Source organism: Dicentrarchus labrax, unplaced genomic scaffold (genome assembly GCF_905237075.1).
Source record: "Dicentrarchus labrax unplaced genomic scaffold, dlabrax2021, whole genome shotgun sequence".
Classification (NCBI taxonomy): domain Eukaryota; kingdom Metazoa; phylum Chordata; class Actinopteri; family Moronidae; genus Dicentrarchus; species Dicentrarchus labrax.
This window is the reverse complement of record NW_026136718.1, coordinates 13980496-14124674: the sequence shown is the minus strand read 5'-3', so window position 1 is coordinate 14124674 and position 144179 is coordinate 13980496. Positions and strand designations below refer to the sequence as shown.

The following is a 144179-nucleotide window of genomic DNA, read 5'->3' as shown; positions in this document are numbered from 1 at the left end:
GTACAGATGTACACATGTGGGGGATGTTTGCTTTGCCCTCGAGCATAGTGACCATGTGGTGAAACAGACAAGCATCTCCTTGCATGGAAATCATGCTTTTAAAAGGAAGCCTGAGGATGTACAAGGCCGTAGTCGAGCCTCATCTGCATTTTTAGCCACATGTGAATTCCAAGCGCTCAAGGTTTTTGAGTGGTCGGAGTCTGCTGCCAATTTGTGCCGTCCTACAAGGTCTGTCATTGAGTTAATATCTGATTCCTGTGCAGTTTTGGCCTAAAATTCTCTGTTGACATTCCCCTGTCAGAGGGGATTGAAACTTCCTGGGAAGTCAGGGCCAAGCCTTTGTACCCCATTGAGTGATTGCGACTGTGTGTACTTACAATGCAGTAGTTGGCCACATTGCAAAGACATTTAGAAAAGTGCCATTTTAATCTGATGAATTGTGTTCAAAGCTCCAGTTTGAAGACTGCTCAAAAGCCACAAACTGATACATCCACAAATATACCATGGACCACACGTACGAACAGATTGATTCTTAAATGGCACGTACAAGTGAAAAACTTAAATCAACCATAGCTGTTGTACCAGTCCTTTGCAGTAACTGCTAGCTAGGATGAGCTCGTCCCCAAAAAAGGCACAGTGTCGTCGGTTGTTCGGAACTGGTTTGGTTTTGTGGAGTCCGACAGCGAACAAATCACGACCCACTGCAAAGTTTGTTTGAAAGCTGTTGCAACCAAAGATAGCAGTACGACAAATTTATTCCAGCACCTCAAGCAGAGGCATGCCGCCGAGTGGGAGAAATGTTGCTCTCTGCAAGATATACAAACACCCGCTAAAAAACAATCTACAAAAAAATCGTTTGAAAACGTAAATCGGGTTTGGTATGAAAAAATCGGTAGTAACCCTAGTTGCTGTCCTCCTGGTGCACCAGACATCATCTACTGTGTAGGTTAATATAGTCTTCTATCTTGTGATTGTTGAAAGCCTCTCATCTAAGCCACAGGCCGCTTTGATGTGTTATAAGCTTCTTACTTCATGTCGAAGCATTCACTCTTTATTTCTGCCACAGTCGGACTCTGCTCTGATGACAGTTGGCAGCTTGTTAATATTTAAAAACTGTTTCGGATCACCTATAATCTAATAATAATCTGGCGCTGATAAATTTGCAATGTTTTCATCCGCTGACTTCCAAAAGCAGGACTTGAAGGAGTGTGTTGTAAAATGTGGACCCCAGGAAGACCAGCTGACCTCCTAATAAATAAAACAATGACATTTTGAGTGAAACACGCCCACAAATGGAGCAGAATGGGTAGCATAATATAGCAATTTAGATCCAATGATCATGTTAATGATCAAATCTCAAAATCATGATGAATTCATCAGGTTCAAACAAGTGATAAACCAAAAGTTTGCACAGTTAAGAGAGATTAGAAATGTTCCTGCATGAGGCCCATTGTCTCTAAAGTTGCAGTTTGTGAAATTCAATTTGTCGGACAAGGACTTGAAGTGATACTCTTCCCAATAAATATTTGTGGTTTTGTCCTTCAGAAACTACTTCAGCATAAATTCTCTTGGTCACAATGATTCAATAATATCTCTTGGCATAAGATGAGTACAATTAAAATGATACAACTCCAATTTCAAGGTGAAATCCAAAACTGCTTGTTTTACAGCAAGACTCTTTAAGTGCTTACATTATCGTGACGGAGGCTGTTTGGCAGCAAAATGCAGGGATTGATAACAACCTTCCAAGGCACACAGGCCGAGGCTGAACAAGTGAGGTCAATTTAAGGTCACATGTTTCCAAAAAAAACAATGTGACTAGAGGTCTATTAACTGTAATTTAGCTGTGGAATCCGACCGCACTCATAGATTTATTTTTTTTCCCTGTGGTTTTCACAGACATCATTAACCCCATATATCATGTCAGGGAAAAGACTAATAGAATAGTAATGTATTTTTCTTCAGTGGAAAGATATCTGTGGGTGAGGTCACAAAAAACATCAGCTTGTACTGATTGACAGTCAAATTGATGAATATGTTTGTCATTTTCTTATGTTCTAACATCCAACCAATAAAACATACAGTCACAATACAACAATGTGAGACATACCACAGAGACACACATCCTTATACACAAACACTCAACTTGTAATGATTAAAGTCTTTCTGCTTGTCCGTAGCGATGTAAGTTAGACTTTCCAGGCCGATACAATCTGAAAAGCTCCCTTATCCACATTCTCAATGATGGTGCATCAATACTCTTCCAACGTAGCGCAATAGTCCTCCTGGCTTGAAGAGGTCCAAAGTCCAGAGGTTTAATCTGTTTCGAATGAAAATCCTTTGCACACAGAGTTTCAATCTTTGTCCATTGTTATGAACAGACTGTCTTGACAAATCTTTGCATTGTTCACTGTGAGGGAAGTTAACATTAAGAAATGCTTTGTGAAATTGTCTTACAACATTATCATCAGACTGAACCTTCCCAGAGCAGCCGTGTGAGCTAGTTACTGGCTGTTTCTCACCCTGAGACATGGATGTGTTTTTTGCATCAGTTTAATCAAACTGAGACTGTGCAGTCGTTGTATATACATGCAGGACAATATAACCATGTCAACTACGGACAACAGCCTCATATCTCTGGCCATGTCTTGTCTGTTATATTCATACATTTTCTGACTTATGAAACCAAAAACGGCAACACCTCCAATTTTGAACAGGATGTTGCTTCCTCAATTTCAAAGTCATGTCTTTGCGCCTTATAGCGATTTATTTTTGATTTCAGCAATTTGAATCATCACATATTTGTATTGTGATTTAACTCTGGCCTTCCACAATAGTCACACTCAATAAATATGTTGCTTTGTGAAATAGCCCCAATTGTTAAGAATCACCCAAAACTTTCTCGGACTTTGTGGCTCTATAATAACGTCTCAATGTTTCTTCCTTTGCTCTTGACGGACAACATTCACAGTTCTTACTTGTCACTGGAACATAAACATATGTTGTTTGCATATGCATTTGAATGTGTTTATTTACATTTTCTAAATGTGCCAACTTTTGTTAACAGCTGTTATGTTTTTTTGTTGCAAGGCAGCACAAAGCCAAGCAGCTGAAGCATAGCTAAACACTGTTGAGTTTCTGTCAAGTTTGCCCAGTTTCACCAGTGTGTTATGTTGTTTATTGTGCCCCAAGTTTTCTGCTGCTGTTAAAATTGAATTTTCCTCCTGGATAAATTAATTAGACGTCTATTATTTCACATGGCAGGGAAAGGAAAATGGATCTCCTTGATGAATGTTTTTTGGCTCACAGACGTATTAAAATAAAGGCATGGGATGAAAAAGAGCAGCTGTGCTCTCACAACAAACCAACCTATTTATTTAAATGCCATTCCATAGAGTGAGTTAGGGATTACTCTTAAACACCATCGTGCTAATCAATAATTTACATTCCTTTCAGAGAACTTATTGATCCAGTGATATTTTGACTGAAAGGTTTTCAGATTGATTTATACGTTCACCTAGCAATATTAAATGTAAACAGTGACACAAACATTTAAATATTAACAGGCAGGTGAACAGGAATTAATAGAGCATCTCAAATGGAAGATTATTATCATTAGAGGAAGTCAGAGACATTGAAAGTGGAGCTCATTTTGCTCATTATTTGTCCCTCAGGTTTTTGTGACTGTTGCTTTTCTTATGCTGACAAACAGTAAACGTCGACATTAAGTCATAACAATACAACAAGTTTTCAAAAAAAGGTAAAGACAAAATGTCCTGATGGTTTCTGGCTGGACTCTGAAACCTGTGCATCCTGCTTTCTTTCTTTTGTTTGTCCCACCGACTTCAAATGGGGGGAAACTGATATTTACCCCTTGAGACACGCCGACCACGCCCTGTTAATGCCAACCTGGCATCTTTTATTCCTTATCGTACAAGATGTAACAATCTAATCTCAAGCCTCAAAGTTATGTCTGTCTGGCAGTCTGCAGCAAAGTTGGAAGCCCACTTGTCTTATTACATTTACCCCTGCCAAGAGGGCATAATGGCTCCCAGGAGCATTTATTCCTGAAATTACCTCTGCTGTTATTAAAGCTTGGGGAGAGGAGTACACTTACTCATTTTAAAGGCGGATTGTGTGATTGAATTTCAAATGTGAATTTACTTTATTTGAGGGCTGGCTTGACTATGCAGGCCACATGTAACAGTTCAAAAACACTGAAATGTCAAGTATTTTTTCCAAATCCCTCCTGATTACTTGGTATTATCCTACAAGCAACCAAACAGTGGAAGTACATTGACATTTGAAGGCAAAACTGAGGCCAGTACCCGAGTATGACTCACTTCTTGTTTACTGGAACTTTCCAATCAATTGGTGTGTACTACCTAACGCTATCAGTAAGGAAGGCTATAAGAAGACGGTGTCCTGCAAAAGATGAAATACATTACGCAAGGTGCTCATTTGACAATTGAGACCATAAGGAGTGCTTTTATTGCTGCATAGCAAAAAAAGACGTAATATTTCTGTCTGGGGTTGACAGGAATATTGATCAAATCCAATGACTCAGCAATTATTTCACAATGTGCTGAAGTTCCTGGCCTGCAGAACATATTTTCCCAAACTGCAGAACTGCTCAGCCTGGAAGGTTGTTAATACAGTGTAAGTGAGCAACCATGTCGCAAGAGCTTGTATTTATAATATATTGAATATACAATATATTATTAAGCTACCGAATAATCAACACTTCCCCGAAACACTCTTAACAAAAATATATTTCAATGGGTCTCAGTAAACAAAGTGTTGGATTGTCTAACATTGACTACAGAAACTTTTATTTTTAAACCGATGATTCATGCAACGATTTAATTCATTTATATGTAAACAAGTGCAACATAATGAATGCCTTTAAGAAGAGACTGTAGTATTTGCCCGTATCCCCATTGGTACGACTCCAACAAGTCTTCCAAATTTAACAACAAAATTAGGCCTGCACAATATGGTAAAACAATCATTGCCATTATTTTGACAGATATTCACTATTAGTGGGAATAATCATTTTTGCATCACAATTTTCATTGTCACTGAAAAATTCTGTACCAAACAAACATGTTTTCTCACATCTAGAGAACATAATTCTTAGGCCAGTGCCCCTCTGCAACACACTACAGTTCTTCAATAAAATGCTGTTTTGTCACACATGTCACATCACCTGACTATCACCTTTGTTTCTGTCATAATTAATACAGCCACTGAAGAAGGCTTTTGTCCCTTGAATGTAAACACTGCCTGAAACGACTGATGCTGTACTTAATTCTTGGGAGGACGGTCTTTACAATTCATTACGTCCAGCCCCTCTTTATGAAAGGATTTGAGTTCTTATAACCTAAAAAAAATGTCCTGATGGTCAACTCAAAGAAAATACCCCTGTAATTCTGGTATTTTGTCCAATCTCTTGTACTCCACAAGAAAATCAGTGTGTAATTTATATTGGAATAAATGACTGCAATGCTCCTAAAAAAAACTTGTGAGAATTATGAACTAATGAGAAATTTAAATGTGTCATACAGATTACTTGATATACTTAAATTGATTTTGCTTAATGAATTTTGCAGAGTTTAATAAAATAATTTAGCCCTCTCTTTTACTGTAATTGGCTTGAAAACATTTTAGATTTCATAAGGAAACTTCCTTTTTCTCCGGTTTTATTGTGTTTATATTCAGCTTCTTATTTTCCAGTTGCACTACAATCAGACTTGTATCTTAATGCCTCCAATTTATTCATGAATTTAGTTTACAGCAGTTGTCATTCATGCATTAGTCTGAATTATACTGTTAAATTCTGCCAAAACACAGCAATCAAATCAGATGCCAGATTGTGGCTGAAGAGCTCTATTATGTGAAGATTACTTTTTTTATAGCAGTGAAATAAAGCAACACAGATTGACTAAATCACACTGTCAAGGGCCGTCAGTGCCAGCAACAGAAACATAAGATTTAAGAGGGTATGTGACAGAAGTGACACGCCTTGTTGGTTATAGCACTGTATGAAGATTGAAAAAAAACTTTTTTCTTTTTTCTTTTTTACTTTCTCTGTTATATATCCTTGTCCTTTTTTTCCCTAGAAACATTAGAGTTTGCAATTCATCACTGTCAGATTGTTGTTACAGAGCTGAATTGATGTAAAAGAATTACATCACAAACTTAATTTCCTTTTAGTTAGAAGAGCTGATCGTATGTCGTGATACAACAGAACAAATGGAGGGGCTTTTCACAGCTGAATAAAAATAATTTAGCAGCTTGTAATTTTCAGTTTTGAGTTTTGTGTGCCTCTAAGATGTACATCACTGCTGGAAGAAAGTAATAAATCAAAGTGAGGACAGGATACAACTTTACTGGCTTGCTTCCTGCGTTGTCTTGTTGCAGACAAGATGGAGGACTATTCATTTATTGTATTCTTATTTTAAAAGCTTCTGTCCTTGAGTGCACCACTGATTTAGCTTCATTCTGACCATTTGTGAGGGAGTAAGTGAAGCAATACAGCAAGATACGTTTACAGTGCTGTACTGCAGGCCCGTTGTTCCACGTTTGAAGAAATATAAATGTACAGTAGATTTTCCATCCATTATCCAGTTGGCTGTGACTGATGTAGTCAGGTCATACAGACAAAATATAGCATTCAGGACATGTAGCTCAAGGTTATTTAGGGCAGGTTTCTGAAAGGATACAGCTGCTGCTTACCATGACATAAAGAGAGCAACCTGGCTTGGCTCGTGACAGGGGTTTTAAACTACAGCATGTTTTTCTGTGTACTTTTTCACTGAAGAACTAGTTTGTTTGTTAAGATGTCTGAACAATAAGCTGTGCACATGATTTCTCTTCAACAAGAGATTACTTGTCCAGAATGCCAAATTTGAATATTTGTTTTGGGTAGTTGTAGTCAAAATGTAAGGTGAAGGAAGGAACCCCTCGTCCAAATACTACATATAAATTTAAAGCTCTAAATCACATAATGAATTATGTCTGGACGTCTTTGTGGGGCCTGTGGTAAATTTATGCACCATCAGAAGGTTTGGAATCCATTAGTTAGATGTTACGGTGAAGGAGATGAGAATACATTTTCAGTCATTTGCAATAACTCCTTGACGATGATCAACCCAAAAGGCACAGAGCCATCTTTGCTGCCACAGACTCCTTGAAGTCTCCCCCTCCTCAAAACCATCTGGATCTACTGTTATCATCATCATCACAGGATTTTCAGGGGTGGGAAGGAGATGATTGACCCAGGAGAAATAACACAGATTCCTTCCTCTTATCCCTCATGATTTCCACTCATGCTGACATAATTAGGCACTTAAAGTATTTTTTCGACAGGCTCGTAGTTCTCTTGTAGAAGTTATTTTAGCCATGCGTCTAGGAATGTCAGTCTGAAATATCTTAACAACTATTGGATGAATTTCCTTTACATTCTGGTCTCTGCGGGATTAATCGTACTGACTTTGGTGATAACACTATTTTTCCTCTTGTACCACCATTTTGGGGTTTTTATTAAAATATCTTGGATGGATTTCTGTGATATTTGGTACACACATTTGCGGTTCCCAGAGGATGAATTGTAAAAACATTTGCCCCCTGATTTTTTCCATCACCGCCAACATCAGGTTGAATTATGTTGTTTAACCAATACTTTGCTTTATGAACAGATACTTACAAAACAAATGGCCTCAGCTGTACTTTGCGTTAAGTGCTCATTAGCAAATGTTAGAATACTAGCACACTAAACTAAGATAATAAACATAATAAGCATTTTGTCCCAAAGCACAGCCTCTCAGAGCCGTCGTGTTTTTTTATTATTATATGTCTGCTATTTCTGTCTGTTGATGTTACTGGTCTGTTTAGCAGATCTTTTGCTGTTGATCTGCAGCTGAAGTGAATAGTTGTGATTTCTCCAGCTATAATGATGATGATAAATGAAGCATCTGTTTGAGAGGCTGAATTGTGGAAGGTTGGCAGAGGTTTCCACTCTACCAAGAGCCTTTTTATTTTTAATTTACTGCTTTTTCATGTCTTACAGACTATAAAAGGAAAGGAAAATTCCCTTGCTTCTCTTTCGTCAGCAGGGACGGCTGGCTCCGTAAATTCCTTTAATCCTTTCCCAAAGCAGGTGAGATATTCAGAAAGAAATGGAGGAGAAAAGCCTCTGTCACCGTCCACCATGTTGTCAGGTCATTGGCCCTCACTGAAGTGCCCTGCAGCTTGTTATCTCTTTTGTACTCAGTGTGTGTGCCGTTGGTCAGTGAGCGAGGCCAAAGAGCCAAGAAGCTGTCAGCAAGGGTCAGCAGTGACACAGACCAGACACATAAGTCATTCCTGTGGTGCGGCTCTAAGGCAGCTTAGCATTTACAGTAGGTTTGTTACAGCAAATATCACTCACAACTGTGTTACAACCCTTGTGACTCTTCAGGGGAAGGAGGAAGGAAACACATGTCTACCTAACTCTATCTAAATATATAACAGGACTTGAGTATACAAAATCAGTGCTTTTATTGTAGACTGGTGTTTCTTTTTCTTGCTCCGGTTATACAAGTGTACAATGATATAATGATATACATAAATAAAAGTAAGTGAAAAGGACACACAGGTGATGCCAAATCAAAGAACATGACACAACAGAACTTGTCTAAGTAAGAAAGCCCAATTATAGTCTAGAAAAGAACATGTTGTGAAATTAAGACCCAAATTATTCTAAGACCCAAACAAAACAGAGGTTATCACTCACCTCTAATCTACTGTGTTTAATAGAGGCAGAACCGTGACATGTAAAGCAGTACTTCGGTCTTACCTGGTCCTTTGCACTAATAGGAGAATTTCTTAAACAGTCTGACTCTCTGGTTAGTCAAAGACATGGAGAAGGGCTGACAGCAAACACCAATGGATTTTATTAAAGAGCAGTACATCCTGAAGAAACTGGCAGGACAGGAGTGGATGAGGTTTAAGGTGTGCTGGATGCTGAACACATGGACCTTTCAGAGTTGTAGGTGAAGCTGAGGCTGTACATGATGCTTTTACCAGTCAAGGACAGAGAATTTACGTTAGGAGAAGATAAAGAGCAGACAACAAAGAGGGAGGGACTTGCACAAAAGCTTTATTGAACAGCCTATAGATCAGATAATGACAGGTAATGCAGGGAAACACAGAGATGCAACGAAGGTCCACAGCCAGAATCGACTTTGTGGTTATATTGTATGCATCGTAACCACTTGGCCACCGGACACGTCTATTTTCTGGCATTTTATAGACAAAATGATTGACTGAGAAAAGAATCAACACATTAATAGTTAGCTATAGCTCTTTTCCAAATACTTCTGAAAAGCAAAAACAAATGTGAAAGGTGAAAAATGTAGCTCCATGTATAACACACTTAAAAACACTGCTCTATATAGTATTACTCAAAGTAAAAAATTTAACAGGGTACCTTTTAAGTAATCTATGAAACTACCATGAAACGATCATTAACACTAAGTCTTGCTGTAAACAATGATCAGGTCCGGAGTCAAGTGGGGAAAAATGTAAAAAAAATAAACAATTTTGCAGTAACAGTGCAGAAAGACACAATACTTAGACAGCGAAAAGAGTGCAAGGTATATTTAGTATAAACACATAAACAGGTAATTTCACAGAATAGACTAGAATAGGCTCCATTATTGGCCTAAAACCTCCCAGTAATGGTAGCCATTACTGCTTGAATGAACCAGGGTCAGGACCTTGGACAGCTCCCCCTCCGCTGACGGCAGCAGGGTCCAGTGCAATTATTGAAAAGGCTTCTAAAAAGAAGTCCTATGATGCTCTTTAAAATGTATTAAATTACCAAAGTAAATCTAAATCAATTTCATCCAGATATTTAAATAATTCCAGACAGATTTTCCTGGATTTATAAGATATTTAGGTTTATTATCAAACTTATTTATTCTTTTCAATAATATTTTTTTTTACGGTGCAGTTTTTTTGTGCGTTCCTCAGCAGCTGGGATTGTTCAGCTCAGATGCTAAACTTGGCCTTAATTAATTAATTCTCCATGCTTCCCAAGGACACAATGACTCCAGTTGAGATAATTGTACAGATTTTCCTAAAATGAGAAGTTTAATTTTTCTTTTTTTTTTACAGAAACCCCTCTTACTTCTCCAACCTCTTCTCTTTCATCATGTCTTCACATTGTCGTTTTAACAGTTTATATCACAGCTCATGTTGCTACCTAATTAACAACACACTTTGATACATTAACATTTCTTATGAAAAACATTTGTTACCAACGTTCACCTCTGATAAATGCGGGCAGATTTTCTTACTTTGTCAAAATTAACAAATAAATCAATATAATCCAAATATAAACTGAAAGTTAAATGATCACAGTTGATTCCTGGATTGATTTCGGGTAAACTGCTGTAATTATTATCATTATGCTGTTGTCTACTATGATGGAAAATATGATTGTACTGAAGTACAATCTTAATTCAGTGTTGAGTGAACCAGCTGAACTACTAGGGGGCAACTGTATCAAAAAATAAAGTGACGGGATGTGTAAAGAAAATACTTTGATAGCTTATTTCCCGGAGCTAGTGGGAGTTCAGTGTCTCGCTCTGGGGAGCTCACTTCAAGGAGGCGGATGTTTGCCAACACAGGGGTTTGAACCCTGCTCCTCTTGTTGAAGAATTGTTGAACTACTTTCCTCCTCTCCCTGCTGTCATGGAGGAATGTTGGCAATTGTTCAAACAATGAATTACTACTGTGCACAGCTTGTATTCTCCTGAGAGCACATTGAAGCCGGCATGAAATGTGCAAAGAAAATTTTAAATCTAATGTTCTCTGAACCTGCGCTTAAAAACAACAACCCAGAGGAAGAATAACACGAACGAACAGGCGGTCTAAATTTAAAGGTAACGAGATAGTCCAATGTTTGTGACAGTGCAGATGGACAGGGACAGATCACAGAAAACAGCTGTATAAACATGATTCTTCATCACTCATGCAACAGATCAGCTTTCAGAGAAGCAAATGGCTTCATGTCAAACGACAGTCCCAGTCCCAGTGTTACCCAATTCCCTGCTACATGGGGCTGTAACAGGTTTTTGTAAATCCATCACAACGGAGTTGCCCTGTCATACATGTAGCACACACCAGATTCTCCCTATCAGACGACTTGGAAATATCCGCAATATCAACATGGAAAATTATTCTTCCAATGGAATTTACAGCAGACTACTTTATAGGCAGATATTCTGCACTGTCAAGTCCAGACGAATTAAATACCTGGAACCTATTACTGTAGAAAAACAAGTACTTTCACATTTTCAGAAGTTCTGAACATAAAACGTGTTCTTTCTGTTTAAAATGTCCAAACATAGGAAGATAGCTGGAACTCATATTATACCTGAGTCTCCAGTCTGATCTCAAGCGCCCAGCTGATAGGTACATGGTTTGTTTACATGACAGAAGTGCATATTTAATGGATTTAGTGTGGACAGAGAGCATGCGATTTTACACGGTAGCTGGACGCTGACTTGCCGCTTGGATACAGTGTTATACATGCAGCAGTAACTTGGTTAAATATTTTGTAACAATTAATCTCTATAATAACTCATTTGTGTGGCGCAACTGAATTTATTGATGTGTAATTTTCCACTTAACATTAGATACGCATTACATTTGAACAGCAGGTCCAGCTAGCATGAGAGAAACACTGATATCAGATGTGGCTGATATCTGAGGGGGGGAATAAAGAGAATATCTATTCCTGGCATCAACAAAGGATCATATAATCATTATTTTTCCATGAGACACTGTGTGCAGACCTTGTATGTTCTTTCTCAGAAAAGCAGTGATTCATATTTAAACAGTTTCCTACCAGCCAGAGCTACCCAGAACAAGCTGGCTTCACTGGGACATAAATTCCTGACTGAAGACAGAAAAGTTGTAAAGCAGAATAGTGTTACTCATTCACTCTTTAAGCCAGCATGGAGATTGAAATCATTAGTCATTCAGGTAGCTGACACACTTCTCCAACCTTTGAGGTACATATTTGGGAATGTGTAAAACTATTAAAACTAAACAACTGTCCAGTCTTGTATTTCGTACTCAGTCACAGAAGAATTTTGATCTCTCTGGGCAGATGGTTCTGTGAAATAATCAAACACTTTTACTGCCTTGCATCAGTTTTTATGAGTCCGAACCTTTCATTGGACACGGAAATGTCTGCATGCCACTAATTCCCTGATGTCACAAAGTGACAGGCTGTTTTTTAATTGCCTCACGGGGGGAGAAATCATGGTCTTCAGCCAGCAGGACCCTGGCTCAAGCTCAGTTCTTGTTACCTAATTAGTTTGGTTGAATGACTAAAAGAGAAGTACTTTGTCTTGCTGTGGTTTCTATGGAAATCCTCCCAGAGCATTATCTTCTGTGCACACCCGGGGTGCTTCTGGCAAAACAGCTGCAACCCCCGAGTTAATGCCATTTCCACTCATTTGCAGCATGCTCTTTTTGCGATTGCACTGAATGGATCATTGTGAAAAGAGATTCTTTATCTTCAGCAGTCTGAAAAACTCTGTTAACCCAGGAACATTTGGCAGTTTTAAGATTTCTGATATTCCTCAGAGCAGGAAATTTCCACTGTGGATGTTCCTATTTACTGCAGTAAGATAAGCAGTATCACTGTTGTACCATTTACTGACATTCATCTACACAGTCAATAGATACCATCCTACAGTAAGCTTACCTGACCGTGGTCTTAATGGAGGATGTTTGTACTTTGTTGGACTAAAGCCCCGCGTAGCAACTCTGTTTGCCCTGGCAACAAATGTTATGAGGACACGGTTCAGTCTTTGAGATGCTAAACACTCTGCAGCTTGTCCAAGCACACAGGGATGTGTGCTGGCTTTTCAGATGGAATTGGGATTTAATGGAGCAGCTACAGCGATAAATCGATAAAGGTTGGTATAGAAACTATGCACCCAAGTTGTAATATAATGGCTGTCGCACATCAAAGTTGACCGCCGTGCTGAGCAGAGGGCAGGGTTTTTGATTACAGGGCGTTAGGTATAAGGCTGTTAGTGACTCATGTGTTTCAGTAAATCATAAACCAATTACATTAAAACAGACGGCTGGCTTGGTACATGGAGGCCATTGGCTTTGGTTATTGTGTTACCATTAGTGGTGGACCACTGCTGCTTCCAGCCTCAGCAATCTCATCATGTCAGAGCCTGTCACTGTAGTTGCATGAAAGCTCAAATCAATACTAAGCAAGTCTATACTACATAAATAAATAAAAAGGAAAAATAAATAAATAAGTAATACGCTATAATTACACCTTCTACAATAGATTTTATTTAATGTGATTTTAGTGGCATTTGAAAACAAAAGAGATTTTAGCCTCAACTACACTACAAAGCGTTTAACACATTGTACACTCATCCATCACAAGTCCAAAACCCAACAACAAACTAAAATGACCAAAAGAAATCTTCTCTTCCCTAATTGTCAGTAGCTCTTAATATTTCCAGGCATCACATTTTCTACCTCTCTTTACAGTGACTCAGTAAAAGGTCTCATGCTCCTGACCCGAGACTGAACTGAATTTCAATGAGCCTATACCGGACCAAATGGAAGCTAATTGCCTTAGCTTGCACATGCCAGCAAGATAATTGCAGAATGTACTGTACGGTAAAAGCTTGCTTTGATTTGTGAATCTGGACTGAATAACCTGCAGCAGATGGAGGTTATGATGCTTGGATCTATATGTAAAGTACAGTTTCTCCAGGTTTACCAAGGGCCTAAGTGTTCTGTTTAATACCATTTAACAACATTGTTTTACTCCATCTATAGTCTCAGGCAGTCTCTCAGGGACTGTGATAAAGTCCTTTTAAATTTCTACTAAAATATTGTTGATATTTGGGATCAGGGTGGCACAAGGCCTAACTTTCTGCAACCTAATCTGAATGCATTTGCTTTTTTGAACTCCTTTTCCTGTTCCTTAGATATTGAGGCTTAGATGAAGAGGTCATGCCCTTTATGGATGTGTCACATGTCAGCGGACCTTTCACAGACTGTGGAGTACAGACTTTTCTCCCTAATTTCTTTTGTAGAAACTAATGTGATTATTTTAGCACCATGTGGAAGACCTTTCCTCGTAGGTCTTTAAAGGTCCAGTGTTTAGGATTTAGTGGCATCTAACCTAAAAATGTAAATGAGAGAGCTCATGACTGTTTCTGTTTCGATCAGACATAGAGATTTTTGTTCTGTAGGTATCTCTGTTAGTTTGGCTTCACAGTGTTACATTTACCTCCTCTCTTACTACTTGCATTATACACATTTCAAGTCATTTTTATCTATTTCATACTGTGAAGAGTTTTCACATTTATCTCACTCTTCTGCAGTCGTATTTGTGTTTAACTTCGTGATTATATCTGGCAAAGCAGCTCTGCCTCTGAGAAACATTTGTTTAACTAAAACTCAAGTCTGTTATCCTCCAGAGACACATCGTCGCCCAAAAAACATAAAATCTGTTTATGATGATAAGCTTAAAAAGATCTGCATATTCAGCTCATCCTCAAGAGAGGGAAAGTGTTTGTCAGCTGAAGATTAGAGCTCTGAGATAATGTCCTTATGCTCCAAGCCAGCTACATCTGATCCATAAAGGTCTGCTTGGTTGACCATTAACACTGTGAATTGTATAAACTACTATTCTCTTTATTTAGTCAGTCAATGAGATTTATCTTTAACTAGTTTATGACTTCATAAAAGCTTCAGTGAGACTTTGACTCATAAAAATCTCTAGAGTTTCTGAGAACATGAAAGTGAATGGCTTTTTATATGGAACACTTTTTAATAACTGCAGTAGTGTTATTGGCTTTCTGTGTAGTGAGCCTATCTGTCACCTCATTTATTTTGCCATTATGCTGATGCAAAGTCTCCGCTAGAAAATCAATCAGTATTTCTGTCATTATTTCCCACAAAATAAAACAATATTTGTCTTCCATTTTACAAATGCCATTACTTTCATGACTAATTACTTACGTATTTGTTCAGTGTCTGCATTTTGTTGATTGAACTTGGCAAACTGAAGCAAACAATAGGATAACAATAAGGATGTGTCATTGCTTTGTTTAATGGAAATTAAAATGGGTTCTGAGATTATGAAATTGTTGATTTAATATTCTTTTTATAGACTTTAGAAGTGCTGAAACAGTAAGAAAACATTGCTCTTTTTTGTGGTTATTATACATTGTTTAAAGTCACTCCTATTTCAGTTCAGTTCAGGTATTGCATATTGCTGTGACTGTTCAGATTTCAAAAGATCTTTGTAATAAATAAAAATAAATAAATTTTTCCTTCATACTTACTTATGACTTAGTTATTCACATTACAGACAATATGAATGTGACATGTAATTATCCATATCAAGATTAGTCTTTCTCTGGCAGTATTTAATTACCAGTAACTCCTTTCTGTCAGCCATGACCTTTATCACTGTCTGTCTCACACTGACACCGGCACTTGTGACCTCTGAACCATAAAATAAATGACTCTGGCACCTTCAGTCATCATACTGATACATGTTATACTGTCAACAGTGTGTGATGTGTCGAGTCATAAGCTGACCATTTTTTAGCAGAACTGACATGCAAGGCCGATACAGGTTGACAGACGTAATTACGATATTGCTGCACAAGAGGAAACAACCCAAATGAGGCGGCTAATGTCACATAAAACACTATAAACAGTTTTTATTATTGAATGGTTTGTCACAGTAAATCAGTTATTTCTACCATAAAAGAAAGCAAACAACATGGTCCTAAGTAGTAAATACACTATGTTTAAAGTTCTGTGAACAAAAGAAAACTGCTTCAATGTTAGTTTAGATTATTTTTTTCTTAAATATTTTTGATTTATATTGTGTCATTTTCACCGTATCTTTTGGTGCAACATTTTGGTACTCCACTTGTCCATGTTTTCCAGGTTGGTGCATTTGCTCAAAACAGATTTATTTCTAAAGTGCAAATGTTGTCAGAAACGGAAACACGTGCCCTTATATCAACAGCATGCTGTAAAACACCCTAAAGCCAAATGAAATGAAAAACTAGCCCGTGTAAACTTATCATCTACTCAGTTTGTTCAAACACCTGAGATGAACAATGTTAAGATCAATGAAAGGGATACCGTATAAAAACATGTTTGCTCACCGACTTGCAGTTTATAGAAATATTTTCCCTGTAAATATCTGCAATATTAACAGGGACCTTTTTTACTGGGCAAAAACACCCATTATCCCCATCAGTTAAGCCAATAAAACTCCATCTGCATTCATCTGGCCCTGTCTTGACTGATTGTAGCCATCTGGTAGAAACTACAGACCAGCTCAGGCTCAAGAACATTGATATGGATGATTTTATAAACACGTCTGTGCAGTGAACAGTAAAATATTCAAGGTTTCGCATTTGGCTAATTTGTTTAAACAGGAGCTCAAGCTTCCCCAGGCAACGGTAACTCCACATGTGTTAGGGGCAGGTTTTTTTCTTGGGGAAAAGCACTAATCACCACGACATTCATAGTCATTAGAGTCAGGGTTGATTATGGATCTGCAGCATGTGCTCTGGCCCAGCACGTCTTTAACTGGGCACTTGGTAAACCTCAACATGGGGTTTTATGTTACTACAGTTAACGCAGAGAGGGAGCCATGCAAACATATGTAGTTTGGTTTCTTACAGATGTATTTTAACAAGGATGTGGAACTGTTAAACTGAATGGATCACAGTGGGAAAATCTGCTGTTTGGAAACACTTTTCAGAAGAAGAACTGATATTTAGTAGGTTTTATTCAGATTAAACGCATACTCTATTGATTTAGTTGTACGCTTCTGTAACGTTGTATGTCTCATGATGTTTTAAAGGATCAAACATCGATGCAGCAGAGCCAGAGTTATTGCTGTTTTTGTTCCACACATTTTTCTTCCTTGGCAAAATGTGACACTTACATTATCCACAATGCAACTCCACTGTTGACAGTTTGGTCAGAGATTCAGGTGTTTTATGATGGTAGCGGATAATGTAGCCTTGAGACGAGATGAGGATCGGGCAGCAGATGTATGGTAAGCTCGCTTTTTTCTCCACTCCACAGCCCCAGATTTATTTTGATTTTGTTTGTTTTCTTCAGACCCAATCAACTTTGACTCAAGTCACATCACTTAAGGCAATTCTTTGCAGCTCCCTCTAGAACAGCAATAGGCTTTATACAACTTTTTTCACATACTGTATGCAACATGGGAAACTTGAGTTCCCGTTTAAGGCTGAATTAAATAACTGAAGTGTTTAACAATGCAAATAATTCATGACCACAATTTGATGATCACTTAATTTATAGACCGTCAGGATCATCGCCTCTAAATCTGATCATTATACTTTGATGTAATCCTGATACCACGGGTGATGGTGGTGAGGATGGCAATGGTTGGATGTTGTCATTAATCTTCCCAAGGAGGTAGAGCTGTGTTGCAGGTGCAGGTTTTTGAGCTGAAGAAGCACGCTGACTTGTAATTGACCCCTGGGTGAGTAAGACAGAGGAGTGTTGCTTCAGGGCTCACTTGATTGAATGGTGGTGGAAGTTCTTAACAACAGGAAGAGACTGTCTCTTGAAGTGAAGCAGGAAAATATGAGAGAATCTGACTCAAATCTATAAACTAAAGGAAAAGCTCCATAATGCATTTTTCAGTTGATGCTAAGTAGGTGTGTTGTTTATCCAGTGTTCATTTCATTAACAAAAACTCAGCCATTTTTCTAAGACAAGACTTAGACGAGTTAAAAATAGATCTTTGAGGATAAAAACTATGCCTGAAGTTTATGTTTTCTCACAGAGAACTTCACAGGACTTCATTGTTAGGTAGCAAAAAATAATGATGTTTTCCCCCAATAAGTAAGAGACCTGACCCACAAACCACCAACTAGTGATTATGTGACATGCGCTACCAAGTTGCTCTGACAGCGGTCAACATAAAACCAAATAATGAGCTGAAAGACGCTATAAAGTTATGTAGAGTTCAGGGCAGCTGCAGAGTCATAGGATCCCTTATACAAACGCATTGATTCATTGTTAACGTAAGAATATTGATTATCCCAGCTTTAAAAGTGTATAATATTTAACAGTAATGAAACAGTATGGTTTTACTCAGCAGTTCACCTGGTGACTTAGCTCGTAACCAAATTCAACCCAGAAGAAGAAAAAACAAATATAGCAGGTGTAGAAATAGACAGAAAACGTCAGTCATCATCATCAGTCAGTTCACATAACAGCAGCATAAGTAAGTCCCAAGATGTTTGGTTTCCATCCAACATGAGCGCCTGTCTGTGCTCCCGGGTAAATTCAGCCGTGTAAAACAGGCCAAACCGTGAATAATTGGACATCATTGGAGTTCCTTCAAAGGGAAGCCAGAAACTCAAAGGGACTGCTCTTTCTTCTCACTTCTTGATATCCTGCGCGAGTAGCGTGAATGTTTTTCATCAGGCTCCTTATGGCTCTAATTCAACTGGAACTCTAAATGAATCACCTCATCTCTGAATCCACAGCTGTGGTAAGCAGAGCATCTTTGAAGTGCCACTATATTCTCTGCACATCAAATGCTCATCAAGGAGCCGGGCAGCAGTAACATTTGCCTGTGAAACACCAGAGCAGGGTATATTGGCAGGCTATAAAATGTACAAAATAGTTTTTAAAATGTCCGAAAGGGATGTCTTCAAATGTCTTGTTTTCTCCCACAAACAGTCCCAAACACAAAAGAGATACAGTTTACTATCATAGTCTTTATTGGAGAAAAAGAGCTCCAGGAGATTGTAACGGGCATTTTTCATCATTTACTGACATTTTGTTGACCAAACGATGGATCAATAACGTAAATAATAATTAGTAGGTCTAATCAATTCATTTGCAACCAGCTCCAGCAGGACCAAGCAGTGTTTTGCTGTTGACTGCGAATTCATGTTTCCATTTATGCATATGTTTATTGTAATGCCATCCACTACAACATCCCTGTAATCACAAACCTGTCTGCTGATGTTTTATTATATTGGTAATAAATACTGTCTTTTTAAATTCTTAATGGTTTGACATTGTGTTGGTGCGTCTCTGAGGTCATTTTTGGGTCTAATTTGTTGTTTGGTGTATTGGATTATACTTCCTAAACAACACTTAATGATAACTTAAAAATATAGCATAGACTTCCATACACAAACAATTAAAAACATTTTATGTTCTGTTCTGTAAGGCCTCTTATTTTGCACTGATTAACATCTTTGGGTCATTTTTATTTTCATCTTTCTCCATGTGTATCTGTGCAGAGTGGCTGTTAAACATCTGCACCCTGCAGTAAAGCCACCGGGGATTATTGAGTCTTCCAGTCTGAGTAGGTGGTCAGGTTGTTTTTGTCCTCATACCACCTGCCTGCAAACAGTAGCTAACTAACAGCAAATGTATTATTTCAATTGATTCACCTTAAACATGTCCAACCAGGCCATTTGTTCTAGGAATATTGACAATGTTTATTTACCGCCTGCAGTTTGCTGTATCCACTCTTGGCTCATGAACCTTTTAACGTTTAAATGAGTTCAGTGACTCTGGAAGCATATGAAATTATTTCACTTTAAAAAAGGTGGAAACTAAAAGAGAGCAGGCGGCTGGATGGGAAAATATAAATCAGTTTTATTGTATATTTGGACTTGAAGCTCCAGGCTGTACTAAAGTGAGTCCTTAACAAGAATTTACTACACAATCTGACTTAATGCTCCGTGCGTTTTATGATCTACGACAATATAAAGAGTATTTTTTTTAACCTCTAACAGAAAGGAAAAGCAGGACGAGTCTGCAATTTATTACACTCTTACGCTGTAGTGGAAGAAATTATGAAACAAATCATCTACAAATATGCTTCCTCTGGTCCATAACAAACTCTCCTGTCTGCTCCACTCATGTATGGTCTGGGAGAATAAGCAGTACTTTTAATGGCATAGTAAATTGGTGTTGTCAAGAATGCAAATTCGGCATGAATGGGGTGTATCTTCAATCTTTGTAAAGTGGCTCTTTTTCATCATTATGCCCACGCAGTTAATAGCTCTTTGTGTAACTGAAATCGATCAACATCTTGAAAGAGTCACTAGGTTAATGTGTAGAATGCATTATGTAAAACATTTATCACTCCGGTGAAGGGAGGTCAACTAGCAGTCCCATCACGATAATATCAATATCAACCTGCAGCTACCTCTGCAATCCATGTTTCTATGTAGAAACTAATTTCCTGGCAAAATGTGGAGTTACATGCTTACTTGTGTGTCTGTGATCAACTCATTATCATCTCAAACGCCAGTCATTAGTTTTTTTGCTTTACTAAACTGAAACTACATCAATCCGATCATTAGATTAAAATGATTGGTTTAGGATTATCTCTTGGATTACAGACTGTGTCTATCTCTCCGTTAGATCTGATTTCTGTGTTCACAGCTCTCTAGTGCTGCAGTATATTTGTCTTCGCTGTTTGTCATGATGCAAATCAGCCGATCGTTACCCATTGATTCGATGTCTATCGATCTGAGGAGAAGGAACCCACAATGTAATCACATTAACATAATCAATTATGGCATGTTCATTCATTATCTTTGGTTGGCTTTCCTACTTCAATATGACTTTGATAAAATCACATGTGCCGTTAGATTTTTTAAAAGAAATGTATATTGATTGACAAGTATATTTCAAAGTGTCACATAGGAAAGTCTTTGCTGGTGTCTAAATTGCTAATTAATTTCTTAATTAAACACATTCCTGAACAGTGCTCTGATACACTGACAGGATATGAGACTGGTTCATATCCTTTTAGAAAAAACAAAACTAATATCAGAGCATTTTCATGCAACCACACCCTCTCAAACAACAAATTCAACACCATTGCAGTTCTGTCTGTTTTAGTAAAGGACCATATAACTCAGATGTGCCCTATAGGTCCAAGTATTCAGATTTATGTTGCTGACTCAATTCTCAGCAGCTCAAGCCAGAGTCCGTCACCTTCAAATCTCTGTCAATGTCCTGAACTTCAAGTCATATATTAAGTGTTTGAGTCCAAAGATACACAAGGCAAATTTGCACAATGTAAAAAATCATCACCCGCCAACAACATTGATATTGGACACTGAAACAATTCCTTTTTTTTTACATCCAATGGCAGCATTTTTAAATGTCTTTCTCTCGATAATATCTGCATACAGAAAAGTAAACTTTGCAGGTCCATGATGAACTTCAATCTACTGCTTGGAAGTCACACTCACTACACACCTAACTGCATATAGTGCATATTATGTCCTGCATCCTGTTTGTATTGGATGTAAATCGTGAGGTGCAGAATTGTCCATTAAATGTCTATGGAATTTTTGTGATGAAGCATCTCCAAAACTGCAGCTCTTGTGGGGTGGTCCTGGTCTGCAGTGGTCAGTACCTATTAAAAGTGGACCAAAGAAGGAAAAGTGGTGAACCAGAGATAGGGTCATGGATCAGACCACGCGCGCCAGCCATCGCTCCCCATGTGCATCAATGAGCTTTGACCACCCAACAGATGAGCTACTGTAGCTCACGTTGTTGAAACAGTTAATGCTGTTTCTGGTAGAAAGGTTTCAGGGAGGATCATGGAAGTATTGGGAGGAGACATATTGACATGTAGGTTACATGTCAATATGTTGTCAATGTCAATATTGTGTTTGCGGTCACAATCTGCAGGTATTCAGCATCTGATTTACTACGACAGCAGAATTCTCTAAACAAAACTGGGTTTTGTTTAACTCTAGCAGAATACATCATCATGGAAGTATTGGGAGGAGACATATTGACATATAGGTTACATGTCAATATGTCTCCTGCTGTTGTAGTAAATCAGATGCTGAATACCTGCAGATTGTGACCCGCAAACACAATGAAAACCACCAAGCACAATCCAACACATCCACTGTTGTCACTTAATTTGTTAGGATGCTTCCAGTCGGTTTCCACGTGTTTTATTATTTATGTCACCTGTATTATTGTGCTTTTTTGGATCTGGATCACATATCCAAGCTCTGGTTACTCTGTGACTCTTTAAAAAGTGTCTCCACATTGTACTGAGGCCTGTTTTTCTTGGTAGGCACTTCTGGATTCTGTTTGAGTTGTGATTTAATTTTATGCTCTTTGATGTTTTTCATGCCTGACTCAAACATCAAGCATTTGGATTTGATTGGGCTTAAATGTTGACATTTATCTCAACACATATAAATGTTATGGAATACTAACGCATGAAAGGAGACCGTAGAGGATCAGGTGGCCATAAATCTGCAGCCTCACTCACCAGCTGATGGAAATGTGGCAGGCCTGAGAGTGTGACAGCAGGTTTGTGTCTGATGTGAACGAGTACACTAGTCATCTGCCAACACAGATGTTCCATTTAATAAGAAACATACTGTGTCTTTCTAAAGAAACGTCACATAGATCAGAGTTTAAACTGAGGCACATTTTTAAAATCACTGGTGAGGAAAATCAATAAAAAGAGATACATTTTGGACTATTGCCAGTTAAACAAAACCTTGACTTCTCTGGCTTTGAGTCAGTTTCATTACTTTAAGTGTGATAAGTTAAATATCTTGAATATCTTCAGTTTATAATAATTCAAGTCTAAAACACAGTTTCAATCATTTAATGACATTTTTATCTCTGTATTTGTTATTATTAGAGATGCACCAAGGAACATTCAGAACATTCATGGTTTTATAGACCGATTGATTGGTTATGTGTGTATATATACATATATACTATATATTTATCATGTCTGAACCTCAGAAACAGCAGTAGCTGTGATCGTCTGCTGTTCTTCAACCACAGTGGTGAGATCTGAGGCAGAAGCTGTCACTGTTAGCAGCCAGTTATCAGAGCTATGAAGAGTGTCAGTCTGTACATTGGTTTGATTTTCCAGAGATTTCACCACTTTGCTCCAAAATGTTTCAACATATAATTCAATTTAATTGTTAACTACTGCAATGCCTTTTGCTATTATTGTGGGGGAAAGGTCCGTAAGACTGAAGTGTTGTTTTCAGAATAAAATGTGAACCACACAAAAAACAAGGATGTTATTAGCCCTGGCCATTTCACACTGTAGCCTTAAATGTCAGTGTCCAGCTTGAAAATTTAATAAACACAAAATCAATCAATAACTGCCCTGCATGCTGAGGATCTGTCTCGGCAGACTGATGTAGGAGCACAAATATCAAGAGTTATCCAGTGACCTGGAATACACCTTAGTCACTGTCATGTCAAAATACCTCGTTAGGGATGTTGCAGATGGGTGACGAATTCTTGAAAAGAAACATCATGAAGTGTCTTGTTAAAGTGTCAGTTGGTGACGAGAGTCCAAAATCTCCTCTAGGTGTTCAGATCTGTTGACTGTGACGGCCCATAGCACAGACTCACATTGTTTTCATACTCATCAAACCATTCAGCGACCTCTTGCACTCTTTATGGAAGCATCTGAATTCATTATGTTTTACCAAAAGTAACCCTCGATAACTACTGAAAGTACAGTTTAATCTCAACGTATCTGTCAAGTTACTGGTGTTATTCAACTCACACATAACTCGACTATTGAATTTTGCCTGCAGACTTAATCTGTATATATCGATCTAAAGTAGATGTTTGTTTGTTTATTTAGAGCCCCATTAGCTACTGTAATAACAACAGTAGCTACTCTTACTGTCGATATATTTACAATTATGATACTGTCAACACTGTACTGATGTATTCATTTGTTGATTTATTACTCACCGACTTACCGCAAACACTACTGTGCTCAGCCTCCACTAACTTCCCCGATTTATATATATTTATATTTAAATAATGGATATTAATATACTAATGTAGGCTCAAACCTCTCACTTTATATTTATTTATATTCATCTGCGAATGCACAATACAGTTTTACTGGAGGTGAAGTCCATTTATATCGATATATATTGTACATTTTCATCACAAGTTTGCTTTACATTTGTTTTTTTTTGTTTTGCTTTTTTTGAAACTTTTTATTCCATTTTCTCATTTCAAACTAGCATTTTAGCACCGCCTCAAGAGTATGCCAGGCATTTCACTGCACATATTGTACAAGCATGTGACAAACAAAATCCTTTAATGTTGAATCTTTTATTCAGACTTACCTAATTGATTTTACCAATTCAGCTGTACTTTATAACGTCTGAGAAATTTAATAAAGGAAAACACCTCAAATACGCTGTTGGATATCATCAGATGTTGATGGTTGTAGCACCACGGATTTGATTATTTGTGATCAAGTGTTGTAATTACATGTTTTTTAGGACACAGTATGACTCAAACTGCCTGAGTTTAACTGCTCTAATCATCTAACACAGATTTGATCAACTTCATAATGCTTTCAGCAGGCATGAAGCAGATAACAGCGGCGCCATGATAAACTGCACAGCAGCGTTGTTAAACAGTGAGTAACACCCCTCACAGATCACATCACCTGCTTGCTTTTGAGATGCAGATGCTGCAATGGGCTCCCTCAGGACCAAATCAATCTGTTTGTGGCTCACACACGTCCTCATCCAAAAATCAAGGCTTCTGGGATTTTATTACTGCTCAGAAATGGGACCACTCACATCTTCTGGGTTTTTATTATGTGCTGAAAATTGTCAGAGGACAGTTGTTGTGGCTCTCATGTCCCTGGCATAGATATTTATTCATACGCAGCTCACCACCAAGATCCTTTCCATTTTAACAACATCATCACCAAAAAAGGGAATGTGTCTCTTGGGTGTTTGCGTTCGTCAGAGAAATTTCAGAAAAAGTACATAAACTCCCTTGCTGAGCTGGTACACTAGGTACAAGAACATAAACATACAAATGTTGAGTGAAACCTCCAAAATCTAGTTGTAGCAGTAGCTGTAACTAATTATTATATATATATATATTAGTATAAATGTAAAATTTTATATCAATTTTTTCACAATTCTGTATTTTCATCAGTGGAAAGTCCAATTTTTAAATCATATGCCTTAACACACACTTCCACCCAGTCTTACCTATAGCCACAATCTCCTGCTGTTGAACCACTGAGCCAGTGATAGGAGGTTGCTTTGCTAAAGGAACCTTTATAATAGCTGGGATATGGATATTTCTCATTCATCTCCTTTCTGTCTAGTTTTTGAGTTTTTTGTGTGACATGCAGTCAACACAAATACAGAGAAAATCTTGTTCTGTGACAGCCGAAGGTAGACAGTAAACTGGGGAGAGAGAGGAGACAACGTTGTTTATGTACAACCGTTGTTTATATTTGAAGGACCAGTGTGGAGGATTTAGTGGCATCTAGCAGTAAAGAGCCAGGCTACTGTAGAAACGTGGTGGTTCAACATGGAGGCCTCCACAGAAGACGATCCACAGCGTCTGTAGATAAAAACGGCTCATTCTAAGGTAACGGAAACACTATGATTCCTTTAATCATTTGATTATACACTAATGAAAACATACCTATCAATATTATGTTCAATTCCTGCCAATAGATCCTCCTAAAGGTTACACTGGACCTTTTTAAAGTGTGATATGACTGACACGACACTGGCTTCATATCACAGTTTCTCTTGTTATGACAAACAAATCCGAATGCATTTTTCTTGAGCTAAATTGTCGTTCTTTTCCAAGAATTACTATATATACACAATTTAAAAAAGTCACCCGTGTGTGCAAACTGTCCCTGTTTAAAGACACTTAGAGCTGTCATTTGGTTTAACACAACATTAATCATAGTATTTGTGTTAGTGGTCTATTTGGTAACAGGCTGCTTTGTTGGCTGTGAGTCACGACAGTTTGAATATGACTGAGGGTCAGACTTATCTGAAAGGACTGAGAGGACGGAGGGGGCGGTGTGCTGCAACTCTGTGCAGTACGTGAACCAGATGGGATGTTTTTTTACTTACCGGATGATACATTTCCAACAGCAAAGACAAGGACTTCTGGGAAACCAATGAAACATCAGATTGAGATAGATCCAGGCTGAGAGATGCTGCTCTGTCTGTCTTCTCAACAACACAACACACAGCTCAGAGTGTGAATAATTGATACAATACCTCACCTCGACAGGGTCAGGAGCAGGGAAAATATACCCTCTGGCTCAACCTGTCAGCACATCCATCCCCTCCACATTAACACAGACTCATTTCCTTACTCAGGAGTTACTTAATTCTACTCTCTAATCTGATCGACTCCTGTCAAACCTTGTTCTATCTGAAGAGGCAACGCCAACATATGGCGTATTGATGGCTCCTTGAAAGAATGTGTAGATCTCAGAATACATCTCAGCAGATGGAGGTTAATCATGAGAAACAAGAAGCAATTTTCTGCTTGATCTGTTCCTGTGCATGTATGCAGACGACAGTGTGTCATGCTGTGCTGGTGCAGATTTTAGCCCCAAGTAAAGAACATATATGTGCATATGGGTTTACATGACATGGTGAGAGTTGCAATGGCCCCCACATCAGAGCACTATCATAAAAGTGTTCACATAAAGAAACATAAAGCATACACTTGTGAGGGGTGGTGCTTGACTCACAGGATATTGACAGCAAAACATAAATAAAAAATCTCAAAGCATTTTTCTGATTTTTGAGTTACAATGAGTGAAGTTCATTATATTGAGTGATTGCCATAATAGCTTGAACTTCAGTGAATTAGATTACGATACTGCATGAATCATACATCAATAGTTACATGAGTTAACGCAGCAGTAGATAACTTTTATGAACATGTCTGCGACAGATAATTGATTATAGAGTCTCCCAGTTGAAGTTTGGTGATGTTGAGGCACAAAAAAATTAAAACATTTAAGTTTAGGAAAAGAACGCTACATACCTGACGTTACTTAAGTTAATTTACAGTTTTACTTTTGGTCTCACAAGACAGGACACGAACAGCGGTCTCCAGGTTAAAGTCAGAATCAGAATCAGAAAAACTTTGATAATCCCAGGGGGAAATTACTTTCGTTATATATTCCAGATGTAATAAACATATAACATATTAAGAATGTATATAAATATTAAGGTTAAAATGTACAGTTTAAAATCCCATTTCAAATGTGCAAAAAGTGCAAAAATGATTGTCCGTATTTGAGGTCAGATTACAGAGAGGGGGTGTGTGTGTTGTAGAGTTTGATGACCACAGGCAGGAATGATTTCCTGTGGCGCTCTGTAGTGCATCTGGGTGAGAGGAGTCTTCTGCTGAAGATGCTCATCTTCTGGACCAGTGTGTCATATAGAGGGTGTGAGACATTGTCCAAGATAGACTGTAGCCTGGACAGCATCCTCCTCTCTGCCACAGTCGTCAGGGTGTGAAGTCCTGTCCGGAGAGAGTTAATGGGTTGAAGCGCTGTGTTTGTTTGAGCCATCCATCCGCTCACCACCTCTTTATGCAGGCTTTCTTGCTCTTTAGTCTACGTCTACCTACAGCGTCATATTTTGAAGTGGAGGGCTACTGATTTGTTTAGCTTGTTACCTTTACTTAGCTGTATGTCTGTATTTATATTCCTTAAATTTGTTATTTGTCTGTAAGTATATCAAGAACTATGCCAACATAGCCTACATGACCAATAATGTTGATTTGATTCGGATATTTGCTAAGCATGACTTTGCTGCTGCTGCTTTATGGCTTTAAAATTCACTTAGACGCCTCTTGCCAAAGATTTCTGAACTCTGTACTCAATGTGGAAGTGCCCACCAAATGGTGCGTATGTAAACACAATTTCATTGTTCTTGTGGAGCTGTCTCCTGCCAGCATCACTCATGACCTTTTAAATTCAAAGCCACCGGGCCGTGCTGCTGATCAATATCTACTGTAACAAGGATGCAGACAATTAAAGGCGTGTTGTCATGTGTGCAAAGCAGGTTCTCATCTTTTATTTGCACCTCTGCTAACGATAGTATATGTACAGAAAATCTGTCAGCTTGTTCAGTGGCCATATCTACTGAATTTTATCTTGAAAGCTGGTGAGAGCAAATGGTGAGTCAGTGTGGGTTTTTTTTTTGTAAAAACATTTATTTCATCCATTTGATGAGTACATTTGATTTTACCTTTTACCCTGAGCTTGAATGTTTTTTCCCTTCCGGCCTTGACATCATTATATTCAATGGCAGCAGTATTTCAGCATACAACAGCTACTGACTGTGAGTCATAACACCGAAAAAGATTCAACATTTCAACAAAAAAGAAAGTCTATTGTCAGGTAGCTGACCTCGGTTGCCGTTCAGTTGTGGGTATAAATGGGTTAACATAACTAACCACTTACAAGATCAACAACTGCTGCTGTTTCTAGTTTTCCCAGAACAGCAGCAAAATTGACATAATTAAAAATCAATACAGGACTAAATATGTTCCCTTTTCAACGCAGAGTGGTTGAGAGACATGTAATCATTGTTTTCTGTACACCTGAGAGTGTAGATAGGACTTCAGTAAGGCCAAATCTAAATAAAGATGTACTCTTAGCAAAGTGTAGTGATTTTCTTTTATTATTGAATCCACAAAAAGGAATGAAGAGATGAGACACCCTCTTTTTCGTACGTCAGACTTTTTTTTAACAGTAAGAGGATAATTCTTCTTTAAACTAATCTGTGAAAATGATGGCCATTGTCGCTGTCCTAGAAACTACGTCAAGTGTGAGATTAAACTCTGTGTTTACAGTTTCTCAGCCGGCAAGTCTGACATTTAGGGCTACAGGATCATTTATAAAGAACAAGGCATGGCAGACATGCTATAAAAATGAACATCACTGTGGACGTGCATTACAACTAAGCAATATAACATGACACAGTTCATGAAGTGGAATACTCTGAAGGTCAGATTCACTTTAATCATGTTTGTTTGGTTCATTTGGTTGTCTCATTGAGTCTACTGCTTAATTTTAAGGGATAATATATCATTCACATTAAAATTATATTACAATATGCCCCATATTTTTTTTGTAGCACTGGAAACATACAACCAGATCTGTACTAGGATTATGACTGCAGTTATTCTTCATTGTCTTTACTGGTCCTTGACACATGGGGCTGTAATCGACAAGAAATCAGGTTTATTTACCTTGATTTACATGGACAATAAAACTCAGGACACACACTAACTGTTGCACATACTGTTGCTGTTTAATCTCAGATGTCTCCTGCCTGCAAACAAACTGCTTATTATGGTAGGGAGTTAATGGGTTCATGGGATCATTCATTACCTCCTCAGGCAGAGTGGTCTTCTCCCAATGTTTGACCACATACACATTTACTTCACCAAACCAACAACTGTAACAGTTTTATGGTTCTAGTCGGACATGTGGTCTGGAGACAAAAAAACACAAACTTTGCAGGTTTTTATTTTCAAAATTTCTGAGAGACTGAATCACCAGCAAAATTACGTACCAACTGAGCTCACGCAGCAGGCATGGATTTGGTGATTTGCAGTCAAAAGGCATCTAGACGTCTCGTTTAAAACTGGACTAAATGTGAGGAAACAGTCTCTCTTCATCGTGAATTTCAGGAGCTTTTGAGAATCACATGATCTTCATCAGCAGATGGAGTTTTCCCAAGTACCCATGGGATTGTAGACTCATCTACAGTCGTTCAAATTATATTGAAACTATGGCACCATTTAAGTCACCCAAACAACAAAAAAACGTTAAACTCTTCGCCTTTTGACCACTTAGTTACTGTTTATTGCCCTGTAATCCCTGCCTCCTTGGTCGTGCAGCACAATAGGTTTGGTTTATTTTGGGCAATGACAGGACAGATATAAAAAACTATCATCATATCAATTTGAGCTTTTTCTGTTTGAATAAATAAAAACAATGATAATTAGGGCTGTACCTGAATCAGGATATTCAGAGTCGAGCCCAGCAAACAAAAAGCAGTCGTGCTGTTCATCATCTCGCTGACCTCCGTTTCCATCACAGTTAGTTTTATAGTTTGGGTAATGTTGAAACCATGCTGTTATCCTGTGTTACCCCTGTGTACAATGACACCAACGAAAGTGCTGTAAATAAACTGGCAAAATGTGATTTGACACAATGGCTTCTGGACTGACACTTTGAATTATTGATGTATATGTTTATGAACAGAGTCCTTGTAACATACAAAGACCCATTCCCACTAGTTGAGATGCTATAAATTAGTTCAACATTTTGGGGAATATGCCTATTCGCTTTCTTGCTGAAAGCTACATGAGACTGATTTCACTCTCATATCTATACCGTAAATTCAAAACTGGAGCCAGCAGCCAGTTAGCTTAGCTTAGCACACAGACGGGAAACATTTGGTAACTAGCTAGCCTGGCTCTATACAAAGGTAACAAAGTCTACTAGCATCACTTAAGCTCACTTATTAATCTGTTTTTTTAATCCATACAAAAGGACAGCCTGGCAACCTCTGCCCCTGGCCAAGAAATAGTCTGAAACATAACACCAGAAGATTTTGTTCTTTTGATTGTTAAAAGTTGAATTCTGGCGTTAGGTATAGTCGTCTTTTGTTCAAAATGAAAAATCTAAACGTTAACTGTCTCCCAGAATGTGTTATCCAGTGGAAGATGGACTCTCATCTCTTTGGTAATATACTGTCTCACACACTGCCAAAACTTCTCACACAAATATGTTTGCCCGTTGATGTTCACAGGATTTCTGGGAAATCAAAACAGTATTTCAAACTGCGTTTATTATTTTATTTTCTTTGCGCAGTCACTGACACAGCAAGTTGCCCTCTTCCGAGCTCTAAACTTCTTATCTTCTAATTTGCGTACATTAATGTCATCTATGACTCCACATGTGATGACAGACGTCATCCAGTCTTTGCAAGTGGGTGGTTTCTATTTATGCAACAGGCAGAAACCACACATTAGGAGTCGCAACAGCCACTTTATGTTTATACTGAAGACTTCTGACCCATATTTTGTTGTTTAAACTGGTGATAGCACACATTGCTTTGCAGTGAATGTAATACCAGTCATATCTGAAAAATAAACACTTAGAGAAGCTTACATAGCCACATCATAACCTCTCATGCTTTCACTTTTTTGTGTTGTCAGACTTTTGTCCGTATTTGAGACTAGGGATGTGACATTATATCCATTATACATTATTTTTTATCACAGATTGTCATAAAAACACTGATTGTGCTAAATGTCTGTAATCAGGATAATCATGAATATCCTTACAAAGACTTGAAAGCTGTCCAGCCCTTTTTTAGCCCCGGATTTATTTTAAATTGCCACAAAGGGGTAACCCATATTTTTCTTTCCAAAATCTTAAGCCTGTCAGCATGGCAAAAAGCGAACCTCCACTGGATGTGTGAAAAACTATGGATCCCAAACTAAAGAATGACAGGAAGATGAGGTGTAATTAAAACAGTTTGTTAAACACTCTTAACTTAATGTAAGGTAAAGTGGTTCTAGTATGTTTTAGTCCTATTTTAAGTAGTTTTAAGCAAAAATTTCATGATTGAGATAATATTGTGAATGATTTTGGCCATGATAATCATGATATGAAATCTTTATATGCCTGTTTTTTTGGAGAACACATCTCCTACAGATGAGTCCTTCAAAAAAAGGCTCTGGCTGACCTGACAGATGCTGAAAACCTGCACTGAAAGATGTTTCTGAAAGTCTGATCACACCATGAGTCACTGGGAGCGCTGAGAGCTGAATTTCAAACACCTCAGTAGCACCTCCACTTTTAATGCGGAGCCGCCTCCCCCCGCCCCTTCCATTTAGACATCCACTTCCCCCGAATCTATACAATCAAACCGAATGTGTCTGGTTTCATGAAGTCCTCTGAGGCAGTGTTGGCGGTTGCTACGGCTGATTTCAGAAGCTCCTCAGAGGTGTAAAATCCATTACATGGTCGTAGGTGATGGGAAATTAAAGTTCCAGTGAACCAAAAGCTTTAAAGATGATAACTGGTCTTCTAGATAGAATGAAACCCTTAAGTCTCCTTGTGGAAATGTTATTGACTGTTTTGGTCATTAGGACGGCAACAAGCTCATTTGATCCATCAGCTAAAACCTCAGTGTGCAGCCCACCACTATACAGGCTGAATTGGATGTGGCGTATCGACTCGCTACAGTTACTGATGCTGAACTCGCAATTACACTGCTTGTGTTTGTACAGCAGGACGGTTGAGAGGAAGTGAGAGACGCAGAGACTTCTACTGCAAACTGATTTTAATGGATTTGTCGGTTACATAAATGACATTGATCATGAGTGGTCTGTCCCACTCGAGGAGGAGTATGCTGGAGCAGTGATGTGATGTGTAACTAAAGGGGGGCTGGGGAGGGGAAACAGAAGGAGGGAGTGCCCACGTGAAACCGCTTTCTCTGCACAGAAAAAAAAAACATTTGAGTCCTGACCTGGGAGAGATCGACCCAAATGCTTTGATTTAGATTCAAGAATACACATCAAATGTTATTCCGAAAAATACTTCAGTTGTTACTGTAAAAAAAAAAACAACCTAGGAAATGCTGCTCCAAATGAGTTATGAGTGTACCAAATACTCCCTCATTGTTTGGCAAATATCCTGATTAGTCTCAAACTTGAACAACAGGGTTCCTCTCCACTGCTCCTCCCCCCCCTACTACAAGGCATACACTTGATGAAGCATAGTATCAAGTTCTAATCAAAGAAAAGTGGTATCCAGTTTTTTCTTCTGCAACCATTGCTTTTCATCATTTCTGAATGGAGAGTGTGTTTGTTTATCATGGTTCTGAAGAACGGACCAATGTTGACAGAGAAGAGAAAAGGTGACTTTAGGACAGTAGGTGGCGGCATTAGCTCTTGTCTGTTTGAGTCTAGTTAGTCTAATTAGAATTCATTAATTCACTTCTAGATCTTTTACAGAGCAAACTATGCCAGTTAGAATTAAGAAATGATTAATACAGATTACAGCTGCAGATGTACTGACGGGCGGTGGTATAAAACTTTCCATTTGGAGACTTTGTTCTGTGTATCAAAACCGGGATGCAGCCTGAAGTACACAGGTTTTACAGCTAAATACAGAAACTCATTTGTTTGGTGTTTTTCCTCCATCTTCTTCACTGGATTGGATTACGCCCCTTTTAAAGCCCTCCAAACAAAACTAAATTAAAACAAAACAAACATAAAAACAAAGCAAAACCTGCATAAGATAAATAAGACTACAACTGATGTTTTAGTAAAATAGGCATCAAAAAGATTCTCATGTAACAATTGTGAGAATTATTCACAGATATTATGATTTGTATTTTTTTTTTTAAAGTTGTTCCCTGAAAGGTGAATCTCTGCTGTTTTTGTGCACTGAACTGAGGTACCGTGTGTTGATCTGCGATGATTTATAACTTCAGGTACCTCCGGTCTTCATCCCAACCTCAACTGATTCAACCTCAGCCACGAGGACGCCCTGAAGACATTTCACTTCATCTTTGGATGCTATTAAAAGAGAACAGGAAAAATGAAATCAATACTCGGTACAGTCCACATCCAGGAAAAAGCAGACAGACATGAGGCTACAGTTCATAATATGCTACAGCATGAGCTGAGGCAGGATACCAAAATGTTTTGGATAAAGGCAAGTCAAAAACAGATTAGCAGAGAGAGCCCACCGCAGAGAAACCCGGTCAATAAAACACCACAGAGCCACGATTTTACAGCAACTGAGCTATAAATGGCACCAAACCACTAAAGAGTTCCAAATGATTGAACCAACAGCCAAGTTTGTGATGCTAAACTAACCCTGGATGAGGACACTTGACCGGAAATTTAACTGCACGCCCCAATCTGACCTGCCATCCCATCCAATTAAACGCTTCACCCATCAGAGGTGCCTCTTCCTGGGCCCACAGACAGTCATTAGAGATATTTGTCTCTATTTAATTTCCATTTGCTACAGATGGGCAGCAGAGGGATTCAGAGACATTATCTGAATCCCGAGGAGAGGAGGTGCAGGCCTCTATGCAGCTGCATGAGGTGGCAAAAAAAAGGGGTTTAGGAAACTCACATAACCCTGCTGATGGTAATGCAGTTGGATCATTTAAAACCAGCACACTAGATGTGAGTTAATACAGTTTTAATGTAATAAACGTGCCAAATTGATTCTAAATGAGCTTTTGCATTCTAGCCGTTTCATTAGTTTCCGCCTTTTTCCCTCTTAATTCATCTTTTTATATCAAATACACGTCTATAAACCCTCCACACTGGAGGTGTTTGATGAAAGTAATATAATATCCTCAGTTGTCAGGACAGAAAGAAAGAAGTCATAAAACCTCAGATGTTGACACCAGCCGTTGAGAGCAGAGAGAGAGAGAGAGATGTGATAAATGCAGATGCCTGGATGAGCCAAGCCAGATCTGAGAGGCAATGGTGCACAGCAGTGCACAGAGGTGAGAAACTGAGCAATGAACTTGAAAGTGGATTCTGGGAACACTGCAGTACTTCTTGTGAGCCATCTGTTGGTCTGCTGAGTTGAAATACTTTTAAATGTTTCCAGAGCAGAAATACAGACTAAAAGAATGCAGCTCTTAAATCAACTTCAATTTCTACTTCTATTTTTAAGATATGATGGTTTTGAGAATGCATAAACATTTTTTGGGGGGATTTGCTGAGCAAGAGCAAATGGAGAAATATCCCCGTTGAACTGAACTGATGGGGACTTGCCCCCAGACTGCAGCACACAGATGCACAGTGCATGATGGATCTGGTTGTGCAGCAAGGGAGAGGGGGTTTATGGGATGGGTGGATACGCCACAGTTCTCTACAAAGTGCACAGCATGCAACCACAGCATACCTAACTCAATCCTGGTCTGCAACTCTTCCTGGCCTGGCTCTCCCTAAATGTTCCCAAGATAATTGCCACTTCTTCTCCAGGCTAGATTTGTCTTCATTTTGACAGACGTGCCTTATTCTGCACCATAAAGGTCAAATATATCGTTTTTTTGCGTGCTTGGAAATGCGGCTTCAGAGTAAACAAATGGCAGCTTGCTTGGTTTCACCTCTAAGCGAAAAAAGTCTCTTGGATCATTGACTCTTTTTCTGAAAATTATTCCCTGGAAACTTGAATGCACCAGTAGCTTAAAAAAAAAAAAAAGAAAAGTACAGGTTGTGACTCACGTGACGTCCCACAAAGCTCTGAGATTAGATATAACCTTGTACTTGTTAAGTACACAGAGGCACGAGTGCTTTTATCCTCTGATTAATCATTAGCTTGTCACATGTGTGGCATCTGGATCTCCTTCACAGAATTCAAAAGGTAAAACTTGGCATGTAAAGTGAGCTGTGGTGGAGTAAAGAGAGTGTGGGGCATTAAATGCAAAAAAAAATGGTGATCATAAACTTTCTGATGACCTGTGCAACTTTCAAATTTAGTTTCAATAGCACCAATTCATGTTAAAATGCAGTCCATGACCACAAACCTACACGGCAACGTTCTGCACTGAAGTAATGCTGTGTCTTGTGGATGTTACTTACAGCAGCATGCAGTGCTTGCTCCAGGTCTTCAATGATGTCGGCCTCATTCTCCAGTCCCACAGAGAGACGGATCAGCGTGTCACTGATCCCCAGGACACTCCTCTCCTTTTCTGGCACTGATGCATGAGTCATAATTGCCCTAAATTATGATAGACGACAGTGCCACTTACATATGAGCCATATACAGAAAAACATCCTGCTGTTTTAACAAATTATGGCAGAGATATAGACTTCATAATGGGAGTAAAGTCAATTAAAATCTTTCCGATATGGATTTGTTGCTTGATCTCTGCTGCCCCCTTGTGTTGCTATTTGTTACATTACACCTTAGATTACAGGGAGTGGAAGAGTCAGTTTTACTTATTGAACTGTGCTACTATTTCTGTCATAAACACAGAAATAAAAAACACAGTCTGAGTTTTTAGTACAGTTATGTCAAAATAATTAATAATTTATTTATAATACTGTTTAAAACAATTTGGCAGGGATACTTACGGATGTTCTGCTAAACTTTCATAACCACCAAGACTCTCAGCTACCGCAAACATCTGAAATAAGAAGACAACAGAGGACATGAAGTGAAACATAGTACAGGACATAAATAATGTGTACAAAAAGTAGTTGTGGTATGTTTGTGTGCATGTTTGTTCCCTTCACCTGTGCTGTTAGTCTGCAAACCTGATCCACTCATTTTGCAAAAGCCCCTCTAGTCCTAAGTTATTATAGTTAACTAAAACTAAACTAAAAACTAATACTAGGTGTGTGTTTGGTCAAATCTGTCAACAAAACAAACATGAAGAGGCATTGGTGCATATCTTTATTGAGAGTGAGATGTCTATATGACTTTAAGCCAATGTGTGCGTGTTGTAATACCTATTCTGAACTTAACTTAACTCCCGCAATACAAATATCCCACATATTGTCATAAAAAAAAACTTAAACTCTGAAAACTTATTTAAAAAACTTAACATTTTTAAACAATAAAATCTAAACAAACCCACCTCGGAAACTAACTGAAACTAAACTGAACTGAAAATAATAAAATAATAAAAATTAAAAACAAAATAAAAATGAATGAACAATATAAAACTACAATAACTCTACCAGTCTCTCTCCAGTCTTAATTTTCAACATTACACACTTGCAAAACATGAAACTGAACAAATAAAATCAAAATGCCAAATTACTTTGAGGTTACTGAGGAAGGCGGTGGCATGCTCGAGTTTCCCCTTAATGTAGAAGGTGATCATCCCCGGACATCCGGTGCACTGTCTCTTCATCACATCATGCTGGGGGTGAGAGGGCAGGCCTACGTCGAGAGGGAGAAAACGTGAACTGTCGGATGGCAATCACAGGATGTTTCTACTTCACTAGACCACGGCCAAGTGGAGGTGTGCCCGTTCATAGACAGTGTGTGGGTTTAAATACTAATAACTCAGCTGACAAATATACATGTATGGACTTAAGTGCTTCTTTAAAAAGTGTGTAAACAGGCACATTTAGTTTATTCTACCCCTGGAGTTTGTGGCTGCAGATGTAATCGGAGGCCATAACAACCAAAAACAAGAGTGTAAGGAGATGGGCTGTTTAACATCTGAGAGCCAGCAGCTGTGAATGATTAGCAACGCTTGCATAAGAAGGTTTTCTTCATGTGTTCTTTTGCTGGTATGAGCAAAATTAGAAGGAAGTTTGCTAATGAATCAATTATTCTTAGCTAAAAGTTACCACATGTTTTATGCTTTTTATCTGCATGCTTGTGAGAAGACTTTTTGCTCATGAGCCCCGGTTTGTTTGAACGCAAACAAGGCATTACTGTTATGCTGAGACTTTTTCAAATCAAATCCCAAGACGGAACCGCCAAATATACGTAGGCGGCCATTAAGCCAAGGTAAAGTAAAGCCTATGTATGGTAAACATTGGACCCACAACAAGTAATGTCTTGCAAAATTGACACAAACCATGAAATTAAAAAGTAACAATGTGTGCCTGTGTGTACCCAACAGTTATACAACCTGGCATTGGCTTGTCTTGACAACATGCTGGTATGATATGAGTGGTGCATAATAAGGGTTATATATCAAACGTGTCATGTTTACGTTGCTACACTGTTACCTGGGAAGATGACGCGCTCTACCCTCGGATCGGCCTCCAGAAACTTGGCAGCAGCCATGGCGTTCTGGAAGTGCCGCTCCATCCGCAAGTGTAGCGTCTTCAGTCCTCGGTTGCACAGGAAGCAGTCAAAGGGAGACGGTACGCCACCCAGTGCTGAAAGCAAGGCAGGATCACATGGAGTAAAAAAAAAAACACAACAACAAAGAGGTTACAAAACCTCCCAAAAACCCAGATCAGGCAAACAACATGAGCATAAATAAATACTTCCTTCTAAAAAAGGTTTTTAATTGGTGCTGAACTTTGGCCTCAGGAGCATGTTTTGGTTGTTTAATGAGTGAATGTAGGTCAGGTTGAAGTAACCAGTCCTCCAAATACTGAGTGTGGCAGAGCCGGACATCAGGTGAATATATGGTACTAGAACTGTTCACTTGCTGAGATCTGTATCCTTAAATCAACTGGTAACATTCTGTCAATTGATTCTTTTGTTTTATATATCTGATCAAGTTTATTGAGGCAGCAACTCACTAAATGTGTTATGTGCGACAAACACAATTAATTTGTTCTTTCTACTCACCATTTTGCAGAAACTTTAGTCGCTCGTACAGATCGTCCCGGTTCAGAGAGACCAGACCCATTACCACATCACTGTGACCTGTCAAATTAAAAGGCAGGAATAAAAGAGAGGTTTAAATTTAAAGGCCGAACTACAAATAATTAATGTTGGAGCAGACAATCTATAAAGCCAAGCTGAGTTGGACGCAGCGCCATCAGCCGGCTTGAGCTGAGATAATGTTCTAAAACTGTTTCCTTTTGTCTTGAATCTTTGGTCTGAACTGGGCTTTAGGGCTTGAGGAAAGAAAAATATGAGAATTTGAAAATTAGGTTCATAATGTCTAATAACTCTAATAAAGTTAGAACATTTCAAGAGGACTGTTGTTTTATTTTAAGAATATAAAACACAATATAAATATAACAATTTTGTAAGTAATTATTAGATTGGGTAGATTAAATCATGTGTGTATGTTTTTGCTTTGCCTGACTGTCTGTGTATTAAGTTACTAGTTTTCCTTGCGAAAGAAATGTTGGATGAAAACACTGGGAAAGCTCAAGCTCCACCATTTCGGTGTCCTAAAACCTCTGATAACGATGTGGTAAAAATGACAGACTACAGCTCCTCCATATTCCTCATTTTGACACATAAGCTGTTAGACAAAACTCGTCTCACCGGTTCTCAACAATGGCCATGATACTCTGAAGTATGTTTGACATTTGTTTGCCTCAAATTTGATAAAATGATCATGTTAGGGGGAAAAGTTCATAACCTACCGTTCATGTATTTGGTGGCCGAATACATACAGATATCAGCTCCCAAAGCCAAGGGGCGCTAAGGAGCAAGTGTACGAGACAAACATGAGTTAATCAGTGACATGTTTCCACATGAACTGGAATTCGATTACAGGATACTGTTTAAGTGCCTTTTCAAACTCAAAAGGGCATGAAGTTCACATCTGTCGCTTCTCACCTGGAAATAGGCAGACATGAAGGTGTTGTCAACGACCACCACTATGTCTTTGCTGTGTTCGTGGACCAACTCGGAACAGGCCTTGATGTCAACAACCTTCATGGTGGGGTTGGTGGGCGTCTCGATCCACACCAGCTACACAGAGAAAGAGAGGATTGCATTATAGCAGCGTGTTTGGGAGGGTGAGTGACTCCACTGGAAAGACAGCTCATCTACCAGTGAATTCAACATGGAGACCAGTAACACTCCTTACACAATCCTTACACAATGTGAAAAAAAAATGATCAAACCAAACTATAAAACCACTTTATTCTCACAGTATCATCCTTTGACTTACTTTAGTGTTGGCCTTCAGAGCAGCCTTCAGCTTCTCTGGTTTTGTACAGTCAGCAAAAGACACCTCCAGACCAAGTTCAGTGGCAATCCTTTGGAAGTAGCGGTTTGTGCCTTGCCGTTGAGAAAGCGAAACCATGTTAACGCCTCTAAAAATACACACTTGTGGTTCAAAACACGCTCACGGTGCGCTTCGACTTTCAGGCCGACAGCCATTTTCTACAAGTGAGTAATGTTGCATCATTTCCAAGTTATTTGCAAGTTACAAACGGCTGTGTCTCACCTCCGTACACGTCATCCATGCAGACGATTCCATCACCGGCTTTCAGCATGTGAGTGATCGTCACCGTGGCCGCCAGCCCCGAGGCGAGAGCGAGGCCTGCACGCGAAAAGCACAAAAGTTGTCCAGACCACAAAAATCCTTTTCATGTTATGAGGAAACAGAGACTGCAGGTTGCACACATTTGATCTGTTATGGCAGATGATCTAATTTGTTAAATACTTCCTGTCTCTGTATGCCCGACATGATTATGTCTTCATCATTTATGATCCATTTTATTTTTTAGTATTGTTTCGTTTTATTGCTGCGATTCTTACATTTCTATTCACTGTTGTTTTTTCTTTTTGTCTGTTTCGACCTTGATCTGTGAAGTACTTTGGGCTGCATGTTTGTATGAAAGGCGCTTTATATATATAAAAGAAAAGCTGAGGTGAGAGAGAAGTGTGTCTGTTGTAATGTTGTACTTACAATAGTGTACTTAATACTCACAATACTTTGCTCCATCCAAAGCAGCCACAGCCTTCTCAAGACAGTTTCTTGTAGGGTTTCCACTCCGGCTGTATTCAAAACCCTAAATAAAAACATGGTTATATGGCGTTAACAATAATATACTGTGTTTAAACTACAAAGGGCAGTGGTGTTTTCACATGCAGGTCACCCAAACACAAGTGTGCTTGAATACTTTTTAGGTTTTATGCCGAGCAGGACTAGAACCCTTTAAAAACACATCTGGATGACGGCCAAGCAGGGTTTAACACACCATTCATACACATATTGGCTTGCCACTCTGACCAGGGTTTGTCTTTTGTTGGATAATCTGATAATAAGTGGGTGTGGACTGAAGACTTAAAACTGCGAGAACCACCATTTACACACCAATGTCTGTTTGAAATAACAGGGTAAAAGGTGAGAAAAGAAGACCTCGCCCAGTAATGTAATGCTTCACTGGAGAATGTGGAACTGTTATATGAACTTGCTGTTTTTGCATGTACACTTAAAAACACAAAATATTAATACAAGACATATGTTTTAATAAACTATATGAACACTGGAGGTTGTTAGTGGCCTTGAACAGAGGGTTAGTGTAACCGTCTCTGTGCGAACAAGGCCATCTGTAAATATGCCGAAGTAAAGCAGATAAGCTTAACGTTACTCTAGATTACTCTGGTTTGGATATTTCACATTTAAACGGAAAAGCAACCTCTGTTTAAAAAGGTAAAAATAGCTGTTCCAAACTTTCTACAACTTGTGATAATGAAGCATTGTGAGCTTTGTAGGAATATTGTGTGAGTACAGGGGTCAAGCATACCAGGGACAATCTACAAAACAAGGTCAAGGGGTCAGGAGATCAGCCTGAGCGGTGGGACATTTCTTTTTAGTTTGAGTTGATTTAAGTGAGGATGCCCTTTTAGCTCTTAATTCTGTACATATGCCTCAAGATTAGTCTTAAAACCGGGACACACGAAAGACTGTTTATTCCTCTCATAAATGGATTGTGTCTTGGAGCAACAAATAGAAATGAGAAACCCTAAATGGCCTCTGCTTTCAATCATTAATTTTATGAGGTAGCCTATCTGTCTGAGGTAGAAACGGTGACACTTCCAAACTTGTGATCTGTAAGCCAATTCATGACTAACCTACAATATAATTTTTGACAGAGATAAAAGACAAGTAGTAAAAGATAACCTTGTTTTCCGGAAAAATGCCAGCTGCCCTGTTAAAACTACAGAGAGAATGTGATAAGGGGGAAGAAAGAAACCTTAATTTTTATCCCACGCAGGTTGGTTTTAGTCTGGATTCCCAGACAAGGCCTCAAGGGCCAACTTCACACAACACAAAAAGGGAGAAAAACATACTTTTGAATGGAGGAAGCAGACAGGTAATACAGTTGTATGACATGTACACAGTCCCTCACTCACTCGTAAGAGAGATTTATTACAGTCCAGTATTTCACATAAATATGCAGCTCTGTATAGTTATTACTTGTATATGTAATTCCAATGAAGACTTTTGATCATGTATAGAATATTACCAGGCACAGAATAGATTTAGACTATGTTATAGTTACATTTCTAGTTAAGTTCAAGTTAATTGTTTTCCGATGGGTAAAACATGGGTGCCCACAGTCACCATATGCACTTACAATGGCCATAATGGGAGCTGAAAGGGCTTGAAACTGGGCTATGTTAACAAAAATGTCCCTGTATGCAGATGACACAAAGTTCCCTTTTGTTAAATTCCTCTTTATGATGCGTTATGCTATTTCCAAACACATGGATTCATATTGTATCTATTATCTTATAAATATATAAAACATATATTCTTAAAGACATCTAGAAGAGGGTTTAGATGTAATAACATGTTTATATGACTCAAATATCCTCAAACAAAAACCAACAGCTATTAATGGGCTTTTAATTTATAGCCCACTCAAGCCCTCGTGTGTGAGGGTCTCCTTCACCCACCGGATCTTGTCCATCAAAGCCCTCCTCAACCCCACCCAACCCCCACCTTAAATAACCCAGACATATCGGGCTACTTACGGCGTGGTTTCCTGGTGCGCTCTGCTTGAACGTGGTCGAGAGAGAAATCGGCGGCACTACAGCCATTGATTTCCATTGTTCCGGCTCCTGTCCGACGTGAATCGCCTCAGTGGCGAATGATTTGAAAGCCGTGCTGAAGCCGGCGAACAGGTGGCTCTGCTCCTCTTGTCTGTGGTTCTGCTCCATGACACAGTGCGCTTTTCCTCCCCCGACGGCGGACTAAACTGCGAGCGGCGGATGAGTATGCATTACCGCTGGACGGCAAAGGGGAAAAGCCATTTAACGCTTGTCCCCGCTGCGCTCGTCCCCGAGAGCCAATCAGCGCCCATCAACAAGCGGAGGAAGGCGCTGATTGGTTGCTGCGCAGGGGCGTCGGACCCACGTGATCATGCACGTTGTTTGCGTTCCGTGTATGTAACTGTACTGATGTAACGTTTCCTGTTGTTTGAGTCAGGGAGGGTTACAGTTTTACCCTCGTTTATGTCTCATGTATTACAGTTTTACTTCACCAAGTTAGTTTAAATTAAATGTAATAGTCTTTTTTTTAATATATTGTTTTTAAACGTTTCTGAATGCGATAACAAGAATCAATAAAAACAAGTTAGACTACAGATAAACCTAGATGTGTACAAAAAAGTGAAAATAAAGACATGAAAAAAGGTGATAACCGAATTAAACCCCCAATATATATATATATATATATATATATATATATACAAAAATCTAATAAAACACAAGTGAAAGGCTACAAGTTACACAAAGTGCTTGAGAGTGCTACATCTCAAACAATATAAAAACGAAGGCTTTGAGAAATGAACTGGATGAGTATGATGACCCCTGGTGTCATATAGGCAAGAAAGAAATGGATCCCAGAATGACAATCACATTTTTATCCATGCTGTGAAGAAATTAATGTATATCTGTAAAGTCGAAAATCACTTTAAAGTAATTATAAAGAAGGAACACAATCTAAACCCCATACAATTTTATAATATTTCCCGATTAACACCATAAGTGTTGTTTGAAATTATATTTTGAATGTTGTGTGTTTTTTGTTCCTCGTGGCACACGCAACAGAGCGTTTAGCTGCATTTCCATTATTGAGCCATAGGGGGAGGAAGTGCTCTGTATTGACTCAGTGATATCACTGCTGTCTGTCTGTTCAGCTTCACCCTGTCTGAACTAAAGGTCGTGGCGTCATATATGCTCCAGGTAATAGGTTTGATCCCCGCGAGTGTCACTGAGTCCGCCCTGCAGTGCCCGTGAGTCCTTGAAAAATACAACCTAGATAGATAGAGCAAAGCAAAGTCACATAAATCACGAGACAAGTACATTCAGTGAGGTGGATAAGAAAACAAATACAAAAGCCATAAATAATAAAGAACCTAAATAAAAGTTAGTACAGAGACTGAAACAAAACACTCACTTCAACCTCTAAAATGTGCTGAATATGCACTCTACAATGATAATGCCAGAGTAATACACTGCATTTGTTGTGGTGCTATATACTATTGTATACTGTACAAAGGTGCTGGATTGAGCATGATTAAAGGAGCAGCAGAAAAACAAGAAAGAGTTTTGACAGCATGGACACATCAGCAAATGCAAACGTTGTGTAAATGATACAAATGTGATAAATGTATCAGCAGATCACTCTTCTATGAGAAAAAAAACCATTGTAGACATGTTATTGGGTTGTTAGGGAGAAAAAGTCAACTAGAGGACTGATAATTATCCCTCTATGTGTCTGGGGCTGCTGCTTGTGTCAGCTTTGATACATTTTTATAAACAAAATGTAAATTGAACTTGTGTCCTTTTATTATATGTTCTTCAGGCACTGGTACAATGTATTGAGTGTTCTGCTCTTAAACGTGAACGTGAGAGAGGAAAATATTCTATAATAATAATAATATTTATTGTCAGTAGGCTTCAGCTCATAAAGTTGAGGTTGAAACACACAAGACTTTGACATTGGTAGTTGTAGTTGAAGTAGTGGTAGAAGTAAGGTACCTTACAATGAAGTATACTGTTAACAGTGATGGAAAATAACTCATAAGTATTTATTCAAGTAATGTACTTATAAGTTACTTGAGTAAATACTTATTCACTTGAGTATTTTCATTTTATGTTACTTTACTTTTCAGAGGGAAATGTTCTAAATTTTGTACCTTTTTACACACTTTTTACTTTTAACATTTATCCTACAACTGGAATTCACATTTTGATACTTACATTTGGATGAATGCACTTTTATTTAAGTTCTGTTATATATCTAGGAATTTTTTTGGTAATGGAGTACTTCTACAGTGTGATATTTGAACTTTAATTTAAGTGAATGATTAGAATATGAACTCTAACCCCAGAATATAGAACAGTTTAAATAAGCTGCACCTCATTCAATTACAACAATGAAATGTTACTAACATTAATCCGTAGGTAGCATTGACAATTCAATAACATTATCTGTAATAACACAGAGGCATTTTCTGCATAACAAGTACTTTAATTGATGATATTTATGTACTTTTAGTGAAGCAAAACTTCTTCCACCATTGCCAACCCATAGCCTGTTTATTAACAATCAGTAGTGGAAGAAGTGTATAGATCCTTTTAAAAAATGCTAATAAAAGTACCAATACCACAATGTGAAAACTACAAGTAAAATTCCTGCACTATAATTGTACTTAAGTAAAAATATATTATTGCCCTCAGAAAGGGGCCAAATGTATTATTATTATTATTATTATTATTATTATTATTATTATTGTTGTTGTTGTTGCAGCGCAACTGTCTGAGGCGGATCTAAATGTGTCTGTTTTTATATACTATTGGGTGGAATAATATCTATATAATACCTTATGAAATGATCAATAAGTAAAATAATGACCAGAAAAGTAACTTTCTGGTTGCTATAGCTGTCAAATGTGTAACTCAGATTATTAAGTACAGTACATGAGTAAATATGCCTTTACTGCGTTATTTTTCCACTATTTTGTACTGTATATTCAAAGAATATAACATATATTTATAAGTGTGGATGATTGAAGGGATTAGCAAGTGACCGTTAGTAACCTTTCTTGAACTCTCGCGATACTTCGAAGCGGAAGACATTCCGCCGAATCTCTCGTACTAGTCAACTGGAGCCGCTTATGTTGTGCAGCAACCAGCGACAGTTTTGGGCGAAAGGAGGAGAGCGAACTGTTTGTTTTAATAGTGAACCGGTGAACGGAAGCTTCTACTTCTTCGTCTCCGAACCAACGGTGTTTTTATTTGCCCGTCCGGCGGCGGAGTAAGTGTTTTCATGTTGTACAATTTACAGTGTTTACGTGAAGACTCCCAACTGGCGAATCGCATCAGTTCGCCCGGAGGGTCATCGTCAGCGACGACACCCTCGGCTCCGTTAGCGTCGACTGTTTAGAAAATGACCGGAGAGAAGATCCGCTCCCTGCGCAAGGATCAGAGGCCGAGCAAGGACGAGGATTTACTGGAGCCGGACGAGGAGGCAGCAACCGGGACGTTCACCGCCTCCAAGACGAGCAACAAGAGCAGAGCGAGTAAAATCTTCAGCAACCACAAGTTAATCAAGTCCTCATCCACACAGCAGAACCAACAGTCGCAGATTAATGCTAACACCAACACACTGTCCACATCCGATGTCATCGATGATAATAACAAAAACCCCATTATCCGAACCGGGCAGGACTTTCCGGTGCATGAGTGTGTGTTTAAAGGAGATGTCCGACGCCTGTCTTCACTCATACGGACACAGAATATCGCCCAGAAAGACGTCCATGGTGAGTCTACCAGCCGCCCCTTTCTCTTAGCCCTGAAGGCAGGATCCTAGAAACCCATCATGATCTACCAGTTTCAAGGTCCAGTGCGGCTTAGTTGTAGCCAATAGGCCCATTAGTCTCCAGCAGCACTGGAAGTAGGCGAGGCTTCTCCCTACCAAGGCCCTGGACAACTCATCCCTTTAAAATGAGGAATAGTTTGAATCCACTGCCTTATAGTTTCACATCCATCCAAGTTTACAAAACAGTGTGTATTGAAATTCACAATAATAAGAACTAGTAACAAAAAAAAAAAACCTTCTCAGATAAGCCAACTCTTTGGTTAATTGCTTATTAGAAGTTGGTCCACAGCCAAGGGAGAGTAGGTGTTCAGGAATTCTTTGGGAGCACCTCTTCTGCAGGGCAAAGTCTGCTCAGATAACGCCACAATTTCCAAAGAAAAACCCTCCCATGAACTGACAAAAAAGGATGAGATTAGTTTGTTCCGGTTCACGTGCAGGGACAAAAGATGGCTGTGTGCTTGTGCTCAGTGTCAGCACTGGAATGTGGTTCTTCTTCAAATCAAAGCCCTGACACGGTGTAACGAGGTGTCAGGACGGGGCATTTAGCCTCTGGTGTTGTTTTGGAACTTGAGCCTGTATTTTTCAAAAGGTTTTTTTCTTTTCTTTGTGCCTGTCATGTTGAGGGTTGGTATGGCTCAGTGGCAGCAGTCAGTGTGTTTACTCACATTAGTTTAGTTTCCACTGGATACCGGCTGTCACGTAATGTCATTAATATCAGCAGTCAGTGTTGATTAACAGTCAGTAGGATAAGAAGGAGGAAATAAAGCTTTATTATTGATCTTCCCATTGGGCCTAACATTAGCCATGTACAGCAAGTCTAATGTACAGTGCAGTTAATGGTTATACGTGAACCGGTGTAGCTGTGTAAGTTATGCTCCGGTGTTTTCAGCTGTCCTGTCTAATAGGGTTGTAGTTAACAATTAATCAATCTCAATAGAATAATGAGAAATTAAGTCTTGTCTGTCTAACTATATTCCATTTTCAATTATATTAACAGTGAAAAGCCCTCACAAAGAGCTGGAACCATTCATTTTTTCAAGTTTATCATTGATGAATGACTTACAGTGGTTTATTCATTCTCAAAATTGATGAGTAGTGTAATCAGTTAATTGACTAATCATTCCAGCACTACGTTTGTCATAAGTTTTATGGAAGAAAAAAGTCCCAATGACAACTGTTAACAGTAAGATCTGGATTATGAAATCTCCAAGATCTCCAAGATGGATATCTCCAAACTTCAGACGAGAAAAACTGAAAGTATCTCCATGGCGGGAGAAGTGATGAGTGAGGAAGTATTTTGTGAATCAGGTGCACGGGTCGTTTCAGTGCTGTTGACAGTAGCTGAGCAGGTATAAGGGTTCATTGTCTTACCCAAGGACATTTGATCTCCAGACGTGGTTGTTGCTGTCTATAACTACAGGCCTGCAACAGAAAATAATCTTAGTTGTGCCACTGCCCTACCTATTTAGTTTATCACAACATCCAGTGGGACTGCTATAGCTGATCCAGGGCTTCTACAAGACGAGCCCTCTTTTGCTCTGGATGCTTGCCCACCGCTCTTCCCCTGGAAGTGAAGCTTGAGGGAGCTGACGGGGCACTTTGGCTTCCTCTTGAGGGATTTTCCAATGCTTATGAGGCACATTTCACATCCTTGGGAAGAAAACCTGTGCTTTTCCACACCTGACTCAAATGTTATTTCACCATTCAGTATTTACTCTGTGTCTGTTAACAAGCCATGTCCATGTCTGTTAAGTGCAGCTTATTTCAGGGCTGAAGTAGGTTAATAGACTATAATATTGCCTGTCATGGTAGGAGGACACACAATAGGCATATACTTACCATATCATTTGGAATTTAGTGGATTCTGCCTCCCAATTTAAACATTTAATTGACCCTGAGTGTGACAGTCCTAGAGGCATGGTGCTTGTCACAGACTCTCTTATTGTGCTTATCAAAGCCAAAGATAAATTCAGTTTTTTTTCTCATCCTATAGGAAACACACCGTTACATCTCGCTGTCATGATGGGGCAAAAAGGTGAGTAATATTTAAAGATGCACGTCCATGTGCCTTTATTTTTGTTTCTCTGTCTCTGTGGCTTTATAAATGAATCCCTCAGCGGGTATGTATGTCTTTTGTTTGTGTTTCCATTTATTTGTGTGTGTTTTTAAGTTTATTTTCCAGTCTTTGTGTGAGCATTTGTTTGGCTAAGCACCACCTGACATTTGTCACAGATCACCACACAAATCCCAGACGGCAAGATGCTCATGCATGAATAAAGAGGTTGTGTTTATGGATCTTTGCCTGGTGAAAAACCGGATTGAGCAAGCAAACTGTTTTCTTTCTATTGTTATGCACATGTCTTCTCTTCTGTTTACTACATTTATAGAGAATATTAGAACCATTTAATCTGTGGGGATTAGATAATGATGACACTGCAAGAAATAGGATCGTCTCAGTGGCTACAGGCTCTTGTTCTGATTGATGTTCCACCGCTGGCTCAGAGACTAATAGTTTTAAGCTGGCAAAGGGGATAATAATTTCAGATAACAAAACATTTTCAATGGGTTCAGTGTTTTGTTATTCGTTTTCTTCTTGTGCGTCTTGTGCTGAAGAGGTTACTTAGTCGTTATCCTAGTTTTTAGTTGAGTTTGAAGTAGTGGTGAGAAAAAAATGGCCCCAAATGATGCAGTTTTTTTTGGCATGTTTCAAACAGATATTAAAGCAATGTGTATTTTCCCAAAGGACAGTGGAAGTAAAAAAAACTTACAAGTTGTGTATTTATGTAACGCATCCTAGAAAAACAATCAGAACAAAGAAAACACAGCTTTGTATAAACCTTTACATGATTTAGTTTTCAGCTGGACTGAAAGCATGAGCATAAAATATTAATGCACTGCCCCTTTGTGAGTCTATGCTTACATTTGACTTCACAAGGAGACTTCATGCTATTGAAAAATTAATCCCCTTTTTTCAAGCATAGGGTTACGTGTAAAGCACATTCCCATTTGTTTAGTGTCTGTCATTTGAGCATGGGTATCAATTGATTTCACATTCGCAGAGCTCAATTCCTGCCGTTGGAGTGAAGGCCCTGCCACTGCCTATTGGTAATTCAGAAAGCGGAGTGCCGGAGTGTAATGGCGAATGGGACGCTATGGAATTGATTGTGCAAATGAGGTTGCCTATCTCTTGCCTGAGCTGCTAGCCTGTCCTCCAGGGACGCTCAGGCCAGACAGGATGAAGGCTACAGGATGATATCATAGTCTGGGTGTGGCTGGTCTGTTGGGATGGAGAGGACAAGGCTCCCCTTTTGTGAAAAATACCTTGTATAAGAAGAAGAGACATTTTTGTTACCAATAGCCAAAAAAAGAGCATAATGCATATTTTTGGTTCTGCCACTGCTAAGAAATGAAATAGTAAGAAAGGAGCGTTAAATACACAACTTCAGGTGCAAGGTTAGATTAATATTTGTCCAAAAAGATATGCCTGCACTATAGTGTGCACATGTTGAACTGGGCACTGCACATCAAGGCATGATTCTTTATCCACACTTAGTTTGTCCTTTAGGAAAAAATTTATCAAGCTGTCCATGTTGCTATTACAGGTACTTTTTCTCTCAAGGTTGTCAAAAGTCTTCAGGGGAATTGTATACAGCTGCTGCGACTAAAAGGTTATTTACATCATTGATTAATCTGCCAATTATTTTCTCAGTTAATCGTTAGTACATAAACATAAAATGTTGGAAAATACTCAAAAATACCCATTACAATTACTCGTAGCCCAAGCTAATGTTTCTGACCAAACACTCCACAACACAAATAAAAAATTAACATTAATTCAGTATTAGAGAAGCTGTAACAAGAGAAATGTTGGCATTTTTAGCTTCAAAATATTCAATATAGTTTTTAACTAATCAATTGATCTACTAATCGAAAAGTAGGACTAGGTAACTAACCATATAAATATTTACAAGCTCAAAGTTGCTGTTTAAATATAGGCTAATAGGAACATCCTAACCCAAAGAACCATAGAGAACGAGTGAGAGAGGTCAACAGTGCCACACCTACTGACTGCCTACGAACAGCACAAGACGAGAGGGAGAGACCTTGTTACTGCAATGGACTGCAATTACTCGATGGTCTGAATAAGTCACTAAATTTGTCGCCAGTAGTTTAGACCGTCGTGCTTAACCTTGCAGGAGAGTTACAAAATTGGCAACATTGACTGTCTATGATTGATTTTGTGTGTATGCGTGGAGCTCATGCAAGTGTCATCTCAAATTTTTTAAATTTAACCACCTAACAATTAATTATTATCATTTATAATGAAACATTTATCTATTTCTGCTGTTTTTATTGTCCCCAACGGGACCTCCTTAAGTTTGAGTGGTGCACATTAGTAAATATTAAAACAACTCTGAAATCAATGGTGTAAATGAATGTACTACAGTGGATTTTTCTATTCAATAAATACACTTCAGGTCCCTATCTCAGTCATTATTTGCAATGTGTCCCGTAGGCGTTCTCTGGGAACTTGAAGTGGACACAAAGGTACATGATAACAACCCAGTGAGTGTTTGGTGCCAATGTGGCAGTCGTCTTTAATTTTAACAGGTTGCGACTAAAAAAAAGACCAGCCCCTTAAATCGAGAGATGATATTAGTCTCATTATGTACATCAACATCATCATTCATTAAGAAGAAGACACAGTATTGGTTTCGGTCAATCTGCAAAGTAAACCAGGTGAAAGAGCCTCAGTTTTGCCTCGGAGACTGCAACAATGTCTTCCTTCAGCTCCTGTTTGATTCGGTTTGCTGAGTGTGTGATCGATGGTGGGGAAGTGAGCAAAAAAGCCATTTTATAGATGTACTCAGCCTGGATCTGAATGGGTGGTGATGGTGGGGGGATTTTAACAGCCCGCAGAGCCTCTTAACAACTGCCCCATCTGTAGCCAATGCACGTAGTGAAGCATTAGATTAGCACTTTATTTCTCCATCCGGCCCTGCCTCCCTCATTCCTCTGTTAGAGTTGGATGTGACTCGAGCAGGACCTCCGTACAGCTGCTGCACATGCAATCAACCCAGAAAGCTGCAGGGAGACTTCCTTTTATCTATACTTTCACGACTGTGTATCGAATCAGACCGCAAACCACGGCTAATGAGTTATAGGCTAAATGTTAATGTATCCAGAGAGCTCTTTTTGATTTGATTCAAATGAATGACCTGCAGTTGTTTGATTATTCTTTCCCAGCTTCCTAAAAGGGAAGCACAAAGAAAAGACTGACTCAAAAGAACCATATTTATATTGCATTATATTACAACTGTATTCTATGGTACAGAGCTGAAACAACTCTATTTATCAATTGGTTGATAGACAGAAAACAGCATTTTTAAAAACTGTATCCCTTTTTTGGTTAGCTGACAATGGAGAGATGACAGGAAATAAAGGGATGGAGAGACAGGGAATGACTAGCAGCACAGCACCACCTGGACACAAACCAGGTTGCAATTCCTGGTTGGTACCATAACTCCTAGCCCACAGGGACACCGCAATCAGCAACCAATTTAATAATTGATTAAACATTCTGTGGTTTTTAGCTTCTCAAATAATAGGATTTGCTGCTGTTCTTTGCCATGGCATCTTTAGATAAAAAGGCCACAAAAACATAATTAATCTAATTTTCAGGTGATTATACACTAATGAGAAGTATGAATATTATATTCCATTTCTGCCAATAGATCGTCCTAAATGTTCCACACTATACAAAAAAGTTGAAACTGAAAATCCAAGACAGATCTTTAACGCCCACATACTATGGCTAGCTATATATTTTTAGTATAATCGCCAAAGCCTGACAGTTTTCTCCTTGTACATGAGGCTAATGCATAAACACAGAGGTTTGCTTTTTTTGTTTGCTGATGTAAGGCTCTTTGTGAGGCACTCTGCAGTTACATTCATCCTTTCTGGTGCCAACACAGCTTCTTTTACTTAATTAAAGTGTGCAATGTGGCCTGTATTAGCCAATCTTTCTGAAGTGGTCACCATTTGGACAGTATGCAGCACTTAACATGCAGATCATGTTGAGCAGAATTGGTCAGAAATTTCATAAGGAAACAAATTCAGATTAGTCATGAGCCAAGTCTTTGAACCTCAGCTTCTCCCCCAGTGTGAACACAATGACTTTCCATCGGCCTGTCTTTGTTCATTTTGATTTTCTCTGCCATGCTTCCACTTCTAGCAAGCTGTACATTACAGCAGTGGTGTTGCTTATAATTGTTTTTGTAAAAAAAAAAAAAAAAAAATAGCCCAAAGGTGCTGTCACAACCCGGCTTTTTATTTCTCCTGCAACTATTCTCATGGGATAGCCACCTTCCTCTTTGTTATGTGGATAATGTGTTTTAATTAGAAATAGTTTCAAAAATGTATTCCTCTCTGTCATAAAGAATTTATGAGGCCCTGGCCTCTTTCTCATGAATAAAACATAGTGAGTATGTAGATCAGAGGGGTGATGTGGTATTTTAGACTATGTGACAATGTTGCTATGAGTTGCTCTCTTTTCAAAAGGCAGAAGTTGTTACTTCTGATTGTGCGCTCCAGGTTGGCAATGTGAGTATGCTATTTGAGGCAAGATTTTTAATTGCTTTCATACTGATGTTTAGCAGGGGAACAAGTCTGAACTTGATGGCACTAACCCGTTTGAATTTGTCCATATGACTAATAGGGATGACTCAAAGGTTTACAGTGAAAGAGGATGTATTGAGAGCTTCTGTTCAGCTTTTGTCAGTCTAAATGGAAAAGGCTGGTGAAAGAGCTGTAATAAAGCCCAAGTTCCTGCCCCATCAAGTGAAAGCCCTACATATCCACTCAGCAGCAGACTGTTAACAGTTAGCCTCTGCTTTGCATTTGAGTGGTTTGCTGCTCACAGGACTGTGACTGCTCCTGCCCAGTGCTGAGACAGAGCTGCACAGACAGTCACCAGCATTATAATGAATGATGTCACGACAAAACTGACAGCTGAGCCAGAACAACAGGCTTCATTTTTGGCGAGCTGTAGTTTGTTGACACACTGCCCAGAGAGTGAAGGGATTTTGTACTGCACTTACTGCTGATCTTGCCATAGAAATGGGATGAGGCTCTTTGGCTGTTTTCCCATTGTTGGAATACAAGCACAGCTTGGAGGGTTACTCTGCACTGTACCAGCCAGGGGATGATTTTTGCAAAGTTTGACATTTTCTTCCTGAGAATCCTTCCTCATTTTATAGCAATATGGATTTTAAATGGGATGCTGAGTCTTGTGTAACTCTAGGCCCCATATGGCTCTTTGGTTAATGGGTCAGCTGTCATCTCAATCCTACACACAATCTGTCCCTCTATAAAACCAGGATTATTTTTATGCTTCCACTCCGACGACAGACGTGTCCGGAGGCATTATGTTTTCGGGTTGTCCGTACGTCCCATTCTCGCGAACGAGATTTTACAGGAACGCCTTGAGGGGATTTCTTCAAGGTCCACTTGGACTCAAGGATGAACTGATTAGAGTTTAGGGGTCAAAAGTCAAAGGCCAAGGTTGATGTGAGGTCACAGTGAAAACATGTTTTTGGCCATGTTGACTCACTAATAGATACACAGCCTCCGTAACTTCCTTAAAAGTGCGTCAGTGTTGTGAGTCCAGTCCAGTTTTTAATAGTTTGAACCCTGAGGTACTTGTATGAGTCCAACCTCTTCACTTCCTCTCTCTGGATGACAACCAGGACAGCGTGGACAAACCTCCTGTTCCTCTGGTGGTCCACCACAAGCTCATTAGTTTAGCTGATATTGAGCTTCAGGTTGCACCATGTGGCGAAGCTCTCTATCAGTCCTCTGTAAAAATAGTGAAGACAAATCATACATGTCAATATAGTGATAACTTTAACCATTTCGCCAACAAATCACTCAACAAGGCCGACAACTACAAGCCAGTATTTCTAGTTACATTAAATCATTGATTCTATGCTGCAGCAAACATCTTCAGTTTTGTAATACACATGTTTATAGCATTCAAGGAAAATTGATTTGTTTATCAAAATTTACTGATCATTTTGTGAGCATGCATGAGCCTTTGTGCAGGGACGTGTAGCACAGAAGAACAAGGAAAGCCAGTAAAGGTGTGACGTTGCTTCCTCTCTTGGAAATGAGTTCAAATTAGAGCTGGGCACAGTGTTGGCATGAAGTTAAAATTAGTTTCTTGGGCTTTTATTTGTCTGTTTGATGGGGGGCTCTGGGTATGAATTAAATGTGTGTAAATGTTACTATAGCAACATCAAAGGTGATGACAAGAGCTTGTGGGTGAATGTTAAGTTAATTCTCAAGTTATTAGTCATGTCAGGATGTAGTAAATCTTTTGTTTTTAAAATGTCAAACAGACAGTTTTCTTTCCTCGATATCTTAACAATTTGTATTGATGTGCTGTTAATGTGTATCATCAGGACATCAGAAAGACTATAAACGAAGTCATTAGAGCTTATTCACCTATTTGGGTTTGTTCTTTATGCCATTTTTGCTAAATACGTCACCACTTCTTCTTTGCATCTGTTTCTCTTTGTATATTTTTGTCTCTCTAGTTAAAAGAAAACCAATTTCCTACATAGAATTCGTCTCGCTTTTTAGGTTTAGGTGCGGAGTCAAAAGTAATGGTGCTGCATTTATCAATGTATCACCTCACCATTAAAAGTGTCTCCCGTACCTCCTGTTTCAGCAGAAAGCAGCAGTCTGGATTTTTAATAGGTGGTCAGAGCAAAAAGTCGCTTCAGATGAAGCTTCACTGGTTGCCAGTTTGTAGCAGAACTGCCTTTTACAGGTTTGCAGATCTCTTTTTAAAGTACACATAAGTTGACTGCAGAGATATTCCAGGTTTTAACTCCGCATGAGCCTACATGCAACCCTCCATCCCAGAGCAAACCTGTGCTTATTCCAAAAAATCTAGATCTTTTGTTATGGGAGCACCTAACCTGTTTGAAATACACACATTTATGTTTCTCTTTCCTCTCTTGTGTCGTTCGTGCTGCTGGTCTTTTTGTTTGCATATTGTTTATGGCTATTAGTTAAACTTATCATTTAAATAAAGTTGTTATAATTCAAGTACCTATCTGACCATCTTCTTGTTCCTCTTAACAGAGTGTGCCCACCTGCTGCTGGCCCACAATGCACCAGTGAAGGTGAAGAACGCTCAGGGATGGAGCCCCCTTGCTGAGGCCATTAGCTATGGAGACAGACAGATGAGTAAGTATCTGTTTGTAGTACACTGACACATATTTCCAGCCCCACTGCCATATACAGAGAGGATGGTGGTCAGTGAGACTATTTACAGAAATCAATGTGGCTTCAATGGGGTTTCAGTTTGGGTTTTTCTGTGTGAAAACATTGACGTGGTAGAGAGAAGGTGCGATCAGCAGATGAAAATCAACAGTTGCCTCTGCACATTCTTCCACGCTGCTGCCTCCAAGTGAGGCCATGACGCCTGCCTGCCTCCTTTGTCGCTCGGAAAGAGGGGACATTCCTCAAGGCCCTCTGGCTTTTGTGCTGCGATGAAAGGCAATTCATTAGATGTTTCGCTCTCTCCTCATAGGCTGATTATGCTCAAGCCCCTGCCTTACCCATTTTCTACCCACGGTTCACAGTGGCTCAGACCTTGAGTTTAAAATGTTTTTAATATTTTTTAAGAATTATATTTTCATTCCAAATTGACTCACTCTTACTAGTAACCAAAATACCACTGACATGTAAGTGAAACTAATCAGTTAGTTAGTTCTTATAGATACTGGATGCACTTTCCCTTTTACCCTTGTAGTTTTTTTGATAGGTGCATTTATCTTTTTAAAGCTCTTGGTATGCTGGTTCTTGGGACAGGAAGGCCTAAGGTTTCGTTCTGCATAGTGGTGCTCTGTAGCAGTGGTGAGATACTAAATAAGAATGTGTCAAACTGAATTATGACAGTAAACAAAACCCCGGCCCGACTGAGATGTTGAAGGGCCAGTGTTGTGAACTAATTTTGGCATATCACAGGTACATGGCGTTGGAGCACTATATTTAAGGTGTAGGTTAAATAAAGGCAATAAGAGAGGTCAAAGTAACAAAAACAGTGATGTCTGCAGATGACTGGTTAGATATTGATGCAACAATATTACATTGAGACAAACACACCTACAATGACGGCAGGCAGAATGGTGTCAGACTTTCTTAAACACAAATTAAAGAGTTAGGACATAATAGTGCAGCCGCTGCCACTTGGCACCAACACTGAGCACTCATACAGGGAGGAAGCTTTAAGTGTCTCCATTGACTGCATCCTCTAATTAACTCCCCAATGCCACTACCAGGTTTATAAGTGTCTATATTGACTGGAGCCTCTAATGAACTCAGTGACACCATTTTTCTCTGCCACTGACGGGTCCTCACCTCGTCTAGCTTGTGCAGACCACTGTGTCATTCGGCTTCATAACATGTTGTGCGCTCATTTTTTCCCTTTTGGAAAACCTTGGACAGTATGCAGAAAGCAGCAGGTTTGTGCCTGGTGTGTGAATACTGTTAAAAACATTCTGGAAACTACAGAAAATCTCTAAATGAAGTTATGTATGTATATATAGATATGATTATAGAGTTTAAGTAAAAAGTTATAAAATTATGAGCATGAAAGTTAATTGTTAATTGCAGGGATGACAATCAGCTAAACGCTCTCTTTTTAAAGTTATTCTTTTCATCGTCATAGCAGCTTTCGTTCTGGACACTATAGGGCAAAAGTGCGCCAGGTGAGGGACCAGACAAAGAGTGATTCAAAGACTTTTATTGAATGGCATTCTGCGAAAGAGCCCAGGACTATACCTGCTTCTCCTGGATCTGAGCCAGGAAGAGGAGTTTGTAGGCCAGAGAGCTTAGTGGTCAGGGCTGTATTTGTCTGCTGATTCAGGACATTACTAGACGGGTACAGGCTCGACCTGCTGGCAGACAGGTACAAAAGGTCAGTCTGCTGATCACCTGAATCAGCTGACATGAGGGGGCTGCAGCTTCTGTTGCACTGAAGCATAAGCTCTCTAGTTGTTTAAACCTTCTTGCCTCTTTTAATGTCACTCCAAAGTACAGAGCAGGGCCTCTGTTGTGACAGCTCAGCTACAAATGGCTGAGTCTGCACAGCACACTTGGCCCTCCATACAAAAAGTTTTTCTGGCTGCCATGATGAAATTAAAGGACAAAAGGTGCTTAAGGAAACTACTGCTGTGACTATACCTATTCAGTGCAATAAATGTTGACTCCTGTACAGGCAGCCTCGCAGAGACCTGCCTAGCAGTTATTCAGTATGAGCTGAGTCAGCGTCAGTCTGTGGGTAGTAGAGAGCTTTGTTTGTTTGATTTACAGTAGGGCAAATGGCCCGGCTTAGAAAGTGTTCAAAACTGGTAACATAATCTTGACCTAGTTATATAGGCGTCTGCATTTCAGTAGTTCTCCGTAGGTATTGTTAGATACATTTTTCTAAGCAAACTTTTTTTGAATGAGATTAATTTAAAAATTCACAACTCTGCGCTCTTGTTGTTTTTATTTTTAGAAAATTACTCATTTCCATTGATGTTGTCACTTTCCATTTGAACAAGGAGGAAAAATGTGGCTCAGAAATAGATTTTGTCATGTGTTTTGTTTAATAAGAGCTATTTCTGTCCTCAGTTGCCTTCCACAAACAGCTGTGTTGTCAGCATCAGGAGCGGAAATTGCCACAGTCAGTGTTTATTAGCTGGGAAACTGCTTGCTTTGCTTTCAGTGTTTCTTGCCTTACTCTCAATTTAAAGCACGTTGGACCATATTATACATTTACAAGATCAAGTGATAAAAATAGGTCAGAAGTCTCTGATTGACATGTTTAGCCGTTTTTTTTGAACAATGTGCTAACTCTGTAAAGTATCAAAAAGGAAGCTTTTGGCTAATCATCTGTTTGGTCTGTAGTTGAAGAAATTGTCACTTCAAAGACCATGGAGGAGAAGCATGGCTCTGATATGATTTCCAATATTTAATTTTCCTTTTTTTTTTTTTTCTGGAAGGGCATTGAGGTTAGGCCAGGTGGGACATTATACTGTGGGAAATCATCATCACACCCATTGACCAACACAGTAGATTTGTACATGTCTCATCAGTTTGTCTACTTTTAGCCAGTTTGGCTAGTAAACAGCCAACAATTTAAGTCCTCTATGTTTCTAGTATTAGACCTACAGTCAAATACTGTAGGTTTCATAGTAAAGTGAACACACACACAGAAACACTTCTGACCAGAAGACAAAAACCAAATATTAAATCAAGTTGTGCTCTGTGTTAAAGGATAGTAGCTGACATCAGTCATTTGTTATAATGATGATGCCTGAACAGGCCAGATCCTCATTCCTCAAGCTTAACTAAATTATTTTCCTTCTCCCCACTACACTTATGCTTATCTGAAAGCAGCTTGTAATTTCTGATCAGCCATTAACAGTTTCCACCCTGTATGTGTTATCTTTAGTTAACTTGGCCGTTATGAGTCTTTTCAGCTGTCTTGTAAAATTAATCGACCGTGCCTCAGTAAGTTTGAACATTTAAAACTATATTCAGATAGCCTGCCTGCTTTGCTCCACCACACAGTGGCTCGCAGCGTACCTGTATCAATATTGACTGTTCTCATATTCCTGGAGACCTGCCAGCAGCAGTCGTCCAGTCAGGTCCGAGGCCTAATTGGTAAATAGTAGCAGTTTGTGGTGATATAAATGCGAACTTGTCCCTTTTCATCAATGTGTGGAGGTGAAATTACTGAGATCACTCATCTAATTAATGCCAGGAAAGTGCCCTAATCAGTATCTGGGTGAATTAGCGCCACTATGGAGAGTCAGTTTGGGTTAGTGTTAAAGCGGTCCGCATTGGTTTCTCGCCCTGTGTTGGTTGGGTGGTCTGTGGGCAGATGGTGAGACTGTAGTCCTTCCCTTGTCCCGCTGAGAGGCGGTGAGGATCAGGAGGAGTCCCATCCAGCGCTTGTCCACACTCATTAGGCAGCCAGGGCCACAAAGACAGCCTCATCCTGTACTTGTGTGTCTGTGTCCTCGTGTGTGTGTGTGTGTGTGTGTGTGTGTGTGTGCGTGTGCGTGCGCCTGCCTGACTGCCTGCCTGCCTGCCTGTGCTCTCATTTGGCCTCATTTTATCATGGAGCCCTCCGCCCACTCTGTGGTGCCTCATCGGGAGCAGCAGTAAGACAATATGAACAACATGTTTGTGTATGTTGACTCACCACATGAAGCACAGGAGCTAGTTGAGCTAATGATCGTACCACATGTCCACTATTGCTTTTAGCCCTATTGAAATGTAGTGTAGTGTGCGAGTCACAAGCCAAACCGTTTCTTCTTTTTTATTTTTTATTACTGTTTCCGTTAGTTTGTAAGTGGCACAATCATGTCGTCATTTGATCCCCTCCTAGCTTCATCAGGGCACCACAATTATGTCAGTGAGTAACTGATGCTTCCACTCGTCTTATGAACAGCAAAGAACATTTAAATAAATGTTTACTAGCTGGGTGTGGATCCCTTTTCTTTCAGCCTGTTTTCTTTTTCATAAACAAGAAAATCTCCTGCAGCTAACGGGCTAAAGAGCTGTGAATGCTTGGTAATCTGGCCCGTCATGGTTAAAAGTCTCCTGTGAATATGTCTCTCCCCCAGGTCATTATAGAGGGTAAAGGCGCAGCTCATTAGCAGACAGCACCATATCTGCCAGTCTTGTTCCCTTTGAACTTCCTGGAACGTTTTGATCCCTGCAGGCGACGTGCAGGGATTGGCGCGATGCTGATAGGAGTGTCCCATCTGGGTCCAGGAAGTCAGCATATCTCTGAGCCAAAGGCCATCCTTAGTGTAAACTGCATGATCTTTGCCTTCAGCATGTCTCATCGTTTACAGGATATGCATGAGTGAGTCAGTCGCTAAGACAGTGGTGGTGATTTACAGACAATGTACTCTTATCCATTTAAAAGCAGCCTTGAAATGAGTGAGGACTTGCTGCAATACACTCACAAAGCAGATGCTCTCCAAAAAGCTCCTTGTGGAAGAGAGCAGCTCTCTAAAAGCAAGAAAGGTTCAGTGCTTCAAAGAAGCCCCCATATTTTGAAAAGTTTTTTTTTCTGGGCCAACTAATAATGATTAGGAAGAATCTGGCTTTCATGCCATGTGCTGTAGAGACGGTTTGCCAAAACAAGAGCAACGTGGTAGAGAAATTAGTTTTTGAGCAAAAGGTTGTTTGAAGAAATTCACAGCCAATGTGGGAACAAAACACTTCTCCAATAAACTTTTTAATAATAATTTTATGTGTGGAAAAAGCTCTTCAGCCATTGCTGTTTTCTACGCAACCAAAAGCAGCCTGATTGTTGATGCTTTTTGTTTCACTCTTCCTTTCTCTTTCTTGTTTTGTTTCTCTGCATTTTTCAGTCACAGCGCTGCTGAGGAAGCTAAAGCAACAGTCCAGGGAGACTGTGGAGGACAAGAGGCCCAAGCTGCTGAAAGCCCTGAAGGAAGTAAGGAATCCTTACTCAGTTTCCTGCTCTGGTCTCTCTAATAGTGCTGCCCCTGATGTCTTTTTGTCTTCTGCTCATCAGATCTGCTTACTTCTTCTAGAGTCTGCTCCCATCTTGTTGTCCCCTTTTACTCTCTCTTTCCCCTCTTCATTCCTCCTCCCGTCTCTTGCATGCAGCAAAGCACCACACACACAGGGTCTGATACAAAATACACATGCACTCATATGCAAACATCCCACCCAGACATGAGCCGAGTTTGTCATTCGCAAATTACTGTCATCGCAACAAAGCGAAGCCAGAAGGAACGGACACACACGTTATCAACCAGCAGTCTAGGACGTGGTCTTTAAGGCTAAATGAAACCTCACGGTGCTTTTGTGGCTTCCTGGTCACATGTGCACACACACACACACACACACACACACACACACACACACACACTGTAAACATGTAACTACTAACAGATGTGCTGTTCAGAATTATCCTTCAGGGTTTGTTGTGGCTGTTTGCCTGACATAATCTCACACATACACATGCTGTAAACATTAAGTCATGACCAGACCGATATGTATATCTGCAAGGAGCCTTTCTGTATTCTTGCGTCTGCCTAACATGATGTTACGGAGGCCAAACTTGTAGGCGTCATCATCTGGCGATTTTAGCTTCCCAGGTCAGCTATGCAGCAACGCCGCCCCCCTGCAAGAGAATCAGGAAGCAAGTAAGCAGATTTGCAAAAACAAGAGCAAAAGAGGCCAACTATCTAAAACCCTGTGGGTTCCATTTAAAGAGGTCAGTGTAGCGTAGGCCTTTTTCAGTAGAATCCCATCATCAGTCTAAATGTAAACACCAGATTTTGATGTATGTACATGTTGCTCGACACTCAGGCGAGCCTGTATTTAACATGACAGGATGCGATACTTTCCTGGGTGATGAGGCAGAGATTGCCAGAGAGGAGATTTTTCTGTGTCATCGTCTCTCAGAGATTATATAGCTCTGGGAAATGATGATCTCCCGCCAGCCTGACATCATCACCGAATGCCAGATTGAGACCACCAGCGGCGGTGCTGATGGGATCAGTTCAACTCATTCTAGTACCTCACAGGATAATTAGGCTGCATTGAGTTGTGTCAGTCAGGCGTGATTTGTTATGGATGGACATAAAGGCTCATGTTTACTCTGGTCCATGTAATCAGAAAGGCTTTGGCATGCCATTTTGAGTTCTATTCTGCAAAGATGTCCTGTTTATTGTTTGTTAAATTGGTCTAGTTTTTCACTGTTTTGTTGCATGCACATAAATAAGCAAACCCCACTTTTTAGCTACTAACAAATATATAGTGGTTTATATATCATGAATAGCACTGCTTCCACCTTTCCCGCCTTTTCCTCTTTGTGTAGTTTTACGTGTGATTGTGATTTCTTTGTCTCGTTTTGCAGCTTGGAGACTTTTATTTGGAGCTTCACTGGGACTTCCAAAGTTGGGGTGAGTCAAGCAGCAGCTTCTTCAATCTTTTACGATAGAGAGCTTGACAGAAACACCATTGTTTCTCAGGCTTTATCCACTCTGGAAATTAACCATGTGTCCTTTGTAAGGGTGTAGTCTGAAACACCAACGGAGGAATGTGTTACAGGCAGGAAAATGTGATGCAGTCTGTCAGTGTCCGTCTGGTTAGTGTAGTGTTTATCTGTGCCATAAGGGACTTTAACTGTTGAGAGTGGCTACAGGCTGAAAATGACTCCTCCTGCTGGACATGAACTCACACACCATCCTCTACTGTCAATGCCCCTCTCTATAAAGCTATGTCAGGAATATCTGCTGAAACCAGAAGCAGGATTTGTTATCCAGTTGCACCGATTTCAACACATAATTCCACCTGGAAAACTGTTAGATTAAATTTACTTTGTGACAGTAGACTAATACAACTGTATCCAGTGCTGTACTAGCATTTGTTCAGGCTGCACAGTGTGTGAGCTGACTAAGCGTGAGCCAGGACTGAATTCTGTGAACTCACTGTATCTTTGTGAATTATTGACAAGGAGGGCAAGATTATGTAATAGAAGCATGGTGGTAACTAAATACAATTAACTGGTTGCATAACAGTGTATCTGCAGATGGGAACGGTGTAAAAGTAAATGTTTTGGTGTGATGACAGTCGACTAAATATTATATTTGTAGGTGAGAGAGGTTAAGATGTACGTGGTTAGAGAAGAATCTGGTTTAGACCAACACTGTCTCATGGATCCGAGACTGTCAGAGGGATTGAGAGCTGGCTTTGTACCCTTTAGTCCTGTTTAGTCTACCTGTGGTGCTCTGCTGGGTTTGGAGGAGCCACTTGGTTTTCTAACCTTTTCTTTTTCAATGCAGTCCTTCACAGAACTATTTTGTACTTTTAAAATGCCTCTTGAGTTTTGTGCAACAAACAGCAAGGGAAGTTTCTTGCTTTCAGTTACTTAGGACTGCGAGTTATTAAATATTTAGCGACAGAACTACATGTTATATGGCCCTCTAGTCTACAGAACTATATGCTGCTGAGGCTTTGAAGAGGGTGGTGGTCTTCATTATTGAGTGAGCTTTTCTAAATTTAGACTTCACATGCCCTTACTGTGTCCTTTTACGTTGCAGTGCCTTTGCTCTCCAGAATCCTGCCTTCAGATGCGTGTAAGATCTACAAGCAGGGCCTCAACATCAGGCAAGTCCTGTCATCAAATGTAATGCATTTAAATCAAATGTGCGATATGTGAAGACAAAGAAAAGCAGCTGCCTTGCAACAGCAACGCCACTTTATGGAAAAACATAACCTTCAACTATAATTCCTTGAGAATTTTTTTTATATTTAGGCACTTTGTTGCTTTTAATTCTCACTAATTTATCAGTCATCTTGTGTTGAACATTACAACCTCTCCTTTTTCTCCTCTCTCTCTACCTCCCATTCTCCCCTCTCAACCTAGTTTGGTTAACTAGAGTGTGAAATCAGTGCCTCGCAGTATAAGGAAGCAGAACGGCGATGCCTCTGCCTGCAGATCTTTTACTTCTGTGTTCCCTTTTCAGTCAGAGCCTCGCGGAAGTGGAGTTACAGTGGTGTGTAATGCACTGCCTTTAGCTCACTTACAAAGGGCGTCAGCAGAAATTCGTCACTCTCTGACGCATGCTGACACACAGTCACAACAATGAATCTACAGCAGGAATCCACGTTGCTGTGTTTCATGGCCGTGCCCTTGTGGAAAAAACCTAACACCTGGCAGTGTTGAACAGCCTTGAGGTTCAAGTCTCACAACTCTCACAGCTAGAGCACATCAACACATTTTAATTTTATTACTGGGTGATATGTAAACCAGGGCAGCTCTCATATTTGGGTATCACAACATATCAACTAAAACTGTATTTGAAGAATGAACTCTGTACATAAAAGAGTGTGTTTGTGTGTTTGTGTGTTTGTGTGTTTGTGTGCTGTTCTTGTATGAGATATCCTTGATGTGGAGCTTGTCATTACTCTCTGAAACTGCTCCTGGCTGTCTCATTTGGTATTCAAAATGCCCTCTTATTATCCTGGATTTGCAGGGAAAAAAAGAGGGAGAAAGAAAAACTGTCACAGCAGGTTCATTTACATTCTAGTTGTACAGTGTGCCAAGGCCTGTCATACCTACCCACAGCACCTACCACTTTGTGTCTGCTCTTCACAAGCAGATCAGTTATTCTCTTTGCTGTCATGCCTCATTCCAGGACTACACACTTTGACAAAGTAAAACAGTTCTTGAAATGTGCTGTTGGTCTCCCATGGCAATGATTACCATACACATTGTCTCTAGACTCTCAGAGCGAAGATGTGACATCCGTCACAGTTTTTTTTGACACTGTGTTTGCTAGTGTGGTCAAAGTTAAACTTGGTTCAGCTCCTTTCCTTGTTTGGCTGTCCTCTCCTTTCATCAAGTTTCCATGCTAAACCTACTCTCTGTCTGTTTGTGTGTGTGTGTGTGTGTAGATTGGACACTACCCTGATAGATTTCACAGACATGAAGTGTCAGCGCGGCGACCTCAGTTTCATCTTCAATGGCAATGCCATCCCCTCTGAGTCTTTTGTCGTGCTGGACAACGAACAGAAAGTCTACCAGCGGATACATCATGAGGTGTGTGAGACACATGCAGATAGAAGGCCTCATTCGCTCCCCCTGACGTTTGAGAGTTATTTTCATCACCAATTAACCTGACAAGTATTTTCTGGATTTATTGTTTTTTTGGACACAAAATGTCAGAAAATATGGACAAATTAGCTTCATATTTCACCAGCTATCCAGATCTATACTCAAATATCTTGTTTTGTCCAACTAATAGTTCGAAGCTAAAAATGATCACCTTGTTGTCACAAAGAAAAGCAGCAAATGCTCACGTTTGAGAAACTGGAACCAACAAATGTTCAAAAGATTAATTGATTATCAAACTAGTGGCAGTTTTTCTTTTGTAAATCTACTAATCTTTTGATATTGATTTTGTTGATTAATTGTTTTAAGATGTTAAACAGCTTGTTAGCCTCATTAGCATTTAGCAGTGTCCATGCCTGTGTTGTAGTTTCCTAACGCTGTCCTGTACTTTCAGGAGTCGGAGATGGAGACAGAAGAGGAAGTGGACATTCTGATGAGCAGCGACGTGTACTCCGCCACGCTCTCCACCAAGTCCATCACCTTCTCCAGGGCGCAGACGGGCTGGCTGTTCAGAGAAGACAAGACGGTTGGTGTCAGCTGTCGTAACTGTCTGGTGCTCGTTCCCATCGTGATATTATGTCTCCCGTCACAACAGCTCTTCCAAGAGTCAGCTGTGGGTCACAGCGTTTCACCTGGCTGTGGAATTTTTAGTAGCTTGACCCAGACAGAAAGTTGGGAATTTGATAAATTCTCAGGGGAAGACAGGAAATTGATAATAGACAATGCACAGGGGTCAGTACACAGATGTATATCAGAATGTACTTTGTGTATTATATGATGGTTTTCAGCTGCTCTAAAGGAACCCAGACTGTAGAAAACGTTTCTGATCTGAAAAACAACGTGAACAAACAAAACAAACTAAAAGGGTAGACAATATTTTAAGGGTTGGGAAGTGCTCATGATGTGCTCTCTAATGTAAAACCACAGAAGGAGAAAGATATGGATCCTTGTACTAGGGATGGGGCCGATCCAATCCAGTATCGGTATCAGGACCGATACCAGCGTAATTCACGGATCGGAAATTTTGCACTTTAACGTTGTCTGCTGAAATGACTCCACAAGTGGTTCCAGCCGGCCAGTCTCCTAGCTGGCTGCAAATTGTGGAATGGATTTCCTGAACGGAGGCGCGGCTCAATGAGACGCAGAGTTATGAGACACGCCCCCGCTCAGGAAATCCATTCCGCAGTTTGTAGCCAACTAGCAGGATAGCATTGAGCAGCATTGTGGCTAGCCAACATGTCCGCTGTGTGGAAATACTTTACACTGGAAACACCGCAGAGCAAGACAGCAAAATGCAATGTTTGCAAAGCCGTAATTCAGAGACGCGGAAGCTCCCTCGCGTCGTACAACACTACGAACACAATCAAACATTTAAAAAAGCACCACACGAAACAGCACAAGGATTTTTTAGCCAGGGGGCAGCCAGTGTACTTGATTTGTACTGTTCAGACACTGCACACTGCTTTATTGATAGAGTGTGTTGTGTGTGTGTGTGTGTGTGTGTGTGTACACGTATAAGATGTTTACACTTATTGCACTTTTCTTATATTTCAATTATTTGACATTTTGGGAATTTAATAAATATTGACATGACAATCAATTGGAAACCCTTACAGTTGCATATTTGTTTTCAGGATGGGATTTTTCCTGTTAACAGGACTTCCTGTTTTTCTGACTTCCTTTTCTGACCTTATACTTACCTCAAGTTGCCTTTTGGGACATACATGCATACATACGTACATATCGTACTTGCCTGTTGAAAGGAGTTGATTTCAGCCTTATATAAAATCAACAATAATGATAATAATAATATTAAAGCAAACAGAGCTCTGGTATCGGAATAGTATCGGTATTGGCAGATATCCAAATTCAGATATCGGGAGTCCCTACCTTGTACTCTGACTTTTTAGTTTTACTTTACTGTAAAAGCATTAATGCAGATAAACATTGCAGATACATTTACAATAGTTTGACAGACCTGGACTGAATTAGACATTCTGTAACCATTTTCTTCCATCTTTTCGGGCAAATAAATTCTGCCGCCATTATGTTATTAGCCTGATCTGTTAACCTGTCTCTCCATGCTTTCTTGTTATCTCACCCTGTGAGCCTTCCTCTGTCAAAATATGAATTACAGTTCTCATCGCTATAGACTCTGTCCCTGCGCTACATCTGCCATACCAGGCAGGAAAGACATAAATCAAAGGAGCATCAGTGATAACCCGAGGAAGGAACCACAGGTGATAGGCTCAGAGTTAAAAACAACAGAGACAGGACAGGGGGCATGAATGCAGTCAATGAGTTATGTGGGTATTGCTGTCTGTCCTCTTACTCCTTTGTCTTTTTGACATGTGTTTAAAAGGGAAATTGGTGACTCAGCAGGGGGGGCACTTATCTTACTGTTTCTTCTACCTCCAGGAACGCGTGGGAAACTTTCTGGCAGATTTCTACTCTGTTAACGGCCTGGTGCTCGAGTCCAGGAAGAGACGGGAGCATCTGAGCGAGGAGGACATCTTGAGGAACAAAGCCATCATGGAGAGCCTGAGCAAAGGAGGGAATCTCATAGAGCAGAACTTTGAGGTGAGTCGGGCACCGAATGCGGCTGTCACCTCAGCGGGGTGATGGGAGTAAGCAGAGAGAATCTAATTCACAGCCTCAGTCCACAACGTCCCCCACCATCATCACTCATGATGTGATTATTGGGGTTATGGGGCCCCATGAAGCATCACATCACAAACATCCGATCAAAGATTGGCTCTTGATACCTGCATGTTGATAACATGACATTATACAGCAGCCAGTAAGGCTACAGATTGTACTTCCACATTTTTTGTCAGCCAGCCTCCACAGACAGTCGAAGAAGTGGGTCATCTGGCGGACTTTTTCTGGCAAATGAGCTCTGGGTGCAGGCAACATGGAGGCAAGTTTAACTGGTTCATTTGCATATACTAGCCACAATGTAATGATACTAAGCTGGTTGAAAATCAGCAAAGTTTCCCTGTAAAGGTCCAGTGTTTAACATTTAGGAGGATCTATTGGCAGAAATTAAATATAACATTCACAGGGATGTTTTCACTAGTGTTTAATCACCTGAATATGGGAATCATTCTGTTTTAGAATGAGCCATTTTATCTACAGACGACGTGGGTCACCTTCCATGAAGTCCGCAATGTTGAACCGCCTTGTCCCAGAACGGACAAACCAAACGCTGGCTGTAAATAGGGCCTTTCTCATTCCCAGCTCGGTCGTCAAATACAGATGTTTAGTTAGGATGGATTGGACAATATTCACCCTTTTCAATCAAAATGTTGCAGGAACTCTGGAGCCAGAGGAACTACACTCAGAAACTGAAACTCCCTTTTTTTTAATGACAGCAGTGTTTTAAATGCACATTTTAAATATTTACAGGACACAATAACAGAGGGATTCTGTTATTATTTGTATTTAGTGTTGTATGTCTCTAAAAGAAAATGAGTTGTGAGGGTATTTATTTGTGTTTTAGAATGTTGCTGCCATGAAACGGTCAGCAAATTAAGTTTTATTTATTTCTTTTGTTCATTGGCTTTCTTCCCTGATTCACTGGTAGCTTACTCAACCGCAGCTCCCTCCCCTTCCCCCCCTTCCTCCCCTCCCTCCCGCTCAAGTTCTACAGGTTTGATGCAGTTATCTCATCTGCAATTTATTTTCTTACAGGTGATGAATGAGATTCAATTCAGTGATAAAAACCTTGTTACACTTATTAGGCCGTTTGCTGTGACAGATGATGACAGACGTCCTGAATCTCTGTCTTAAAAGAAGAAACATGTTTTCTCAGTTTAAAACATACAGTGGAAGAAGGGATGGCTAACAGAGTGCAGCTGGACACTTGGAGCAAACATTTTAAGTTTCTGCTAGGATCTTTTTTAGTAAAAATGAGAACCAGTTGGTGCGCCGCTCTGTCGATAAACACCGTGTTTACTTGTACCTGCAGCATAACCACCAGTCCAGTCCTGAAAATGTCTTGTCCCGCTGGAACCTTGGGGTAGGACACGAGTCTCAAACAAAAATAAACCTCACCGTTACCACCGCTGTATCTCACAAAGATAAATCCTGTAGAAACAGCATGGACTTCCTGCCAGACTCTGTCCATCAACTTTGCATGGTTTATTGAAAAATTCCTGTCTGACTCCCCACTTTTGTTTCTTTTGATGTTTTATTTGATTCGGACATGAAAAGAGAATGAAAAACTGCCTCGTGTCACTGTTGTTTGTGAGACGAGTCCACCTCCCCTCATCCACTATGCATGGATTTGAGTCCCAGTAGTGCCACCTTGTGGTGAAAGCTACAAAGCTGCACTTTATTCACACAGATGGCTCTCTCCCACCCATCATCCCTTCACTACAGTATGTTCCAGAGTTTGCTTAGCAAGCCCTTGTCTAAACACTGAACATAAAGCCAGTCACACAGTGAAGACAATGCCTCTTAACACTCAATGGATGCCTTTTAACTGCTCGGTTGTTTTTTGTCAACGTCCCCTTGTTCTGTGCTGGGCTTTGTCTCATCACAGTGTCCTCTCTTGTCTGTGTGTCTATTTACACTAATTTGAGTGAGTGCTCACTCATGTTTCAAAGTGAAAAAGCTGCGTTTTACTGGAGTTTCTCCTTCCACCCCGGGGGAAATGATACATGGAAGTGGGCGAGAGTGAAAATAAGCAGCTGCTGTGACGTAGCTGTGTTTACCACAGCGAGGGAGAGCAGGTCAGCCCTGTGCCTGTGTACACAGGGAAGCGTGGGGGGCTTTCAAACAGGGCTCGACACTATTGATCACATGGATGAAGGCTAAAACCCCTGGTGCCATGGAATGATGGAGGGGTGGGACCGGCATACCAGCAGATCAGGGTCTGTGCAGGCTGTGTGTACTCTGTCCTCATCACAACAACACGGCAGAGCTGATACACGCAGTGTGAGAGAGCGAGCACTTAATAATGCCACAGCTCGCGGTGAAAATACCAAAACATTGCTGTTGTGACTGCAGTGCAAGTGGGGAAACTAAGATAGCGTCTCCATTTTTATTTGCACTACAAACAGCTGACTCTTGGCACAATCAGGTGTCTTGTCCCCCCCCCACAACATTTTTCCACATTATTCTGCCCTAGTTGCCTTATTTAACCACGGCTTACAAAAGAGAGGTCAGCTGGTGTGATTCCATTTTTTTTTTAACCTGAATGTTGGCAAGAACAGCGAGTTCATTTTAGGAGAAGTCAATTTTAGGAAAAACAGGATGGAGCTCATCCCAGTTCTAATTCAGGGTCGGCGAGAACAGACTGTCCGATCTTAAAATACACGGAGGATGAAGAAGAACTCCTACAGTTTATTCAACAAGGCTGAGTCGAGATCATTTTCCTCAGGAAGCTTAGATTACTTGATATGAGTGGGAACTCCTCTCTCCAAAACACCCAGATAAAAACAAGTAGGTTTTTTTTATGCTGCTCTGCTGGTGGGTCACAGCCGATAATAAAGCTCATCAGAAAGGCCGGTGGTGATATTGTTTTAAACACTTTAAAAAGGCCAATCAATACATGAGCACAGTATTTTGAACTGGAATTAAATCTCACAGTAAGCCTTTTAATTATTATTGATTGAAGACCTTTCATCTTCGTATTGTATGCATCTTAATTTATGCATCTTTTCATCCATGGTGGATTATGATGTTTAACACTGATTCTGCTGAGAATAATATTATAAATGTTGTTACAGCATGGGGTTAACTATTTTTGTTATACATGTTGTTTGTCTTTCTGTCTATCTGCCTGTTTGTCCCCCAACCCCTGAGTCCTGTTACTCCAGATCTTTGCCCCAGATGCTTTGTTTGTGCACGTATAGCTTCAAAATGTTCCTTTTTTTCTCTTGAGGTAGCAAGGAAAGTTAACAACAACAAAAGTAATGAAATTGTTCATCCGCAATGTGTAAAGCAAACATTCATCTTGAGCTATAAATGTAACAGACTGTACTCTGAGGTTGTCTTTTACTGCTTCTTTCTTACCTAATGTTTTTTTAGGATTAAGAGCAAAAACAGTGTTAAGGAAGTGAGGACAGTATATACAAAACTAGAGTAAAGAGCTTTCTGTGAACGTCTCAGCCATTTGTTTCTACTGATGTGTAGTGGCGCACTAAATTATAGTAATTCAGTTTTACTGTATGTGAGACTCAGCAGACCAGAGGTTACTGTGGCTGTAGTGATGCACCGGGGCCCTCTAGTGGCCTGTGCTGTGCATTTCAATGGTCTGTAAGAGTAACTAAAGAAAGGAAGGATAAACATAATGACCACAGAGTAAGACTGGGGCTCTGCAGCAGCAACGTATACACATAAAATGGATTGGATTGATACAATAAAGTAGTAAAAATATAGTATAGGTTTTCTGCTGAGCTCACAGGTCGTACACATTAACAGTTTCAAGAACACACAAGCTTAATTATTCTCAGTTTCATGAGTCTGTTTTATCTTCTGCCATCATTGTCACTTATACCTTTCTGTTTGTTTTGGTTGTGTAACTGCGACCCTGCAGTCGATTAATCTGGAACCATAACCTGTTTTTTTTCCCCCTCTTTGCTCTTCAGCCGGCGAGGAGGCAATCTCTAACTCCGCCTTCACCAAACACTATATCCTGGGAAGAGTACATCACTGCGGACAATGGAAAGTAGGTGTCTAAATAAATAAAGGCTTCACTGTTAGACTTTGACTTTGGAAGTGAGACTTAAGATTAATGTTACTTTAAGTCATATTACATTCATGAATGAAGGAACCAGATGTCTGATTGTCCTTTCTTTAGCAAAATAGTGAGCTTAAATGTCACAAAATGTCTAACTGTACTTTTCAAGGCCCGGTGGTTTCCTCTATATTCAGTTACTGTTTAGAAGAAAAAACATGGAAAAACTCATGACTCCATCTTAAGAGTTGAAAAGAAAAATACACATGGAAGATTTCTGCATAATAACGAGCTGTACGCTCTTCCTCAGTGAGCTGTCTTCATCCTGACATCACACTCTGACAGGTTGTTCTTTCTCCCTCCAACTCAGAGCACCTCATCTAGGCAGAGAGCTGGTCTGCAAAGAGAGCAAGAAAAACTTCAAAGCCACGATAGCCATGAGTCAAGACTTCCCTCTGGGCATTGAATCGTAAGTCATCTCTTTAACTTTCCATCCAAACTATTTATTATAAAACAAGAAGCCAAAAATCCCCTCCTGTTGTTTTTCCCCCTCTGGCACGCGCTGATAAAAACATACTAATTTGTGCAAATGTGTTGGTTTTGTTCTCACTCAGGTTGTTGAATGTTCTGGAGGTGATTGCACCGTTCAAGCACTTTAATAAACTCAGGGAGTTTGTTCAGATGAAGCTCCCCCCTGGCTTTCCTGTTAAACTCGGTAAGCAGATCCAAACAATTTGAAAGAAGCATGTTGTGTAAGACGTGCGTATAGACTTTGTTTTTGTGTGTTAACTGAAATTTGACTATTGACATTTTCTCCGACTCGTTCACAATATGGAAAGAAACCTACAGCAGACAGGAAGAAATTCAAAGCATGTCATCAAAGATATAATTTGTGATCCTGCTCATGTTCTCCCTGCAGACATCCCCGTCTTTCCCACGATCACAGCCACCGTGACGTTTCAGGAGTTTCGCTACGACGTGTTTGATCAGTTCATTTTTACCATTCCCAACGACTATAAAGAAGACCCCAGCCGCTTCCCTGACCTTTAACCTCTCGAGCTGGAGCAGGAAACAAACGTGCAACATAACGCTACAAAACATACTTGAGAAAAAAAAAACAGCGGGAATAGTTTGTGGATTCCATCACCCACCCTGAACACAGACGACGACCAGACGACCGGACAAACAATGGCGTCGCCAGAGCTGCTGGAGGCCCGCGGTGGCAGAGAGGTTGACATCTCCTCGTAGTCTTTTGAAGCGTAGTGTTGCAGGTTCTCACTCTCACCCTCGATCTAAATCCAGACAGGAGAGTTTGAACCTCTCCTCAGTGAAAAGGGCATTGAAGTTCAAACGAGTGACAGCAGAGCCGGTGAGTTCTCTGTATACGGGGGTCTGAGACCGTTCAGTGGATGCTATGTATTTTAGTATGTAAGTAATGTTTATAAAGGGAATGTTTTTAACTGACTTGTAGTAAAGCACTGATATTGTCTGTGTGACACGTTGGGGAGGAATTCCACCAAAAAATTACTTTTTAGGGTTTTTTTTTTCTTGCTTAAGTAGACTTTTAAAGACACATTAAATTGTATATAATCGAATGCACCTGTTAGCGAGGTGTGTAAGAGAATAAAATCCCTGCTTTTTATTTTACACTCAATTCTTTTAACACCATCAAATTTTGACATTTTCCCAAAGATGTACTAAACACTGATAAAATGTCCTTTAACATTCAGTTTTTTGGAGAAAAGTGGCTTCTTTTGTAGGTTAAAAACCTTAAAAATCAATTTTTGCTGAATTCCACTTTAACTCTGCACATTATAAAATTGTGTGTGTGTGTGTGTGTGTGTGTGTGTGTGTGTGTGTGTGTGTGTGTGTGTGTGTGTGTGTGTGTGTGTAACAGTGATTTTCACGGGCATGGAGTAGCATCACTGAACTCTTGGGTACTATTTAGATCCACTACAGCCACTCTACATTCAGCTGAGATCATTCACACTCATTTTGTGATGCTCGACCCTTAACCCCGCATTTGAAATATATTATAGTTTAATCGAGGCAACGCTAGAAATGCTGCAATTTTTATGGTACTACGAGGTTTTCTCTTCGTTCGTTTTGAGTGGAAGTGAGCGGAAGTCATGGCGTCCTAAGCCTTTTGTTTCTTACTACACGTTTGTAAACTATGTAACAAACTGTACAATCCAGCTCAAAGAAGAAAACTGGGGATTGTAGAGAAAGTAGATATTAGAGAATTAATGAATGAGTACGACATTCATGCCATTTTTACACAAGAACCAGGCTATTCCCCTGCACAGTGTGTAAATACAGGTTTGTCTTTTGTGTTCTCTTTTCTTATTCTTTGTGCTGATGAGTTTAAGATGTCCTCCACAAGAGGAAATGTTGTGATTTGTGTTTTTCTTTTTTTTTAATGTAGAGTCTCATGAGTTAAATTGAGGGTTTGTTGGTTTGTAACATGGTGGCGGTTGCTATTTTTGTACATACTTGTAATGTTTTAATGAAAAAAAAATGAATCTCTTAATTCTCCTGTCATTATTTACCTTCCCACTTTAAATAATAAGGATAAAACCTTTACGAACCTCCCTCCAGATTGTGTGGAACAATCAATCACTTCCACAGTGTGACCAGCACAAAGCACCAGGTCTCCTCAGATGAAATGAATTATGTACAAGTGCAGGAGGTGTTGACTGGAGGCTGGAGATGTTCTACTCTGTTTATAGCTGCTGCTGTGGTTCATGAGCTTTTTAATCATGTTGATACACGCAGGTGTTGTGCTCATGTTTGTTAAACGTGCCTGCTGCTGGAGTTTAACATGAAGGTGTACTACACAGATGTGGTGGCTCAAAGTGTTGTTAGAACAATTTGCTTACTTGGATCCATATTCAGTATCAGTATAACCAAATACAGTACATTTCTTTTTTTATTTTTACATTACATTCCTCCATATGGGCATAAGTGCAGCTAACGTTACTGTGTGCCTCCTCACTCACAGCGCTTTATATTTCATTTCATGCTCCTTCCTGTCTTCAGTTGCTTCAATTTTCCTTTTTTTTTTTAAATGTAGGAAGTTCATCATTCATCTAACCTAACATGTCCGCTGTACAGCAACAACTGTTGTATAAGTCTGCGACACTATTTTCATATAAAATGTACTAAATAAAAAATCCCACATATCTTACCGTCTAGTTTGGACTCATGTTTGTTTTTTTTCACGGACCTAACCGTTAATTTAACGGAACACTTCCTGGCAGTTGGCGTCAAGCTGGATGACGTCCAGCGTTATGTTGTGTATATAAAGCGACAGTTAGCCGCCGGTTAGCTTAGCGCAACGTTTGGAAAGAAGGGGAAAGTTAGCCTAGCATTATCCAACGGTAAACACCTACTCAGCAGAGCCGCTAAAGCTCATGAATTAACATTATATATATATAACCCATATAAAAATACCTATAAACCATATATATATATATATATATAAAAAATGTGTATAACCGATAATTCGCCATTTTACCAGCGGTTGTGTTTTGGCCTTGAGCAGTTGCCAGGCAACCAGCTAATACTTCAGAAAGCTATTAGCCATATTTTCCAAAACAACAAACCTCTTCTTTCAATGACACAAGTGTACAGTTTGACCCAATTTTATTAGTTTCCTTTGGAAAGAAAAACCTATTGCAGACAAAGTATTTCATTGCAACAACACATTTCAATCTACAGTGTACACTTACAAAGGGGTGTAAATAGGAAGGTCAGCTGAGACATGACTGGGTGCATTACAGTTAAAGCAAAAATGGTTCAGCGACCAAGAAAGCAACCCGACGTTGGTGCCTGGTGAGTAACTAACAGTCTCAATGAGGAAAGGACTTAATCCCGACCAGTAAAATATTTACATTGACAACATTTTAGTGGAAAACGCTGTGTATTCTACTGCCAGGAAGAATAAACACAAAAGGCAACAAACAGAAAAAAAATCAGCGGGATCTTAAAAAAGTACAGCAATGACAATTTAAAACCAGTCTCATGTTATTCATATTTTAGTCCTTGTTTTCTCGTCTTTACAAAAATTATTCGACTGCTTTCCTTCTACATCCCCTCCCCATTTTCCCAAAATGCTTCTACAGTTAAGACAACAAATCTTTTTTTTAAACTTTGAGTGATCAGGCACGGACACGTTGTGGCCTATATTAAAAATATAAAAGAGGACAGTGGAAAGATAACACGGTCTGGTTCGAGATGTTCTTAGTCGCTCATCTCCATGTCTTCCTGATGGTGATCGTCTCCATTCAGCTTGGACTTTTTGGGGATTTGGCCCTCGGATCTCTCCATCTCCTCCTGGCCTTTAGGGGACGATGCCGAGTCAGAGTCGCTCTTCCTCTCGTCATCGTCCTCCTCTCCCTCTTTCTCGCTGTCATAACCTTGCTCCTCCTCATCGTAATCCCGGGTCACCTGTCAAGACAATTTAAGTTGTTCGATTAGTTCTTTGTTCTCCACAAAAATCACAATCAATTAAACGCCAATTTCTAGAAGCTCCAAACGTACCTTAACGTCTCCTTTCTCGCTATCGGACTTGCGGTCCCGATCTCGCTCCTTGTCTTTGCTCTTCTTCTTCTTACTGGTGGAGCGTTCTCTTTCATCTCTGCTCCTGTCCTCCCTCCTGTCTCTATCCCGCTCCTTCTCACGCTCCTTGTCCTTCTTCTTCTCTTTCTTGTGACTGTGAACGTGACAAATGTTCATCATTTTAAGTTCACCATTTTAAGTTGTACTCAAATTCACTGCATGTAAAATGCTGATAAATCACCGTCTCGGCGATGGAGACCTGGACAACTTCCTCCTGGGGGACCGAGATGCACTGCGGCTTCGTCTGTGCCTCCTGGGTAAAAAAAAAAAAAACAACATACAAATGAATAAAAGCCATTTGAATTATTTGCTGTTTTAGCGTCACATTAAATTTGAAAGAAAGTGCTCCTGTAGTGCCTAAACTTCACCATTACTCACCGGCTAATGCTTCGAGACCTCCTGGCGCTGCTGTAGCTCTTGGGGGGCGTCTTTGACCTTTTCTTAGACTTTTCCTCCTTCCTCCTTTCCCTGATCAAGACAGAAGCAGCGTCAACAACATTAGCAAACAGCAGCAGGGGCAGCTTTGCTTTACATTTCGACAATAAAAATCATGATTACAACTACAGCTCAAATTGTGCAGCAGTGGTCGACATATGTTTGGCAATAAAATGAAAAAAAGGCAGCTGCTTTGGTCCATTAATGGAGATACTGACCTAGATCTACTGCGGCGGCCTCTTTCCCGGGAGTGGGACCTCCTTCTCCGTGGACTCTTGGACCTCCTCCTACTCCTTGAATGGGACCTCCGCCGAGACCTGCTCTTCGAACGCCTGCCAAAGATGAAGAAGTTGCTCATTTTTTTAAATTACTACAAGAAGTTAAGTACACTGTTCGTGCCTCGTATGTAGACACCACAGCTCTTTAATGCCGTCAACTTTACCTGTGTCTGGAGCGAGATCTGGATCGCCTGCGCCGTGACCGCGAACGGGACCGGGAATGTTTGCGCTTGTCATCTTTCTTATCTGCAAAAACAATTATATAAAGTTAAATATCGAGCAGGTAGTAGGACTTCCTTAGGCTCACATACTGGAACAAATGTTCTATGATTACAAACGGACGTTTTCTCTCGTATCTGCTGAACAAACAAGGAAGCCTCTACAGTCTCTTGCAAGGGAGACACGAGGAAATGGAGCACTCACTTCCTGGTTCAATGGCAGCAGAAATGAGAGACTGGGCCTCTCGGACTCTTTTCATGGCCTCTTCAATCTCCTTATTGGAAGCGTCAGTCTTCAGCCCTGGATTCAAGTTCAGTCCGGCCGCTAACGGATTCAATCTGCAAGTGCCATCAATTATTTAGACTTTTTTCACACACACAAAAATTAGGCTCACTGGATTGCATATCCTGCATGAAGACGTGTGTTTAGTTTCTTACTTGGGGTCCATGGACTGCATGAGCTTCAGGAAGTCTGCAGAAAGAGCCTGAAACACATGGGAGGAGGATAATTAACATAAGGAAGACATTTTGATTTAACGTGCTGCTGCCGTGAATGTGACCGATCGAGTGCTCACCTGGGGGTTCATGTTAGGTCCTGCCATTCCCATGGCAGCCATTTGCTCCATGTTGGGAGCTCCAAGACCTCCGAATGGCGTTCCTCCCATCTGAAATATCGGACACAGACACTCAAGATACACTGCAGAGCTTATTTAACGGTGCTGTTCATATTTAGTATTTATTGTTCTGATTTACTGAAATATTGTGCCTATCTGCATCAGTGTTACTGGTGTAAACAAATGAAAAACTTGCCAGAAAGTTATGATGATGCTGTAAGCAGTACATCTGTATTCAATATGAGGGAGATTTAATTAAAAAGGATTAAATCTCCCTACATTCCTGTAGATTTTTACACGTTTTTTAAGTTCCCATTCACCTTCCTTAAGTCATAAATATAGATTGAAAGCTAATTTCCTTTTTAAATGGACATAAACTCAAAGAGTTTACAGGTTCTTGATAATTTGACAAATATGGCTGATGGATAGGAATCTAAAAACATATGGCCCGTTATGGACAGTAACAGTTTAAAATATGAGAAACTACAATTTGACTTACAAATAGTCAAGATCAATCACTCATCTAGCAATAGAAAAAAAAAAGATCATGAACACAATGTGAGCTTTATTAAAAAGACAAACTCAATATCAAAACTCACTGTCGCCAGAGGATTGGGTGTTGGAAGAAGGCCTCCCCCAGGCATCATTCCTGCCACGGCATTGGCTGGAGCCAGCAGCGACATAGCTTTAGATTCATCAGGAATGACTCCTGGAGAGAAACAACAACATTTCAGTGCACGCTCCAAGCAAACATCGATAAACACTCAGACAAGACTTGCAGACAAGCCACCTCAGTCTAACTACACTGTAGTCAAAAAATAAAAAATAATAAAAAATCCACTTTTTGTCTTGTCTGTAAATCTTGATCCCTGACTTTTGTGAAAGTATGATTGTAGGATTAGCAGCTATGAGTTTAAAAGTCACAATACACACTGTGGTCAACACTGCCAAGATTTTATCACCTGTACTTGTTTTTTAAGTCATGAACCAAACGTAAGCAAGCACAGCCAGTTGTCCCGTGGGATGTGCTCTCAACTTTCATTAGATGTTTTATGAACAAGCGACTCGCGCCGGCTGCTTCGCTATAAAGCACACAAAAACATTGAGATACAGAAAACAAAGTTCATGATTTGGGTGTAGACACAAGGGTACATTTCAACATCACTTACCATTACCAATACAAAAAACAGAAAAGGTTCAGTCATTTTACCTTTTCTGGGCTTTTGTCGGTGGTTACAATCCCACCACAAAAAACTGCTAACAAGCTACAGCAGTGCTAGGTTTTAGCCAACAATATGTCACTAAAAACACTAAACAATGTCAAAGCTAAACTGCACTAAACAGTTAAGGGCTATTGCCAGCAAAAGCTGTGATAAAATCATAAAACATTTTTGCCCAAAGCTGAAGAAAAACCAAACAGTAAAATCAAAAGGGAAAATCTTATGGAGATGATCATCCATGGTTGTGCAATCTGAAAACAGGCTATTTTTTTAATCTGACATTTTATATGGCAAAAAAGGGGGAGAGAGAGAGGGAGAGAGAGAGAGAGAGAGAGAGAGAGAGAGAGAGACACATACACACGCGCACACACACACACACACACACACAACAGAAAGGACACTTGAGAAACAGGATAAGGCTGCAGAAGACAAAACTGTTGGTGGCATTTTCAGCAGGGTCTGGTATATAGGGCTGGCTGAACCAGGAAAAAGAACTGTAAAACACAACAACAAAAGAAACACCACTGTTAAACGTGAGAGTCACTCAACTCTTTCAGAGTCATGTGTGGAGAGGGTCAATAAAAAAAAAAGCATTTACTGCAACATCAAGCAGAGGCTTACAACTACTTTTATCTCGTGTGTTAGTGGTAATTTGGAAAAAACAGATGCACAGTGTAAAATAATACAAGGCTTTGGCACATGAAGCAAGTAAATGCCAAATGCATGTTTGTGTGCTTATTATGATTAATAACCAAATTATGTGCTAATAAACTTCCACCACATCTGCTGAAAGTTACTGTAGACGATGGCACACACCTTCAGAAATCTATTCTAGCATGCACAGCTGATTAGTTAATCTATCCTGCATGCTTTGTGCTTTGTGTAGGGATGTCCCGAACATTTTTTTCATCAATCTGCTCCATTTAACATTAGGATTCTGCCAGTAACAAGTCCAGATCCAGTATTTATATTTTCCTTTATAATGCAGTTCAGCAGCGTATACTTAAATCAGCAAAGGCCAAGATAGCATTTAATAAGGCAATCCGGTTTGGATGTGACTGGTGAACAGCTCTACGTTAAGAAAACAAAGCCAGACCCTAAACACCCATGTAGGTGTTTTCACTTATCTGGCTGATGAGACTCGGGACTGTGGACCTGTAGGACTGTGATTGATTGATTGATTGATTGATTGACTGACATCTCCCTTGCTCTAATGCTGGGATTTGTTGCACCTGTGAGGGCGGGCCTACTTACACCTGGAGTCTGGTGTCCTAAGCACATTCCCACCATAGCACCGCCCAACTTGAACCTAAAACAGGTCTGATAAGCCAGTAACTGAAAACACCAGTGTGTATGTGCAGGGTCTCTAATTGCTTCCTACAGCACTGAATATCAATGGACAAGAGGAGTGTCAAGAGTGGATCTGAGGTGGCAGTAAATCAAGTAAATGTATGCGACATAAAGAAGATAATTTAGATAGATAAATAGAAATACTTTATTTATCCCCGAAGGGAAATTATAATGTTATAGCAGCTGATTAAGAGTCAATTTAGGGTTGTACAGCCCCTGCAAAATGTCACTGAAACTCTCTCGCTGATGCATGCCGTCAGTGTGGATATTAATGAACTCAAACTAATTGTTGACGATTACTGGTTCAAGCACAATAGGACATTTTGACAACTGGCGGACCCGGAAGCGTAAAAAAGGTTAAAATATAAACAGGAGGACCAGAACTGGTTCAAGCTTGAAATCAATACCAATTAATTGACAGATCGGCCTCAATACCAATCCAGCTGATCTGCTCGGGGCATCCCTAGTTCGGTGCATGCCTACTAATCAACATACATTTTAAATTTAAAATATTCAAATCCTTTCAACATGTGAGGAATTGAGATTGCCCTGCACCCTCTCCCCCACCCCCTCATCTTGCTTAAGAGTTGTGTGGCTAATTTGTTTTAAAGAAAAGATGCCTTGAACAGAGAAAAAAATAAAGAGTTAATATTTTACTGCAGAACAAGAGAGAGAAGGGGGGCTTGCGAGCCTGGTGCCATTATTTTTTCTAATCTCCTGATGGCAGCAGAGGACCACTTTCAGCCAGCAAGGAAGGGGCTCTCTGCAAATGACTTGTCCACTATGAAAACCACAACACAAATAACAGAGAGAGAAGTTTACAGCTAGATTGTAAGACATGGACACAAATGTACATTTCCCTTTTACATACCTAGAAATGCCAAGCACTGAAAGCTTAGCTAATTTTGCTTGGTCAGAAAAACACTCACAATGGCTCAGATAGCGTCAGTAATTCTAATAAACAGCCTACACATTGTGATGCATGTTCAGAGATAGCCAAGTGAGAGAGACAAGACTGAAACAGACACCCACCTTCAGCAAAAGGGACCACGATCAAGGCTCTGTCCACGAAGACGGTGTTCGTCAGGTGTTGGGAAACTCCCACCGACTCAGACTCAAGGAACTTTACAAAACAGACACGTGAAGTCACAGGCAAGGGAGAGTCACTGGAAAAAAATACAGATATGTTGTGCAAAGAATACAAACAAGGAGACCCAACATGCCTTCTTCAAACTGATCTGAATGAGTTTTGTGCCCCCAGGGGCAATTAAGTTAATAGTGGAGATACAACCTCGTCCACTCTCATCTCCACATCCTCTGCTTGGACCAACACGGTAGGTTAGAAAAATGTATAATGTGTTGTATTGTTAGCACTGACATTATAACTAAATTGTTGCTATGTTGTTGTTACAGTCATTGATGTCCTACCTGCTGAGAAGCCAGGTGTAACTCAATAGAAGAGAATACAAAGCAAAGAACAATTATTTCCTACTATAGTCAATCAATAAAATACTGAGGTAGGTTTGGTAGTCTCTCAAAAGCATCTCAAATGGGATGCAGGGAACCCCAGGGATTACTAACAGGAAGTCCCTTACACAACAATATTACTGTTAAAATCATTTGTTTTTCTACTTTGTGTACATCAGTATTTACTACATTAACAAAATGTAAAAGCTGTTACATTTAGTGCTGAAACTGTTTTAACTTATTGATTTATTATCTGACAATTACAATTCTAATTGTGTATAAAATGAAGGAGAAAAAAAGAAGAAAATGTACAAATGATTATATTTACAATGAGGTAAATCATAAAGGCAAATAAACCTGAAGAGGCTGAGAGAAGTAACAATTAGTCAATTAATTGACACATTGGGATAAATTGGAGCGGCTTACAAAACAAATGCGAGCTTACAATATTTACAGTCACTCACATGTGAGGATTTATTGATTTATTTGTGTTTTCTACCATTAAAAACTGAGTATCTTCAGTTTGTTCTCCTGTTTTTTTTCTCTCAGACAAATCCCAATCTCTGGGTGATGACATTACGGTAAACGTTAATCCAAAATAATTGACAGATTAATGGACTCAATCTTCAGCTTCAATCTGATCTTTCTTCTTGATAACAACTGAAAACAATTAAACACATCATCGGAGTTATATTGATTGATTATCGACCAATTAAGTCGTGTAACGTTAGCTAGTTTCGGTTTCGGTGCCAGTTACACATCCCGGCGTCTGTGGAAGAAAAGGGGATTTATCTTAATCTACACTAAAAAAAAACACTCACATAAAAAAAACCCCACACAACTGCAAACATACTCAGTGTGTCCCTCATGCCCTATCGTTACGTGGAGCGACTGCTGCAGCATTGACTAAAGGCGCGGGGAATCGTTAGCATTAGCATTAGCACGCCGTGCGGTGAGGCCTAGTCGACACCGACAGGCCTCACGAGGAGCCCAGTGTGAGACAACGTTTGACCGATTTAAAATACACAATACTCACTCAGGTGGAAACAGTTTGAGCTCCTCTATGTTTCCGAGGAATCCAAACAGAGTCCTCATTTGTTCGGATGTCGTACTCGGGGAGACATTGGTCACCTGAATGACGTGCGTGTTTGAATTCATTTTTTCGCGAGTGCTAATCAAGCTAGCTAGCGTTGTGCTAGCAACGGGCCCGAGTCTGAAACGAAACAAAGACGACCTGGGTAACGATGACGACGAGAACAACAAAACATCAGGCGAAAACCAACGCTAGCATCTTCCCTGTGGATGGAAGGTGGTAAACATTTGCTGCGGACAAGAACACGACCGCACAGAGCAACAATGCCGCTGCCGAAAATGTCGTGAGGCAGGGATGCTGCTTTCACGTGCAGTTCGTAAGCTCGTACTTATGAGTTTTACCCTGGCAAACGCGAGTTGTCTCATTCAAGTAGGGCACAATTATATCACAGTGTGTTTTTGGTTTTGATGTGTTATATTATTATGTTCCAGTGGTGGAACAAGTAACAAAGATTCTTAAATGATCTCATTTGCCTGAAGAAACCTGCACGTAAATATTTATTCGAGCATCCTTTGTACTGTCTATAAATGTTATTGTTTTTGTTTGTTTATATATATCTAATGGTACATAGTAGTTTATGCCTGTTTTGTTGAGCTTGTTTATCTATGCTTATTCTGTGTAGGTACATTGAGAGCAGATTCCTTGTATGTGTGCACCTGGCAAATAAAAGTGGTTCTGATTCTGGTAGAGCCGGTAGACGGTTTCTGGATTTTTGAGGCTGATACTGACATCAACCCACATGTCCTGAAAATACTGATTAACATGGGAATTTAGAGAGTAGTTTTTCAGTCAGGGAAACACCTGGAAATTGATTAAAATGACCAAAAATCCTGAAAATATTTTATGTTGTCATGGAGAATAAAATTTTGTATTTTTTTTGACCCCCTCACACACCTACATAAACCCGGGTATGTATTTTGATTTAAATATGTCAATACTCGGCCGACTGGTAAATTATATGACTGTTTGGGAGCAACTGTACAACAAGAAAATGTCTTGGAAAATGATTTGTTAAAAATAGTGGGAACCCTGTTGAGTGTAAGACATCCAGTATTCAAATATGATATGTTGGCCGTAGTATTTATTTCTTTTTTTCTACATAAACACATAACATAAAAAACATGAACATGTTTTTCTTTAGAATCTAGATACTAATATTAGATATTTAGCTCAAACCTAATTTGTCATTTCTGTACTGCATTTTCTTGTTACTTAATGACTAAAATATACAAGACCAATATATATTTTATAAACTAGCATTGGCTTTATGTTGACCTGACTGGTCTAGCTCTCATAAAATCTTAATCTGAAGTAACTCTAGCTGTCAAATAAATGTAGTGGCGTAAAAGTATTTTTTCTCTTCAGCGGCAGAAGAGTACAAAGTAGCATCAAATTCAAATACGAAAGGAAAGTACCTCCAAAACTGTACTTAAGTACAGTACTCAGTTAATTCCACCTTTGATATTTACATAAAAAATTGTGAATCTTGTGTACTATGTTTCCTGTTTTTACCTATAATGTAGACTCATTAAATTATATTGTATCATTATATCTGAAACATCTCTGCAACTCCAGTAGTCCTTTTTTGTTATAAAAACTAAATTAAATATGTTTTTTAAACATTTATTTTCAGAAAAAAATTGGCTTTTGGTGATTTTAAATGCTGAGTAAAATCTACTAGACAAGATTTAAAAGTGTGATTTAAACCGGGGAATACTAAATGAACGATCAGGACAAACAATTGATCAAAAAATCAATCAATCAATTAATTGAAATGAACTTCCTTCACAGCAAAGTCTAACTAATTTCTAGATTGTTCAGATGTAAAAATGACAATTGGCATTTTTCCAACTGTGCGTAAAGGCAGCACGGCTCGGAATACGGCTGGAATCCGAGTGGGCGTGGCTAACGTTGTGTCACAGTAGTTTGTTGCTAGGCTGCTAGCTAGTGGCCTCCTGAAATAGTCATTTTGCCGTTTTTCTCGAAATCGCAACGCCATGCAAACACCGTAATAGTTCGAGGATGTTAAATGTCAGCAAGGATAATTTAGTGATTTTAAACAGTCAGTCAGCGGCGGACTTTGTGCTCGGGTTCAACAAACGTCGGAGGGCAACTCAACGACCCACATCTAGGCGCAAAGTCGTCGCTTGCTAACTTAGCATCCCCCCCGTTTTCAGGCATGTCAACAGGTTGCTGCAGCGTTTGTTGGTTACTGCAGATATTTTAAATATAGGGCATTACATGAACGATAACGGTGTCGTTAAATTTCAGTGTTGCATTAGTTAATGTTGTGTTGCTTCATAAAGGTGAGACAGTAACTCGGGGCAGTGTAATCGCCGAACAAGCTGTCAGGATGGACCTGCAGAGATCAACGACATGAGACAGGCAAGTGGATGAACTTTATCTGGAAAGATTAAGTATATTTTCTGTGCAGGATAACAGTGGGATTATGGTGCTTTTGTAAGCGTTTGTGTTTACGGTCCAACATTGGCGCGAAATGTATGAAAGCACTGCCTGCAGAGCTCTGGGAAACCAATATAACACATCAAATATAATGTATATAGAGGGAAAGGTCTCATTAAGGTCTTAAAAAACAATATGTAAAGTATTACAAGAATAGAATACAATATCCAAATCACAGAAGCTGCAATGTTTTTGATTAAACAGCATTATAAGGGAGTACTGTAGTGCTGCAGAGATGCCCTGGCTTACACATCTTCTTCTCCACATGCAAAAATGATCATTAAAGGAGCACATGTGTAAAAATACCCTATTTACATACTTTAATTGCTTAATCAAGGAGAAGATATTTTTGATAAGTGGAATAGTATAATAGTAAAATGTAGCAAATTCATGTAAGAAAAGAGAGGAGAATGTGTTATTAGACACATTTAAAATTAAGACAGGTTTAATTGGCTGTTTGTTAGTAACCTGAGTTAGATATTTAGTAATTAAAGTGACTTTTGGATCGTACACAAGCTTCAAAGAGATCCTGTGGATGTCAAAGCAAAAGCACTTGTTATCGGGAGAATAAAAAGCTGTTTTAAATTTCCCTTTCAGTAAGATGTACACTTGTTTGTTTTAAACACTAAATCTTTTTTTGCTTAAATGTATTGACTGAATAAACACAGGTAATTACTTTTGCATTGGTCTTTTTGCGCACTGCAACTCTGATGTTCTTTTCTTGCAGGTAAATGTTGACAACAATATGAAACATAACTATGAACTAGAAGGACACAAAATGGTGGATGTTTTCCCATGCACACCCCCATTCTCATGACACCAACCAGGAGATATGGGCATCCTAAGACTGGTAGCCAGAATCATGGGTAGGATCAGTACTTTCAGGTCCTATCAGTTTGTGCTTCTCCTGGCTGCTGCGCTTGCTGTTGTAGCTTTTTACTACTTTGGCTCAGAGAGGCAGAACTTCTCCAGCACCACGAAGAGGATCAAGCAGACCCAGGCCAGCCACAACACCAACAGAAACGATGCCGACCTAACTGTGGACACCGTACTCTCGCACCCAGCTGGATCTGAGGAGCAAGGAGGGGAAGAGCTGGACGTAGGCGGAGAGAGCGAGGGATTTAGGTCCACGACAGGGAACGGTGATGCTGGTGACCATCGCTACCACGCGCTCATGATGTTCACTAAGGTGGACAAGAGCCGGAGCCTGCAGGACAAGTTCAGGGTGGCCATGTTGTCTATGGTTAAGCACGGACGCTTCCTGGAAGGTGAGGTGTTGGTCCTTCATTTTGTGAGCGACGAAGCCAGCAAAGAACTGGGAGAGAGGATGCTGCAGGAATTCCTTCTTGATGCAACGTTCAAGTACGAGGTAGGCAGTCTAAACCCGTGTCTCCACGGTGCCAAAGCTCTGTTATCTATTGATTTGAAAGATAAGAAGAAATCAGTTTTATTTCTACTGAAGCTGCCTTTAATGTTTGGTCTTGAAGTACATACTGTATGGCACTTTATAGATATATGTAAATTATATATAATGTATGTGTTTGTTGAGCTAAGTGAGACCAGGTAAAAGGAAATCTGTATTGGTAGTAAGATCTTAGAGGATTATTATTGCACCTGTCTTATATTTTAACTGCACAACTCGTTGTTTCTCACAGAATGCAATTCACTGTTTTTATGTTTCCCACCACTGTGTTTCATTTGCTAAATGACAATAGCTTCAGTGCAGCATTCCCACCTGCTAGGTTGAAGGTCTGCCACATCAACGATCCTAATGTTTATTCCTTTTATCTGATGAATATTATTAATGTTTGTCCATTAACTGGCCCCTGGCCTCCTCCTTGAGATCACTGTTAAGCAAACCCAGGGTTAGTGTTAGGTAGTCTGACAATGTCTGATGGCAAAAGTATTTTAACCCTTTTCTGAAGGGCCACACTCAAAGGTGAGGTGAAAAGCCCGAAGTCACAGACTGAAACCCAGTAGTCGTTTGAATAACGGGACACATCTTGGGACGACATTCGTAGTGTTGCACTCGATTGTACGCACGAAAAATGACAGAAATGGTTGTGTAAAGAATAATATAGAGGATCTTGTGAGAGAAGTTGCAGAAGTTGGACTGCTGAATGAAGTGGATGCAAACCCCAATTCTGATGTTGGGAAAGGTGTGAGAAAGGATTTTAACAATCTGACAAGCACTTCATGCGAGGCACACTGACCCCCTTAACTCAGGCCTCCTCTAGGAGAAAGACCTGTAGGTGCTGTTTGAAGTTGAAACACGTGGGGGCAGTGTTGGCCTTCCAAACTAATCCCTCACTAATGTGGATGCACCCCCCCTCCTCCCTACTTTGTTCTCTCTGCCAAAACAGCGGATTATGTCCCCTCTGTTGCATGAACTGTCCTGCCCCGTTTCTCCTCTTTTGTATTCTTCACAGAGCACAAGATCATAAACTTGTTTACAAATTACCGTACTTATCCCTTTCCAAATCCTCCTCGCCAGCCAGGCCTTTTCTCTCAGGAATGTCTCATCATCTACAACATCTGGTGTGGATGTTACAGCTCTGTATTAGCTCAGGCTGATCCCATGCCTGCTTTGGATTGGTTGGAGGTTTGCTCAGCTTGGCATGTTGGCAGGTTTTGAGCTTGTTGGTCTGATCGCTTCCTTTTAATTTCTCCCTCTATACTCAGACTGAGCTCAAAGTCTTGGAGGAGCGCAGCTGAAGTGTGTAAAACACTGGTTAAAGTACTGTTAGATCTGACAAGGGATGGTGAAGTGCTGTGAGACCTGGGTATAAAATCTATCTGTTGTGTACCAGGGTGTTAAAGAGGACCAGACAAGATCTCTTTTGCAAAAATACAACCCAAATTGGCACGCAGAGATTTCCCCCGATCTCTTCCTTTTCATGTACAGTATTACTCAGCCAATACCAATAATTGCTCTATTAAAGTTAGCTGACATATAAAACACATTGGTAGGAAATTTGTATTGGTAATATTCAGTCCTTCCAGGAAGTTGCGATGTTGCATTTGCACCAATTAACACAAATTCAACCAATCCCTGTTAATTAGCAAAATGTTGAGCCATGTGTCACCAAACTCACTTCAATGTTTCTATGTTTAGTTGTGACACGAACATCTCCACATTTACCCTGTTCAACAGTGCGACTTTATTCTCACTGGAACAAGCTACCTTCAATTGTAATGAATTATACAAAAAACAACCACAGCTATTTTTGTTAAATTTCGTATTTTGAAAAAATGCTTTAAAACGTTGCGACATGCATCACAATTATTTTGGAAAAAAAACGGCTGTGAAATCCGACATTACAGGTTGCAACAATCCCAAAGAAACCCTGCAAAATCTTGAAGGGACTGAGTATTAGCAAGATGTTGCAGTGTCATGGAATAATAAAAAAAAAAATAATTGTAAGGGTCTTTAATTAATAGCATAACAAATTGCTTGCTAATAAAAAAACAAATTTTTTGGTTATATTTACTCAAACGTTCATCCAGAAACCTGTCAGAAAAGTAGGATTTAGAAGCAGAGCGTCGCTGTGAAAATACAGTGTAGAAATTGTGAGATGTTTCATGTTTTCAGAACAACCTAAGCCTACGGTGCTGGTAGTTGTTGGTAGTGTGTACAGTGCAGCCTGATTAATACTGGTTTTGGATTTTGTTGGTTTATTGCATACATATTGGTATTGGTGATGTATGTCAGCTGTAAAATGTCCACCCAGTATGTAGCTTGGTCACAATAATTAAAAAAACTAATCTAAGGGATCTCAAATTGTGATATGATAAAAGTTACAATTGTTAGATATTTCATTATCAGACTTTTAAATGCCCCAATATTGATCAGTGTGTGCCTGAAAAATGTAGTGTTGACTGGGTTAGGATTTTGCATATCCTCTTTCTTTTATGTCTGGGGTGGACAAACTATGAATAAGCAACTGTTTCTAAATGACCTCAAACATATCTTTGGATAGGCGTGCTGACCGCTCACCCTAACATCCCTGGTTTGACTCTGACCGGGGACTTTGGGCACTTGTCGTTCCCCACTTTTCTCTCTTTTGGTTTCCTGTCATTTGTCTACTGCACTCTCTCAAATAAAGGCAGTAAAAGCCCCTCAATCCTAATTATGAAGGCATGTGTTTAGCTGTTTGACGCTTGCACTGATGTCAACATATCTGTAATAAGCTCAAATTGGCAGAATCACTCAGGCTCTAGTTAGCTGCCTGGGGAAAGTGCCTGGATCGTACTGGGAGGCGGTACACCCAGTGGTTTTATCATATTCATGGTATCATTCCAGACCAGTGCTTTTAAACATCGTGTTGTGCTATCACTGACGCGAGTACAGCCACTGTGTCTTCTGTCTCTCCTGATGTGCATGCAGAGACAAGTTGCCAAAGATACAGATGGGACGGGAACTCCCCAGGGGCAGACAGAGACATTGTATATGAGCATGTTGACATCCTTGTCTGCTCATCTCGAACCCTGATTCCCTTTTTAATTATTCATCTTAAAGGAGCACGATGGTGAGACGGCGGATATGCAAGAGTTTTAGCCTCCATCGCTCCCCAACAGTGGTAAATTCAATGACCCACTTGACATTCGCAGCAAACAGCCAACAGAGTCACACTGCCCAGTGCCCAGAGGCTGTGCTCATTACTGCTGATCAGCATTCACACAGTCCTTACACAACATACTGCAGCCCTGCACTCCAGCCGTCCCCTCATGAAATGTTTCCCTTTCACATCAGTTTTTATACTTTAGAACATTATGCAACCGACAACAGGGTAGAGTGCAATACTGTAAATTTGTAAGACCGAATCATGTTGTTAGGAAAGCCTTTGGGGGCCTTAAGAGCCTGTATGTGGATCCTGAACCACCTTTCTTAAGTTGTTTTATTTTCTTCCCGTCTTTATAGAGTTCCTCCTGAAATTAATAGCAGGTAACAGGCAGTCTGTGGTGGCCAGTGTTCTGACTGCTTTGTAAACTTACTATCTTCCTCCTAAATAAAAGGATACTGTTGTTTTAGAATTATACAGATTTTCCTGGGAGTTATAGTAAGCAATCCTGGCCACAAAAGTCAAAAAAGGAGATTTAGCTCAGTACTAGCGTCCCATCAATAAAACAGTGCAACGACTGCCAAATATGTCCAGCCTCTGAAGTCAACTATGTGCAGCTAGTTTTGTTTGTGAACTAATAATATCACTTCACCAAATACACTGAATGCCAAAAGTAGAAGAAGTATGTATAACAGAACAGTATTTATTTTATGACTGAAGAAACAATGTTGTCCAAAAATCTGTGATCTTTGAAAAATCTGGGTTGGAGGAGGGTGCGGTGGGGTTAGGGTTAGTGCTATTGGGGGGGGTTTACTTTCTGTAAGCAGTATAATGTTCTTCAATCTGAAGCCAAATGTTGAATCCTTTTCCCAATGAACAGCTGCGTCTCGCACATTTATTTGTGTTCAACTCCCGGTGAAGGGTGGGTCCTTAACTTGTCCTGCACAAACCACAAGTCCTAATTATAAAATAGTAGCTAGTACTTAAGCTCTTAAACTAGTGAGCTTCAATTGTGTGTTCAAGCATTTCAGTTTTCAAGGCTGGCTAGTTGGTGAACTCCACTGGTTCTGGTGCCTTTTATCAAATAAAATGCTGCAGAAGCAATGGCTACTTTATTGCTTTTTTAGAATAAATTTCAAAGTACTTAAAGCAATCCTTTATGTGGCACGAATAAAAAATATAACTGTTGGTCCTCTTGTGCAAGATACAAGAGTGAATGCATAGCTGCTAACGTGACAGAATAGCAGTCAATTGCTCACTTTGACTTTTAAATAAAAAAATGTGCCATTAAATCACACTGCCAACAGCTGTCCAGGTCAGCACTGATTTCAAATGATAGAGGGCTTACCTTAATCTGCCAGGGATCATTAAACTATGTATTCCCATCGAGGCACATGGTGCCTGATTTATAATACAACAGCCGTATTGTCCAGCTTTTATCTGAAGCCTTTAAATGCACACTTACTGATGTCAGGCTTAGCCAGGAAAGTCCAGACTCTCCTCAGGAAAGACTGTTTGTCCCAAACCCAACATATGTATTTTTCGTCCTGCAGGAAAGCTTTAATGATAATCAGTGCTTATATTTAAAAGAAAAAATCCTCTTTCAGTAATCTGTTGAGATATCTACTGTACACGATCAGAGCAGAAACTGCTGCCTCACAGCTGTTGTGGGATTTAAAGCTCAGAGGAGCAGCACTGAGAGGCAGGAAACCTGGACACAAGAAGACAATGTTTATGCGCCTGACTGTCATATGAAGTGGTTAAAACCTTTTAAAATGACACAAGGATGGGAGTGTGTTATAAAATAACATCTCTGTTTTTAGTTTTCACCATGGTTCTCTCTGCTAATTGTAACCGTAGAGGTTTTATTTGAGAGGTTACATGAAGCAAGAAGTTGTCTGTAGTGGATTGATCACGAGTGACCTCTAAATCACTTTTCACGCTTATCTGCCAAGTTTTGAACAGTATCTTTGTTTTGTATGTACGGCTTGTCATTTTTGGTTTGTTCTGATTTTAAAGGACATAAAAAAGTAGATGGATTCATTTTCGTTAGCGTCTATCACAACTTGTGAACTTAAAACCAAAAAATGTTCACTTATGAAGTTGGAAATTACACATCAGTGGGTCATTCAAATTGACAAATTGCTTTAGGAACAAAATCATTTGGACTTCTGCAGAATATTTGGTCAGCACATGTCCCATACACCTCTGATTCTTATAATAAAATGCAGCCGTGAAGGCTTGTTAAGGTGAGGCATTCACTGCCTAAACAAACTGGAATGTAGCCTTTTAAGATGAGGAAAACACACATTTAAGCCCTGTTATAATCACAAAAATCTCAGATGACATGTACCAAATAGTCACATAAAATGATATCTTAGGTAGTGGCATGTATTTCCCAACTCTGCTGCAGTTGGGACATTGCTGTGTTAACTCGACTCTACTGCATTGATCTGCTGTGCAGGTGTCGTTCCATGACGTGGCGGCTCTCACACAGAAGCTGTTTCCTATCGTGGAGGCCATGCAGAAGCACTTCAGCGCTGGCTCTGGGGCTTACTACAGCGATGCCATCTTCTTCCTGTCTGTTGCCATGCATCACATCATGCCTGAAAGTAAGAAAAAGCACATTTTGTCAGATTTCTTTGTCAGTTAAATACCTACAAATATTGCTTTAGATTGAGAGTTTTGGCTGATCAATGAGTGTCTGATTGAGTCCCCAATGTAAAGTCCAAAGAATGATCTCCCACCGGTGACTGGTTGTAAATTTAATCACTGATGTATCCATGCAGATTGTTTTAATTTAGAGATATCTTTCTTTGGAATTTCTGCCACCACACCAAAACAACTGGATTGAATTGAATTTTATTTGTGCAGCTCTAAGCATTAAACACAATTACACTTACAGCACAATGTTCTCTTTAGAAGCGATGCCTCATAGATGTGAAGTAGATTTTGGCTGTTTTTCAACAGATCATAATTAAAATGTGTAGAGACAAGATTGATTTAAACAAGCATTAAACATAAACAATTTAATTTTTTCTGTGAAGTGAAATAATTTTAATAATAATATTGCAATAAAAAAAACTGTATTTTAAAGTTTGCTATTGGAGCTACCCTTAAAATTTTGATCAAGAATTGTACCTCAATGTCACTTTCTCTATATGATTTGATAAATAAGTTACAATATATTGCTTTAAAATGTGTATTTTGCTTTGATTCTGTGGCAGACCATCTTTTAAATTCACTCAGATGCTCACTTCTCTATCCTGGCACTGATGGTGCACAGCTGGAAAAGGTATTATGGGCAGGTATCTAACAGACACGTGGCAAGCTGCAGAGTTCCTGGGGAGTGAGGAAGGAAGGATGTTCCGTCACTGCTGCCCACATTAGTGCCCCCTGTGTTGGTGCTGACCGATGGAGGAACCACCTCCGGTGTGCACTGTTGTGGTTCACTTCAGTGGATGTGCATCATGGGGTATGACTCCGCACATTCAAACTATTGGGCTTTAGGGTTTGAATCGATAGTCACCACATGTTAAAGTCTCTGTCTTGCAGACAGCAGGGCCCTGTCCCGTTTGAGATTTTAAAACTGCACGGAGAACAGTGGGTACGATTTAAACACCTAAGATCATCGCTTTTTAAAATATTTTTATATATATATATATATATATATTTTTTTTTTAATAGGGGTGCCCAAATCACCAACAGAGGGTATAGTGATGTGTCTTCTCCTCTGAAGCCAACAGTTTCTGTTTTTCAGCAGTTAGGTGCATTTAAATATTTTTCATAAACATGGCAGTACTGGAATTTAGTTTAATTTGCATGAGCTGAATTTCTTCATTTATAAAGCTTTCCACCAAAAAAAGATGCTGTGCACATTTGAAGGCTTGACAAATCAAATTCGCTTTCTTTAAAGGTTTTCTATAACACATAAAAGTATGCTATTTACATTACTCGGGGATGGATATCAATTAGGGAGCAAAAAAGGAAAATTGTGAAGAAAAGATGAGCGTCAAAAGGCAATACAGGATGATAAATAAAAGATTGTATTTGGGGGAAAATGCTTGAGTGCGTGGTTGTCACTCAGCTGTCAGTTCTGAAAAGTAATTTGTGGTGGAGCACAAAGTTGTTTTGAACAGATTTTAAAAATATAGCCAATGTGGCATTGGGTGTATTGTATGATGTTTTTTTTTTTTTTTTTCCCCAGCAGTCCCTTGTATGAAGTGGAGGTGTGCGTCTGATGGTGTGTCACGTTGTGTCCTTATTGATCAACCACGTGAAGCACCCGTCTGCTCTGTGTATCCAAGTGGTCACACATTTCTATTTGAAGAATGCTTTCATCTATAAAGGGCATAATGTGGTTGTCTTAACAGAGAGAGTGGGGGTGCATGGGGCTTCACGTCCTCCTTCTTCTCTGATGTAGCCATTTTTCTGAAACTGTCTTCGTTCAGCGAGCCTCGCAGCAGACACAGAACGTCGTTTTTGATTAATGACAGTGAAACAAAAGTGATATCCACAAATATAAATAGCAGCTGCAAGTGGGAGGGCTGGAAATTTAACATCCTCTAACTTGTGAAGTGGGAGCAAGTTTAACTCTTAGAAAGACTTAGAAATTGACTGGCTGCAGATGGGGCCTTTCAAGCTAGATGCCACACAGTCATCCTTTAAAACACTCTATTTTGTACTCAATATTTTTTATATAATAAGTTAAATAGAGGTGGGGGTCATACGGTAATTTCTTGTATAACTACCCCACAATATTTTGCTTATAATGAGAGTAAAAGTCTCATAACACAAACAAATGTTAAATACATGATACTATATTGCAAAACAGCAGTCAATCATATATCACAATATCTTTGTTACTGAAGATAAAATGATTGTTTAAATACAATAGACAGTACAGTGTTGCACACCTGGCAGACAGACTGTGGAGAAAGAGAATGTTTCTTAGAAACAACTATAAACCATTTATTTACCATTAACAAACACGCTTTAGTAGTAAGTTGTGACCAAGATACATACTGAATGGGACAATTTACAGTTGAAAAATCAGTCTAGCACTAGAGTCGCTTTGGTTATGGGCCTTCATCAGGCATCAGAAACAACTAAAGCTGCAGGCTATGACAACCTATCAAGAAGCAGAGCCAAATATCGAACACCTCATGTAATAATAAATACATAAAATAAAACATCCATAAATTGTGACTAACAATATTTGTCAAAATACATAATTGATGACTGATTTTGACATATACTGCATGATGCCTGACCAAAGACCATCACCAAAATGTTGTGTCTCCAATAAGCTCGGTGTTGACAGTGAGCAGGAATTCAACCTTTACTTCCACAGAGAGCTGAGACAAAATGTGTACCAAAGTGTGGAGAATAGCTCAGGACGGTTAGCTGACTCCGGCTATCTCGCAGCCAAACTAGAGATAGACTGAAGAGTGACTGATGTGAGTTCTCAGTTTGTGTTTGTGGAAGAGATATCGTCTCTGGCTGCGAGATGCGAAACCGTGGAAGTCGAGAGAACAGTGTGTGGATTCTACTTTATTCAGTCTGTCCCTGCCAGGTAGCTAACACCAGCTAGCCAGCTGTCTGCAGATATTGGGCTGATGTCAACACAAACAGTGCAGAAGAATTAGTAAGCAGACTTTCAGTTTCAGCCTTGCCTGTGCTCAAAGCGGAGGTGCTGTTCTTATTTGAACTTGTAACGTGACAGTCAATTCGTAGCTGTATGGGACATCTTTTATTTTTTTAATCTGTGTCATATGTGTGTCATGTTTTGCATTTGCTAAAGAAAAAAAATCCTTGGTCCACATTTTTATATTCAGGGAAACAACAGTGTTGCAACATAGAACTTCATGTGAAAATTGTAACAGTGGATGAAGCTTACAGACCATGATGGCTTAAAGAGGAATGTATTTTCACCATCTGTCCTTTGAGGATGAGAAATAAAATTGCACAATGGAAACCTGTTGTGATTAATGATAAGGTTCCTAAGAAACACTGTTTTTGTTCATGGAGGTGTTCCATGATTTGTATCCCCTCAAGAGGTCTCAACATGCTGGGACTTGAGTCTCCTACGGCCCGACCTCTATTTTCCACCCGAGGTAGAAGTGGGACTGCTAATGTGCAAATTGCTTTGCTTAAGTGAGAATGATGGTTACCCGGAGGTGAGATATAGCTAAACTATTGGTTGTCATGCAGGCCTAAAATAACACAGCAGATAAGCAATCAATATCAGTTTCTGGAAAAATTCTAAGACGAAGCACCAAAAACATGCGATAAAACCTCTGAATCATTCTGAATCAGTTCTAACACGCAGCGTATTCCTTTTTTAAAACACAGTCAAACTTTAGTAGACGTCCCCTCTGTGCCCTCACTGTTTCTCCAGAGCTAATAACTCTTTCCGATGGATTTTTGATCTAAAATAACAAGCCAGGGTTGAACATGAGTGGGATGGTCGACTGGATCTCAATGTAAATGTCCTGACTTCCTCTCTCTACTGTAGTAGACCAGTGAGCGTAACAGACACATTATGGTGTCTGTTAAGTCCAGAGCAGCCGGGATTGCACAGTTATACAGTTCATCAGGTCCACAAAGGAGACCCTTTGATTTGTAGTAGTAGAAAATCCATTGAAGGACCACACACTGATAGTGGAACAACCCCAACTTTAAAGCAATGTGGATGTATTACAACAAATGCAGTGTGGTCAGAGTCAATGTCTCACTGACTGACACATGTTTAAATGCACATGTGCCACAGTTTCATATAGACCTCTCTTGAATTTGCAATGAAACCTAATAAAATTATTATTCCTATTTATTATCCCACGGAAATCCCTACTTTTACTCAAAAGCAAGCCAGATTTTGAGGTTTTTTATGTGTGTATGTCCAGTTTTAATCACATTACTTTGTGTGACTTTGTGAAGTAAATGTCATTACTTTGAGTATCGTCATTCTTGTCTGGAAAGCCACTTAAAACTGTTTTTATTGATTGGTAGGGTGCCAGACGTAGCCTAGCTAGCTTGTCATGCTGTGCAGATCACTTTACTGTTAAATGGTTAATGAAATAACTGCCTACGTGCAACGGCAAATATTAAAAGGGCATGGTTTACTTTTAAAAGTCAAAGGGGCTAGCAGGCATATTTTCATAATTTCTAGCTAATGTTTTGAAGCAGTGGCAACATTGTAGTGACGTTCAGTAATTTGATTTAACTCAAAACTTGATTTGCAGTCCAGCAAAAATAGCCTTGTTTTGTTATTTAAAAATTGTATTATTTTGAAAAAATAATTAATAACTGAAAAAGGGATTTAAGGAATTATACTATTTAAGAAAATAAAACACTAACTACTGATTAGTATTTAATGATAAACTCATGATCTCAAGCTTATTTGTGTTTTAGTTTTCTCTTCTTTATATTTTAGAAGCATTTTCTGGTGCTTACGACTAGAGGACCTTGTTTACTGCAGTTGAAACACATCAACTTTTGGATGCACGGGAACATAATGAGTGTGCAAATTAATTAAGCGATCTCCTTTTAAAAAAAAAAAAAAAAAAAAAAGCTGTGTTTGTTGGTAAAAATCTGTAAAACAATGACTCTTACATATAGGCTGTAAGTGCTCACATCAAGAGTGACATTAGGGCTTAATGAGGTTGACCCACTTTCTCCCTGAAAAAAAACTGTGATGTTAGACAACATTGTGATTTGTGTTTTGTGGCTTAGTTGAGGACTGTCTGATCTGAACGGAGCCTCAGGCGAACTCTAAACCCTGCTAACCAAATTATTCCTGTGTGTACCTGCCCATGGACGTCTACACCCACGTATATGGGCAAGATTGATTATAACCTCCACGTATTTACTTATTTACTTACTTATTTATGTCAGTTGTTGGAAAAAATTCAATTCTCCAAAAAACATAAATATTTAAAGGTTACATATACACAAAATGGGCGCTATAGTTGGCTGTAGTGCCCAACATATACCTTCTTTGCCTAAAAATAGTTAAAAGTTAAAATACATACAACAGCCCGCAGCACAAATCCCTACTTTCACCTTCACAGGACTTTAGCATTGAGTCATTGATCATCAAACCCGACTACATCAATGTTGTAACAACTTAAGACCCCCTTCCTGTTATACTCCCACCAGTTAAGCCCCGTTCATACAAACAAACGGAGCCGACCACTCGGAGATTACTCTTTCGAGCCCCCTCTCTGTTGCCACAGTACATGAAGGCATTGTGATGGCAGCTTCCTTGTTTGGAGAGCACAGAAAACACCGTGTTGCTGAGTCTTCTTTTTCCGTCACTAGTTTCAACAGAAACCACCAATCGAATACTAGCACCAACTTGTAGTCCAGCTATGATCTCCCCCACAGTTACATGTATACCTTTCATTGTTCTACTTTGACTTTGTCGAGGCCAAAGTTGTGTTGTTTTTTTCTCCTTTCTTTCCAAATTAGTTCTGTGATGTTTGGCCCCCTTTGAGATCAGTCCTGCATTGGACTTCACCTGTCTATTTTTACCCTTACTATTAGGTTTTAAGATGATTATGGTCCAAATACAAACTTTTAGTTGAGTTGTTTAAGTGCTGTTTTGTAATTACTTTAAAGCAACATTGACGTACATTATGAAACAGCATAAAGATGGGACATAAGCATCCAGATTAGAGGAGCAGATTAACAACTCATACACTGTTGTGAAGGGGAAATACATTTTCCTCTTCACTTTTTACACATAAACTCTACCTGTAGGTTCTTATTCTCCTTCTAAAAAACATATGTTGTTTACATATTGTATGGATGTCTTTCTAATAGTAAACATTTTGTTTATTTGATTGCTGCTGGATCTCAACAGGGCCCTGAAAGACTGAAACAGATCTGAAATCGGGTTGACTTGAGCTCTGAAGGTCTATAAAGCAGACAACTCATGCAGCTCATTATTTTTAAGTACCCTCATCCCTTAAGTCCCTCAGCACCAGTTGCGCCAATTCTGCAGCTGTCATCAAACCAATAAATGTTTACTGTCTTCAAACTTTGACAGTGTGTCTTAAGCTGACAAACGTTTTCATCAGTCTAATAATCATGTTGTGCTCCTGGCACACCATCTCTGAGTCTTTCCCATCCTTTCATCACCATGGCAACCAGCAAAACATAGGAAGCTAAAACAATGAACAGATGAGGGTCTGAATATCCTGGATACTGCTGTTACAATTTCAGTGTTACAGTGTTAATCATCTGCGTGCACACACAGCTGCCAAATGTGCACTTTTTTTAATAGTCATGCTCAACTTTCTCTACATTTCTTCCCATAATGTATAGACATTTATAGGTAATTCTGGTTTTTTTAGGTCAATGACAGCATTATAGAAAGCAAAAGTCAACCACAGAGAAACCATTTTAATTGTGTCAAGCTTTTCAAGACTCTTGTCAGAGTCTGATCTTATTTCCTCTAACTGCGTATTCCTGGAAGGACTCCTAAAAGTGATTAGGTAGACGTCAGTCACTGGAGTAGTCAGAAAAACTCAACCTATGTGCACAGATGACTCAGAAGTACATTTCCTGGGATAATTTAGAACATATTGAACTCAATTTGCCATTTATTAAGCCTGGTAAAAAATAAATGATTATTTATCATTCACATCGGGCAGACAGAGGTCACTTGTTCCGTGTCAAACAGCAATCATTCTTTTAGTTGCTTATTCCCTCGGTTACACATGTTTAATCTAAGATGTTTTGAAGTTTAATGCCACCTAATCAATGCTTTGTTGCGCTCCTCTTTCAGGTCTGACACGCATAGTACAGCTTGACCTGGACCTGAAATACAGGACGAACATCAGGGACCTTTTCCAAGAATTTGACCATTTTCCTCCAGGAGCCGTAATAGGCATCACCAGAGAGATGCAGCCAGTCTACAGGTAGGCAGAACACATCAGCTATAGGGTCGTACAAAAGTCAGAAACACTAAAAAATAAAGTTTGGGCGTGGTTAAGCGCTGACATTTATTACAAAGTCAGTTGTCCCACCTGAAGGGGTGCAACAAGACTTCTCTGCTCCTGCTCAGTCTGCCTCTATGAGTCTGGGCCAACTCCTAGCTTGAAAATATGTAGGCTAAATAGTTCATTTGATTTCATAAATATTTAAATGGTTTAATAAATAATTTAAATAATAGTTATGAATGTTTATTTTCACTCAGGTTGTTGTGGATGCTGTATGAGACACTCAGCTTTGATATCATAAATGTATTTTCACAATTTTAAGCCACATTTCCAGAGGCTTTAAAATAAAAATGTGTCCAATCAAAAGTCCTAAACTGATACAGTGATGTCTTCATGACTTGGGGGACTCGGTGTGAGTGAGTTCGTCTATGCGAAAGATTACTAGCTTCAAAATGTGTAAAATGCTAAAAATATCTTAGTATCAAGTTTATTTTGCAAAGCTCATATATTTATGTGTAGAACTGTTGAGAGCAGCCACATTAGCAATATCGTCTTTCTTTTATGCCTCTCTCTTTAACACTAATGGGTTAAAAGCCACTATACTAATCTCACACACTGTTGTTGACCCCAGATGGATTTGCGTTTTTATGGGCCTCACATTCACAGCTATTTTCTCTCACAGTTTCTAAGTGAGAAAGAACATCAGAAGTCTCTTGTACAGTTTCACAAGAACCTCAGCAGTGTTACCAGTCAGTGATTTTCCAACTACAAGTGAAAATCTATCAATTTAATGATTATCAGTGCAGGATTTAAGATAGGACGTGTTTAAAATGTGTTTCAATAAAGTGAAAAATCTAAACTGGAATTAATATAGACATGGAAATGATCAGATCCTCTTCAAATATGGAGTTGGGAGGTTGATTCATTTCATGTAGTTCTCAAGTAGAGTGCTAATGTTTTTACCAGTTTTATATTTTATATTTGTATATAAAATAAATCATATTGGTGTGGGTTTTTATGTACTGAAAAGTGAAAATACCACTCAATTTAAATAGTTTCACTATATTCCTAAATCTGTATAGTATCATACCTGAATCATCACAGTGTTCTTCAGCTTTTACATAATTTCCAGGCAGAATCTATTGAATATGTGACCAAAATTGTAACTGAATAGAAGCCCTTGAACATTGAATGCTAATGCACTACTTGAATGTTGAATGAAACTTTGAAAAACATTGACGTGTTGTTCTTCCAATAATTCTAAGATAATTTTTACCATTGTACAAAATCAACCAGCCACAAACCCCAAACTGCTCAGAAGCAAACTTTTACCTTGGAAGTGCCGGTGCTGCAAGATGGGGGTAAATGATAGCAGCTATAAAGTCACAGTTGCAAGATACACTGTGCAAATGCAACACCGACAGATGATGATGATGATGATGATGATGATGATGATGATGATGATGATGATATTTTCATGAATATGCTATTATAAGTCCCTAATGCCAGATAAATAATTGGGGTTTGGCAGAATATAAGCAGAGAGATGCCTCTCGTCAGGAAATGTTTTGCTCTCATCCTGTGATTCAGAAGTGTCCTCTGTCTCTTTGTCAGACCTGTCTGTAGTAAATAAACGACATGCTCATCCTTAGAACTGACAACCATGCGAATATGATCCACATAATCTTCTCTAACTGGTATTATTTCTTGACATCAATCAAGTAAACTCATAGAACTCCCCTTGGTGGCACTCCTCCCTCGTCTCATCCTCAGCTCAGCACACCAGTTCAGTAGAAAAGACTAGGCCGCTTTCTCAGACGTTTGTTTTTATCCTCAACAAAACCAGCTCATATCTTAGCAATTTGCACACCAGAAGGATGTGTGTGGAAGAGCCACAAGCAGCATCAAAAGTTTGCACTAAATGCTTAGTTGGATTCTTAGTGTTTGCCGTTACTAAGTTCTTGTACAGTTGCTTTGTCATTGAGAAGTTTGGCATATTTTGTTGAATGGAAACAAAAGTTGTGATTTCAGTTCCTACAGTTGAGATAAACGACTGCCCCTGTTGGCAGACTCGAGTCTTATCATATTAGTCTGGGAAGTTGCTGAGTAAAAGGAAGAACTTTCTGTACTGTCCGTCCCACGTCTGTGACTTTTGAATATAAATATTCATCATTGCAAATAATGAAGATACACACACTCCACAATAATGACACCAGCTGTTATTGATTTAAATCAAATTTCATACTAATTACTGCCAACGAACTGTGAGTGTGTGTGTGTGAGTGTATACGTAAACAAGGGACTCAGATTTTCAAGCTCTTTGTTCCTCAGCTGATTTTTCCATCCCTCTCCAAGATCGTAAAACAAACATGCCTGGTCCGTTTAGACTACTTCACTGTTTTCCACCCAGGCATGGCATCAAAACAGGACATCACTGTGTGTGTTTGGGGGGGGGGTGGGGGGGGGGGTGTGTGTGTGTGTGTGTGTGTGTGTGTGTGTGTGTGTGTGTGTGTGTGTGTGTGTGTGTGTGTGTGTGGTAAGACTACATGAGGCAAGGTCAGATGGGAGGTTTCATTTAGCAGCTGCTTACTGAGATAAACATGCTGGCAGGTGGTTTGACAGTGTGTGAATGAAACAGATTAATCAGAACTTTTTGATTTTGCCGTTAAAATAACTCACTGCTTTGTTTGTTCTTTCATAGTTCTTTCATTAAACTGCCTCCACCATATTAATGAAATGTTCAAAGGCATTATGTTCTGACTGCAGACAAGTGCATGTGATATTGAGTGTTGTAAGTGTACAAGTACGATATTTATATGACTTTCTGCACATTCACATCTTGTGACTTACTTATGACTGGGGATCTCTTGGCTTTAGACAAAAGGGAATCTTAGTTTTAAAAGTCTCTGCCAATAATTAATGTTCACATTGGGACATATGTATAATATAAGATGCCCCAAGGTGATCAGAAGGAATGGTATTAGGGGCCAATCCAGACATATTTTACAGTACTGGAATAGGCTAAAATAAACTGACTGAAATCCCCTCTTTACCTTACTTTAACTATGTTATGTCCACATCTGTTGTTGTAGCACTGCCAGTGTGAATGTATTTGTGTGCACTGGTCTGTCTCGGAGTTCTGACATCCGGATTGGCAAAATACACACATTCACTGAGCTGCCACGCAAATTATCATTAGTAAAGAGTAGCAGTGTAGGAAACATTCAGGTTGCAGCTTCCCATTTTTAGCTGAGACAGATGTTTTCACCAATAAAAATGTCAAACGTCATTGGCAGCAGCAGATCATATCAACTGTCTATCATTTGTCTGTTGTTGGGTTTGTGTGCTTTCTGCAGCCGGAGTCTTTACTCAGCCAAAGATTCTTTGTGTGGGAAGAACCACCACTCTGTAACACCACTGTACAAATTAGTGTTTTTTTTGTAGTTCTGTTAACTCTAACGGAGTGCTACCTCTTCTCTCTAGTTACAATACTTGCATTTTTACAGTTAAACTTTTTTTTTTATTAATAATACTTTTGGCATATATATAGTTTTTTATGAGGACCTCCAGTATTTAGATCAAGAAGCTAGTGAAAAATAAAGTGTGCCAAATTTAGTAGCCTATAGCTATTATTTTAATGTGTCAGATAATCAACATGTAGGTAATATAAAAGTAATATATACAGCGTAATAGTGATTTGTTGGATAACATCATTATTATGGTGTACAAAGTTGAAGTGAAATAAGGATGTATGTGAAAATTTAGTATTTATATTTACATGCGAGACAATAAAGCCTAAATGTAAAAGCTAGGGATGTCAGGTTTCTGCATAAGAAGTTTTAGAAATGGAGTTGTAGTTTTCCTGCCAGGCCCCAGTTGGCACCAGCATCTCCAAACAGATCTGTATCTCTACCCTTCCACTGAACTGGTTCAATGGGTTACTAACCCTGGGAAACCCCTGCAAATGTTGTTCCTGTGGGCCCGGATGCACTCATTTAAAAACACACTGCAACATAGCAGGAGAACGTGCCTCTTAGCATGCACAGCCTCACTGGTTGTCACACAAGCTGTCACAACTCGTTGTCTGTCTGTTGGGGATTGGCGATACTGAGACTCTCAAGGATATCGCTCTCCATCCAGTCAGTAGTGGTCCACAGCTTGGCTATAATAGTTCAAAGAACGACACATATTTTTTGGTGGATTTTTGTGGTGACTTGATTTATTGACTGTAAATTTCACCTGTAGCTGCCGCAACTTTGCATATTGAGTAGAAAGTGACAAGTAGATAGCGCCCTCTGCAGTTTTAGACAGAACGGGCAAACCAGAAACTGCCTCTAGATAGGACCATTTGCATTTTCCACGTGTTTCACAGCCACCATGGTTTCTCCCTCATGGTAAGAAAGGGGGTGGGGGGGGACAAGTGAGTCGCAATCTGCAACTACACTGCTAGATGCCACTAAATCCTACACACTTGACCTTTAAATGTTTTCTTCAGAACATTTGAGGAACAAACATGGTACTAGCCTGTTAGCCCAGTGAGCTGGCTTGTTAGCCAATGATCAATGGACCTTGTAATATTTTAATTTTGAAACTTGGTATTCATGATGCATTGTGTCAGTGCTCTCCACTGGAGTGTTTTCCTGTGTTGAGTGGAGAGGGCTCTCGGCTCCCACTCTCTTTATGGTGCTAATGGACGGAGCATTATGCAGGAGAACACATCCTCCCACCAGCCGCATTCAGAGCACATCCTGCCACTGAAAAGTTCATTATCAGAAAAAAAAAATGCCCCGCGTCTTTTCCCTGCAGCTGCATTTGTAATGTTTTAAAACCCAAGAGACAAGACCCACTTACATAAGTGTCACAGTCAAAGCCACAGACACACACAATGAGAGACATTAGCAAGAAGCAAGTCACTCTCTTTACACGTTTTGTATTGAGTCTCCATTGTGATACATCCCACATAGTCCCAGGTTTTGCTGGAATCAAATGTTGTATGTGAAATATTTAATTTTGCAGTCAGATGGCTGAGAGCTGTGTAGTACTCTCACTGTGACTAAGACTACATTCTGATCAAAACTTGGTTTTGCAAGTAGTAGATTGAAAAGATTGTACCATCATGTGCCTCTAACTCAATGCACAGGAGATGTTAAAGGCTAGAATAAACCTTGTTGTATATGGTATGCAATAAATTAATTGATTTATAGTTTCTATGATTCTGCAAACTTGGATTTTAAATATGCACTAACATTGTATGCTTTCTTGTTTGAAGGCCCCTTTTTTTCCCATCATTTCCAGATTTTTTGTTCAACGTGTCCTCTTCGTGTTGCCAAACTACACCGTCATAAAAAGCACCAGACATTACATTTGTGTACCCCAGACCCAGACTCCCCTCTGTCAGCAAGAGTGTTTTACGCAGCTTTTAGAGGGCAGCCTGTTTCTTGTCCTGAACAAAATGGAGGACACATTTGGATGAGATACCAGCACAGAATGTCCCCGTCACCTGCTAATGCTTTTCATTCTTTTGCAAGTGAGAGAGACGATTCCCTTGAAAGGTTGGCAGGGAAAATTGGGGGCAGGAGATGATGGAGTTGTGAACTGGCAGAGCAGGAGAAGAGGCACTTGCAGGAGCACTGATCTGAGCCAAGAGGTTATAGTATGTCTAGTTTAACTGAGTCTGGTTTGATTGTACTGGTACAAAGGAACAGAAAAACATAGCTGCATTCTGTACTCCTTTAAATCTTCTCAAAGGCCGAAGTGACCAGTTTCATTGAGTTCTGGTGACTGATTACGACTTGATTTTCTGAAGTGATTGATATACTGTATATATTGAAATATAAACATAATTTTGAAATCTTTGCTGTCCTCTGAACCGCTTTAGCTGCAGTATTGTTTGTAAAAATAAATCTATATAAGTAGAAATATGTAATGTAAAAAGTAAATTGTGTCACATCTTTTAAACTACGGAAAAAGTCAGTCACATATTATGGCCATCATAACACTTGAGATACTGCAGTATGTTTCACTTAGTACATTCTTATGTCAAAACAGCACAATGGAAAAGTCTGTGTAAATGTTCCCTGACTGACTGTGTTCACCCTGAATGTGTCTCAGGGCACGTAGACCCAGTGTATGTCTTTTAAAAATGATAAATGCTCCACAGGGGCCACAAGTCCCCAGCTAGCAGACCAACAGACTGTATACAACTGTGTGGACAAGCTACAGCTGCTGAATATAGGTCAGTACAGTAATAATATCAAAGCATGATTCACAGAATCTGCTGCTCCCACTAGATTTGATCAAGAGGGAGACGTAACTGCTACATATGAAGCACAATTATTCCACGTTGTTTTCTCACATACATTTACCAAGAGAGCAGGCAGCTGATTGTAAATTCCACAAATTTGTTGATGTGATTTTTGTTTTGTTTTTAAACTACCTGCCCTGCAACAGCTTTATCTGTCTTCCAACCCCCATGTGTTTTAACCTAAGACATTTCTCTATTAATATTTAATCCACATCCTCAGGCTTGGCCAATACTAAGAATAATCTCAATTCTGTCGAGATTGTGTGCGGGTACACAATGCATACAAGAAAGGGTTCCTTCCCATTCGTCCTCGTGTTCAGTAGGAATGAAACATCATTGCACTGGCTGTTAGTCAGCATACAGGGAAAAAAGGACATTTTGTACTTTCTTGAAGCAAACACTTCACTCCCAAAAAAAATAAAAATAGTACACCCAGTGGTCTCCATAGACTTGACAGAAGTATAAAACCACAGCATGAAAGTGGTGTAGTAAGAAAATGACAGATGTAGACAGGACCATGTGTTATTTCCTGCATTTCTTATTTGTCCCATAGGAGTTTTGTCATACATCACAGGGTTGAATAGGCAAATAAACACTCTGTGATTAAAAGGGGGAATATGGTCTTTTCCTGGATGCTGAAGGACTGTCCCAGGTTGGCTAAATTGAACTTGCTCTTGCCCTTTTTTTTGGATTCTCACAACACTTAGGACAAGTGCACAGCCGGGACTGAATTAAAGGACCAGTGTGTAAGATTTTGCAGCATCTAGCAGAAAGTTGCAGGTTGCAACCAACTGAATACAGTTCATTCACACATGCATTGATTCTATAAGTCTCTGGAACCCTGTTCTGTTGGGTTGAGATCTGGTGGCTGCGAAGGCCTTAGCATATGATTCACAGCCTCTTCTTATTTATCAAACCATTCGGTGTCCCCTTTGATAGGGGCATTGTTATCATGGAAGAGACCACTCCCATCAGAATAGATATGTTTCATCGTAAGATAAAGGTGATCATTTGTACTGAATCAGTTAGAGCTACAAACCAAATATGGTGCCTCTTTCGAATTCTTGCCATTCAAAAGTCTTGCTGTTCTTGATGAAAGGTCCGGCTTAAATGAATTCTTCATGAATTTCTTTCAGACATATTTAGTAAGACTTTGAACATCTGGCCCAGTTTAAAAACCTGTGTATTTTACACAGACACCTTCCATATTCTTGTAATACCATTGCACCATCTCTCTGCAATTCAGTATTTTAGATGTGGTAAAAGAATTTCCTTTAATTTCCCTCGGGATAAATAAAGTATCTATCTATCTAAAAGCGTTGGCGATAAATACTAATACTGGAGTAACAAACTGTATTTTGCTAATTTGAGCAATTATATGTCAGGGCTGCAGCTTACCTAGATCAAATTTTTCATGCAACCTACAACTAACATGGGGGCCAGCAAGTGCTATCTATTACACCAGACTGTGTTGCCAATGTAAACTTTGGAAATAAGACAATAATAATAAACCCCATAAAAGGTCTTACTTGTGTGCTTACAAATGCTTGTTCAGTGAAGCTTTGTGTGTCATTTAGCTGCTTCATAGTTGGTGTGTTGGCAGAACAGGGTGCTGAGTTGGCACAAGCCTCTGGCACTCCACCATGCTCTGACACTCCTGGACCAGCTCTCTTCCTGTTTTTGGCCACAGTGCAGTTTGTTCAGCAAATGTGGACCGAAACAGAGTTGACCCTCACTTTTCTACGTGTACAGCAGCCTAAACATACATAAGAGTAAGACATTTCACCAGTGGTGTACAAGTTCCAGACTGTGTAGAGGGATGAGTTCAGATTCAGAAAGCACAAAAAGTGATAGTGTTTTACAGGAAGCTGGGTCACACATTCCTGACGTATCTCCACCTGCATGTTCCAGTCATCCTATATTTTAAGCACATGAATGGGTCTCTTTATGAAATATTTGTACCATGTGCTACTCATCTACATCGGTCTGATTGTTGTCATTTGAAGAATTGTTGATACTGGAAGCTTGGTTAGGCCCAGTTAGCAAGCTAACTAGCTCAATTGCTAACTGCACAATAAGTAAACAGATTATTCAAGACATATATTTGTACCTTGGCTGCTGTCTTACAACTGAGTGAAAACCATGATTGATATGATTGTGATATGATTCCTGATTAGTAGGAATGATCATTTTTGCATCACAATTTTCATTTTCACTGAAGAACATTAAAATCATGATGATGTGACATTTGTTGGGGTCTGTAACAGACAAACATGTTTCCTTAGATCTGGAGAACAAAATGTGTAGGCCAGCGCATAGTTCAATAATATTTCTATTAAATTTGCAGCCCTATTATAAATCATGGTGAGGCGAGGGGTTTTACCATAACAAACTCTACAACCTCTTTCCTTCTTTTCTCAGACACACGTTCTGGCAGTATCGTAAGGAGAACCCTCAGACCAGAGTTGGTGAACCTCCTCCTGATGGCCTCCCAGGCTTCAACAGCGGTGTTATGTTATTGGACCTTGGTGCTATGAGGGCCTCAGCTCTCTACAATCAACTGTTGGAGCCAAGCAATGTGGCCAAACTAGCAGACCAGTATCGCTTCAGGGGCCACCTGGGTGACCAGGACTTCTTCACCATGATTGGCATGGAGCATCCTGAGCTGTTTTATTCCCTAGCCTGTGGCTGGAACCGGCAGCTGTGCACCTGGTGGAGGGACCACGGATACGGAGAAGTGTTTCAGTTGTATTATCGATGTGGTGGACCCATCTATATCTACCATGGGAACTGTAACTCCCCTATACCCGATGACTGATGTATGTACTGGACCGATGCTGGAACTAAAAAGGAGTCTATGACATCTACAATACAGTTAGAGAAATATTTGTCCTGCTTTGTCGGAGGGAGGATTGTGACTTTCTTTCTTGACCACTGTACCGACCATGTAGTCAAAGACTCTGCCCCCTGCTGGTCAAGGGGCTGCTGAAGGGACCACCTATACAAAGTTCCTACAAATGCGGTGCTCATCTGTGTCATTATAGAATAAACTGTGGCTTTCAGGCCAAAAACAGCCCTGCCTCACAGCAGTGCAAGAAGCTGCATAGTGGGGGCGTGTTTCTTCAGGTACCGAGATGATCGAAAGAAGAAATATGATCTCTGAAATTCAGTGTGAGTGACAGATCCATGAATTTGAATACTTTAGATAAGAAATATGCTGTGCACGTTACTAAGTGATCTACCAGGAACCTGTATTCGATTGGCCATCCCTGCTGGATGATACATTGTGTTGCAGCAAAAGCTCAACTTTTTGCAGGTGGCCTCTGTGTCTTGATCGGGGCTAATGTCAGTATGAATTTACCCTAATGCATAATGCCTAATGCACATCCTCAAGGTCAATGTCAAGTAATTTGTCTTTTTAAATTTGTTTTGAGGAAAATCTAAAAGACCACTATCCCTTACACAAAGCGGTGCAAGGAAATCATGTCGTTAACAAATGTTACTGCAATGAACTTAGGGTCAGCAAACGTGTTAAGTAGCATCTATAAACACAGAGTCTCGTACCTTTTTCCACTTCCTTCGTTCTGCTCAGTCTGTGTCCAGCACCTCAAGCTTTACATCAGGTTCACCTAGCGTGACCTTATCTTCCTGCAACACCTCACCGGGTGAGGGCCAATCTGGTGCTGTTCACCTCTGTGGCTTGTAGAAGAACGAACCAGGTTTCTTTGTTGGACCCCCTCTTTCCGGAGCCACGTGGGTGCAGGGCACAACACACTGCCACAGTTCCTTTTAAATATATCTTTCTGCAGATAGGAAGACGGGGGGGGGGAAATCACATCAGAGGGTGGAGAGGGCGTCGAAGAGATAGCGGTTAACAATGATGGCACTGATGGCTGTTGTTCGTGCCCTGCATTTGCAGTTTATCTGAGGCCAAACACACGTTTCAGAAGGAGTGAAGTAGCCGGGAACGTGACTGCAGACACTGACCCACTTTTGAGTTTTCTCGCTGTGCTCACCGAACTGACACTCAGATTAAAAGAAATGTCAGCACTCAATATTCATCAGTCAGGAAACTGTCTGAGGTGATGCACACTTTAACGCACACACACACAGTGAGAGTGAGGCGGCTGAATGCCGTGGACCATCAATGGAGTCAATGAAAAGGCTACTGAAGACACTTGAGAATTAACATTATTCCAAATCGATACACTTCCCTTGAACTCTCCCTGAAGCTGATCAATATTTTTCCGGCTTCTTTGAGAGCAAAACTCTTTATTCTCTATTGCTCTAAAAACACATTGTTAGCAAGAAAAAGAACCATTGAATCAAAGTATATACTGAAAAGAAAAATAAGTTCCTGATTGCACTTTACAACTTTCCAACAAATGCTTCATCATCAAGGATTTTGTTGACAGGACGTTGGTTTGATTTATTTTACTGAATTAATTATTATTTGATCTTTGTTTTTAAAGAGCATACCAATGGTTTTGTACACTTTGGCCCATTAACTATAAATTTATATCTGTAGTTTTTGATTGATTTACTAATCTTTAGGCTGCAATAGATTCCCATTTCTTTCAATGGATTATGAAAAGTCCAGATACTATAAATTGCTTGTAATTCATCACAGTGATCACTTCTTTGTTTTTTGTTTTTTGTCAGAGTACATAATTATGTAGCCTTGCGATGTCAAGTGGGACATTTAAAAATTCTTCATCGTAGTGCATTCAAGGATACTTCAGTGTCCCAGATAATTACCTGCTGAACAGAACATTGCATGTTAATCATGTTGAAAAATCAAACCTAAAGAGTTAAAACAATATGCAGACACGGGCACTGAGATAAGGACTGATAAACTCAATCATTCCTTCCATGAAATCTTTCTGTAAAGTTTCCTGGAAATACCTATGTGATTTGTTAATAATATGGAAAATAATAATTAAATAAATAATTGAAAGAGCTGCTCTATTTAAATCAAAGTAAATATTCATTCATTGTTCATTTAGCTTTGGAAAGTTTATTCTTTATATATGTTGAATTGTATTCTGGCCTGTAGATACATTTCCTATGTTTGCATATTCAGCTGTGCACTGACTAAAAGACTCTTTGGTTTATCAGACAACAAAAATATATTCCATATTTTCATCTGCTGAAGCAACGTGCCAAACGCGTAGTTCGCTCCTTTTTGTTTTTGTTTTTAATGTAATAAAATGGTGTCAATCCTAATGTCCTGGTGTGCGCTGGAATATGTTCTTGTTGTCTGGTTTACTTCGGTCTACTTTGGTTTGCTCTGAACCGGCTGGCACCCAGAAGAGAAGCACTGCTGTGCGTGCGGTACTTTCTACTTTTTGGACAACACTCTGGGTTATGCTAACAATTGATAAGTATTATTAATTGTGTGTACCATTTTAACACTTTCTGTATTTTCCCTGTAATACTATCAAATTACATCCCTGTAGTTCTTTCCAAGAACCTGCTTTGAAATAATTTGTAAAAATACTTACTTTACCACTTTCAAACACGCTGTGTATAACATGGGGTGTTGAAAATAGCTGGAGATTAAAGATGGTGTATAGTGAGAATGATCTGGTTTAACTTGATAAATGTGATAATGGTAGTAGCCCATGTTCACTGTCTGACAACACTTTTCCCACTTTGTTGCTTCAGTGTGAAAGGGGTAAATGGCTGTTCTGTGTCATTAAATTGTGCAATCATAATTCAAAGAGCTAACAGATGTTTGCCATTAAATGTTTAATAAATGTTTCATATCTCACTTAGAAATCACTTAAAAGTTTAGAAAGCTGCTGTGGTCAGTGTTAAAGACTCAAGTTGACATGTTTCTCTTAGTGACATGATGAAAGCAAATGTGAACGCAGCTTTACATGAAGCCAAACATTTTTTTAAATTCTCTTTTGAACGAATGTTAAAACTCACTAACCATTCAGAAATGAGCTTCCTTTGACATAAATACTGTAAACATCTCATTTTGTTTAGAAATGTTGTTTCTTTTGTGTGTTCAGCTTTCCTAAATAAATTATATGATAACTTTACTGTTTTTATGGTGTCATTGTTTTATGGAAACTAATAGTGAACACACAAGTTATCCTTTGCTCTTGTTTCAGGTATTTAACTGCTCACGTGACGGGGGGGCTTACAACACTCTGACCTCATGAAAAAGGGGATGCTATGAGTCACTTACATACAAATATATGTTAATGGTGCACTCTCATTTCTTGTTACACAAACCTCTGTCTGTGTTTGTTCATCTGCTACAAGCTAGACATGACCCATTTCTGTCACTCAAATTTGCCAACACAGGCAGCGAACACACCATAGACAGAAAAACAACATCAATCAGCCTTGACCCCTGAATGTGCTGACATTAAAATAAACCCAATTTGCACCTGAAACTAAAATGCTGAATGCTGAGATATTATGATATTCTCTTCGTCTCTTGCTCTTTTGTAAAAGTCCTGGACTGTTGTGGTTCACGACCTTGTAACGTTTACATTCTTTTGAATGATGCTGTCACCGAGGACAACAGGTTTTTATGAGGAGCTCTCTCAATTATTCGTGATTGCATGGATATTTAGACTTAGACTTAGACTTAGTCAGACTTTATTTGTCATTTGGATTTGCATCAAAATGAAATTACGTTGCAATGGCACATAGCACAACAGGAATAAAGCGGAGGCAGTATGTACAGTCTAAAAATAGATATGCAAATATAAAAGAGAGAGAAAAAACTTTTTATATAAAAAAAACCTGTATGATAATATATATTGCACAGTGTAGTTGCGTATGTAAAATAAACTTTTGTATATAATACACATACGACAAATATATCTTACATTCAGCTGTTCATCCCATATTGCAAAACCAGACTTCACCATTAATAAAGTGGCTTTTTACGCTTTGAAGTTCCAGTGCCCGGCCTTGTATTACAGCTCCTACATTGATGAAATTATATTAGGTTGGGCATAATAACCCGGGGGTATGTAGCCTATTATTGTGCTGTGATTTCTAAAATCCCTCAGCCTGGATTCATCGACAAACACTTTGAGCACATTTCCCTTCAGGGCGAGCAGTAGAAACAGCAGGCTGCTATATATTTGATCGAGCAACAGCATTGATGTCTTATCCAAGAAACACAAACAGTTCAATCTAAAGCTCAGTGAGACTGAGTGTTTCTATGCAGCCCTGTTTTCTACAGACCAGAAGACAAACGCTCTGCAGAATCTATTGCTGCTGTTACTGCTAATCATAGATGACTCGCTAAATCAGCTCTTCATTCAAAGCCAGAAAAAACATCACGATACTCCCACAGACGGACACACAAAGTTATTAGCATATGGACATAGCCTACACTTGACCTGGTTTTTGTCTGTGAACCACTGTATGTACACACTCTTGGACAAGGTCTATGCACTCCTCTACCAATGAGAAGTTGGAAAAAATATAGAACTTTCTATTTTTATACTTGCTGCTAGCAGACAACATAAACTTTCTTGAACTTTCTTCGTCTTGCAATGCACAATGGCCATATTACTAATCGTATGCTGAAATCCTCCACGACTGCATAGGGCTGCATATATTTCACTGTAACTGCTTCAGTTATGGATGATGCCCTGTCTGAATCTGCATGGAGAGGCTGTTTAAACGCTGTGGGGAGAAGAAGTCGCTCTTTTCTTACCAGACTCTCTCCTCCTTGCGCTGTCAACTGACACAACAGGGTGACATCGACACAAATGGTTCATCATATTGGAAGTAGACACCCCTAGCACAAGCCAGTCATTGTAGAGCTCCCATACAGCAGACTGACCCGATGCTTGCAGAGCCTCTTCTTGTATGCTTCTCTTGTCCACTTGCCATTTCCAAGACTGACTGACAGCTGCACTCCACACTTCATCTTACTGAGAAGTTTCGCTGGGTTATTAGAGCAAGGCCTCCCCCCCTCATAACTTTATTTGACCTCATAGCCTATCTCAAATGAACCGAACGATACATACACACCCCAAACAGTGACCGTGAATGAACCGAAGCACTTGTGTTACATTTCTATCTCTTCCATCTACTGGCCATGTAAGATGACTATTTTTTGTAGACAAAAACCAGATGTTTACAGGGTTTAATCAAGGCCTTTAAAAAACACTGACGACCGTATAATGCACATTTTAGTGCAGGTTACCTCAAGATTTTAGTCTCTCCAAATCCGTTCTGACAACACTCCTACACAAGTATATCAAACAACTTTTTATTTTGGCAGTGTAACATTTGTTTTGCCTCTTGTGCTCTCAGACAGAGTTACAGCCTGACATATGTGTGTATTAGTATAATGAAGCAATGACAGCTTATTTCATTTTCTCAGTGTTCACACCAACGATTCTCAAAAATAAATGAAAAAAAAAAAGATAATTTACAATGACAACATTAAGTATTTTAAACTGCTGGCTTATGTTGAAGACTACTTTGGCAGAAAGAGTCCACTAATTGAAATTCAGAAGACTTTACTGACAGTCAGTCCAATGTAAACATTTAGACCCTGTCAAATCTAAAATATATTGCCTTCTCCTGAAACACATTTACCTGACGGGAGCTGATCTACACAATCTGTGTGACATTATGTAAGTAGATTCATCTTTGGCAGTATACATACGTTAATATGTGCCTGTGGTTCACAAATGTATTTATACCTGTGTGTGTGCAGCTGACACAGTGCTCCACTAGACAAAATGTAGGCCAGTGTCTTCCTGAGTGCTCCTCCTCTCTCTCTCTCTCTCTCTCTCTCTCTCTCTCTCTCTCTCTCTCTCTCTCTCTCTCCCACTCCACCCACTCCCCCAGATAGTGGGCAGTCTGCCGAATAAACGGCTGAACAATGAGAGACCTTCATCCATCTTTACGTGCTCACTTCTCTGTTTGAGTTAGTGTTTGTTCTGCACTCTACTTCCCCCTCTCTTACTGTCTATATTTATTTTGGAACTGAAAATAGGTACAGTGACATTTTGAGGAATATTCTTGGTTGCTGAGTTTCCCAGGATTAAATTAAAAGATCAAAATTAGTATCAGTTACGCGTATTCAGTACAGTCATGTTAAGGCTAGCTTTACCTTAACCTAGCTTAACTACAAAGCTGTCTCATACACATTTTATCCCGTGTGCATTATTTAGAAATAGAACATGGTTTAACAAATAGTTAGCTACGATGTTATTTCTTTTTAATCATTTGGGGTCATTTTTATGCCTATATTAGATTAGTACAGGGAAGAGATGGAGAATGAGGTCCCCTGCCAGATGCAAACCAAGGAAGATCCAGTCTGTAACATTTAGATGTATGTACTGGCAGAAATGGACTATAATATTCATAGACATATTTTCATTAGTGTATAATCACCTGAATATAGGGATTGTGCTTTCAGTACCTTGGAATGAGCCATTGTTACAGACGCCACACTTTGCCTTGGAGTCCGGACATAAACCCTTACTGGCCTCAGCACTAAGTCTCAGCCCACTTGAACCAGTTTCTGTGCTATGATTAGCTCTGAACCCGAATTGAAATGTCTTTGCTATATTGTTTATTGTTGTTTATGGTTTATCTGGTGACATTTTTTCAAGTATCTTCTTAGAATACTGCACTCGACCTGGTTACGCTTCAGTAGAGGTTTCACAACAGCAGTTTTCAAGGGCTCTGCAACTCTAGTTTCAAGGGATATGTTAATCATTTTAAACAATCTCACAGAGTTCTAAGGTTGACATGGGGGTGAATTTGCTTATGGTTTCCCCTGAGGCTGAATGCAGGGGTCACCAGCAATTTATAGCAATGCCAGCTTCCAATGTGAGGGGTAGGGCACGGTTTAGCAGCAACAGTCTTCAAGAGTTATCTTAGTTTTTTGGAATTATACACACTTCTGGCAGTGTGTATAGTGTTATTATACTATGTATTTTTTGTAAATAATACAGTGGACCTCCTCCTCTACATGATTTCTTTATTAATACAAAAAAATTTGGGGGGTGGGCTTGGTGTAAAGATACCTTTAAGCTTGCAAAATGATGATCCCCAGCATCTATTCATTGTTTTGTATCAGCACAATCATAGCGAACCTAAGGACATACAGTGACTGTGATCCCACTCTGTACTGCTCGCCGATTCACACAACACTATTGTCTTTTACCAATGCCGTTGACTCATCCTCACCTCACAGTCAATATGCAAGAAAGTGTTTCATACAAGGCTTGGCCACAAAAGCTACTAAACTTTGATTATTTCCTGACACCTTAATAGTCTGCCAACAATGGCCAATCTCAAGGTGAGCGTATGCAATCAGAAACATGAATGCTGCCGTTCACGCATACAAATCTTTCCCATAGCTACGAATCCTGTAGCTTGAAGGATCCAGAAAGTAAAAACTTGCTAAAGAGTAGCTTCTCATAATCAACAGTGATTCAGGGAAAGCTCCTTAAAGGTGGGAACATTTTTAATTTGTTAGACTGGTGATCATGCGCATACACATATCAGTCCAGGATCACTTTAAATGGAATAAAACCTTCAAGAACAGAACAGAAAAAGGTACAATATACTGTGTGCAAATGTGCAGTTGCAACTGTCATTAAATGATCTCTTGTCCTCTCTCTTTGCATGTCTGTTTTTCATCTTCACTCCCAAAGTTTTGCATATGCATAACGAAACAAATTAACATGCACTCACACACACCACCACCATCTGTGGTCTTCAGAGATTGCTCTGTATTCCACCTCTCAGTGTCAGAACAGCTGTAACTTATAAACAAGAGGGAAGATTATGGTGACAGCAGAGGGTCATTTTGTGAATCATCTAAAGATAAAATATCAGCCAAAATGGCATGGCTCGAAATTGGGCCACTGACTGTCAACATCATCTCTGCGCCTCATTAGTTTAAGTGTATAGAATAGTAGGTCTGAATTGTGTGTGATTTCAAAATGTATCTACACTGATTTGATGCTCGTATATCCAAGTGGCAACTGTAGAATAACCTGAAATGTGTAGCTGAACAAGATTATTAACAGGAACAAAAGATGGTGCTGGTCATTGAAACAATATACGTATGTTCAACCCAAGAAATAGTCCATCTGAGATCAATAGTTGGAAAATGGGGGACTTGAGCAAGACTGAAGAGTTTCCAGACCTGGTCTTTTCAACACAAAATCACAGTTCTAAAATAGATGTCTGTACTGTAACGTTGTGCTGTGACACACATTCTGGTCCACACTTGTCTCTGCAAGTGATCCCATTCACAATAAACCTGGTGTAAATTCTCTTGTCGAGAGTTGGATGACTGCCTAACTGATGAAATGAAGAACAAAACAGTATTCTTTAAGCCCCCAATGATAATCTCTTAGAAATCATGTTCTTACAGGGGTGCAACAATATGATGTAACTACACAGTTTGTACATGTACAATATCAACCTGTACAGCTGCATCAAATTAAGTAAATTATGTAACATGGAGATTTCCAGACTACAGATGAATGTGTAAATAAGGTTTTGAACACAGTATGAAATACAGACCAAAAAGCCTCAAAGGGATTGTGTGCATGCACAGTTGAAGTACAGCACCAGGAAGTAGGACAATTCTTGAGATGCACCAGCCCATTCATAATCATACGTACAGTATGTTCAGGTTTTATTTAGGCTAAGGACACACCTGGTCAGGACAGGTCAGGCATGAGATCAGGTGAATACATAAGATGGATTTGGAAGGTGCGTCACGAACTGCAGGGAACTCGGGATCTCACAATGAGAAGACATTGAAATATATGAAGAGACTGTCTCAAGAGCTACACCTGGACATAATACAGCCATTTATTCACAAGATATGGAATCATAATGCCTTCTGGGAGGATGCAAACTGTGAACACTGGCCGGGAGGCTGACCCACATAATATATGGCTCTGTCTAGCAGAAATTAGGTCTCTGTGTCGCCCTACTTCAAAGTCCAGGGGGAGAAATGTCCATGTTAACATCTAATCTTGTATTCAACAGCAGAATCTGATTTAAAATCTGAGGTGGCGAACTATTCTTAAGATGTGGTGAGTTTGACTGAACTAGGTCCAAGTTCAATCATGTTATGTGCTTTACGTGTAAAAGAAGAAATTCCTAGAAATAAGAGTAAGCTTTACTCTTGCTTTAGCCTTTAAACACTAGGGGTGTAAAAAAAAAAAAAGTCATATAATGTCATATAATATATCGATTCTCTAAAACACTGTATTGATTTTTGGAATCACTAGATAGCAGTGTTGCAAATGTATACTTACAGCTGTCCACGTCTGACACACCAAGAGCGTGTGTCAGCTGCGTGGCTGCTGCCAGCCCTGTTTCCACATACACTTTTCTTTGTATAATGTCCATGAAAAATCTACATTTACATGTCATTTAATCTACAATGCCATATATATGTAATTGAAATGTAAATGTGAAGGGCAACCAGCAGTCAGGTGTGATTTGTTTACCCAGAGAGAGAGAGAGAGAGAGAGAGAGAGAGAGAGAGAGAGAGAGAGAGAGAGAGAGCGAGCAGTGTTTTTACTTTACAAAGGTTTAAAGTTTAAACTGTACTGAAATATGTGGATATGACTACCAACAGATCCTTTTCACTGTCCTGTTTGCTGGGAGACGCATGATATTGAATGTTACAGGGATAAATACAAAAGCAGATCCCACTGTTCTGGTTGCATAAGAAAACTTACTTTTTAAAACATTGTTTACGCATATGGTGGTGTGCACTATGACAGTTAAAAAAAAAATCACAATATATTGCCTAGCTTACAGTATTGTTATATATCACATATTAAATGATAACCCTGGTATCATTATATATATCATATTGCCAGATTAAAACGTAGTTTACAGGATAACAGATAATTTGAAATAAATTGAATTTTTGTTTAGAGTAAAACATTCAACACAAAATTAAATAAAGTGGCAGCCCTTGATTCATAAGCCATTGTGCATCACAGTGAACCAGATGAAACACGGCATTGTTTATATGAAACAGAAGTGCTTGATTTCAATAGCTTTCCCACACTCACTGGTGATAATTGATTGGGTGACCTACTTCTTCTACCTTTGCTCAATTCTCTTAAGTACTGTCAGTAAAGCCTGAGGTCATGGAGGTTGTGATGGAGCAAAAACATAATCTCCCATTGGGCTTATTGGAGATTGATCAAGTAAAAAAATGAATCACCAAAGAATCAGACAAGATTACAGCAGTCAAACTGGGCCACCTTCTCTCCAGTAAAGTCAGTATCTTTGATGATAGGACACTACAGGGACTTTGTGTTTGCTGAAAGAAAAAGAGACGTCTATTCTGGAAAAACGGAGTACTGTTACTATTTTATAGCAATAAGCAGTGTTAAGTGATTAAGTCTTTAAGATGACCTTAACAACATCAAGGTAAAAGGATGTGAGATGTTAAAAATGTAAATATGTATTTAAGACCAAAGAGGAAGTACAATTAGTTGTGTGAGTGAGACCTAGAAAATTCAAGTTAATCCAAAATGTGTGCTTTGATATGACGTATGTCAGGTGACTTTGCTCCATAATGGTTGCACTAATCAGTGCTTTTTGTACCAGTTACATGACAAGAAATAAACATTGACCTCATTTTGAATGGCATTCGTTGGTGATATGACGTCTGATGCTTACTGAGGCCACACACATCGCTTCCAGCAACATCATAAGATGGCATTTGTGGGAGTTCGTAGGAAGAGCAGCAGGTATATGCCTGAGTGTGTTCACTATAATGCTACAAGACGGCAGCTTACAAAAGGACTTTAGAGTGTACTGTACTGATCTCCCATCTCTCTCGCTCATAACACATATATAATAGAGCTATTGCATACATGCATACACTGTTCGGCACACATAATCCATACGCACAAAGTCATGCACATACACACATATACCCATGTAGCTTTTCTCTTACACAAGCTGGTTAATGGAAAATACCCCATAGTCAGAAAGGAAAACCGGAGGGAAAGGTTGCGATAATGGAGACCTGACATGTCGGTCCATTCTGTTGACTGTGCGTCAGGCAAGATATAAGACACAAACAGCAGACCACATAAGTAGGTCAGTGTGCTACGGAACATGCAACAGGGTAGCAGCAGAGAGGCTCCAGTGGTGATTAACTCCCACTCAGATCATGCCACTTATTATAAGGGTGACACACTTTATGTAACAGGGTGCAGGCGAGTCACAGTTGGTCACTATTTGGAGACCATCTGTAGGAGATTCATCAAAGATCTGCTGTTTAATATATTCAGAAACTGGATTTTCTTCCACATTAAAAAAGTAGAAACTCTTCGCCACGGTCAGCAGGACGGCGTAATAAACAGATGGAGACTGTCAGTCAACCAGAAGCTTTGGGTTCATGATAGTGAGCAGCTGCCCTTCTGAAGCCACTGAACTCCCATCAGTTCAAGCAGTGCTGTTCTGTAGTTGACCCTTTACCTCTCACCTTTTATGTGGAGAAGAGCAAGCAAAAAGACAAACAGACCACCATGAATCAATGAAAGGCTCTAATATCAATTAAACCCTTAAAGAAGTGACTACGGACTAGACTATATCACCTTTTTATTGGGTTTTTTTGCTTATGCTTCAAGCAGGCCTCTAGTTGATCTACAGATGTCAGTGACGACACACTGAAGTCAAAGACTTTAGAGTAAACATGCAAATACAGGAGACATATCAACCAATTAAATAAATACCAAAATTATTATTTGGTCTGTTGGTATTTGTAGTTTAGACTGAAGTTGAGCCACTTTAGAGCTGCGTCTGACATGTCAGAAAGTGGCCATTGTACACTTGATGATTCCCTTTTACTTAGTAACCCCATGTCTATCTTTCTGTCCATCCAGACACTTTATATTCTGGTATGTATTGCGCATTAAAGCCTCATGGGGCTGCTAGCATGTCTATGTTAAGTTGAATTCTTGTGTAGACAAAGTGAACATTCATTAATCCATGAATCAATTATCAATTCCTAGACTAGATGCTTGGTACAGACATCCAGCATTACCATGGCAACAAGCACACTGTAACTTCTCAACAAGCCCAGTGTCTATTGTTGGTAGCATCATTATAAGCCACCATTAAATGACTGCATGCCCCGCAGGCAGTCTGTGTGTCTACGACTCTGTCCTCATTCCTTGGCCCAGATGGCCAGCGTCCACACCCTGTGTCTCTGCCAAAGCAGTGGTGGTGACTCACTGGCATTTATGACAGAGAAGTCAAATAGTCAAAGCCTCCTTAGCTGATGCACATGCTGTTCTCAGACTGACATCACTGACAGGGAGGCATCTTAATCACAAGTTACTGTTATATACTGGACCTCAATATGGAAAATATGATAGAGTTAAGGATGGGTTGACAGAGTGGACCATGCCCACACAAACCATACAACATAATATCTGTGTCAATTAAACCCTTAGAGGATTTTAACTGTTTCTTTCCACCCCCAAAAATTCCAGTAATATCTCGATACAGACACAAAAAGAACTGCAGTAAATTACATTCTACATAAATACCACACACTCCAAATGCAAGTGCATGGAATAGTACGCCTACGTAAGTTTAAGCTGATGCTTTACAAAAGTTAAAATGGTGTCAAGGCAGCATAGTGTAACAAAGTAAATAATATAACCTTTTGTGTACGAAGAAAGCATTCATTTTCTACACTCACTTCCTGCATCCATGAACCATCTTTAGCTCAAACAGCAGCGGTCAGTCAGTGGCAATAGAATGAGGAATATCTCAATAACCCAACCTTCAACTCTACATTCAGGCAATAATTATTTACCTAGAGCAGAAAGCCACTCGAGCTTCGTGGCAAATTCTCATTCATCACAGCTGGCTTTAAGAGGCAACTTAGATTTTCTGAGGTCAGGGTGGAGGTTGTGCACGTGTCGTCAAGCAAACAGTACCGGAAACTGTTTCGACACTTGCTCTAAGTTGCGCCTTCTCAATTTTATGACATCAACTTTTTTTATTCACTAGACCAGTGCAGTATGTTATCAGATCTTTTTTGCTTAAATGAACTGCCTGCTGCGGCTGGAAATGAGGTTGATGGGTTGGCACGTCGAAAAAAAACTAAAACAGTAAGTTGAAAGATGCTAGAGTGCTCTGTGGAGCTGAAGGACACAATATTACAGAGTTTAATCACTAAACATCTGTTGGTTCGGCAGCACCAGCGATCCCTTCCACATTACACATCATTTTATCTTTCATCTTCTCTGCTTTTCTTGATTTCTTTCTCTCTCTCTCTCTCTCTCTCTCTCTCTCTCTCTCTCTCTCTCTCTCTCTCTCTCTCCTTTTGTGACTGGCCCTGCATAACATTTCCGATGACTAAGTGCTTACTGTCATATCCAGTGACCTTATTCATAATGCTGCTAATGGACAGCAAAGAAAAACTCACTAGAATACGAATCAAAACAAAATCTTGCTTTCATTGCTCTCAGATATGAAGCATCAGCATTAGGTTTGACGCTCAAAGGACCAGTGTGTAGGATTTAGTGGCATCTAGCGGTGTAGTTGCAGATTACAACCCCCTCGCCTCATCCACCCATTCCAAGCATGTAGGAGAAACTACTGTGGACCGAAAAACACTGTCCGTACTGTATTACTGTTGAAAAGGTTCAACATGGCGAACTCCATAGAAGAGGACCCACTTCCCCTGTAGATAAAATCCAAGGTAAACAAAACACAGCGATTCTTATTTTTAGATTATTACACACTGATGAAAACATAAGATTGAATATTATATCCCAATCTTTGCCAATAGATCCTCCGAAATGTTACACACTGGACCTTATTATTAGTTATATGTACTATAGTTCTACATCCACAAATAAGCAATAACTCATTGTATTGTAGTATAAATAAGAAGTTGTGTGAATAAACAGCTCATCCCACACTACATTCACACAATCACTTACATATTTAGATTCACACACACACATACAACACATGCACTTGAATGCACGTGGCCCTGGCACAGGGTTTTCATCAATTGATCTATGCTGCTTCTCATGTGGAAGGTAAAAAGAAAAACAACCACCTAAAAAAACAAAAAAACATTTGTCTGCAATTTGTCCTGAATAATCCTCTTCAGTCTGGACTGTATTATCATTTCTTTCTTCTGGTCCACGGAGTGAATCTTTTTCTGACTCTTATTTATGAATTTGAAACACTATTTTTAGGTAAGTGCTCATCCCAAAACATGCTTTTATTCTATTATAGGGCACAAAGTGGTGTTACACAATAATGTAGGTCATGTTACTCACTTAAGATGGTTTGTTGTTATCTAACGAGACTATTTAATTTTTTTAAACACAAGCCCTTTTTTACGACAAGAGACCATTCATCAATACCAGAGATGGGAGAGAAAGGCTATAAATGACTTCAAAGCTGTGAGTGACGCAGAGAGAAAAAGAAGGGAAAAAGGAGAAACCGGAGGAGGAGGGTGTGTGCAGGTGAGCAGCTGACTGATGGAAATCTCTTGTGGTCAGGCTGATAATGAGCAGATGCAAACAGAAACATCTTTTTGTGAGAAAAAATTCATACACACACGAACGCACACTGCCAGATGTAAAAGCTAGAGAATAAATAAATTTCTCCTGGCAGGCGAAGGGGTGTCTTGTTGACGTAGCAGGTAAAAGTGCCTGGCCTCCACGAGTCTGACCCACATTCAGAATCCATACAACACAGGTGCTCCTACTGTTCCAATCTCACTCCTCTTTCTCTCTCTGTGTTACATTTCTTTTATCACAGATGAGCCTGCTATGTGAAAAAGAAGGATGACTAATGAAAATTAGTCCTCTCCCTCAGGTGAAGGTGTTTCAGAAAGCAGCGAGGTGCCCGGACAAAATACTGATGCCGGCACAAACGTTTAGCTATTTCATCTATGGTACATTCTGCTCAGGGAATATTTTGTTCCATGTCAGAATAAAAGCTTTGATTAAATTAAAATAAGCAGAGGCGGTGAAGCAGTTTGTTCAATCTAAATTCAGCCCTACTTTCTGCCAGCTTCAATATGAAAAGCAAATTACAAAGCCCCAACCTAGACAAGGCTATCTGTTTGAACTCGATAGCACCCAAAGGCGCTTTATTGTAACTTGCTTTAACACAGATGACCTTGTTGCATATGAGGAATATAGACCACATGCATTTTAAAGCAACAAGAGTGTCCTTGTGTGTCTCCTGAACTCTTATTGCCCTGCTGGTATGTGTATGTGTGAGTATAAGCGTGTGTCTCTAATCCTAATATGAATGTAAGTTGACAGGCACGTGGTGTCACACATTTTTCTAAGATCTTACACAGACTTTCTTTATACCTGCAGTCACGTTCCAGCTGTCCGTCTATCATCAGTTGTTTCTTTCCTCATGTGTCTATAATAATGAGGCACACTGATGGTAATATAAAATAATACCCACGGCAAACTGTAGCAGACCAACTGCTGAGCACTGTTTCATCCCATCTCCATCACAAGGACAGTTATTTGTTGATTTAATCAGCTTTGCAAAACAGCGCAATTTGTCTCTGTTAAGACATCTTGTTACGTTAGTCTGGAAAATTTCAGACCCTGGACGTCAGAATAGTTGATTCAATCATTTTTACACTGTGCTCTATTTATCTTTATTGTGATTCAGCCCTCCGTTTGTGATAAGATTACACTCTAAACAACCACAAAACTTGGTTCCTATCACATGGCTCACAAGTTCAGAAACTGAAATACAAATGGACAAAACACCACAGTCATTTCGTTATCACTGTTCTTGCTTTACACCTAGAAATTCATAGAAGCCCTCATATTTCAGATAGATACTCAAATTATCTACTGTAATCACTCAAAATATGTTGATGTTGGAAATAGGCAGAGCCATGCTTCATTTTACATTGACAGATGGACAGACAGACAGACAGACAGACAGACAGTATACTCGGCTGCACATTATGTTTTGTTCACACAGAGCAGAAAATAAGCCATAAACTGAAATACAAATGGAGAACAATGTAAAAATCCCAATGAATAATTCTTACCTATAATAAAGGGGCTCTGGACTCTGGCTCAACTTGAGCCTGGTGGATTCACACTGGGGCTGCCTAATGTGCATTGAACTAAACCCTCAAACTACTTTGTTTTACCTGATAACCTATGTATTGGTATAGTGGTGTTGATTGATTCAGGTCCAAATTTGCACATTTTAATGCAAAGTATTTAAATTCTACATGTAGTGTTATATAATATATTATGATAACATGCATAACAGTTTCTCTCTACTGGTTGAAACCCTGCTATTGGAATTAAATTTCGCTACTGGCTGATCTTGATCAAACCAAACCCCCCTCGCTCCTATAATCATCATTAACAAGGCCCTGATCCCCCACTGACACGGACTCTTAAACCCACCCTGCATATATGCATTACATTAATGCACTCTGTTTTCTGTACAGTTTTCTTATCTTTATTTATTTATATTTTAAAAGTGTGTGATTGTTCTGTGATTTGTATATTTTTGTGTGACTGTATATTTTAAGCACCACTGCACCAAGACGAATTCCTCGTATGTGTAAAAACCTATCTGGCAATAAATCTGATTCTGATTCTGATTCTGATAAAACCAACATTCAGAGTCTAACCAAACGTTACAAAACAGGTACCACATAGAAACTTTTACAAATGGCCATGAATGTGCCTCAAAGCCAAAGTCTTGTGTTTCCAGCACGGACACGGAGAGCCTCACACACACGTAAGGCCACGTCCCCTATGTGACTCCCCTGTGCCGTCCTCTGCTGCGTTTTTAAAATTTGCTGCGAGGGAGGGAGCTAGCAGACTTTAGGGATTTAGTTACAACATTTTACAGTGGTTTAAGGTGTTCTGGGTGAAAACTAATGACCAAAGCACCAAATGATATATGGCTGTTTGACTTCCTTCCTCTTCCTTGATTTTATATATATGATATAACTGTATTTTCTGTATTTCTGCAGCATTCAGGGTTTATAAACAGATTTCTTCATAGTGAAGACAGTACCAACTGTCAGTGGCAGCGGATTAAAAGATGTGGGTGGTGATGGACGATACTGAAAATATATTCTCACTCATTCTGTATTTCTTATTGTCACACGCTGTCTGTGCCTCGCTGTCTCTGTGGCTTGTGCTCAATTCTAGTACTCATCCAGTCACCACACAACTCTCTGTCCGTCTGTGTGTATGTAAATTTACTCATTTTTGTCAAGTGGGCTTTATGCATGCATGTGTATTAGGCATTGACAGTATATATTATATATTATTTTAGGGCGGCAAATAAATTATCTCAAAACTCAAACAATGTCAGTATTTATATGTCTGCAGGATCTGATACTTTGGTTATCAGTGTAATCACAGACTACACATACATTTATACCACTCAATCCAATTAGTGTTGCTTTTTAGGGAGTTTATAATTTAAACAGGCCTACTAGTGATTATTTTTTCATATTTCACCTAAATAACACAACAGCACATTCATTAATATTCAAATATTAACCATCTCCACTACATCCATCCATTCTCTAAACTGTCCTGCTGCCTATCCCAGCATGCACTGGGCAAGAGGTGAGGTTACCCATCTATTACAGGGAAATAACAGGGATAACACACAAACCGACACCTGTGGATAATTTAATACTTCCCACATGCAGGCAGCCAATGGAAACAGCCAATGTTGAGGGACATCTGCTGATCAGATAATCTGACAATGTGAAAGTCTTTGATACCTCAAAACACTCGAGCTAGATCTCACATGGATAGCATTACAACCACCCAGCCTCCGTCCCCCACCCTCATGGCAGTACCACTTCCTCCGTCTGCCCCAGAGAGGCTGCCAGTTCAGCCCTGGCACAGGCCCCCGTCCAGCAGCCTGGGCCACCCACTCATTTTCTGCTGTGACTTCTGCTGGAGTCACACTGGCCACAGCAACTTTGATTTACTATGACTGGTACACATACATACAGTACAGACTGTACCACTAGTACCATATGTGCTAATACACACACTAGGGCTGGGCGATATATCGATATATTTTAAAATGTGATATGGAATTAGACCATCTTGCATATTTCGATATAGTTCAGATTTGCACTGTGATCCTTGCTCCAAGCAAGCAGCTGACCTGGAGCTCTCTGCACTGCACCCCGCGCCCCTGCCACCGCCCCTCCTCTTTCATGCACAGAGGGGGGAGTTGCAGGAACAGACACTCAGCCACTCTTCAACAAATATGGAGGAAGCAACAACGTTGGGAGCATGCTGAGGAGGAATTGGTTAGTAAAAGAAAAAGCAGTGGCTCAGTAATTTGAAGATGGTTCGGATTCAAAGTATCAGATGAGCAACAAAATCACGTTAACACTACTTGTAAGCATTTTGTGAGTTTGTGTAGGCAAGAGTTTATGTTTATTCTGTGTGTGTGTGTGTGTGTGTGTGTGTGTGTGTGTGTGTGTGTGTTAGGGCTGGGCGATATGGACCAAAAGTCATATCCCGATATATTTAGGCTGAATATCGATATATACGATATATATCCCGATATTTTTTCCGCAAAGTGAGAGCAAATGTTCAGTCAAAGTCGAAGCCAAATATGACATGTCACAAGTAGTTTTATTGAAACTGGCTATTTCAGTGAACAGTTGCAAAATCAAATGAATAAATAATAAACAGGTTTCTTCATCTGGTTCATGATTAAATGCTCAGCTGTTCAAATAACAATAAAATGTAAACCTAAATACTGTATAACAACAGGAGTACCTTTTTTGAAATCAGAGCTCCATAAGGTGCACATTTAAATAAGAAAATATCTAAATAAAAATAGCCAATAAAATAAAATAGGCCAATCTTTTTCTGAAAAAAATATATTTATATGAGAAAAGTACAATATCAAAAATGTTTTAGTTTGACAACTATAAATGGCTTATTAAAATCAAATTACAGATTTTCTTCTCCTTACTAACAAATCCAGAGATTGCAAATAACGAACATTACAAAAGAATAAAATGTGACAAAACTAGTAAGGGCAGCATTTATATATAAAGAAAGAACAAAATAAAGTGCTCAGTTTAAGAAAAAAATGTTTAAACATCAGCTTGAGATTACCTTTTCCTTTTTGTTAACTCAATTTCTTATCTTATCTTATCAGTCTCAACCAGTTGCACAAGAAATAGACTATCAACTCAATAAACATCTTCCCAACACTTGTCACTTTTCTTTTCATAAGGCACACTGCGGGAAAATGAATGGGCTTTGTTTCGGGGCTGGAGCTTTTTCGGGTTGTGAATGGCTTGCGCCTGGGGCTTCTGCAGCGCGCAGTTTCACACACTCTACGTATTGCGGTTTGTGCCACTGTTTTAGGTGGTAAAAAAGATTTGTAGTGCTTCCACCCCTGGCTGTAACTTCTTTATGGCACTCCCTACATAAGTTGTACTGTGTGGATGAACAGGTCAGCTCAAATTGGTAATCAGAGTTAGGGATGGGTATATAGTCATATTGTCATTACCAGAGTTTGCCAACAGACGATCCCATCGCCTCTGGCTTTTACTCATTTTAAATATCATTATAGCCAATCTCACTGCACAGCTACTGTCATTAACCTCTATTTTTGTTTCATTTTGTCAGACAATGTAGTAATCCTATAATCTTGATTTTATCAGAAGCACAACAGCTTGGTAATGATTTGCTAGTTAAGGTAGTACGAGCCTTGATCAAACTACTTATCTACGGCTGACAACATAAACAAAACACACACATACACACACCGGCTGGCAGCTGCAACAGAGCTGGAACGCAATGTATAAATACCTAAATATCACACTGGCCTCAAAAATCCTGTATCAATTTTTTACTCACATTTTGCTATTCAAAAGTTAGAGAAGTCCATTCAGCAGTTTTGTCTCTATATTTGTATTTTATTTGTGACCCTTTTTAAGGCCATCTAATATCTTCCAACTGTTTTCCAACAAGTTTTTTTTATATTCACATATGTAAAACTTGCACGTAACATAATACTCTTATGGTACTCAAATGTAGGATACATGGTTATAAATGACCCACAGTAACCTTAACCTCGACTAGGTTATGCCAGGAGACACGAGAGGACATATTTATTTCTGTGAAGAAATCTTAACCATCTCTGTCCAGCACACCCTGCGTGTGAATGCATGTATGCATCTGCCCTCAAGTGCACACACAAAGTGCACAGCTGCTCTGCAAGCCAACTGAATGTACAAAATGCCCACGCCTGCATGGATGCAACACACAAATACACATCCAACACCATGTCTCCAACACAACGAGGCTGCAGTTAATGGGGTGATGGTATTTAGCTCTTCTTGGAATTGCAAATGGATGCTGCTGTGCTTCCAGTTAATTGTGTTACGTAACTTTGGTCATGGGTCATTATTTATGGCTATCACTGCAGGGGAAGTTTGATTTATCAATGCTAGTTTGATCGCAGCTGCTCTCCTTCCAGTCCTTGCCAGCTCTGTGGTTTGGGCTGCAGGCCTCTGTATCAGAAGGCGCAAGAACATGATGTTTGTTGTTGTATGTTTTGTCATTTGTCATCCACACATGCCCACAAAGTTCTCTTTGCTTATTTTGGTCTGGCAAGTCTGAGTGGCCATTTTCTGGCTGAATATCGACAATTCCTCCTCTAAAATGAGACAAAGCGTGAATCCTCCCTGTAGCTGACTGGACAAACATCCCAGTCATTTGGCTATCACTGTTCTTGTTTTACACCTAGAAATTGTCATATTTCATATTTTTCCAAAATGATCTACTGTCATCACTTTCAAACTACATTGATGTTGCAAATAGGCAGAGCCATGCTTCATTTTACATGGACAGATGGACAGACAGACAGACAATATACTCGGCTGTACATTATGTTCTGTTCACACAGAGCAGAAAATAGACTATACAGAGCCTGTGGGCTGCCTATGGGAGGCACTGCTGTACTCTGATGGAAGCACTGCTGCTGTATACAGCCCACTTATTCCACAGTATTCAACAGCAGCATGAGGTCCATGCAGGACACCATGTAGTAATTGACATTTGTTGTTCAGTACTGAGAAGGAGGACTACATAAAGTGTAAGTTATGTAAACGGGATGTCCCCCTTTGCAGGTGCAAGAGTTTTGCAGTCACTGGAAAGAGATTTTTCATTGTTTGTCTTGGCCTGTCAGTCCTTTATCACCATTAACAATTGCTTCTTGGCCTGTCACCGCTTTATCACCATTAACAATTGCTACAGGATGATTTGTCACTGTTAGAACAACACCTTCTTGTTTTATGTGCCTTAAAGCAATGCAATACTTTTCCGGTATTTAAAAGTCTTGTGTAAAATGTAGTCAGTCCTATCAGTCGTGGTCCTGATGGTTCATTGTAACACTTAAGTCTCAAATATAAGTGATAATTATTTTTTTTCTCAATTCTGCAAATAGATTTCAGAGTGACGTCACTGTGAAATGCTGAAAATGAATGGGAAGATCAAGATGCTCTTGTGCAATAAACTGCACAATTAACAACAGTCATTTTAAGAGAGAAATAAACCTACATGAGTGCATATTTAGCTATTTTCATCTAATGATCAGAGATCTCGATCTTAATAAGTTGGTGGATAGTTTTTCACTGAAAATGCTGAGGAAATTCCTGTTTTAATGAATAAATAGACAGCAGCACTTTAATAATAATAATAATACATTTTATTTCTAAAGCACTTTTCATAAAAGAATCTCAAAGTGCTACAGAAACCAAGAAAAAAATAAAAATAAATAAATAACAAAAACAGTAAGGGCAATAACACATTAAAATCAGCAACATAAAAATACAAGTGATAAAATACATTAAGAAAAACAGCTTAAAGAGGAGTTGAAGTGCAGAGTGAAGTAAGGAGGTCTTTGAGGTGTTGCGGGGCGTTGCTGTAGATGCAAAGGTTGGTGATGAGGATGATCTTGTATTGAATTCTTGAGGTTATGGGGAGCCAGTGGAGGTTCTGAAGAATGGGGGTGATGTGGTCGTATTTGTGGGTTTTCATCAGAGTTCGGGCAGCACAGTCCTGAATGAATTGAAGTTTCTGAAGGTGTTTATTGGGTATACCGATGAGCAGGCTGTTACAGTAATCAAGCCTGGAGGAGATTAAGGCGTGGACGAGTTTTTCTGCGTCAGAGAACATCAGGAAGGGACGGAGTTATGAAATGTTCTTGATATGGAAAAAGCAGGTTTTGTACAGATGTTTGATGTGGTTTAGCGCACTAAGTCTGCCTACAGGGGTCGGTTTGTTGTAGTGTATCAAGGCAGTACAATAAATAAATGCATGAATTTGAACTTCCTTTTGTCTGTCTGCAGTCGACCTCTATCCATATTATAACAATAGCATTCAATCATTCTATGGTTGATAGGACTTTTGAATGTTACTGCATGGAACAGCTGACCTACCAAAGTACTGTTAATTGCACACTTACACGCTGTGATCCCTGAGCAATCCAAGGCTGTATATCAATAAAAATTGCCATTAAATATATCCTAGAAGTTTCTAAATTTGTTTGTTCTCTATTTCACTTTTTCTTTCTCCTCCTTTCTACCTCTCTTTTGACTAGCATCCCCCCCGTCACCTTCCACAATGGACCTCTCCCCTATAATTCATCTAATCATCTGTTTACCTTTGTTCAGCCGTCTGTCCTTTTATCTGTCTCTCACGCTCTACTCTTTGAAGTTCCTAACACACTGACATACATTTCTGAATTGATGACCTACATTCACAACTCTGGGCTTCCATCACTCACTCTAGCAACCTCCCGCTCTCCTCCCCCCTTTTTTTTCTATCTCTCTCTGTCTCCCTCTCCCAACGTCATTCCCTTTCACACACTGTTGCTGATATTTAGTCATCCTTCGGTTTTCATCTGTAGCTGCCTTCATTGTTTGTTTTCAGTGTTCCCTTCATTGTTTTTTCCTCTCCTATCTTTCCTTGCTTTGTATGTGAAAGTGCACGTGTACGTAGGCCTGGGCAATATTCATCCACAGCAATAAGAGAATTGTTCAATAGAATATTCATAGTTTCACCTGAATGTATTAAATGGGAACTGCCATGAGAGCACATAACGAATACACCCTGGCTCACAAACCTAATGAAAAAACATCCATTAACATCAAATATCATAAACAGCCAATCAATGTCCCTCGATAATGGAGCTATGAGTCAACCACCATAGCACTTCCACCCTTTGGAGTACACGACATGTCACGACTTCCATCAGTTACATCTCAAAAAACAATCCACAATGGAGGGGTACTCAGCAACAATACCATTTTACATTTACATTAACATTACCTGTGCAACTTGAGAAATAAAGTGGTTCAATTCAACCTTTTTTTACCTGGTTTTAATAATCAATAATCATCAATATCAACTGAAATAAAACATTTTATCATTATAGGTTTTTCAGCTATATCAGCCAGCCCAATGTATATGTATACTGTATATTTATTTATTTTTTTAGATTTATGTTTCTATTCCTTAGTTAGGCTAGTTTTTATGTTTCCCTCCCGTGCCGTGTCGCCACAGTCTAGGTAATTAATGGAAACGCTGACACTTGTATAAGTTGCATACTGGACCAGGACTGACTTCCAAACTATTTGTGATGTCACAAATTATGCGTGTAGGCCCGCCCCTTAAAATCAGATTTTAAATGAGCAAAAACAATCAAAATCCTTTTCAGTAGAGGGAGACTTTAAAGTGTGTTTAGTGGCATCTAGCGATGAAGTTGCAGATCGCGACTAAACTAAACACCGCTTGTGTCTGTATTTGACGACCTGGGAATGAGAACTGGCTGCGAAGTGAGTAGAAGGAACTACAGTGGCTATGAAACTCGCAAAAAAACATGGCAGGTCAACATGGTGGACTCCACGGAGGCAACCTGCGACATCTGTAAATTAAAACAGCTCATTCAGGGCGACAGGGCGGCTCACCTGGTGGAGCTGGCCCCATGTGCTGGGTCCTTGCTGCAGCGGCCCAGGGTTCGAGTCCGACCTGCAGCCCTTTGCTGCGTGTCGTCCCCTCTCTCTAACCCCCCTTTCCTGTCTATCTTCAGCTATCAGTTAAAAAAGGCAATAAAAGACCAAAAATAAATAAATAAATAAATAAATAAAAAACAGCTCATTCTAAGGTAATGAAAGCACAATGAGTCCTATATTAATGTCATAATACACTGATTAAAACATACCTATGAACATTCTATTCAATTTCTGCCAATAGATCCTCCTAAATGTTACACACTGGACCTTTAGTATTCTGTGTCGGAAAAGGGGTTAAAAAAGTCAGCCTCTGACTAATAACTTCTCTTTTGCAACATAAGGTTTGACTTCCAAGTTTGACAGTAATTTATTAGGTAGGGAATGATATTTCTGGATTTTTAAGCTTGCGTGTGTCTGAGCCAGCCACGGTGATTACCAGCCCACCTCAGTTCCTCAAAGGCATCCTACTCTTTGCCCAAATGTGGATCCAGTAACTGACAAAGAAGGAAACGAAAATCCAAGCTTTAAAATGTCCCTTCAGAGTCCTGTGGGTGACACAGATGCTACATCCATGTTTTTCTGATTTTTTTTATTTTTTTATCCATGATTGTAGCACTGCTTTCACAGTGGGGTTTCCTTTTGTGTATCTAGACCCCCGGCAACTGGTGTGCAGCAGAAATACCGTTTCAGAAATAATATTCATCATCACAGTGTGGTGGCTTCACACTGTCACTTTCCTGATTCCCTTATAATGTAAATACATACACTTATAGTCTGTTTGTAATGGCACCCGAGGACCACAGTGGAAGTATTATTTTGTTAAATTAAGGAATGCCAATTTGTTCGACTTTTAAGTGTAATTTCAGTTTGAATGTTAACACATTTCACAATGTCGCTTTTACAGTTAGTTAAGCGAGTAATCTGTTGTCTGTATTCACACTAGATTGTTCTTTGTGTCGATAAACGGATGGCAGCCTGTGAACAATTGTGTCTCCAAATCTTTCTATTCAGTGCATGCTGGGATATGTTTTTTCTCAACCTCAATGAAGTGGAGTTTTTTTTTTTTTCCTCGTCTCATCTCCCGCTCATGCTCATTTTTTCAATAAACAAGCATCATTCATTTCTCAATCACGGGACTGACAGCCACATTGACAGCTTTTGATGCCGTATAATCAAGAAACTAAAAAGGGCCTCCATCATCACATGTGCTGCACACATGCACTGAACGTGATGAGAAACAAGAGGGAAAAAATAGATCTTTTCACCCATCCACCTCCACCTGTATGTTCCTCCTGACTGCAGCTTCTGCAAACAACCGTTTATTATGATAGTGGAAGGAGTCTCTCTTCATCTCGGCCCCTACATATCTTTTTACTTTACTTGTTTTTCTCTTTCTCATCTATTTCCTGGACTTGTGTTTTTTTCTCTTCCTTCCCATCTCTTGTGTTTTTTTCTCTTCCTTCCCATCTCAATATCTTTTATTCTCTGTCTTTTTCTTGTTTCCCTCTATTGCTGTCTCTCTCTCTCTGTGGGCACCAAATGGCTGCTGACTGATGCTTCTGTGCAGCAGGTGATCAATCAGCCCTCTATTTTCCTCCACACAAGACACCGGGGTGCCACAGCAAGCGACCATGACACGTGCCTCCCAATAAGGCATGCACTTACAGATGCACAGACCCAGTCTCCTCTGCTGAGGTGTATGTGTGCCCTTTACACTGTCCTTTTGCTGCTTTGTGAATGTTTATTGAGAATGTATGCTATTCATGCAGGACTTTTTGATTCTGCAGTTTCAACTGTAACTAATCCCTTTCAAATTATGCAATTTTGAAAAATCACCACCAATTTTTCTGCAATTACTAACCCAGACAGCAGACTGCTTTTGGTTTGACAAATACTCTTTGTAAAACATATTTGACCAACAGATTCTGATTATGACTCTAGCCACTGAAGAAGATCTGTTGAGACAAAGGTAATGTTTCATTCACATCTAAAATTGTATTGTAAAATGTATTATTTGTATTGTAATGAATCATTATTGTAGGTTACATAAATTCTGAGGGTTTGTTTTGTGCTCTATTATCAGATTATTATAATTTTCTAAAGCTCTATAATGCTGTAAAGGTGAAACATTTTAGTGGGATCATTTTTTATGCTATGTGTGTAAATTTGAGCAATTTCCTTTTGATATTCTTCTTTCTCTGCACAATCAAGCCTTGTTTATAAAACCTTAGCAACAGTTACCGTGCAGCCAGCTGGCCACAGTACTAAAATCTCCCATTATTTATTTTTCTTTTTTTTGTGCTGTTTTATAAGTTTTATTTCACACAGGCTTTGTCCTCCATAGGTCTGCCCACTCACTCCTGTGACAAAGCACACTGAAAATTGCATGTGCCACTTCAGCCAATCACAAAACACCCACCAAAAATGCCTTTTGTTTGGTGCTCTTTGTCATTTATTCTTCTTTCTTCCTTATTAGCCCCTTAGCTGCAGTCATTTTGATTGGCCGTTCTTAGCTGTTTCCACTTTTAAATCGACCTGTCATAGTGACGCTGGCTTACAGTGATATTTACATGCCCCTCGTGTTTATCTCAGCCTGTCTCTGTTACCACGTGATTGTTCAGTCCTTCAAACCATCAAAGACTGGCGTCATATGAGGAGGGCCTCAGTTATGGCTTTCTACCTGACCTGCTAAAGACTGTGTGACAGTTCAGGGGTGTGATTGTAAAAATATATACATATACATACATACATATATACATGCTGGACTATACTTGGCTTCACTTTTGCTTATCTCTACCCAATCTAACACCCAGTCATATGACCATGACCATGATGGAGTAATAAAGGAGTGATGACCCTGAACAAGAACTAGGGGCCATTTAGGTAAATAATCTACAATCATACTGGAATTACATGTAAGTAACTATTTGTATTGGTTAAAAAAACTGCTGGAATTTACTTTCACAAGGGGGACGAGACCCATTGACTCAATAATGAAGGTCAGACCTCTCGCACATCGTGTTCTGAGCATGCTCAGTGCCATATTCACACATTTCACGCACATATTCCACAGAGTAGCTAAAGCTGCGAAAAGGTTTTTCCACTGACAGACAAAACAAAAGCAGGTCAGGTCTTTGGATTACTTGCAGGAACAATCACATTCCAGCAGTGCTGCTGTGGACACACAAAACAGATGTTCTGCTATTTGCAGGTCCAGAAAGTGCAGCTCCAGAATCATCTTCTGAAGACAGATGTTACGATACATACAAGTGTTTAAAACGGCCATGTGGAAGATACAGAATGAGAGTGTTGAGTCTGATAAATGACACTGAGACAGGGGAAGGCCTCTCAGTTCTTTCCCCCGAATCTGTGAGGTGAATGACAGAATAAAAAGTATAAAAAGAACACAGATCACAGCTTTGGCTGTCATTCTCGGTTTTGTTGGTATGCCGTTGAATTTTGCACCACTTTATCACCTTGTCTTGTCTCCTGAAGTCATCTGTTCTCATAGCAGTGACACAATATTCAGTGTTTCTGCTGTCTGGATGAGAGGCTAAAAATATACTTGTGCAAACAGGATGAACTCATTACTGAACCAGCTGACACAATCTGCTGTCTAGTATTCTTCACTCAATTATGACCATCAGCTTCACTTGCACCATGAACAGGAATCTGTCAGGTACTGTGAAATAAGTTTCATATCACCTGGATGCATTCAGATGACGCTGGGACAATTTACCCTCATGTAGAGCAAAAGTCACTGCAAGCCATTCGACATTTTTCCATCTCAGTGTAAACTTCAGAGAAAAATGTCAAACATTTCTTCGCATACAGTACAGCCTGATAGAATGATTTCTCCATTTTAGAATTTTTCCCAACCAAACAACAGGTTCTAATTTGTTGATAATTCAGATTTTTTGGTAATTCAGGTGATTATACACTAATGAAAACATACCTGTGAATATAATATTCTATTTCTGCCAATTGATCCTCCAAAAAGTTACTTACTGGACTTTTAGCCATCATTGGTAATTTGCACCAGAATTGTTAAAAAGTCTGCTAGATGTGACTAAATCCTACACACTGGTCCTTTAAGAGAAGAGGACCAGTGTTAATAGTGCTAATCTTGTGTGGACTTCACTGTGCCTGTATTGGCAGTTACTGCGGTGTTAATCCAGTCTAAAGCCTTATTTGCACGGGACTAGCATTACCAGAGGACTTCATGTGATTTAGAAATTGCCCCCTATGTCTGTGTTTCGTGCAGCGTATTCGCACAGGATAAGCAAAATCTGTATTTTACTCGAACATTATACCCCGGTTTGTGTGTTAATGAAGATACTGCTGCTGTGCCACAGGTGTAAATCTTTCTCATTTAAAAGCTGCATGTATGGTTTCTGCTACTGTGTGACTCTGCAGGTATTTAATAAAGTCAAAGGACAGAATCTGACACACAGCCATATATGAAGGTTGGTTTGCAATGTTGGAGAGCTCTGTGTGTTTGCACCTCTGCTAACTAAAGCCATGCCAACTGTGGCGTTTGCAATTCTGCAATTTTCATTATACACCAATCTCAGTGTCAAAAGGTGGAGAAAAGCCTGAAACACTGGAGACAGCTGCAAAACCTGCTGCACTCACTATAAAAATATCTTTACTGATATTATAATACATCCATGACCTGTATGGTTTTTAGGTGCAGCACTTCTTCCACTGCCGCTCCACATTAAATTCCTTCAATTTGATACCTTGCAAAAATATCGTAAAAATACGTACAGTGGAGTTTTTACTTTACAAATTAAGGGCATGGCATAGAGGATTAAAATCACAGACGACCTCCACAATTATTACAAATCACATTAGATCCGTAATACTAGTCCCGTGCAAATAGGGTTTAAAACAGATAAAATATCAAAGCAGCTGCAAAGGTGTTTTAAATATTTCCTATCAATAACTATATTGTATTGTGTTTGTGCCCAATTTACATTCTTCTTCAGTGAAGGATCTGTAAAAACACATAATTCTGATAATGATCCCTTAATTATATGCAATTGAAAAATTGTAAAGGGATAGGAGAAAAAGATTTTGCACACATTATGACAATTATGAACATAAGAGCGAACTCCACCAAGTATCAGCCTATATGATGATTCAGTTTTCTGTGACACAGGAAAGTAGTACCATGATAAAAAGTATTTTTGCTGCGACTGTGACCTGCATCTTGTCAGAAGAAAAAGACAAGAGGAGTAATAAATACAACAAAAAAAAAAAAAGGGGGGAGAGAGAGAGAGAGAGAGAGAGAGAGAGAGAGAGACAAGAAGAGAGGGAGAGGATAGAGTGATCTCCGAGTTGAAAGTCCTGGAATCCAGGATTACAGAGGAGCTGTGCCAAAGATTTAATTTCAGTCTTTTAATGGGGGAGATAAAGGAGAGAAGAAGGGGGTGTAAGGCAAGGAGAGAGAGAAAAAAAGAAAGAAAGAAAGAAAGAAAGAAAGAAAGAAAGAAAGAAAGAAAGAAAGAAAAGGACAGCATATCTGTCCACATCTCTGCATACTGTTCAGCTGACACTGATCTCTGCAGTGAGAGAGGAGGGAACACATTGTGCTCTCGCCTGCCATTTCTTTTTTTCAGGTCAACACCAGAGAGGTATTAGTCAGACTTCAATTTTGGCAATTTGAGCTTTATCACTATAATGGAATTAATACAGCAGCAGACACTGACACATATTTCAACAAAATAAAACAGGTATAAGGCACAGGAATGTAGGTCTTCTTTTTTATAAAACATTAACATTAACATTTTCTTCCTGTACTTGTTTAAATGATTTCAAATGACCTATTTGCTAGGTGTTTATTCATTGTTGTTTTCCAATGATGTTTTCATTATTGACAAATTTGAGGTCAAAGTTCATTCCAAGTTTGTTGAGAGATATCTGTGTACGTAGTTTACTATCTGTACATACATTTGAATATGTATTTGGGTTTGTGTGTGTGTGTGTGTGTGTGTGTGTGTGTGTGTGTGTGTGTGTGTGTGTGTGTGTGTGTGTGTGGAAATGCATCTCAACTGCAGCATAATGACAAAACAAACGAGTCATCAATCCAAAGTCAGGTTCAGTATACACAGGGGAAGATTCAGTAAGATTCAGAACAAGTTTTTTTGTATCCCTTGCATTCAAAATCCACCTGATAGCAGAGAAAAAACACATTGGATCTGGCCTGAAAGTGTCATCCTGTTCTCCTGTCTTTCCGAGGCTTGTTATCCAAATATTGAGAACAGATTCTATACTGAGCACGCCACACAAAATCAGGACCTTTTGTGCTGAGTTCTGCACATAAGGATCCTCCCCTGCACTTTCTTAAATTGTGGGTTTCAGTCTGATAAGAGCTTGAATGTGTCCTTTGCTCACTCAAAGGGATTTTGCCATTAATTCCCCTCTGTCTTTGCATACAAATAACAAGTGTGTAACGATGACCTGTGCATCCATGTGGTCCAGACCTCAACTCAGCAGCTCATTACAGCTATTAGTGCCCAATGCTGTCAACTTAAATCCCACTCTGCAATCTGTCTCATCACTTCAACTTGTACATTAAGCCCTCTCTCTCTTTCTCAACGTTTTTCTGTGTACAATGACTGGATGCTGTGGCTGACTGCCAACTCCACCTGCCACATCAAATAGTCGCCAGTCTTTTTACAGTAATACGTTTTCTGTGCAATTGCATAACTATTTTGCAGAACTGCTCTGGCATTTTGTGCACATGCCTATTCAGCTTGGGCTCCCAGGGAGTGGGGTGCACCACGAAATATATAATGTAATATAAATAAATAATAAACAGCCATTGTCAGATTGTCTATCGCTGCATGATACCTCAATGTCCCATTTTCTTTTATATTGTTCCCTATTTTTAAGGTTGATTCTGTACAGATAAATTGTGCTTTGTTAAATTGATGCATTGTGATTCAGAAGGCAGCCTCTGGTAGGGTAAGAAGGAATGACGTGATAAACAGTGAATGGTAGAGAAAGAAAGACAACATTTAACATAACTCGTGCAATGCAAACAAACTTAGGTGTGTTTGCCCGTTGGTTTGGTTTTTATATACTTTGGCTGCCATTCAAATCATCATACAGAGACCTCTTGAAAAGGTTGGTCTTAACTATAGAACACGTCCAACCAAACTCTGCTGCTGTTGTGTATGAACAAGCAATTTTTTTTGTTACAGATTAATCATTTTGTCAGAAAATAGTTGAAAAAGGCCCATCACAATTTCCCACAGCCCAGCTGATGTCTTCAAATGTCTTGTTTTATTGGACCAACAGCCAGAAAGCCAAAGATATTCAATTTACAATTACATAAAAGTGAGGAAATCAACAGATCCTCACAGTCGGCACCAGCAAATGTTTGGCATTATGCTTTAAAAGTGACTCAAATCATCAATCAAACCATTACCAAAATAGTTCCAGATTAATTTTCTGTTGATCCACTAATTAATTAAGTGACTAATTATTTCAGGTGTGTCATGCTTGTGTTCTATACAATGGATTTTTTTTTTTTGAAGTGAGTAAAATGGAGCGACAGATATTACTTTATCATCCTTCACATGGCTCATCATTATCCTGTTTCCACTTGTCCATCATATTTACTGACATACCAGTTACACTTTCAACTAATAATGCTGATACTGCCCCCTCATCCCTTCATACAATTTTGCATTGATGTTCATTCTTGAACTGTGGGGAAAAGTGTATGTAACAAAATAATATAAACTCAACTGTGCACTTACTAACTCTCAGAGCTTTCAACCGCAACTTCAAAGCTCGATGAGGTGGAACGTGGGCTGTTTGCTGATGAAAAGTAATGCGGTTTAAAGCCTTGAAAGCTAGAAAAGGTATCTTTAAGTTTATATTACTGACAGCTTGGAGAGGACTCATGGCTGCGTCCCATGAGGTGTCCTGTTGGTGGCACTGTGGGAGTATGTGGTGCCAGCCCCCATCTGGCACAGGTTCGCACTGCACTGCACTTTTGTGAGCTCCATAATCCAAAATTGTCTGTCACAGCTCATGTAGGATTTCCAGCCAGTATGTTGTGCCAAAGTTCTGTCCTGAGGGATGCGCGGTACTTTACACCCTCTGCCTGGGTGTGATCTCATTATGGCCTCATTGGCTGGCTGTTAATATAATGTGAGGCCAGGGTGAATGTCAGGTCACAGAATTGACTCAGAGAGGTTTCCAAAAGCATCTCACCGTGGATGTTAATTGGTGCTCCAGTCAGCCAGGGGCAGCTCTCTGGCTACAGTGTAATTGGGAAAAGTGAAGAGCTGGCCAGACTGGTCACTCCTCTCCCTCTTTTCCTGCGTCCGTCTTTTTCATAATTAACTTGCACTCAGTCACTACTTCACACGGATAATTTGACATTAAAGCGATGGAGACAGAGGACAGAAAGAGAGGGAGACGTGTAGAGAAACTTCAGCAGACTTCAGCGGGAAGGAAATATGGCTGCAGTTTCCAAGGTGATAATAAAGAGGCAATTATGGTATGTTCCCAATTTTGCATTGCTAAGTAGCCCTTTTTATCTCAGTCTCTCATTCTTTTTATCAAGTATAATTTCAGTCTAATACTAAACACCTAATACAGTCTGATATAATTTATAATAAGAAATTACAAAATTGGGGCTTTAGTAGATGTCGCAATGAAAAAAATTAGAAAAACATGGTCAACCCGAAGCAAGGACAGTAAATTAAAACCTTTTCACGCGAATAAAGGGGTACTGTTTGTCTGTGAATGCAGGCTGTGCACGTGTCCACATGAATTTGGTGCACAAGTCGGCTGAGTTTAGGTAATCGCCTCAAGGTTTATATTTGAATGGTTGTATGGAAGCATATTGCATTCACTTAAAAAGAATGGCTATCTGTGTCTGAATTAATTAGATATCTCCAGCACGCTCTCCATGCCCAGGGGCTCAGCTCTCAGGCCCCCTTAAGCCTAACACAAATCCTGTATCCAGCCTCCAGCGAGTTCCAGCAGGCCCATCCGAGGCTCTGTGTGTCACATCCTTCACCCCCTGGTAGTCCACTGGAGAACCAGAAGGAGGGAGATCGGCGGGGTCCTTGCCGAATGCTGAATGCCTATTCGGGAGGGCAGCTGAGAACGGGCACCGGCCGTGGGCTCATGTAGCCAAAAGTTACTCCTGTGGTTTATCAGTGAAGAGCGTGCATTTGCAGACTGTCTGATAACGATGACAACAGAGAGCTAGATCTGTGTTACACGCTTGTTCCACTACAACATCTGTATCTTCTAAACTATGATCAACTGGTGTGGTTTATACTCTCGGCCGGCACAACTCCAACAGTTACTTCCAGCGTCTTCCAGCCTCCAGCGAGCTCCGGCGGGTCTGTCCTCTCGTGTCCACACACATAAGGGAGGACCGCCGTGAATAGGCACACGGCGTTGACACAGACCATGCCGATCTCCCTCTTTCTGGTCCTCCAGCAGAGTACTGAAGGAAGACTGACATGTCTGTACATGTTTTCAGTTCCTAAACACTCTGCTTACTAGAGAAGTGTCAGGATGCCACTCGTGAACTGAACGTCAATCTTGAGAAAGGTTTAACAATGTGCAAACACTTCACTGTGCACCAGTAACGTGGCAATATCAGTGAGTAACTGACAAATCAGAGGCTAATATGTGAATTACGCACTTAATGACCCAATGTCTAGGGTTTTGTTCCGTTTAGGGGTGTAGTTGCCACTTGCTCGCTTCACCCTCCCTTTCCAAGCATGCGGGAGAAACTATGGTAACCAACAATAAGCTGCTATGGTTTAATCTCTGTCGAATGTCGAACATGTTGCCTGCCAATAAATATACAGTTGTCAATTCATAATTTAATAATGAATGAATTTTCATACTTAATATGCAATGTTGGTAAGAATAGTAAATAATAATAAGGATACACCATAAACATAAGGCTTTAAATAGACCCAGTGATCGGTGATCGGTATCGGCTGATATTGCTTCCATTAATCGGTGATCAGTGATTGGTCACTGGATCTTAAACGTTAAAACACCCGAAAGACATCCGCCACTTTTAAATACATACGTGTGAACGAGACACAACATAATTGAAACACTAGCTGGAGAGAAGCGCTGACAGGCATTCAGACCAAAATCAGGCCTGTGTTAAAACAATGCAGGGGTGTGTAGCTTCAAGTACTGGTTAGACATCAAATACAATCAAGGAAGTCCAGTTGGAGCAACTATGAATTTGATTTAATCCTGTTGATAAATGGTCCAATCGTGCATTTTATGCCTCTCTTTTTTAGCATCTACTAATAAATGCTATGTTTGCATTTCATCCTCACTATCTATTTTCTAGGATGCCCTCTCTCCCTCCCACATGCCCTCTGCTCGCCTTAGTTTTGATTAATCACATCAGTCAGAGCCCTTCTGAGTATTGCATTTGCCCATGGCTGAGTAGGGACTTCATCCGGGACGGAGGGATGAGGTGAGTGTGAGGTTACTGTAGGTAGATCGAGGACAGAGAACTCAATATGGAAATATTGAATACTTTTGTGGGGGGGGGGTGAAAGTCAGGTCAACTCAGAAACCAACCAACCTGTAAATGTCAACATTTGAATAAGTCCATACTGAATGCAAAGAGTCCATTGTGGTATAGTTACAGTACACACAAAGAGATATAAAACTGGTTCATAAAAGATCTATTAATATATCTGTATAGCTGCCATGATTTAGGCTTATTGACTTATATGACGGCTGGCCTCACTGGGGGCACAAAGAAATAGCAAGTATTTAATAAAAGACACCAGATAAAGGAAAAAAAAGAGTCTGGTCTTGAGAAACTCTGTCAGTATTTCAAACCAGATTAAAGACACCTGTAGTCTGTGCAACCTCCACTGTGTTGTATTAGATACTGGTTCATAAA

General features: G+C 39.6%; 4 protein-coding genes and 2 long non-coding RNA genes across 13 annotated transcripts; 3 read left to right on the top strand and 3 right to left on the bottom strand.

The window, feature by feature from the left end:
* Positions 1 to 32270: 32270 nt before the first annotated feature.
* Positions 32271 to 42626, bottom strand: cth (cystathionase (cystathionine gamma-lyase)). Its single transcript, XM_051377628.1, has 12 exons — positions 42353 to 42626; positions 40299 to 40380; positions 39813 to 39908; positions 39534 to 39643; positions 39197 to 39331; positions 39001 to 39058; positions 38249 to 38326; positions 37675 to 37827; positions 36750 to 36871; positions 36058 to 36110; positions 35563 to 35701; positions 32271 to 33528 (listed from the first exon to the last, which is right to left on the bottom strand). Exons 1-12 carry the CDS (start codon positions 42536 to 42538, stop codon positions 33511 to 33513), a joined length of 1230 nt encoding a protein of 409 aa, XP_051233588.1. The 5' UTR covers positions 42539 to 42626; the 3' UTR covers positions 32271 to 33510.
* Positions 42627 to 45448: 2822 nt separating this feature from the next.
* Positions 45449 to 74814, top strand: LOC127350732 (ankyrin repeat domain-containing protein 13C). The gene is made up of 13 exons (XM_051377620.1): positions 45449 to 46146; positions 48199 to 48240; positions 55356 to 55460; positions 60656 to 60741; positions 62176 to 62221; positions 63362 to 63428; positions 64719 to 64863; positions 65330 to 65461; positions 67354 to 67515; positions 71532 to 71611; positions 71991 to 72089; positions 72235 to 72335; positions 72540 to 74814. Exons 1-13 carry the CDS (start codon positions 45774 to 45776, stop codon positions 72668 to 72670), a joined length of 1569 nt encoding a protein of 522 aa, XP_051233580.1. The 5' UTR covers positions 45449 to 45773; the 3' UTR covers positions 72671 to 74814.
* A 434-nt stretch (positions 74815 to 75248) lies between these two features.
* LOC127350733 (serine/arginine-rich splicing factor 11-like) lies at positions 75249 to 83227 on the bottom strand. 7 transcript variants are annotated; one of them, XM_051377625.1, is made up of 13 exons: positions 81388 to 81524; positions 81013 to 81136; positions 78748 to 79499; positions 78385 to 78494; positions 77747 to 77836; positions 77610 to 77656; positions 77377 to 77510; positions 77118 to 77199; positions 76894 to 77007; positions 76619 to 76708; positions 76422 to 76493; positions 76163 to 76334; positions 75249 to 76069 (listed from the first exon to the last, which is right to left on the bottom strand). In XM_051377625.1, the coding sequence occupies exons 4-13, from the start codon at positions 78466 to 78468 to the stop codon at positions 75863 to 75865; spliced, it is 1092 nt and encodes a 363-aa protein (XP_051233585.1). In that variant the 5' UTR covers positions 78469 to 78494; positions 78748 to 79499; positions 81013 to 81136; positions 81388 to 81524; the 3' UTR covers positions 75249 to 75862. The 7 variants fall into 7 exon arrangements, with proteins under 7 accessions (XP_051233585.1, XP_051233582.1, XP_051233581.1 ...); XM_051377622.1 differs by lacking the exons at positions 78748 to 79499; positions 81013 to 81136 and adding an exon at positions 82859 to 83227 and having other exon boundaries at positions 76894 to 76992; positions 81388 to 81521; XM_051377621.1 differs by lacking the exons at positions 78748 to 79499; positions 81013 to 81136 and adding an exon at positions 82859 to 83226 and having other exon boundaries at positions 81388 to 81521.
* Positions 83228 to 84824: 1597 nt separating this feature from the next.
* On the top strand, positions 84825 to 112241 carry xxylt1 (xyloside xylosyltransferase 1). Its single transcript, XM_051377630.1, has 5 exons — positions 84825 to 85300; positions 86106 to 86747; positions 92405 to 92552; positions 99734 to 99866; positions 108613 to 112241. The coding sequence occupies exons 2-5, from the start codon at positions 86211 to 86213 to the stop codon at positions 109007 to 109009; spliced, it is 1215 nt and encodes a 404-aa protein (XP_051233590.1). The 5' UTR covers positions 84825 to 85300; positions 86106 to 86210; the 3' UTR covers positions 109010 to 112241.
* Positions 90624 to 114185, bottom strand: LOC127350736 (uncharacterized). The gene is made up of 2 exons (XR_007880622.1): positions 113885 to 114185; positions 90624 to 92546 (listed from the first exon to the last, which is right to left on the bottom strand). It is a non-coding gene; the product is annotated as an uncharacterized LOC127350736 (long non-coding RNA).
* Positions 92559 to 96768, top strand: LOC127350737 (uncharacterized). 2 transcript variants are annotated; one of them, XR_007880624.1, is made up of 2 exons: positions 92559 to 93415; positions 94151 to 96768. It is a non-coding gene; the product is annotated as an uncharacterized LOC127350737 (long non-coding RNA). The 2 variants fall into 2 exon arrangements; XR_007880623.1 differs by having other exon boundaries at positions 94148 to 96768.
* Positions 114186 to 144179: the final 29994 nt, after the last annotated feature.

Bases quoted from the DNA above. Each gene is read 5' to 3' on its own strand.
- cth (XM_051377628.1), bottom strand. From the start codon at position 42,538: ATGGAGCAGAACCACAGACAAGAGGAGCAGAGCCACCTGTTCGCCGGC. The intron at 40,381-42,352 runs GTAAGTAGCCCG...GTTTTTATTTAG, and splicing joins GCGCACCAGGAAACCACGCC to GGTTTTGAATACAGCCGGAG. The intron at 36,111-36,749 runs GTAATTTGGCAT...TTCTTATTTCAG, and splicing joins CCTTCCTCAGTAACCTCAAA to ATGTTTGCGGTAGCTGAGAG.
- LOC127350732 (XM_051377620.1), top strand. From the start codon at position 45,774: ATGACCGGAGAGAAGATCCGCTCCCTGCGCAAGGATCAGAGGCCGAGC. The intron at 62,222-63,361 runs GTGAGTCAAGCA...TTTACGTTGCAG, and splicing joins CTGGGACTTCCAAAGTTGGG to TGCCTTTGCTCTCCAGAATC. The intron at 71,612-71,990 runs GTAGGTGTCTAA...CCTCCAACTCAG, and splicing joins ATCACTGCGGACAATGGAAA to AGCACCTCATCTAGGCAGAG.
- xxylt1 (XM_051377630.1), top strand. From the start codon at position 86,211: ATGGGCATCCTAAGACTGGTAGCCAGAATCATGGGTAGGATCAGTACT. The intron at 92,553-99,733 runs GTAAGAAAAAGC...CTCCTCTTTCAG, and splicing joins GCATCACATCATGCCTGAAA to GTCTGACACGCATAGTACAG. The intron at 99,867-108,612 runs GTAGGCAGAACA...TTCTTTTCTCAG, and splicing joins GAGATGCAGCCAGTCTACAG to ACACACGTTCTGGCAGTATC.
- LOC127350733 (XM_051377621.1), bottom strand. From the start codon at position 82,980: ATGAATTCAAACACGCACGTCATTCAGGTGACCAATGTCTCCCCGAGT. The intron at 77,837-78,384 runs GTGAGTTTTGAT...CCGATATTTCAG, and splicing joins CACCCAATCCTCTGGCGACA to ATGGGAGGAACGCCATTCGG. The intron at 77,511-77,609 runs GTAAGAAACTAA...TGGCACTTGCAG, and splicing joins ATGCAGTCCATGGACCCCAA to ATTGAATCCGTTAGCGGCCG.